At 35.8% G+C, this 144,179-nt stretch overlaps 1 long non-coding RNA gene across 1 annotated transcript; it reads right to left on the bottom strand.

Moving 5' to 3' along the window:
• Nucleotides 1–45,591: 45,591 nt before the first annotated feature.
• On the bottom strand, nt 45,592–110,449 carry LOC143686448 (uncharacterized). The gene is made up of 3 exons (XR_013177156.1): nt 109,819–110,449; nt 108,202–108,292; nt 45,592–46,294 (listed from the first exon to the last, which is right to left on the bottom strand). It is a non-coding gene; the product is annotated as an uncharacterized LOC143686448 (long non-coding RNA).
• Nucleotides 110,450–144,179: the final 33,730 nt, after the last annotated feature.

Raw genomic sequence — 144,179 nt, forward strand, 5'->3', positions numbered from 1 at the left:
GGAAATATTACTTTATTTTTCAGTAAAAAATTAAAGAATGAAAAGTATATATAAATTCTTTTCCTCAACTGAACTTTTCATAATGCAACTTGAATAACATCAGTTTAAGTATATTATAATTTATTAAGTGTATTTATATTTTCTATTGTGATCATATTTAATAGTTTTCCTATAGTCATGAAAGGATGTTGTATGAAGAACCTGAAATCTGAAGTTAAATAATTGCATTTCTGTATGCAAGCATTGATTTCTATTAATATAACTTACGTTAGATTTCATTTTTAAATATATCAATTTACCCCTGTGATCCTTAATAATTACATTTATGGAATAGTACTACCACAAATAGTCGAAATTTTGATTAAATATACTGTTGTAGGTATAGGGCTAAGAAATGTGCACCCATTAACACCATGAGCTAAATACTCTAATTATCTTCATTTATCATTTATTAAAATGAAGAAGTAGGCTTAGACCTGTTGATAATTTTCCTAAGGCCACAGAACTCATAGCAAGACACCTGGGCATAGAAATGCATGTGGACAGTCAAACTGCAGAGCTCACAATCTTAACATAGAAAATGCCTACTTGGTTAATTAATGGTCCTGAGGATTTGACTCCCTGTATTTACACACTTTGGCAGGTAGGGCATGTTCCCTTGAACCTCAACTGGCTATGTGATCTGCTTTGGCCAATAGTTGGGCATAGATTAGAAAGTTAACACAAGTGAAGTTTCGAAAATCAATTATATTTGGGGGCTGTGGTAGTTAGATTCAGTTGTCAACTTGGCCAGGTGAAGGCACCTAGTTCTGTTGTTGTGTAGATGAGCCAATGGTACGTGAACCTCATTTGTTGCTAATTACATCTGCAGTCAGTTAGGAGGCGTGCCTGCTGCAGTGAATGACATTTGACTTAGTTGGCTGGTGCTTAAATGAGAGAGTATAACGTAGCACAGCCTAAGCAGCTCAGCATTCCTCATCTCAGCACTTGCAGCTCAGCCCAGGCCTTTGGAGATGCAGAAAGGAAGCACCCCGGGGAAAGTTGTCAGAACCCAGAGGCCTGGAGAGAAGGCCAGCAGAGACCATCCCGTGCCTTCCCGCATAAGAAAGAACCTCAGTGGAAAGTTAACTGCCTTTCCTCTGAAGAACTAACGATTTGTCTGTGGTGTGTTGCATTCCAGCAACTAGCAAACTAGAACAGGGGCTTATGCTTTTACCATCCCCATGAGAAGGTTACACTCATCCTAACTGGCTGACCCCAGAAGGATGAGAGACAGTGGCACAAGGCCAAGTTGTCCTACTCATCTCAGACAAGGTTGGCCTAGGTGAGCTAAATCTCATGAAACTAGCTGAATTTTTACTCTGTGACATGAGCTATAATTATGCAATTTTGTTGTATTGTTCTCTTGAGTTTGTGAATAGTTTGTTAGGAATCAAAAGCTCAATGATATACTCCCTCTTGATATATATAATGAGGATGATGGTTGTCTCCACACTTCAGGATTATGGAAGGGCCTAGGTTTGAAAATATTTATATGTGGAGAAAGGTATTGATATATGGTGGTTTTAATATTTATTCTGGCCTTTATAATTTTCTAAAATAAGTTCTTACGGTGGTTTGAAAGGAGAAAACAGATTGTCATCTGGACCCATCTCTCCCATTTCATATAAGGATTGTTCATCAGGGATTATTTGTGGTATCTTTTAAAATCTAACAACTAGATATCTGACAATTAGTTTATAATCTTCCCACACAACAAAAATTTGATCAATCACGATCTTCTAATCATCTGCAATATATGTCTCTTCCTCGAACCTCCCATTCATATTGGCATTTTCAAACCTTTATCTTCTCTTATCGGGAGTGTTTTATCCATTTCTAACACCTTTATGCTGACCCCTCTCCTGTCCATCCTTTATACTCCCAACAGAGCAATCTTTGTGGCATACAGATAAGAATAGATGACGTATTTTCAGTAGCGATGTATTTTTTACATGACAAATTCCAAGCTCTTTTGCATTTCATAAAAATCAACAGATCTTTCTGTTTTGTCTCAGTTCCTAATAACTTTTCACATTACACAATGGCACCCTGCAAAATAATAATTTACAGATTCACATTACACAATGGCATCTCCCCAAAAAATAATTTACAGGGTCCTTGAACAACAGAATTTCTTAATTATTTATTATTCAGCAAATGCTACATCTTTACTGGCTAAGCATAAACCAGTGAATCTGCATGGAATTACTTTTTTCCCTTTCTTGGACTCCAAGAAACTCTGATCTCTGCTCAAGATTAATTCTCAATACATCTTCCCTCACTACCCTTCATTGTTCTCACTGCAGCTCCATTGAGCAAATATTCCTTTCTTATTACAATTGTTTTTTTCTTCTCAAAATTGTAAGTTTCATAAGATAGTGACCATATCTTTCTATCTTCTCATTCCTACTACTTGAATATAATTAAGGATCCAACTATATGTTAGCCACATTCATGGATTGATCATATAATTAAGAGATAATATATGCGTGATGTTTTTCTCAACTTTTTCCTTTCCCATTGCAATGGGTTCAGTTTGATAAATTGAAAATAATTTGAATAACGGTGACTATTTATTGAGTTGCATTTAAATATTGACCCAGTTTAACAGCTCTAAAATCTCAAAAAGCCGCAAAATCAGCTAAGAGAATACTAAAACTGATATTAACTGCTTTGGGAATGTAAAGAGAGGAAGTAAAAATTTTAAATGTACATTTTTTATTAATTTAATTTGTATATTTAGGATGCGCTTTTGAAATAGGGTGATTTTATCAATGCAAAATGATAAGCTTCACCTTAGTGTTTGTGGTGGTTTGAAGCTTTACTTACTCAGAAAAACATGTTCTTAAATTTAATCCATTTCTGTGAGTGTAAACCCATTATAAGTAAGACCTTTCGGTGAAACTTCTCCAGTTAAGGTGTGCCCTACCTCAGTCAGATGGATCATAATCCTCTTACTGGAATCCTTTATAAGAGAGTGAAATTCAGACAGACACAAAGAAAGCCAGAGAAGCAGCAGCCAGAAGCTGAAATCAATGGAACCTGGAAGAAAAGAGAGAGACCAGGAGATGCCAACACGTGCCTTGACTTGCAAGAAGCTAAGGACCAAGTGTTGCCAGCAGCCAATCCCGAGATACCACAGTCTTGGGAAGAAAGCATCACCTTGATGATGCCTTTGATTTGGACTTCCTCTTAGTCTCAAAACTGTAAGCAAGTAAATTCCCATTGTTTAAAGCCAACCCATTTCATGGTATCTGCTTTCAGCAGCCTAGGAGATTAAAACAGGGCTACTTTCAGAAGAAATGTTTTTCTTTCATGTGTGAGATTGCCTAACGCATTCCAGAAACATCTAAGTGGCAGGACTAACTTAAAATTTATGGAGTTATTCATCACCATCAGACTTCCTAATCTATGTTATAGTTTGACCTCACTAATATTTGAGCTTCCCTTAATATAATAAAATGTCAAAAGAAATTATTAATAAGTAATGATCAATTTACCCATTTAATGCTAAGTATATTTACATGTAGATTTTATTTTAATTTTGTACACTTATGGCCTTAGATACATTAATGAAATTAAGTCAAGGTAGTCATTATATTTATTAGGCTAATTTATTTATCTAATGGGTATTTACTGAACATCTCCATCTATATAAGAAAAGAGAAAGTAACAGATGAAGTAAAAGTAGCTTTACAATTGAAAAAAATGGTGAAAAAAGACATACATTCATATAAAACAAAGTAGTGAAGGGATGACAGAAAATCAGAATAGGGAAACCAGTTTAAAAACAAAATAACCTTTAATGGTTGACACAGAGAACCTCTTTTTTTCTTCAGTTTGGAAAATACTTGAAGACAGAAGGATAGAAGGCGAAGTGTGTCAACTGCCTTTCTTTATTCCTTTCTGAATAAAAAAGAACAGCGGAGGAGAGTAGAAAGGACTGGCACCTTTGCTCACCCCCTAATTATAGAACAAGGTGGAAATTTAGAAAGAGAAGCCTGAAATTTGAGTAATAACAAACATAACATTCTCAAAGTTTCCAATGAAATAAAGATTTTGTAGTACGTGTTCATTATTAAACCCCAATTCAAAATATCACAAGAGAATAGGCTGAATTGAATACTTATATTTATTTTCTACTCCATGAAAACAGGCAAAATAAGGACATACAGTTTAGGCTTGCTGATATAGAGAAACAATGAGGGCTTTTTTTAAATCTAAAAATCTACAGCATGGTTTGAATGGACATAAACTATATAACAATATTTTGTTAATTAAGATGAATATATGAGCACAGAACAGTGCTCACAAGTTGCTGTACTAATTTTTTGCTCAAATGGATATTCATTTAGATTTTCAAATTTAACATAATAATAACGTTAGTACAATGAATATAAATAACATAGTCATTATAACCAATTAAATTACTAACATAAATTAATTGATTTTTCAATACAAAACACACCTAGTAGCATGACAGAAACTATGTCGATAACTATTATTGAGTGGTTTTAGGTGAAATGTGATCATGTTCATACAACTCTCACAAAGATTCAATGAAGCAGATACAGTTTATCACTGCATTTTATATACTGGAAACCGCAGTTTAGAGAAGTTAAGAAATTGGCTCAAGGTAACACAATTAGCAATTTGCAGAGTCTGGATTAAATTGAACCATCATGGCACACATCATCATGTAATTAGAAAAAAAGCAATACATTTGAATATAATAATTTTAAACCAAAGCACAATTAAGTACAAAATTAAAATAAAATGCAAATAAAAACCAGAAATGTTCATAACATGCAATAAAATGTTCATTTTTTGAATATATAGGTAGACAATACTGATAAGAGGAAATGCCAACAAAAATAGACAAAATACATAAACAATTGACAGAATAGACATTAGGATATTAACTAACAAGTGTATAAAAAAATTCAAGCTCTTTGGTAGTCAAAGCCATATAAATTTAAAAATAATGAAATTCCACTTTAGAATGTATTAAATGGAATTGGGCACTAATTTAAGATAATAGAAAATATTCATTTCTGATTTGAGAGCTATGAGACTTTAAATATTTTACATTGTTGACATAAATAAATTAGTTCACTGTCTCTGGAAAATAATTTCACAAAATATCTAAGACTAAACATTTGCAATTAAATTTGAAAAGCAATTATCCTTCTAGGAATGGGTCTCAGGAAATAATCAGTTTTACAATTAACATTTTAACCACAAAGATTCGCATCACATTATTTACATAGTAGGAAAAATTGAAGGAAAGAATGACAATTATAGGATAATTGATAAATTATAGTATGTTCACAGATGACTATTTAAAAATCAACAGAAGCATGGTCTGGTTTCCTCTTACCTAAAATGACAATTAAGCTAGTCTTCTGTACCCTCTACAAGCTTGGTTACCAAACCAATAATATTATCTAGTAGTGCACTACTCCACCCACTACAAGATTTAGAGACAAGTAATCATATTCACAACTTACATGCAAATCATAATTAAAATATGTTGTAGTGGAGCCATGTACTTTATCCATGACGGGGTTTAAAGGCAGGCAAAAGAAACACAAGGAAGCCTTCTGAAACGAATCTACACAGTGGGTTTAGCAGAGTCAAAGGACGGGAAAAATTGGAGTCCGGAGTATCATTGGACGATTAAAGATACTATGTTTGAACCTGCCTTATTTTTAAATTTCCAGTTGTGTTAGAAAATAAATAAATAAATTCAAGTTTGAGATTGGATATTATGTTTCATAGACTCAGTGAACATATTAATCGAATAGCCAAATATCACTAAACCAACCCAGTGAGAATATTGTAGGCAAAATCAAACAAAGCAGAATTGATCAATTGCACAGTCAATCAGACAGTTAAAGAAGCCATCTCTATAACCAGAATGCTGAGGAAGTTTGTTAAGAAATGGTAGAGATGAGAACAATGTGGGGAAGCACCAAAGAAGACCACTGATTGCAGAAAAAAAGACTGCTTAAGGGAATAAAGACCCTCACAATGCACGTTAATAGACTCTCCCTTGATTCAAAATTGTCACTGAAAGAGAACTGCAGGAAAGGCCCAAAGAAGAGGGATTAAACTACATGCCCAATAGAGTTTCCATGGTGGGTGCTATTATTGGTGTGAAGTCAATTCCTATGGCAACACTCAGTTTATAGAGAAACTTTGTTGAATTCATGAGCTCAAATTTGTTGAAATTCTAATTGTAAAGACACTTTGATGCCTTTGTTGTGTGTACTTTTCTTCCAAGAAATTGTACAAGACATTTGGCATCTGTTTATATTAATGTGAATGTATTGTACCTGTTTTGACCATGAAATTGTGTAAATTCAGGTGTACAACCAGAGGATACTAAATAGCAGCTTCAAATTCTCAGCAAAGCCTATGTTATGCAAGTTTTACAATCCAGTTCATATTTCTTTGAGCACTTCTTTGAGCATTTATGCTTTATTTTGTCCACATGTATGCTGACATATTTTTTATACACTTCACCCTCCATGAGGCTGAGTTCTCACCTGCTAATTGCTGTATTACACTCTTCATCAAGCCATCTTTGAAAATCAAAACAATTAATCTGCTTGGATTGGAAATGATTGGGCAGCTGCTTTTGGATACCTTATGTTTTTCCTGACATTAAAAGATGTACCTCACTTTCTTTGGAGTTCATCATTTCACTTAAAAAATACCTTTTGAATATTTACTTAGCATTTTGGTTTTTCTATTAATGTTATATTAAGGACAGGAGTATTTCAGGGTGTCTGGATGACTATATTTCCAGGGGGGAAAATCTCTGCAAGAATTGCCCTGAAATAATTATTTTAAAATATTACCAGAAAGCAGTACATGTGGTACACATATGTGTGTGTGTATGTATACAACATTCATCGTAGAAAAATTATATCTGTATGAGGATGTATAATGCCAGTTTTATAACACACAAAACTGGCATTATATATTACCTCTGTGTGTATGTCAGTGTATATGTATATTTTTATATATATATAGTATACATATATGTATATTTTCAATCTATAAATCCTGCTTTCCATTGTTTTAAGATTGTGAGTGGCTTTTATATTTTTATTTATTCTGTTCAACATTTTGAAAATTTATAAATTTACTGTTCATTAAATTTCTACTCAGAAAAACCCTAGATTATCTAGAAACAAGAAATATTGATCTCTTAAGAGTCACTCCAATTAGAATTTTCTCTTTTGTCTTACAAACTCTTATGATACTTTAAACTTCTTGTGTATGTCTTTATCCTACTCTTGAAGTTAAGTTAAACTATTACATGACATAATTCATGCTTAATACCTCTGTCTACAGTTTACAGGAGATAACTAAAAGGTGGGTCTTTATTACATTTAGACGAAGGAAAGAGTTAAGACAGAAACCCAAAAATACTTTCCAATAGTTCTGACTCTATATAGATACCAACTTAAGTAACTCACATAAGAAAATTTGAGAAGCTTTGGGTAATCATGTTAAAAGTAGCTCCATATTAATATAAAATTTTAGAATTTATTGTTTTTCAATACTGAAACTTCTTTGGAGTTATTGTGCTTCTCCTTTAAATCTATGAGAATTGAAACAAATTACCCGTGATTCAAGAATAGGACCTCTAGATAACTGCTAAAAATAGTACATCACCTGATTTTTGAAATGCACACCACTCACCTATTAGTTCTTAAAAGCAGTGATATGGATGAGAAATGCTCTGAGCCTTTGGTGTTAGGTGGCTTTTCTAATGTTTAATATCAGCTGGTCCACAAATTACAGTCCTGAGAACCTTAGCTCTATCTAATTATATCTCAAGTACAAATGGATACTATATAATTCTCTAAGTTAAAAACGATTCTATGAAGTTTCTAACTTGTAAATTAACTATTAACAGGCAATACGAAAAAGGAAAAATTTAAAACAAAAGAACACCAGTGAAGAAATAGTGAAATATTTCATTCCTGCTCCTTGATTTGTGTGCCAACTGTTGTTTATCTCAAATCTATTAAGTATAAATTTTAAAGCTGCACTAAATATGACATCTATGAATTCCCTTGATTTACTCATGATTGACTTTTTCCAAATGGTTTCTCACTGAGTCATTTATTATGATTATTACATTTAAAATACCATTGATAGCAAGTCCAGTTGAGTACTTATTATATATCTTGCTTTCCCTTAATCCTAAACAAGAGGTATTATTATTATTGTTCAACAGCATTGATGTATTGTCTGAGATCTTATATGACAGAACTAAAAATCAATCTCATCTATCCCTATACCTTGTCCAATTTGCATCAGATAAGACTAATTTACCAGCAATTCTCTTTGAAAATGCATTATTCTACTCTATATCTGTGATAACTTAACCTCTTCTAAATAGAACAGCTTTTTTTTTTTGGCCCCCATCTTATATGTCCAAGTGATCCCTGGTCTTACATTTTGAGTCGCAATTGCTGTCACTTCTTTTACACAGCTACTTGTCTGAGTCAAATAAAAAGCATGTGAAGATTTTAAATGAGGTTAGAATTCTGTACAGGGAAAATAAAAATTGGTCTTGTGGGAAAACTAATTAAGAAACATTAAATACTATTACATACTCTTATGAAATCTGCTTGTTTTACCTATGAGTAGAACTTCTTCAATCTGTCTAATGTCTCAGAAAAAGAAAATTTTAGAATATATGTAGGTTAACAAAACAGATTATTGCAAGCCTGAAGGCAAGTGAGGAAAACCATTAACAAGACAAATTTAAGCAGATGAATTTGATGAAATTCTGATAGGATAAAAATTAATGGAAGGAAAGGAAGTCCATGGAAGTCATATTAATATGAAATATAAGATTGGCATGGCTGTAACTTTATGAGTTTATGCAAATGCAATCCCTGAAGTGACAAGCATGCCAATCATTTAGAAATGCTTCTGGATTGTTTCTCTTATTTTAACTGATGTGACGTTTTATTTTTGTGGTCAATTTAAAATGGACAAAAAATTCCCATGAATACACTTTATATTTTAATCACCTAAAACCATTCCGAAGATTTATCACATCTTTTAATTGCAAAATACGTGAGGTTTAACTTGTGAAAATCTTGTGAATTGGTAGAAATGAATTACTAACAGATTTTCAAAATGGAAATAAAAGTAACCATTATTATTATAAATATTGAAATAAATTCAAGATGTATCGTTTTAAAAGGTAAGGGTAAAACAAACAAACAAACAAATAAAAAACAGGCAAGGGCAGGCCATGGCGACTTAGCAGGCAGAGTTCTCACCTGCCGTGCTGGAGACCCGAGTTCTATTCCTGGTGCCTGTCTATGCAAAAAAAATAAAAAAAATTAAAAAAAAGGTAAGGGTGAATTATATCTCTTATGGTCATCTATATCTATTGATATAATCTATTTATATCTATCTCTTCCCATCATCTATTCCTCCATTCATTCATCATCCATGCATTCATCTACTTCTGTATGTTTATCTACAAACATACAAAAATACATATAATAAAAACCCATTTTTATCCTTTTTTAAAGCTCAGACAACATGGAAATTACTTAAAAAGGAAACTAATTTACCACATAAATGTCATGAGCACTATTAATAATTTAATATATTTTCTTCCAATTTCTATCAGTTATGTTTCAGCACCATATGCATGTGTGTATATTATTGAAAACATATTGCATATGTTGAAGTATATATTTTTTAATTTAAGAGAATATCAAATATTTCTCATATAATTATTATTTTTCAAATTAGTAGGCAAAATTCTATCTTGTAACTATAACATAATAATTCAAAGATTCTGCTGGTTTGGGGCATTTATATATGATTTCAGTTTTTCTTAATTATAAATTTTTCTATAGTGGATATTGTATCATTACCTTTATGCTTTTTAGGTCTCTGAACTTTTCACTTTTGAGTAGATTTTTAAAAAGAAACTAATCAATATCGTTTTCATTTTTAAAATGAAACTAATCAACCTTACTCAATAAGGTTACTTTCCTCATGTGCACCAGTTTTCATTTCAAAAAACAGTAGATGAGAGTCAGCACTATGACCAGACAACATTGCATATTCAAATTTAAAATTGTATTTTCTTATAATTAAACAGGCTCAAAATCATAAATGTTTTTAATTTGCATTTTCTTGAGTACAAAGAAGCTTAACTTGAATTATTATTGTCATTCTTAAATCTATTGCCTATGTTTAGTTCCTCTTTTTGAAATTATTTTTTCATGGCCACTTCTTACTGTTTTTCCTAGGTACTTTTTTATCCTTCTTACTAACTCATTTGTGTCATATCATATAAGAACGTACATATTTAAGAATATATAGCGAACAATTTAACATAGAATAGGGAGTAGGACTAACGAGGAAAGCCTATGTTTAGTTCCTCTTTTTGAAATTATTTTTTCATGGCCACTTCTTACTGTTTTTCCTAGGTACTTTTTTATCCTTCTTACTAACTCATTTGTGTCATATCATATAAGAACGTACATATTTAAGAATATATAGCAAACAATTTAACATAGAGTAGGGAGTAGGGAGTAGGACTAACGAGGAAAGCAATTAGATTAAATAAATAAAATCTATACAAGATAAATAAAATGAGAAGGGTTCTTAAAAAATTCAGATTAAAATGTGCATGAACTGAGTTGTATTATGAACTATTGTATTGATTCTTCTTACTCATAATTATTTTGCATAGTTATGCCTTAAAACATAATCTAAGCCAACTATTTCCAAGGCATTTACTATGAATTATGTATTAATTGACCAGGTGTTTTTATTCCTCTTTCGCCATATCTTAGGCAGCTATAACTTTTTCTCCTTTGAAATTTTTATTAAATTTACTCCAAAGTTTCTGTGTCTTCTGAAATTTGTACCTTGAACTAAGAATTACTCTTTTATGCATCATCGATTTGTATTATATGGCCATGTAAGATAAGGCTATATAAAAACTTTCCTATATCTTATGATTTTGTAGTTGTTCTTTTTAGATTTCTGACTTTTATCCACTGCTCAATTTCTACATCTTTCTTTTTATTGTACTTCACAATTATTATCATTGTTATCATCATTCATACTATGATATTGTTTCTTTTCAGTGAGACATACTTCTACCCTCGATATTTTATCACAGGCTGGTAAAAATGAAAATTGTTTGCTATCTACACTTTTGCCATACAGTATTTTATAATTTTTTCTTGTTTTAGCAACTAATTAGTATGATCTGAAGAAAAATGATAGGGTCAGTCTCAATAAGCCTATCTATAGTAAAACTACTTTCACCTTGTATGTATTTGAAGTATCTTACATTAACAAATCAGGTTAAATACTTGTTATTGTTTTCCTTGGTAGGACTGGTTCAACTAGTGATCTGACTGGCTGTTCAGGCAGGAGTCCTTGAATTTTTTACAATGATGTACATTCTACCTAAAGCTGGGGACCTGATACAAGAGAATTTTTAAAGATTCTAAGTGAGTGCATTACTCTTACGATGTTTCCAAGTATATGGGCCTATATTTTGAATAATTTATGAAACAACAGCAGCTCTGCTATTCAACCATCTTCCATGAAAGGACTGCTGCAATGTATTTCACTATTAATATTTCATTTTATTTGTTTGTAAACCACCTTAAAATTGTGATGATAAATGTAGTGTTCCCAGTGATATGGTAGTCTATGCAAGAAGTGCACTTAAAGACTGGTGCCTTACCAGTTCTTCCTGTCTGACTTTTATATGTGCATGCTTACAAATACATATATTTTGATGTGTAATTTATAGAATCTAGACAAAAGGAATGCACAAATTAATTAGAGAAATGTATGCATAAAAGATAGAAAAGCTGATAGTATAATAAATTTTTTACATGTAAGAATATAATTATCCATATACAGAAGCCTGACTTCTGAGACTTATATTCATTGAACTGTACAACAATTGTGTAACACATTGTGTCAAATTACTTTCTGATTGATTCTGACTTTAACTGAATAATTTAACCAATATATTGATTTTTAATGACTTAGCTTTGGTTGTGGATAGTGGAAACAAACTATATTTGGTGAAAATCAAAATTGCAATGTTCCAACTGATTGCTCCATTTTCTAGTACTGGTATGACTAATTTAATTTAACTTACACATATAAGTTTTGCATAGTTATGCCTTAAAACATAATCTAAGGCAACTATTTCCAAGGCATTTTCTATGCATTACATATTCATCGACCAGGTGTTTTTATGCCTCTTTCACCATATCTCAGGCAGCAACAAACTTTTCCTTCTTTGAAATTTTTATTAAATTTACCCAAAAGTTTGTGTGTCTTCTGAATTTTTTACCTTGAATTAAGAAGTACTCTTTTATGCATCATCAATTTGTATTACATGGCCATGTAAGATATGGTTATATAAACACTTTCCTATGTCTTATGATTTTGCTTATATAGCTAGAGAATTCACTAGAACATTTAGCTAGAGAATAAACTCATGAACAAAGAAGACAGGAAAGACCAATTTTCTTTGATAGGTTGAAGATATGGGAAATAAAAATGAAAGAGGTGATTTTTTTTTTCTTTTTAATCCATGGAGAAAACTGAAAAAATTGAAATAAAAATTCAACCCTGGAATTGGATTTTAGTAAACCCAGCCTTATTCTCTACCAAATATCTCCATTTTATCAATTCATAATTTTTATACACAGATAAAATTATCCAAAAAGGATGATTATATTCTCATACCAACATTTTGGAAATATTGCCTGTGCCAGACTGAAAGTATTTTGTACCCCTGAAAGGCCATGTTTTAATCCTGATTCAATTTTGGGGAGGCAGCTGTTTCTTTTAACCCTAATTCAGTATTGTAGGGCAGAAACTTTTCATTACATTATCTCCAATGAGATGCAGCTCCATCCATTCCAAGTGGGTCTTAATTCTTGGAATCCTCTAAAAGAAGAAACATTTTGTAGAGAGTCAGAAATGACAAAGCCAACAGAAACTTCAGAGCAGAGCTGACAAAGATGCCGACATGTGGAGAACAGAGACACAATGTTTGGAGATGCTTAGAGCCCAGCAGACTTCACTATGATCTGTTAAGCAAGCCAGGACCTGAAGAGAGCCAAGGGAAGCCAAGTGACAAAAGCCAGTCCCAGAGAAACAAAGTAAGGTACCCCCACAGGGACAGAGGTTGAAAGCAACTGAGCCCAGGAGCAAGGGGCCAGCAGATGCCAGCCACATGCTACCCAGATGACAGAGGTGTTCCTGACCTATTGATCTTCCTTTAATTGAGGTATATTCCCTGAATGCCTTAGTTTGGATATTTTCATAGTCTTAGAACTAAAAACTTGTAACTTATTAAATCCCCCTTTTAGAAGCTGTTCCAGTTCTGGTATATCACATTACAGCAGCTTACAAACCAATATATTGCCCATATTTGGAAAATAATCTCAAAGACTAATTCAATCTCTTTTAGTTTCCTGGAAATGGTCATGATTCTGGGCTTTGATTAAACAACTTACTAGAAATCAAAAATGTTCCCTGCTTTTACACTTCCTTCCTCATCCTCAATGTTATTTTTATTCCCTTGCATGCTTATTCTTAAACATTTAACTACATACTGTTATTTGGATGAGCATGATATAGTGTAAAGCACACTGGATGAAACATTTACAAACCTACTGTGAGTTTTAGGTTTGTCACTGTCACCAACATCAGCAAATTTATAAAATTCTATGTACTGTGGTTCCTAGTTTATATAAATAGGATGTTATTCTATCTGCTTACCTCAGAGCTGCTGTGAGGGTTAAAGAGATAATACAAGTACAATTGTATTGTGAGATGTAAGATGATAAACAAATTTTTGATTTTGTTACTTGGGGAAATGAGGCATTCTTTAGTTTTTTAAAAGTTATTAATGAAAATACATAAACATTTCAGATGACAGACTATTCTTCCTACACAGCTACATCGACTGAGCTTAGTAACTTTATGCCTGCTGATCAATTACCCTATTAGGAAATTCCTTCCCAAAACCACTTAATTTGAGTCCACAAGGTATCCTTATGCATTATCAATCTTTGTGAACAATTAAAATAACTTTATAGTTGAACTTTTATATTAAAAAAGAAACCTGATAATAATATTGCTATGATAAATTTTCTGTAATTTAGAGAGTAAATTACGATCTGTTGAAAAAAATAGTGTCGTTCAGCTCACTTAAAGCAAAAACAGCTGTTTAAATCCCGTAGGAAGGCATCAAGTTAGAAATCCAAATATTATCTCTGTATCAGTCTAAAATAGCCACTTTTCCTTCATCGAGATAATGGATCAATATTTCTTTGCAATAGCACACAATAGTGTAGGTGACTATTAGCATTAGGGCTATGTTATGTGAAAAAATAAACACCATAACTTAAATACTAGCATCACATATAGGTGGAGAGAAGATGACAAAATAGAAGTCCTTGCTGCCACTGTATAAGTGCATTTCTCTGAAAGAGTGAGCTTACTCTCCTTTGGCCTTTCCATTTTGTATTTTAGCCATAGGATAAACTTCTAATCCACATTGAATCTTTTGGCAGAAGAAGATTTATATAATAAGAAAGGCAAATGCTTGTGAATTACCTAAAAATTGTGGCAATACGAATGTTTCAACACTGCCAAAAGAAAAATTTTGAAAATAAAAGCCTGTCATTTCTATTGCATTTTTGTATAAGGTGCACATAACATTTTGGAAAATTTATTACCACTACTGTGATCACCATCCAATGCTCATTTCTTATTTAATATCTATTTAATATGTATAGATATTTAATATCTATAATCACATTATTTTTGCTGCTTTCTGTCTTTAGAAGATGCACTTTTGATTCCTATGTTCAAAGGGAGAGGATTACATAAAGGCATGAAAAGTAGGAGACATGATCCTTTGAAGCCATTTCAGAAGCTGCTTCAACAAGCATTATATTCACTTTATGAAACTTTACTTTTAAAACACTGGATATGGTATAGGTCCAGAAAATGAACAGAAGTTATAAGCTCACAGAGGCACACAGCACTCCTTTTGTAAAAAAATTTCTTCCAAAAGGAAAAATTACGTATGCAATATTGGATTTTCATTTTCATTCCGACTACATCATCTAAGATATACTTAAGAACTTTGATTTTAGATGCATAATGAGGAGGGCGAATTTATTTCTGTTGTTTCTGAGATATAGATCAAAATACTAGCCATGAATATAAAATGGATTTGAAGTGTCATATTTTATTTTAACATGAATGAAATTACCTTAAATGATATATCTGGATTTTTAATATTAAAATAATTTATTTCCCAAGCTTTCATTAAAGTTGATGGTCCTAGAAAAAGCTGGGTACTCATGTAGTCTAAGGACATATATTCCCAATATATATAATCCAGAGGATCACATATTAAATTTTGAGAAGTCTAGACTTTGCAAGATCCATAGAGGAGAAAATATGGAAAAATATGGAAAGTTTATGATAGAACAACTTTCAAAAATGTACTTTTTGTAATATTTTAAAGTGGGTTAAGATAGAAAAAGGAATAACAAGAGTATTATTTTTTAGAAAGTTATATATTTTAAGACTGCATGGCATACTTGCTGCAATAAAATGATGTGATTGAAATTATTTTATTCATGAAAAGAGTGAAGGAGTGGTGGAGCGTAGAAACCCAGTAAAGAGTAACTATTAGGAATTAGCTATGTTTCTATTATTGTTGCAAATTTAAAGTAAACCTTCTGAGATTGTGAAAATTCTGGAGTGAGGGAGAGACTTTATTTTTCTGCAAGGTTTTTGGAATCATGTATGGGGAAAAAAGCATGAAAAAATTATTTTATCTGAATTGTTACATTTAGCTAGAAATGAATGGTGGTTGAGGAATGAAATGCAACATTAATAAAAGTTAATTACAGCTAAACCAAAAAGACAGGGGATATGAAAATGATATCTTAACTGTAAAAGAAACATAGAGCAGGAGTTTTTAGTTTTGGGTAAGAGGTTGTTCTAGATTCCTAGCCTGCTGAAAGCAAAACTATGAAATGGTTTGACTTTAAATAATGGAAATTTATTAGCTCACAGTTTGAAGCCATGAGAATATCCAAATCAAAGCATCATGAAGGTGATACTTTCTTTCCAAAGATTGGCTGTCAGCTACCCTTGATTGCTCTGCCACAAGGTCTCCCCCTTCTCTTCTGGGTTTCGTTGCTTTCAGCTTCTTGCTTCCATGGGTATCTCTCTCTCTCTCTCTCTCTCTCTCTCTCTCTCTCTCTCTCTCTCTCTCTCCATTTCGTTGCTTTCAGCTTCTTGCTTCCATGGGTATCTCTCTCTCTCTCTCTCTCTCTCCATTTCATTATAAAGGACTCCAGTAAAAGGATTATGTCCCATTCTGAGTGAGATGGGTCATACCTTAATTTAAATAACCTTATCAAAAGATCCTACTTACAATGGGTTCCCACCCACAGGAATGGATTAGCTTTAAGAACATGATTTTCTGGGATATATAGTTCCAAACCACTACAGAGGTGTGATAACTTGGCCTTTATTTTAGTAGGGATGTTATATTTTGATTCAAACCATTGAACTCTTTAAGTTTTCACAAATAGGGAAGACCCTTGAATCTTGGCAGAGTTTATCACCTACTTGTAAGTGTAAGTCTAAGTTGGACATCCATGTCACTTGTGGTTAACCCATTCTGATTAGTATGTTATCATCCATATAGTAGACCTATGTGATGCTGTGTAGAGTATCAACATAATAAAGGTAACTACGGAATTTTAAATGTGACAGAGTTGTAACGTTAGCATAGCCCCTGGGCAAGGGGGCAAGAGAGTAATTGTGTGCTGCTATACTGCTTTTTTTTTAATATATGTGATATCTTAAAGTAAAATTTCTTAACATAAAAATGGTATCTGCCAAACTGTTTGTTATAATGTCTGCAACTTTTCATATTATCATCAGCAATACAAGAGAATGTAAGTTTCTCAACATCTTCCCCAATATTTGATTTTCTCAGTATTTTTAATTTTCAGCCATTTTAGTGTGCATGTGTAGGTAATATCTGATTGTAGTTTTCATTTGCATTTTCCTAACAACTAATGATAATGAGCATATTTTTATGCCCTGTATTATATCCTTACATTTTCCTTTGAGAAATGTTGCTCAAATCTTTTACCCATTTAAAAATTTTTGTTTGTTTTTTTGTGTTATTATTGAGTTGTAAGAGCTGTTTGCATATTTTGGAAACATATTCTTTAGTATATGTATGTTTTGCAAATATTTTCTACCAATTTTGACTTATTTTTACATTTTCTTAATGGTGTATTTTGAAGAGCAAAATATATTATCTTTCATCAAGCCCAATTTAACTTTTTTTTTCTTTTATAGAGAGTGTTTTTGGTGACATATTTAGGAAATTTTGCTCAACTCAAGATCACAAAGATTTTCTCCCAATATTTTTCTAGAAATTTTATAGTTTAGAATTTCACATTTAGATTCATTGCCAAATTGAAATTTTTGTTTGTTTATTTTTTGTTTTAAATCTGTTGTAAGATGAGCTTCTGGATTCATTTTTAAAAATTGAATATCAATTTTTCCAGTACCATTTGCTTAAAAGTTCAACCTTTCCTCGTTGTATTAGTTTGGCATCTTTGGCACTATACCTTGTACATACAGAATAAATATTTGATAAAGGAACAGATAAATTGATGTAAACATGCAGCGGTAAGTTAGAAATGAATGTGTAAATTGAGACTAGTCATTGCTTTAGCAATTATGAATTTAAGATGTATGGCAATATTATAATCACATTTGGTGTTATAAGTATTTCTTAATTCTCTGGAAATGCTGATTTTATAGCTCTTATGTTTTTCTCCTAAAATTTCATACTGTAGTATATGATAAATTTACTCACATTAAAATCATATTTATTAATATCCATAACCTGATGAAGGTAGGAAGTGGCAGAGAGCATTAGACTATACTAGGGGAATGTGGATCGAGGCCCAATGTGCTGTGCTGTCAAGAGCTTGACACTCCAAGATCCAAGCCCTAGGTGGGGAAGGGTCTAGTCAGATGCAAAGACAGAGAAGACAGGAAAGCCATGAGAGACCAGATGGCGGAGGATTGCAGGTGGAGCTATGGTGGGTTGGGGGTGCCATAGTGGTACCCTACTTCCCTGTTGGGATGGAGGCAGGCCTATGGTGCGAGTTCCAGATTCCCACTAGCAACATCCTGCCCCCAGCTCTGAGAGGGTGAATGGCTGTGGAACGCCCTTCGGCTACAGAGTCATTCCGAGTAATTTGAAGCAAGGGTTCCCTGTGGTGCCTGTAGTGCCTTAAGCCCAGGCTAGCTTTAGTGAATAGATTAACATCTCCTTCCAGCCACTGGCTGCCATCATCTCATTGAAGTGGACCATGAACGCAAACTGCATGCTATTTACGTGAAGCAAATGGCCACAGAAGTTGCTGCTGATGCTCTGGGTGGAGAGTGGAAGGGTCATGTTGTCCGAATCAGTGGTAGAAACGACAAACTTGGCTTCCCCATGAAGCAGGGTGTCCTGACCCAGGACCGTGTCCACGCCTTTTCCTGAGAAAGGGACATTCCTATTATAGACCGAGGGGAACTAGAGGAAGAAAGCACAACTCCGTTTGGGGTTGCACTGTGGATGCCAATCTGAGTGTTCTCAACCTGGTTAGTGTAAGAAAAAGAGAGAAGGAAATTTGTGGATCGACTGATGCTACTGTGTCTTGTCGCCTGGAGCCCCTCAAAGCCAGCAGAATCCGCAAACTTTTCAGTCTCTCTAAAGAAGATGGTGTCTGCCACCAAGTGTTGTGAGAAAGCCCCTGAACAAAGAGAGCGAGAAACCCAGGACCAAAGCACTTGAGATTCAGCATCTTCTTTTTTTTTTTTTTTTTTTTTTTTAAGGAAGGAAAGACAGAGAAGGAAGGAAGGATGGAAGGAAGGAAGGGAGGAAGAAAGGGAAACATTTTTAAACATTTTCTTGTTTTATTATATTTTGTTTGTTTGTTTGTTTTTTACATGGGCTGGGGCCGGGAATCGAACCGGGGTCCTCCGGCACAGCAGGCAAGCACTCTTGCCCGCTGAGCCACCGCGGCCCGCCCTCAGCATCTTCTTAACTCCACATGTCCTGCAACATAAATGTCAGTGGCCTATTGCCCTGAAGAAACAGTGAACTAAGAAAAATAGGAAGAGGCTACAGAACATGCTAAACTTTTGACCAAGAGAAGAATGAAGGAGGGTGAGGGAAAACACTGGGAACAGATTGCCAAGAGATGGAGGCTGTTCTCCCTGAGAGCTTCTACCTTGAAGTCTGAATCCATTCTAGGAGTTACAAATAAATAAGAACAGACATTAAAAACTATATAAATCCATATCTTACTATTAATACGAATATGGGGAAACTTATTTAGATATTATGTAAAATGTGAAAGTTTCATGAAATATATATTTGTATATTTATTGTCTAAAAATGACATACCTTAAAGATCAAATTTTTAACACCCGTATTTGTAAACATGATGGTATCATCAACCACACTGACACTCAGATTTTTTTGTGTGTTTTATTAGAAAGATTAATAGTGTACTTACTATAGGCATAAACTTATGAAGCCATTGAGCATAGAAGAGCGCCAGAGAAATAAATGTTTCTGTTACGTGGAGGGCAAAAAATGTAATAGTCATATTTTTTAAGGTAATAATGTGTGTGAGATATGATTAATAAAAAGAGAGGGCAGTAGAGAGTTTTGGTGGAAGGGATGGAGACAAAATGGTTATCTTAGGGAAGTTGAAATTAATTTGCCTGTTATAAATTGATATTCATTTTGAAATGACAATTATGCATTGAAATATTTTCATTTCATCTCAGTGGACTTTCTATTTTGGGTTTTTCTCGATAGAGAAAAAGCTTTAAATATTCACTCTGACTGGCACAGTAGTGTGATCATTATTTTCTAGTGCCCAGATTCATTTAACATTTCCCTTTAGAAGTAATCATTATTTAAAACTGCAAAACCAATATAGGGGCAGAAATAATTAATGTCAATATGTTTAGAAAGTACAAAATATAATATGACAAGAAAGAGAATCTAAATGTGATGACCTTTCTAGATACTAAATTCTTGAAAAATTAAGAATATATATCTGAAATAATTTTATACAGTATTCTTTAAAGCAGTTCTTGAGTCTCACGAAGATATAATCAAATTTATAATATAAATGTGTGTGTATGCTTTGTTGGACATTGAATCATGTGTCCCACTAAAGGCATGTTCAAGTCCAAACCCCTGGTCCTATAGGTGTGAACCAATTTGTAAATAGGTTCTTTGAAGATGTTATTAGCTAAGGTGAACCCAAACTGAATGAGGGTGAGTCTTAATCCAATATAGCTGAAGTCCTTATAGGCAAAGGAAACTGGGCCCTGAAAGATAAGCCACAGGAGAAGCAAGAAGCTGGAAGTTAAGAGAACCTGGAACAGCAAAGAAAAGACGTTGCCATGTGCTTTGACGTGTGACAGAAAACCAAGGAAGCCCAAAGATTGCCAGACAGCCAGAAAATCACTGATTTAGGAGGAAGCAAGCATTCTAGCCTCTAAAACAATGAGTCAATAAATTCCCATTGTTAAATTAACCCATTTTGTAGTATTTGTTTTGGTAGCTAGGAAACTAAGACATGGTTCCACAATGATTTCAAGTTTGAAGCACTATAATGCCATTTTACGTGTGTGTTAGTTAGATTCAGTTGTCAACTTGGCCAGGTGAGCCTACCTAGTTTTGTTGCTGCAGACATAAGCCAATGGTATGTGAACCTCATTTGTTGCTAATTACATCTGCAGTCAGCTAGGAGGCGTGTCTGCTGCAATGAGTGACGTTTGACTTAATTGGCTGGTGCTTAAATGAGAGAGCACAACGTAGTACAGCCTAAGCAGCTCGGCATTCCTCATCACAGCCCTCACAGCTCATACCAGGCCTTTGAAGATGCAGAAAGAAGTCACCCTGGGGAAAGTTGTTGGAACTCGGGGGCCTAGAATGAAGTCCAGCAGAGACCATCCTGTGCCTTCCAGGTAAGAAAGAACCTCAGTGGAAATTTAGCTGCCTTTCCTCTGAGGAACTAACAAAATAAATCCCCTTTTATTAAAAGCCAATCCATCTCTGGTGTGTTGCATTCTGGCAGCTGGCAAACCAGAGCAACATGTTTTCGTGATCTGCCTACATAAGGAAATTTTGGTAATACACTTAATTAATTCATAATTTAAGCAATGTTACCGTTTCTAGAAGAGATACAAGTGCCATAAAAGCTCCAGCATTCTGCTTTGCAGAGATGTAAGGGAGGTTAGGATTCACTGGTTTTCTTTCTCAGAGAGCAGCAGAGTTAAATATTTCTTTATTATTCAATTGTGGCTAATTTTCGGTATTTTCATATTGCTGGAATTGCAGTGAATATAAGGCTTTCTCTCCTATGTACATAATTTATATAAGCTGTGACAAGGGATCTAAGAATGGGCTATATGACAACATTTATAAACCTTCAGTTTTAAAATGGGCTCAATTTCTCCCTTTCAGCTAATGATTTTTCTTCCTTATCAGTCTGGAATTTCAAAGAGTAGCTTAAATGGACTATTTCCACTTTCTCGCAGTCACTTCTCCCCATTCTCTCCTTAGCTCATCAATTCAAAATGCAAAATGCCACATAAAACAATAGTTTTCCATTATTATATTCTTCATCTCTGCAGCATTTAAGATAGTTCTCATTCTTTCTATCCTAATCATCTGTCTCTCTGTGGTTCTTATACTAAACTTTCTAGCCCTCTGCCCACTCCTTTTTACATACTGTTTGCATAAATTACTCTACTCTCCAGGGAGTATGTTTCCTCTTTAAATGCCGATCCATGACTCCCTACTTTTATTTTACATCATTCTAGAAAATTTGGCCTCTATCTATGGATTCAGTATTAGGCAAGGAAAACTCAAAAAATCATCTCCAGCAACATTACCAAATGTTACCATAACCTTTCACAGTCAATTTGCCACAATTCAAGAATCTTCACATGCACAGATACTCAAAGCCTGTTTACATGCTATCCAGTGGTATCATGTTCTAAAATATACCATGTCAGAAAAGTGAGGGGTGTGTTTATTTTTAACACACTTGATCCTCGCTTCTCATAGAAAAACAATCTGCAAATTAACTTTATTCCCAATGAAATTATGGAGTAATCCCTTCTCTGTAATGACAGATCCACTGATTCAGGCCAGCTAGTCTTTCAGTTATATTATCTAAATTATCAGATGGGTTTTCTAACTCTTTTCTTCCATTTCTGTCTGATGCTAGCATATCTTGCCTGACTTGATACAAGACATATGGGCATGCAGTGCGCCTATGTAAAATCTGTATAATAATGCTTCATTTATAGGATTGTTTTAATTAATTAATGATAATATTACTGTATAGGTTAGAGTAATACAAGGCACATAGTAAACACTCCAAAATAGTTTTTAAAAATTAAGTGTTACTAATATTACTATCAGAATTATATTTCCAAATGGTAATTTTGTCATTTTGGTAATTTAGGTGGAGCCTTTCACTCACCACCATTTGTCCTCCACTAGAGTGAATTTGGAGAATCCTGGGAGTTTCTAGGGATGTAAAAGACACTATTTTGGTCAATACATAGAGATTAGCAGGTCTTGCTATTGATACCCCGCAGCTAATCCTGGCAAAACAATGTAGCACATAATTAATTCTAATGGTAGGTTTATGTTAAAATTTTATAATTTTGAATGTTTTTAGATGTACAGAAAAATTGCAGTGAAAACAACAGAGTTCCCATATACTCCACACACAGTTTCCCTTATTCATAATATCTTATGCTGTCATAGTACATTTGTCACAATTGAACAAATGTTGATACAGTATTGTTTACTAAAGTCCATATTTTATGAGATTCCTTAGTTTTTATCTTATGTCCTTTCTCTGCTCCAGGATTCCACACAGAATACTGCATTATATGTACTTGTCATGTCTCTAAGATACTCTTGGCTATGGTGGTTTTTTAAATTTTCCTAGTTTTTGAAAACCTTGAAAGTTTTGAGAAACACTAGTAATGTATTTTGAAGACTGTCCTGCAACTGGTATTTCATTGCATGTTTTTCTCATGATGAGAATGGATTTATTGGGTGTTAAAAGGAAGAGGTAAAGTTCCAGCTTCATCACATCATTCTAGCAATATGACAACTATTAATGCTAAACTTGATCGCCTGCTGAGGTACTGTTTGTCAGGTTTCTCCAGTGTGGAGTTACTTTTCCCCCCACTTCCCATACCATATTCTTTGGAAGGGAATTTCTATGTACACTCTTAAGAGGTGGAAAGTTATGTTCCAACTCCTTGATGATGGAATATTATTTACATAAATCATTTAGAATTTTTCTGCTGGAAAATTTATCAATTCTCTCAATTTAGCTATTTATTAAAGGATTTATCTATATGCATATGGATGCAGGGATATTTATTTTATGCTTTGGTAATAATCTGATACAAACTTATTTAGTTTCTTGTTCAGTTTGCTCCAGTTTTGGCCTATGGAAACTCTTTTATTCGCTCTTTTATTTCTTTGACATATCCCTGTCATTGTATTTTTGTTTGAGCATTGACTTGCTTTCTGGTGCTTTAAGTTATTCCAGGTATAGCTTCCATATTTTCTACCAGACCTACAATCAGCTATTTCTGTAAGCATCACTGGTTCCTTTTAGGAGTGAAGATTATTAGAAATCAAGACCTAAAAACTAGTGGTGCCCATGGTTCCTGGAATGTCATTGTTTTAGACCCTTTCCACAGACAAAGCAAGTAAATATGTTTGTGCAAATATATATTTACACATATCTGTAAATATTTCAATATGAAATGATCTATATTTATATTAAATTGAACCTAAGTTCATACTGATATCTCCAGTTATAATTAATTACCTTCTGCCACCCATTTACTTAACTATTTGCCTACACCATACATATATAGAATTTTCAGAATTGTTAACCTGTACCTCCATGGGAAAAGGATCTATCAACTAAATTAAAATGTATATGCATAGCTTCTTTAGCCTTAATCTTACAGACTAAAGTAAATCCACTTAAGTAAGCATCACATTCCCCTACCCGCTTCAGTGAAGCCATTTTATATATTTGTAACACATTTAGATTATTTTTTGGCATTCTGCATTCCATTCTTGGACTCCCCATCCACCTAAGTGATTTTTCTTTTGATTTGCATATATTCAGTTCACTATCTCTTCTATATTTTTTATGGATTTTTGACAAATGCATCATGTCATTAGCCACCATTACAGTATCATACAGAATAGTTTCATCACCATAAAAATTAATCTGTGCTTTGTCTATTTAACATCCCAATACAAAACCTCTGGCAACCACTAATCATTTATCTTCCCTATAATCTTGCCTTTTCCAGAATAACTTATAGTTGGATTTATATAGTAAGTAGTCCTTACATACTAGATTCTTTTACTTAGTAATATCCACTTAAGCTTATCCGTATCTTAGCATGGCTTGGTAGCTCATTGTTTTTTTTCTTTTTTTTTTTTTGAATGGGCAGGCACCAGGAACTGAACCCAGGTCTCTGGCACGGTAGGCAAGAACTCTGCCTGCTGAGCCACTGTGGCTCCATAATCTTCACCAAATGTTAGTCAGAGTTGAGCCACACATCCTAAGGTGGCATCTTTGCTGGAGCATATTGACATTTATAGTCATTGATCTAGAAGATGTATTCTTAATCCCTATTGGTAAAGACAATGAAAAAACATTGTTTGCATACCAAAAGGATGAATTCACTGTTTTTTCCAGAGTTGTATTAATTATCCCGATCTCCTTCAATATATGGTCCACAGGGAGCACGATCATCTTGATGCTCTGGAGAGCATCATTCTGATCCACTGTTTTTTGACATGAAGCTAAGCGAACTTAGTGATCAGAAAGTGGCAATTTCATTGGATGCTTGACTAAGATCCATGTATGCTGGATTTTGAAAAATAAAGCCCTGCTCTTGAGGTTTTATGGGCCCAATGAACTAGTATGTTTGAACACTTTCTCTATAGTAAAGGATACATTGTTGCATTTCTCCTAACTACTAACAAATAAACATGGTGTTTGATAGGCATAATTGGATATTGTTAACAGCATATTAAACCCTTAAAAGTGTTGCTCTGTCCCTTTAATAAATATGCTAATTTTGAGTGGAGTCCAGATAAATGGAAGGCTCTCCAGAAGTTTAAATCTGTTAAGGTTCAGGAAGCCCTACACTTCCTGAACTTCCTGATTGACCCATCAGATACAAAAATGTTTTGAGTATCTCAGTTTATAAGGATAATTTATGAAATCTCTGGAAATCTCTGCAAAAAGAGATTTGTAGATACTGAGTATATGTCTACCTTTCATTATAAAAAATAATTCTTTGTGAAATACCCCCATCCCCAACTTGCTACTGGGACCTAGTAGGTACCCTTGATCATATGTTTGGAGTTATTGATCAGGCTTTGGGTATTAGAGCACTTGTTCATAAGATCAGGAAGGTTTAGCAGCAATATCTTATTTAATGGTGAAGGTACATCTGACATTGGGCCTGATAATGTCAGAGGTCGCAAGTAAGTTTCCATAATACGTACACCAGTGTGATATTTTAAAGCTGTATATACCCCAGGAAAGCCTGTTCTTAAAACTAGTCCACTCTTGTAGGTGTGGACTCATTGTAAGTAGGAACTTTTGGTGAGAAGAATCTTAAGTTCTACCTCATTCACAGTGGGTCTCACTGGAGTCCTTTATAAGAGGATAAAAGACAAAGAGAAGATGCAGATGAGAAGCCTCAGAGAACCTAAGAGAGACAGAAACTAAAAGAAAGGATACACAGAAAACAGCCACTGGAGTCAAAAGCTGAAAGCAACTAAACCTGGAAGAGAAGAAAAAGACCAGCAGACATTGCCATGTGCCTGACCATGTGAGGATCACCAGAAGCCGGTCTTTGGGGAAGAGGTATCGTTCTGTGGAAGGCTTGATTTGGACATTTTTACAGCCTTTGAACTGTAAACCTGCAAACTAGTATAATCCCATTGTTTAAAAGTCCATTTTTTCCCCAAACCATGAATCTAAAAAAAAAAAAGGCTATTTCTGATATATTGCATTTCAGCAGCTTTAGTAAACTAAAACAACCAGGTTCCCAGTCACCTACCTCTGTTGCGCTATCACTTATTTACCAGCTAACATCTATAGAGTTATAAAAGTTCGGTATAAGGGAGGAAGTGTATCTTGGGTGTAGTTCTCAAAAAATTTGTTTGATATATTTCCGTGCTACAGAAAGACCACCTCTGCACAGCAACCACATTCAAGTGAATCTGAAGGAAAATCTCCCAAAGATCTGCAAATAGTGTACTTAGTTGTTTACTTTGTACTTATAGATAATTTGCCCGAAGTGTAGAGATAGATAGATCTGTGGGCAGGGGCAAATGCCTTGGCTGGTTTGTTGGAAACTGCAAGGTTGAAGATAGGATGAAAAGAGACAAAGGATATTTGGAAAAGCGGTATGTAGAGGGAGTTATTAAATTTGCACATCTCTCTTTGATGTTGCTGCAGAATAACTAATAGAGAGGAAGCACACAACAACAACAACAACAAAAACAAAACTTAGGTATTAAAACTCATTCTGTGGATTTCAGCCAACTGCTGTTATTGGCTATTCCAATAGTTGCATAATTATATCATAAACAAAGTGGTCACAGTTGTAGAGAAAAAATCTATGCATAGAATTCACTGTTTATTGTCCACGCTAATGCTGACCTTGTTGATGCACTGTTGAATGTCTATCCTGCCAGCACTAAACAGTCAATATTATGCCATCATGCGAGACACCAGCCATACTCAGTGGCAGATTGATTGGGGCATAACTGTCCTAGAAGGGTCTCTGAGAACTGACCTCTTTCAGAAATTATTTTGCCTTATCTGTCCAAAGTACCACTGCCATCAACATTATGGCAATCTTAGAGAACGTCTGACTTACTGATGTCAGATTTCACATAATATCCTCTAAGACCTAAGGATTTGATTCATGCAAACGGGCTACAATGAACAAACCAGCAGCACATGCACTGGTCCTTTTTACACATCATCCAGAAATTTTCAGTCTGATAATATGTTAGGAAGGCCATTTAAAGTCTCAAGTATGGTGTCATCTTAAAGATACTAATCTGGGTTAAATTGCCATTTTCAATGTTATGCTCTATGCTGTTATTTGCAGCTTGGAAACCAAAATCCCATGTATGTGAATACCATGGATCCAGGAACCAAATGCTGGAAGTAGGATTGGCTCTTTTAGCATTTGTCAATTGAGTGTTTCACCTTTTTGGGTTGAAGTTTTTGAGATTCCAATCAAGGAAGAGACATATTAACTTAAATACTAATAAAGGTTGTGTTGAAATGACTGCAAAGATCAACTATTAAATTCTTTAATATATTTTGTTTAGTTTGGTTAGTTCTTTTTATAGTTTCTAGTTTTCTGATAAATTCTGTTTTGTCTGTTGGAACATATTAATCATAGTTATATTAATATTACTTTTTTTCTTTCTTTAATTATGAGATGCCTCTATGATAATATTTAAATTCTTACCTGTTCCTTTTGTTTTCTCATATCTTCCAAGGCCCAGATATTTTAGATTTGGGCTAGATATTATGTGGGGAAAAATACAGAAATGATTTCAGGCCTTGGTAAATGTTTCATTCAAAGAGAATTTACGTTTTCAAAACGCAGGAGCCTATGGGCAGGAGCAATCCAGATCACCTTAATCTATTGTGGTGATTCAGATATTTTAAGTTTAGTTTTATTTCCTTCAGACCTAAACAATCTCTACTTCAGCTCATGGATGTCACTATTCAGGGTCGCATCCAGGGGAGAAGGAGCTAGATGTACAATAGTTGGTGGGCTCTGAGCTCTAATTTTAACTCCCTGATTTCCAAAGGGATTTGTAAGATCCGTCAAGTTTCTCAGCCAGCATTTTTACAAGGGGCAGATTTCTCTAGGAGAAGTATTTCTCCAAATAATGGTCTCATTTCATTTCAGATAAATTATTTATTTTGCTCCTGTATTTGTCCTTGTTGTTCCTGAATGCCTTAGTAGCTGAAGAATGCCTACAAACCATTTTTTAAAAATTTAGTCAAAAGTCCCCTTTGTTGTCTGTCTGTTGGTTAGTTTTAGTGAACTCAACTTTCTTTCTTGGAAATAATCAAATATTTTCATAAATTTAAACTTGAAAAATCTTCAAGTAAGATCTATTTATGTTGGAAACAGATAAGACTTAAAGAAATAAAAAGGATTATAAGCACAGTGATGGGATCCTAAATAAGATGAGAAGCAGTTCAGAGACTTCCTGTTAGTGTATAACTTCTGTTCCTAGTTTATTTATGCTATGTTGTTTCATTAAAAACAGAGCAAAACACTTTGTATTTTTAAAACATGAAAACATATCAATGGATAAGTGAATTAATTCATATCAGATACCCCATGTATACTGTCATTCATGTAATGTATATACATAGAGATATTGACACCATAAAAAATTCAAGATTCAAGAAATAAAAGAAGAAATATTTCCTTCTGATGATTTTGTTGACCTTTTCTCTTTTCCTTTTTTTTTTGACTTACATTTATGCCCCAGCTAATTATTAATTACTGAGTCCCTTCATTCATTAGCCTTTACTTTTTAAAAATGTCCATTCTTTTACTAAAGCTATCCTTTCTGCTTTACATGGTGTGCCAGTTTGAATCTGTGGTGTACCCCACATATCCTTTAATCTTCATTCATTATTTCTGGGTGGAAGCTTGATTAGATTATCTCCACGGAAATGTGAATCACCTAATTGTAGTTATTAACATTTGAATAGATGGAGTTATGACTCCACCCAACCCAGGTGAGTCTTGTTTAGTTTGCTGAAATCCTTTGAAAGAAGAAGCATTTTGAAGAGAGACAAGAGTCCATCAGCCAGCCATCTTTGGAGATAAAGAAGGCTAATACTCCCGGATAGCTTCATGAAACAAAAAGCCTGGAGAGAAAGCTAGGAAATGTTGCCATGTGTGCTGGTTTGAAATAATGTATGTACCCTAGAAAAACCACGTTTTAATTCTAATCCCATTTTGTAAAGGCAGCTATTTCTTCTAATCCCTATTCAGTATTGTATGTTTGAAACTGTGATTAGATCATCTCCCTGGATGATGTGATTTAGTCAAGAGTGGTTGTTAAACTGGACTAGGTAGAGGCATGTCTCCAACTATTTGGGTAGGTCTTGATTAATTTCTGGAGTCCCATAAAAGAGGAAACATTTTGGAGAAAGAAAGAGATTCAGAGAGAGCAGAGTAGAATGACATAGCCATGAGAAGCAGAATCTACTAGCCAGTGAACTTTGGAGATGAAGAAAGAACATGCCTCCTGCGGAGCTTCATGAAACAGGAAGTCAGGAGAAGAAGCTAGCAGATGATGCTGTGCTTGCCATGTGCCCTTCCAGATGAGAGAGGTACTCTGATTGTGTTCGCCATGTGCCCTTCCACTTGAAAAAGAAACCCTGAACGTCATCGGCCAGCTTGAACCAAGGTATATTTCCCTGTATGCCTTAGATTGGACATTTCTGTAGACTTGTTTTAATTGGGACATTTTCTCAGCCTTAGAACTGTAAACTTTTGTAACTTATTAAATTCCCCTTTTTAAAAGCCATTCCATTTCTAGTATATTGCATTCTGCCAGCTAGCAAACTAGAATGCCATGTTTGCTATGTGCCTTTCCATTAAAAAAAGAAACCCTGAACATCATCAGCCTTTTTGAACCAAGCTATCTTTCCCTGGATGCCTTAGATTAGACATTTCTATATCCTTGCTTTAATTGGGATATTTTTCACAGCCTTAGAACTGTAAACTTGCAACTTAATAAATTCCCCTTTTTAAAGCTGTTCCATTTCTGGTATATCACATTCTGGTAGCTAGAAAACTAGAACACATGGTTTTTTCCTCTACTTACAGTTCATCTGGCTAATGACTATTCATTTTTAATGTATAACTTGTGTATTACTTTCTTTAGGAAAACTTTACTTAGGCCCAAATATTACTACCAGCAACCGTGCTAAGTATCTGTCTCACTACCATATTAGTGTTGTGTACTTATCTCTAACTTGGAAGTAAGTATGTGAAGTTATGATAATCTATTTAGATCATGCCATTCTGCTTGAGAGAAGTAACTGTGTTTTATTCCTAGAAATAATCTATTATCGAATGAATAATAGATAAGTTAATAAACAAATCAACAATACTTTCATAAAAAGAAGGTGTCTCAGGAAAGAATAGTGTTAAAGTTTCCTAAGGAATTTGTGCAGTTGATAAATCAGCTGCCATTTGGAATTGTGGAGATCAATGACATGTCAGAGTAACACTGATTGCCTTGCTGGAGGAATAAATGCAGAGTGAGTAATTGAGGTGGCACAGATAGAATACCCTTTCGAGAAGTCTGGTTATGAACATAACTCAGGGTTTATTTTCTTTCTACCCAGCCATGATGGAGGCACTAAGATTAGTTCATGTTTAAGATTCTTCATCAAGAGAAAACAGGAGAATATGGGTAGATAAGGATATTGAGGTAAATTTTGTTCACTTTACCGCAATGTCTAGAGATGACACAAATGAAAGAAACATAGCTCATTTTAACAACAGTCTTTATTGATCAAAGTTATGATTATGGCCATTTAGGTCCACTCTATAGAGGAAACAAAGTCTACATAGAAAAATTGTGGGAAAAAAAACAGCTAGAGAAAACAGATCAATAAACAGAATCCCACACAATGAAAGCAGAGATGACATGAGGAAAAAAAAACTACTCCCAAGAATCTATGAGTTGATTGTGGATTTTATATGAGTGACTATCTATTAATTAGACAAAAACCTGTCTTCTCTATTTATTTCTATAGATAATTATGATTGGTCTTGAAAATTTCACCTTACAAAAATAAAATACAATAGTTAAAAAGTGGTTGTTTTGTACAGATATATTCAATTCTCTTTTGTAGTTTTTCTTCTTCCAACTTGGCTTGATTTTCACTGTCTATTGCTTTAATATTGCATTTTAGAGCTACACACTTTAGAGCCAAAAATAATATGCTGCTATCTTTCAAAAATTTCCTAGGCAGTGGTAATGAAGAGTAATAAGAATTTGTGCTTGAAAAGCACTTGAAAAGAAAAAAGAATGTTCATTCAGTCTATTTTGTTTTAACTCTTTTGTAAGAAAGTTGGGCATTATATAGGCAGTGACTAGGGTAATTTGATTAAAGTAAATACTTTTCTATTGGCTGTACTTTTGTTGTTTACAATATGAATTTCTCTTTTGGATTATTTTGGCTGTATTTATATAAGAATGATACATGTTTTTCCCTGTGTACAAGGGGCACATTTTTCTCTTACTAAGAACTGATTTCAATTCCCTGTGCATAACATTCAATTGCTTAAATGTCTTATTCACCTTTGTGAGCCTTTAAGTAATTAGCTGAGTCTTGAGCATAGTTGGAAATTAAAACTGTTTATGTAAATGAAGGAAAGTCTAAAGAAGAGTGAAAACCCTTTCAATTATAGTCATTGTCAACATAAAATAGAATAATTATTACATATTTAAAAATTTTCTTCATAGGAAATAGACATTTTAATATGTGCTTTTATTGTTGAATTAAATATTTACTATATATGAAAGAATATTTATGAAACTATGTACATTTTAGAGAGTAATAATACAAGAATGTCTGTTTAAGAAAAAGAACATTATTGTTACTTTTGGAATCCTCTTTTTACACTTTCCTCATTCTATCTGCTTTGCTTCCCCTTAGAAGTTACCAATATTCTGCATTTCTGAATTCCATTGATTCTCTTTATAAATCTGAGCTGTACATAAGGGACCCATTAGCCACATACGCCTATTTCAACATAAATTTAAATAAAATTAAATTAAAGATTCAGTTCCCAGTCACACTAGCCACATTGAAAGTGCTCAGTAGCCATATGAGGCTAGTAACTATAATATGGGGCAGCATAGCTATAGAATAGTTCTATCATTGCAGAAAGTTCTATTGGACAGCACTGCTCCAACCAATACATTATTTGGTTTTGTGTGTTTTGAACTTTATATAAATTGAATCATATAACGTATTTTCTTTTTGCAGCTAGCTTTTTTGTTCACTCAGTATTAGCTTTTTGGTATTATCCATGTGGTTGTATATAACTCTAGTTCATTTATTTTACCGTGTGTATGGTGTAGCAATGCCACAATTTATTTATCAGATCTATTATTGATAGACATTTAGGTTTTTTCCAGTTTAGGGACTTCACAACAAATGCCCTTATGCCAATAACTATGAGCATCTTTATATTACATATCAGGGGTTTGATTGCTGAGTCACAGGGAAGATATACTATCACCTTCTCTAAATAATGCTAAACTGTTTTCCAGAAAGTTGTACTGATAAACTTTCCAACTAACAGTATATATATTATCACATTGCTTCTATCCTCACCAGTGATTTTTAATTTTTGCAAGTCTTGTATATTTTTATTGAGATATCTTCATACACTATTGTGGCGTATTTCTCAGGGACTGGAGCCTAGCCAAACTTAAAATTTTCTAATCCTTCTCTCCCTCTCTACATTCACTCTCTGCCCTCCGTACCTGTAACCCCCCTCTCTGTTCCCCCCTTCCCCCTCTTGTCATAGACCGCCCACTTCCGTAGCTCGCCACAAACCCACAGCCTTTCCTGTTTTTCTCTATACTTCCCTATCCCTGAAACATACCCTTCTGCCTAGCAACTGCCGCTAAGCTTGTGTGAGTGGCTGTCTCCCCCTGACGTGTGCGCCCAAGACTCCACCCCTCCCCGAGAGTACTTAAGCCCCACGCTTACCCCGCTCTGGGTCGCTCTGGGTCGTCCGAGCCCCGGGGTCTTCGGACCCCAGACGTCTCACTCCTCGGGTTCCCGGGTGGCCCATCCCGGTGTGTATCAATAAAGCTTTAACCCGTATCTGGCCTCAGTGAAGACTTTTCTCGCGACCACAGGCTGGGGAAATCGCCGGCTCCAGCTTACCCAGGTTAATTCCCTGCGAGCTCGCCCCCAAAACCACCCAGTGTACCAGTCCGCCGCCCGGCTGAGTTAATCCCCGGCAAGTGGCGCCCGAACAGGGACCCTCTACACTTCCGTCGCTGACTGGACGCTGGAGATCCTAGGACCTCTCTTCTGAACCAAGGTAAGCCTACTAGACTCTCCTGCTAAATAAACGCAGTCCTAGGTTCTACAAGCAGTGAGTAGTCCCCTCTAAATTCTGTTATGGGTCACTCTCTCTAAAAGCCAGGTCCCCCAGGAGCGCGCGCCCTAGCCGCACTCTTGGATACCCACAAATGTAAAGTTGCTGCCCGGCAGCTTCAAGTTTTTTGGGACCTTCTGCTGCCTTTTAACCCCTGGTTGCTGACGAGTCCCTTGTGGACTCCAGTCACTTATGACCAGCTTATTGCCAGGGTTACAGACAAAATGGAGCATGAGGGCAAGCGTTTCCCTCCGGGGCTTCTCCCCACGCTCATCCCCATACGGTCATGCCTTCAGGGCTCACTGCCACCCATGGACGGACGGCCTAAACCGGTAACTGCTGCCGCCGCAGAAGCTTCCGCATCGGGCTCCGAGTCTGTCTCAGATGCGGAGTCCTTTCTCGAGCAGCTTGAAGAGCGGCTCGAGAGGCACCCGCCCCTACAGGACTATGGCGGAGAGCCTCAGGGCGGAAAAACTAACTCCACCCTTCCGCCTTCTTCCCCATCATCCAGACCGGAAAAGGGCCGCAGCCTTTACCCCACCCTCCCTGAGGACACGGAGGCGGGACGTCCTGCCCCCCCCTCCCTACCCTCTGCCCCTCCCCCGGCTGCCTGTCCTCCTCCCTTTAACAGCACCAACCCCTTCTTCCCGGAAGCGCAGTCGCCATCTTATGTTCCCCCGCCGCCATCTTACGCAGGGCCGTGCACAGAGCTATCGCCATCGCGTTCACCCCGGCTGCCCTGTTGCAATCCCACAGGCGGCAACCCCCCCTCGGGTCCAGGGCAGCTCTGGCCCCCGGTCCAGTCGCTGCCGCTGACACAGGCAGCGCTCTTCCCCATTAATCTCACCCCATCCCTGCAGCGCCCATTCCCGTGGGTTCCCCACAGTGAGGAAGATATAAAGCGGCTACACAAAGCAGTCAAAGAGGACAGGCTTACCGGTCCCTACGCTACCCAGCAACAGTTGCTCCAAAGGATTGGAGCCTCTTTGAAAGAATCCTACTTGCCATAATTTTCCTGTGCATCATCGCGTGTTTTAACCTGCTCATTTTCTTCCTCTAGGTGCTAACCTGCTTATTATTTTCAGTAAAAATGTTCTCCCTAGCACGCCCCTCCGGAATTCCCACCTGGCGACTCCTCCCTGTAACACTTCTAATTTTCTCCACAGCCACTTCTGCAAAACCTCCTGAAAGCAAAGTGTGGGCCGCAGTCCAATATCCCCCAGGATTACTGTTCCTCACCCCCGATTCCCCCACATTCCTACAACCTTTTGTTAATAATTGCTTACTAGATCTCCCGTGTGATCCCAATGTCCTCCCCGCTAGTGCGCCTCTCAACCTATCATCATTCCCTAATTTCTCCCCCCCTCCCGAAGCCCTAGCGATTAACCTTCCCTTCTTGCAGAATCAGTCAATGCAAGCCATCCCCCAAATCCCCTCGTCGAACAGTAAACTACTAAACCTCACATTCGCTAATCTTTCAGGACTGGCAGAAAATGGACTCCCGTGCTCTCCTCGATGGCCTAATTGTATCCACCTAATCTATTCCCGAACCTCAAGTGCTGGACTATCCACCATCAACACACAAGCCCTCCTTTTCACAGGACCTTGGCCAGCTAGAGGAACTGCACCCGGGTATAACCAAACCCGCCCACATCCTCCAGTGCAGCCCCCAGTCCCCCTTTACTTACCTAGTAACTTTGCAAACCCACCAAAGTCTTTCCGAGAAATCCCGTGGCTCCCATGCCATGCCCCCCCCTCGGTCCTACAATTCCTCCAAGTATAACTTCTTTGTCCCCTTCAATCCCCCCTTCCTGTTGGGGACCAGTAACTTAATCCATCTCTCTCTCTGTGGGAACCTCAGCTGCCTGGACCTGCGTCCCTTTCTTGGAGTGACCGGATCTCAGTGGCAGGTAGTCTCCTTCAACAGTACAATACAACCTGCTACGTCTGGCAACCGGGTTATTGGTTCGGGCTACTATGCGTTCAATGTTCTTGGCAGCGAAAACCTCACCTCCACAGTCTTCTTAAGTCCCCCGTTCTACTTCCTTACCTGCTCGAACTATAGTCACCCTAACACCTGTCACCTGTTTAACTACCTTAATACCTCTTTCTCAGTAGTCTTCATAGTACTTCAACCTAGACTCCTTTGGATCCCAATCAACGCAACCAGGTGGGTCGCTCCCGGCCTGCCCCTGGACAGCTCTGCCACTCAGCTCAGCCAACATGCAAAACGAGACTTCGGCATCACCGCCGGCATCACCGCCGCCATCTCGGCGGCCATCATCGCCTCCGTTGCAGCTTCGGTTACGGCAGCCGTCGCGCTCACCCAAACCTCCACCTCCGCTGCAGTCATCAACAACCTCACCAGCTCCACCTCCTTGGCCCTGTCCTTACAGGCAGAACTCAATTCCCTAACCCACCAAGCCCTGTTTAATCTACAACAGCAAATTGACTTGTTGGCCTTAAACGTTGAAGCGTTGTATGAGGTAACCACCACCATTTGTGATGGGCGTTGCCCCTTCTCTCGTTTATGTATCACCCCTGTGCTGGTTAACACCTCTCGCCCTCGCTTCACCCTGCGCGATTGGATGTTTACTGCTTATAATGACTCGTTCTGGAACGATACCCATAACCTCCAAACTCAAATCCTAACTATACAAAATCTATCGGTAACTAAACTCTCCACCTCTATCCTAACAGACCTTCTGAACAAATTCTCGTCCTTCTTCCAACCTTATCTTCTATGGTGTCCTCCTACTAATTTTGATTTTTATTCTTTTCACGCTCAAGTGTCTCTGTTCAAAAATCTCTCGTCACAGGCGAGATACAAAACTTTTAGCCCTTGCTGCTCTAGACCTCCAGAACCCCTTCTCAGACGCCGAAAATCGTCGCCAGGCTCAGGTATGGCTCGCTAGTGTTGCTCACCCCCAGGACTGATCACCCTGAGGTACTGGTGTCGCTCTCAAGACTGGCCATCTTGTGCAGTCGGCACTGCGCTGCTGCGGCTCTAACCTTGCCTGCCTATGCCTGAGCCACTCCCTGCCTCTCTCCATTCCCCTACGGGGGCTGCACGTCACCAGAGAGCGTGCATCTGGGGCCGCCGAAAGGCTACCAGATGGGTACCGCTGGGTGCGGCACAAAGTAGCCACAGAAGAGGGCCACTCTAACAGGCCTCCTCTGGCTCTTCTGGGGCACATGAGATTTGCATAAGGGTCGGCTCAGCACACACCCTTCCCCTGAAATTCTGAGCCTCAAGTGCAAGGGGAATCTCATCCCTACCCCTCCCAGCAAAGGTTCATGCCCACCACTTGTCACACAAGTGTGCTCTTTTAAAAGAAAAAGGAGAGGAATTGTGGCGTATTTCTCAGGGACTGGAGCCTAGCCAAACTTAAAATTTTCTAATCCTTCTCTCCCTCTCTACATTCACTCTCTGCCCTCCGTACCTGTAACCCCCCTCTCTGTTCCCCCCTTCCCCCTCTTGTCGTAGACCGCCCACTTCCGTAGCTCGCCACAAACCCACAGCCTTTCCTGTTTTTCTCCTCGCTTCTCTATTCCTAATTCTAGCTCCACACCTGCCTAAAGCTTAGCAACTGCCGCCTGGCTTGTGTGAGTGGCTGTCTCCCCCTGACGTGTGCGCCCAAGACTCCACCCCTCCCCGAGAGTACTTAAGCCCCACGCTTACCCCGCTCTGGGTCGTCCGAGCCCCGGGGTCTTCGGACCCCAGACGTCTCACTCCTCGGGTTCCCGGGTGGCCCATCCCGGTGTGTATCAATAAAGCTTTAACCTGCATCTGGCCTCAGTGAAGACTTTTCTCGCGACCGCCGGCTGGGGAAAGCGCCGGCTCCAGCTTACCCAGGTTAATTCCCTGCGAGCTCGCCCCCAAAACCACCCAGTGTACCAGTCCACCGCCCGGCTGAGTTAATCCCCGGCACACTATACAATCCATCCAAAGTGTACCATCAGTGGCTCACAATATTGTCATATAATTGTGTATTCACTACTATGATAATTTTAGAACATTTGCATGACTCCAGAAAAACAAATTTAAAAAACCAAAACCCCATAGATCCCATATCCTTTACCCCTCTGTCTTATTGACCGCTGTTATTGCAGTTACACAATTTTAAGACTTAGAATAGAGGTAGTATTGTGAGATAGTGTAGTATTGTGAGATTATAAATGCTGATATATATAATATATACACATCAGTGTAACAAACAGAACATCCAGAAGTAGATCATATAAACATGGGCAACTGATTTTGTTTTTGTTTTTCACTATAGTCATGCATTCAGTAACAAAGACCAGGGCTAGTGGATTATAGTTCAACAACTTCAGGTATTTTTTTCTGGCTATTCTAAAACATTGAACTCTAAAAAGAAATAACTATATAATGGGTCAGTAGTCACAGTCATTTGTTAAATCTAAATTTCTCAGTTACACCTCCTTCCTCTCATTTGATCTTTCTCTCAAACTTCAGAGATATCTGGGCAATGATCATTTTAAGTTCTTCATACTAGAAAGGGGTATTAGCCTCCTGGCAAAGAGGAATGAAACTGGTTGCTCTTGGAAAGACTGGTGCCTCTGGGTTTCAGAACTTATCTGGCCTAGGATCAATTTGGAGGCCTTAAGTTTCTGAGAAAATAAACTTCTAAGAAAAACTTTTATAGAGAAATAGAGCCCAGGGCCCTCCCTGTGGCCCTCAGGATTGCTGTGGTTGGGAATGGCATACTATGGTAGACTGACATATCTGTCTAATTCTTGCATAAGAGTAACCTCCAGAATGACCTGTTGACTCTATCTGAAATCTCTCGCCCACTGAAACATTACTTTGTTCCATTTCTTTTCTCCCTTTTGGTCATTTTTAATACTGTGATGCCAGGGCCAGGCTAATTCCTGGTAGTCATGTCCTACATTGCCAGGAAGACTAGTAACCCTGGGAGTCATGTCCTACTTAGGCAGTAGGAAATTGAGTTTATTTGTGGAGATGGCTTAAAGTAAAAGGCCACATCTAAGCAGTGAAAGTGACTCTCTGGGGGTGACATTTAGGCATAATTACATGCAGGCCTAGTTTTTGAAGTGTCATAATGACAAGCCTCAAGATTGAGGGCTTGGCTTAAGTTGGAAGTCCCTAATGACTGAGAGACAATCAGGACTGGATTTTTTCTTGATTTCCTCCTCAGATTGTACATTACTGGTGCATAGAAACACCTGATTTTTGTATTCGATCTTGTATACTGCCACTTTGCTGTACTTGTTTGTTAGCTCTAGTAGCTTTACTGTAGCTTTTTCAGGATTTTCTACCTGTAGCATCATGTCATCTGCAAACAGTGAAAGTTTTGCTTCTTCCCTTCCAATTTGGATTACTTTTATTTATTTTGCTTGCCTAGTTAGAACCTCCAGCACAATGTTAAAACAGTAATGGTGACAATGGGCAACCTTGTCTTGTTCCATGAACTTAGAGAGAAAGCTTTCAGTCTTTCCCCATTGTGTATGATATTAGCTGTGGGTTTACCATATATTCCCTTTATCATGTTGAGGAATTTTCCTTCAATTCCTATCGTTTGAAGAATTTTCATTAGGAAAGGATGTGAATTTTGTAAAATACCTTTTTCTGCATCAATTGAGATGATCCTGTGATTTTGCCAATTTAACACATTAATTGATTTTATTGCATTGAACTACCCTTGCACACCTGGGATAAAATTCACTTGGTCATGGTGTAAATTTATTTTAATGTGCTTCTGGACTCAATTTGCAAGTATTTTGTTGAGGATTTTTGCATCTATATTCATTAAATAGGTAGATCTGTAATTTTCTTTTCTTACAGTAATTTGCCTGGCTATAGCATTATGGTGATGCTGGCTTTATAGAATGAGTTGGGTAGCTCTCCCTCCTCTTCAAATTTGAAGGGTTTGAGCATAATTGATACTAATTCTTTTTAAAATATTTGGTACAATTCACATGTGAAGCCATCTGGTCATGGACTTTACTTTTTGGGGAGGTTTTTTGATGACTGTATCTCTTTACATGTGACTGGTTTGTGGAGGTCTTTTATTTCTTCTCGAGCCAATGTTAGTTGTTCGTGCTTTCCTAGGAAGTTGTCCATTTTGTCTAGGTTGTCTAGTATGTTAGCATATAGTTGTTCATCTTCTCAATATCTCCTTTATTTCTGCAGGGTCAATAGCTATTTTCACCCTACCACTTCTGATTTTATTTTATTTGTACCCTCTCTTTTTTTTCCTTGTCAGCCTAGCTAAGGGTCCATCATTTTTACTGATATTCTCAAAGTACTAACTTCTGGTTTATTTATTCTCTCTATTGTTCTCATATTCTCAATTTCATTTATTTTTGTTCTAATCTTTGTTATTTCTTTCCTTCTTTTTGCTTTGGTGTTAGTTTGCTGTTCTTTCTCTAGTTCCTCCAGGTGAGCACTTAATTCCTCAGTTTTTGCTCTTTCTTCTTATTTAATATAGATATTTAGGGCAATAAATTTCCCCATCAGCACTGCCTTTATTGCATCCCAAACATTTTAGTATGCTGTGTTCTCATTTGCATTTGCCTTGAGATATTTACTTATTTCTCTTGCAATTTCTTCCTTGGCCCATTGTTTAAGAATGTGTTGTTCAGCCTCCATATATTTGTGAATTTTCCAGGCTTCTGTCTGCTATTGATTTCCCGTTTCATTCCTTTGTGATCCTAGAAAGTGTTGTCTATAATTTCAATCCTTTAACATTTGTTTGACACCTGTTTTGTGCTTCAACATATGGTTGAAAATATTCTGGAGAGTGAAATATAAGTTCTTGTGAGAAATGAGTATCCCATTGTTAGGTACAATGTTCTTTAAAATGTCTCCCAAATCTCGTTCATTTACTGTAGTATTCAAGATCTCTCTTTCCTTATTGATCCTCTTTGTCTATCCATTGATGCCAGTGGTGTATTGAAATCTCCAACTGTTATTGAAGAAGTGTCTACTTCTCCTGTCAGTGTGGTCAGTGTTTGCCTCATGTATTTTGGGCACTCTGACTTGATACCTAGATATTTATGATTATTTTGTCTCCTTACTGAATTGTCCCTTTTATTAATACATAGTGTTCTTTGTCTCTCTTAATTACTTTAAATTTTAAGTCTAATTTGTCTGCTGTTAGTATAGCTATCCTTGTTCTTCTCTCATTCTGGTTTGTGTGAAATACCTTTTTCCAGCATTTCGCTTTCAACATGTTGCTGTCCTGGACCTTAGTGAGTATTTTGTAGACTGCATATAGATGGATCCTGTTGTGTCATTTTATTCATTCTGCCAATATATATCTTTTAATAGGGGAGTTTAATCCATTAACATTTAATATTATTACTATAAAGGTAGTACTTTCTTCAACCATTTTGTCTTTTGCATTCCATCTGTGTGTATTTTATTTATATTTTATATCTCTCTTTTTACCTTATTAATTACCCTTACTGCTAATCTTTATTTCTATACTCTTCCTTTTCTCCTGTCTTTTCCTGCCTCCTTGTAGCACTCCGATTAGTATTTGTTGTAGAGCAGATTTCATGTTCATGGACTCTCTGTGTCTATCTGTAAATATTGTATACTCTCTTCAGTTTTGAAGGACAGTTTTGCCAGAATTAGAATTCTTGGTTGGCAATTTTTCTCTTTCAGTACCTTAAATATGCTTTACCACTGCCTTCTCACCTTTAGGGTTTCCACTGAGAAATCCACATTTAGTCTTATCAAGTTTCACATTTATGTGATGGATCTCTTTTCTCTTACTGCTTTCAGAATTCTCTCTTTGGCTTTGACATTTGACAGTCTGATTAGTAAGTGTCACAAAGAAGGTCTATTTGGATCTATTTGGATTTTGAGGTACACTGTACTTTTTGGATATGTAATTTCATGTCTTTCATAAGAGTTGGGAATTTTTTTTCTTCACCTTTTGGAACATCCATAACATGTATATTTATGTACTTCATGGTCTCATTCAGTTCCCTGAGACCCTGCTAAAATTTTTCCATTCTTTTCCTTATCTGTTCTTTTTGCCTGTAGGATTTCAGAGGTTCTGTCTTCTAGTTCACAAGTTCTTTCTTCTGCCTCTTCAAACTTGCTGTTGTATGTCTCCCTTGTGTTGTTCATATCTTCTATTGTGACTTTCATTCCCATAAGTTCTGCCATTTGTTTTATTCAAGGTTTTGAGTTCTTCTGTATGGACATCATGTGTTTTCTTTATGTTCTTCATCTCTTTTGCCACATTTTCCTTCAACTCATTTCTTTGATTTAGAAACTTTATTTTAACATCTTTAATCAGTTGTTTTAGCCCAATATCTTAGCTGATATATTAGTTTATTCCTTTAGTTGGGTCATAGCTTCATGCATCATGGTATGGATCATTATTTTCTACTAGTGTCTAAGCATCTGATTTGCTTGCTTACTTTATTCTGGAGGTCATGTCTCTCTGTTGCCTAGGTTTTTCTTGTTGGTTGGCTTTGTTCTCCATCTGTTCATGTCTCCCACCAGCCATTGTCAAATTGGCTCCATCCCATCCTCTCCCAAAACAAGATGCCCAAAGCAGCCTGCCTCAGGAAACTGGGGTAGGCACTGGGCACCACAGCAAGTCTCTATTTGTAAGTAAAACAACTCTGCTGGATCCCAGTGGCACTCAGTTTTTGCATCCCACAAGACCTGGATTTGTTTTAGGGCACTGCTTAAACAGTTGGGTTATCCATATTTCTCAGTCAAAAGCAGGTCGTGAACCCATGCCAGGTGCTAGATCAGCTTCAATGGATCTGAGGTATTTTTCTGAAGATGTTCTGAAAGAGCCCTTCAATTCCCTCACACTTTCCAGTCCTCCAAGCAGATGGCACTGTTCGGTAACTTAATTGTCCTTAGAGGCTGCCTCATAGACAAGGCTGTGTCTGGCTGGCTGGGGCTGGGACTGTGAGCATCTTGTGCTCTCTTTGCTGGCCAAAACTTGGCTCAATGTGGGTCTGTGTCCCCGGCTTTATTTGTGACAGAGGATTCCCCTCAGCTGCTCCAGTCTTCAACCAGCCCCCTCCCACCTGCTGCTGTTTTCCTCAGGAAGGCCTTTCAGACCTAGGGCTTGAAAGGGCTTGAAAAACAGACTCTGTCTCTGTTTTCTCAGGCTCTTTATCCCTCACTGCCCTGGGCCTTGAAATGCCCTCCTCTCTCTCTCCTGGGTCTCCAAACAATGGGAGTCTGTCTCACTGCTGTGAGAGAATTTATATTCCATGTGTCTTACCTAAGGTATCCCTGCTACTGTCTCTGTGCCCTTTCCATACTGTGTGAGGGACCAAATGAGGGGGAGAGGAAAATACTGGTCACTCTGATACAGAAGTTTCCTCGCTTATATTATTCTCTTTCTTCAATTAAGAATTTGTAGAGTCTTTCTTCTCCAGAATCTTTTTTCTTCATTGACTCTCTGGAGAGAGATTTCCAGTAGTTATTTAAGTCACCATGTTGATGACATCATACTTAGGATTTGTCTTTAAGTGCATTTAAATATTTTCTCCGAAAAATATTTTGTCTGTGCCCTAAACTTGCAGACTGATTTGTAGTATGCTTATTTTGCATCTGATTCTCCAAGAAAAATCCAAGAACAGTCAATTATTAAATGCTCCCTCCAGCACACACACATACACATTTTTTTTGAAATGCAGCCATCTGTAGAATCAAGAGAATGTCCTATTTCTGCCTTAGTATTTCACACCTAATGCTGCCCTACTTACTGAGTTGCTGATCTAGTAGGTTTAGTTCTCCACTCTAAACATACTAATCATGCTTGAATTTAACTATTAATTTTAATTATGTTTTTGAACAGAGAATACATTGTTAAAACATATGTATGTGATATATAGTTATAGTCAAATGCATATTTAATTAGAAAGACTTTTTTCACTCAACTTTACTAATTATAAGTATTATGTTTAGTGCTATTTTAGTTAAGCTTATCAATTACATGATTAGTTATAATTAGTTTGATAGTCAAATTAAACATATTTGTATTTTTATTTCATCAATTTTCCTAGAGATGAAAAATATGAAGAAAAGTCATTTTCTTAAAATAGCTCAAATATAGGAAACCCAACTTCAACATCTACCTTCTTTTATTTTGAATTCAACTGTATTTTTTAATATTAATTGAATTCCTTGATTCAATATACAGCTACTACTATACCTGCTTTTTTATAGCATGAAAGTTGATTAGTAAATACTTTTAAATCAGAATAATCAATACAAATATTAATATAAACTAACAAATTACTAATTAATATAAATTATGCTTTACATTCTGAGACATAGGTCATTTCAAGATTAAATTTCAGGTATATGAGTAATGCTATTCACAAACTATTCAGATTTCTGAAAAATGATAGACTATAAAACGTTGTGTAATAACCACTAAGCAGAACAAAACCTTGCTCTACAATCTATTTTCAAAAGCAAAGTAATATATTACTTTAATTGAGCCCTTTTAATTTTATTAAAAATAATACTGCTTGTCATAAGTGATTATTGATTATCTCTTTCCAAATATGTTCTATTTTATGTATTGAAATATGCAGAAGGTCTTTATTTATTCATGGCCACAAAATCCCTCAATATAGCAGATTGTCAATATTCTTTAATAGTATTTGCATGGGAAAATTCTAGTTCAGAAAATTTAATGTTCACTTTTTTTCAATAGTATTTCATTTTGAAAACATGACTTGTTGAATACAGTAAATTGTATAACAAATTTCAAGTGCAGTCTTTTCTAACTTATTGCCAGTTCTTCTATGCTTTAATTTCTTGAATATCTTCTATCCCCATCCCTTTTTAGCTACTCCTTTTAAGCAACTTTATTTAGTGACTCTAAACCTTGCATTGAAAGGAGGGCTGATTCAAGATGTTGAGAGGAAATTCTCAATAATTTCTTCTGTTCTCTCAGTGCTTCAGCTTTCCAACTGAATAGTAAAAATGCCTTGAAAGCTAGAGACAGATTATTTGAGGGGAGAGATTTGGAGATATTCCTGAAATCTTAATATAAATCCTTCTGCTTCTCCTCCTCAGACACATTTGCTTACATTCTAGGGCCATTACTCAAGAGATATCTTCCACTACTCTCCTAGAAAATATTTGCTTACATTCAAAGATAATAAGTGATCTCTTTCTGAAGGGCAAACCAAAGAAAGGTTTCAGCAGCCCCATAAAATTTCATATTCTCTTGTCTTGCTTTACAACCCATTAAACGTGCAGGTAAGCATGTGCATTCTTTATGACGACCTGGGTACTAGGGCATGTGGGACCAACACAAGCTAGTAATCTGGTTGGGTCTTCCATTGTTTCAATAGTATATGTACATAGAACTGTGGAAGTTAATTTTTTGCTTTCAAGTAAGATGGGTTTGCAGGTGTTTCACTTTCTGACTATATGGACATTGCATAAAACTTTCCAAATAATAAGACATATATCTCTTTAATGAGTGAGATTAATAACAAAAATGAAGGTTAAATGTAAAAATCATGCTTAAAGATACACAATCTATAAAGACATTCATTATACCTTCTTGGTTTGATTCCAAGACTTCCACGAGTTAGCCATAATGTAAATTTTCCAGCCTTATTTTTTACTTGTATTCAACATAAGCCATTTGTTATGATGAGGATAAGCTACTCATTTTCTCTTAAACAAGCCATGAAAATGTTATATTGCTTGGTCTTAATTCAGTCTGTCTTCTCGGAATTCTGAATTTCCTTACTCTCTCATAATTTAAATAACACATATCATTAAGCTCAGTTTAAGAATGGGTAATCTGTCATATACCATCCTGACAGAAATGTTTATTGGTAAAGAGTATCCACCTTCCCTGTAAAAGAAACCCAGCTACAGATGTAGACGCATCAAGCTATCCCATCCTGCAGTCCTTCCACATGCAGATCATTTACCTTCAGAGACCACCTCGCTTTGTTACAAAATTAGATTTGATATTCCATAGGCAGCTTCTGAGTTCAGGTGGAAGGTTGTCAAGGCAGTTTAGTGCAGAGTCCAGAAAAGGCTCTAATCCTGCTTTAAAAAAAAGTGTTGTCCTTTATATCAAAGCCTACTAACATCAAATTCTGCTTCCTCCACTTTCTAACCATACAGTTCACAGTTTATTCATCCCTGAAAATGATGATAGTAATAGCCTCTATCTCAGTTTCTTTTTAAGGAAATGAAATGAGGTAATGCATCCCAACTGCTTAGCATAGTCCTTTGCTGACAGTAATAATCATAGAGCTAACCTATTCAAAGTGCTGAGTGTGTATTAACTCATTTTTCAAAAAATGCCAACTTTTGAAAAAACAATCTCAGTTATATTTTCACAATTGGATATCAGATATCCTAGTTCCTTCAGTATTTCCACAGCATTAAATAAAGATGCACAAGTTAAGGGCTCTAAATTATCAATTTTATATTGCACTGAACTTCTTACATTGTGTTTTGTATAGTGGAGCTCGAATCATATTAGGACAATTTCTATATTAATTAGTTTTCCTAAAGCAAAGCATAATTCATGGCCTACAGCCTAATTAACTCATTACTAAGAGTGAAGTTTAGTTAGCCCACAGAGAATAGTTTAAGATGCGGGTGACAACTCTTCATTGATGCAGGTGTACATTAGCATTGGACATGAAAATCTTGATGCCTGTCGTACTTCCAGCCCCCATTGTAATCAGTCCCTGTCCTTTAGACAAGATATCTATGACTTCTCTTCCATGTCATCTTTAACTCCTTGTAGCCACCATTCTAGGAGAGCCAGCCTCTAACCTGGAAAATGGGATTTGAGATATTGCATCACAAAACAGTATTAGGCATCTTCTTTTTTATTAGTCAAATCTAAGCATTCATTAAATACGGTTCATTTTATCTTTCTGTGTATCTCAAACCCTATCTCTTTTCTTCTCTGCTTCAATCCAAATCTAGCCACTTTTATATTATTTCTTTAATTATTAAACAATCATTTATTGAGAACTCATTGTGTGCCAGATAGCATGAATAGACCAGATGAAGTCTCTGGCTGTAAACAGCAAACATTTCCATAGGAGAAGGAATATAATACAAAGTAAACAATTAAATCTGGTAGTCCTATGTGCTGGTTTGAAATGATGTATGTATCCTGGAAAAGCCATGTTTTAATCCTAATCCCATTTTGTAAAGGCAGCCATTTCTTCTAATCCCTATTTAATATTGTGTGCTTGAAACTGTAATTAGATCATCTCCCTGGATATGTGATTTAATCAAGAGTGGTTGTTAAACTGGATTAGGTAGAGGCATGTCTCCACCCATTTGGGTGTGTCTTGATTAGTTTCTAGAGTCCTATAAAAGAGGAAACATTTTGGAGACAGCTAGAGATTTAGAGCAGAGAGTGCTGCAGCCCCAGGAAGCAGAGTCCACGAGCCAGTGACCTTTGGAAATGAAGAAGGAAAATGCCTCCCGGGGAGCTTCATGAAACTGGAAACCAGGAGAGAAAGCTAGCAGGTAATGTTGTGCCCTTCCAGATGAGACAGCAACCCTGACTGTGTTTGCCATGTGCCTTCTCACTTGAGAAAGAAACCATGAACTTTATCGGCCTTCTTGAACCAAGATATCTTTCCCTGGATGCCTTTGATTGGGCATTTCTATAGATTTGTAGTAATTGAGACATTTTCTTGGCCTTAGAACTGTAAACTAGCAACTTATTAAATTCCCCTTTTTAAAAGCCATTCCATTTCTGGTATATTGCATTCTGGCAGCTAGCAAATGAGAATATCCGATAATATACAAAGTTCTCTATAGAAAATGAACAGAATGATACAATAGAGGCTGAAAGAGAAGAACCAGGGAAAATTAATTCATGGAAAGGTAAAAAATGACTGCAAAATGGGATTGGGGCTTGAAGATGTCAAGGAACAGAAAGTAATCAAGAGTAGATGAAGTAAAATAATGTTGAGAGAGAAATAGAATTAGAGAGCCCATGCCCTGCCCAATTTAGGCATTTAAATCCAATGGAAACTAAAATACTGAACTAACTGAAAGGGTCAACACCCCACAACCACAAAAGAAAGAAAAGAAGAAAGGGGGAAAGGGGGAAAGAAGGAAGGGAGGAAGAGAGGAAGGAAGAAGGAAAGAAAGAGAGAGCGAGAGGGAGGGTAGGGAGGGAGGGGGCGGGGTGGAGGGAAGAAGGAAGGAAGGAAGGAAATGAAACTAACAGTATCTTTATAAAAAATCATCCAAATTCTGTCCATGGAAGGCTAGATTTGCGATCCATAATGTAAACCCTGTTACTATTATATATGGATTGGATTTAGTCTAAATTCCATAGGTTTCTTTTCCTGGGAAGATTTGTGGGAGTGTTACATGCCCCAAAGCTCTCTTTAAATCATTCTTTACATTGATAAGAGAACTGACATTTTCTGACTTCTGCAAAAAAAAACTATAAATATCCTTCATGCCTGACTGCTAATTAGTGTTTCTACTGCTAAAACTTCTCATTAATTGTTTCCCTAGACACCTTACAGGTGTCCCCACATCCATTCTTGCTCTCCCTAAACCATTAATTCTCTATATTGCAGCCAGAAGTATCTCTATGTTATTGTCATTCATTTTTATTACCCGAGAATTCTTTATTACCTGTTTTCTTTTTCCTAAACTCTTTGGCACTGGATGCAGTGAATGAGATGGCAAAGATCCTTAACCCCAAGGAATTTGCAGTCCATAGAAGGTAACAAGCAATAGCTAAATGATTATATATGCATTATATATATATAGCCAATCATAATAAAGCTTGACGGTCTGATGTGTTACCAAAAAATGACAAATGAGCATTTCACTGCAATTACTTTCTCAGTGCTCTCAGATCACGTAGTCCTAAATACTAAGGATTTTACTTAGATCTGCACTATCTGTCCCTTTCTACTTTGCAGCCCTCCAATTTTACCAGTACCTCTCTTATTTTATATATTTTAACTAATAAACAATTTTGAGCAAGATGTGATTACATCCCTCTCTTCCCCACCCCCTGCCCTTTACAGACACACAAACACATAAACAACATACTCAGGCATTTAGGTTATTTTTAGTAGCTAAAATTTACTGATCATCAAGTCTCTTCTTAAATGTCATGTTCCTCTTGCAATCTTTTCTTAGCTCCCCAGAGGAGAATAAATCCTCCATTTTAAATGCACTTAGAACTTTGCATTTCTTCTTATAGCACTTACAGGGAGAGTTGTTTGAAACTACATTGCCCGCTTTGTGATTGAAATGACTGTAATTCCAGTGTCTATCCAGTTCCTTAGTATACGATATGAGTTTAAAATGAAAATATAATTATATTTAAATAAAATATAATTATTCTTTTAAAGACGGTTGCTAATAAATAGCTGTGTTCAACTAGATTTTGGTACCAGAAATTCACTCATGATAGATAGGGTCAGATAATACCAGGAATAGAGAGAAAAAGGGAATTTTTAATATAATCAGAGCCCATAAAGTATTAAGTACCAAAAGTGTCCAGGATCTTGGAAGGAAGGGGAGGGGTATGGGGGCAGAGAGTTTGAGTAAGCAGAAGTCCAAAATATATGCAGAGAAATCATCTGACTCTTGCTCTGGGTGCTAATTCCATAGTTGGTTGATTTTTTTTTTTCTATGTTTCTTACCGCTACATGCTTGTAAAATGGGAACTTCTCTATATACATACATTATATTTCAATAACACTCTCCAAGTGTGTGCACGTGTGTGTATATGTGACTGATAAATCAAAGCTGGTTTGCTTTGGTAGGATTGATAGAGACAGAGGCAGATTCAGAGATAGTCATCATATTATTAAAAAAAATAGGAACCAACAATTGATGATGTTTTAGTTTGTGAACTACCAGAATGTGTTATACCAGAAATGGAATGATTTTGATAAGGGAATTTAATAAGTGACAAGTTTACAGTTATAAGCCTATAAATATGTCCAAACTAAAGCATTAAAGGAAAGATACCTTAATTCAAGGAAGATCATTTGGTCAAAAGCACCTCTTTCAACAAGGTAGTCATGTGACTGTCATCTGCTGATTCCTTGCTCCTAGGCTCCATTGCTTTCAGCCTCTGTTCTTGTAGGGGTTCCTCACTTTGTTTCTCTGGGGCTGGCCCTCATCTCATGGCTTCCCTTGGCTCTCTCCAGGTTGTGGTTTGCTTAATATCTCATGACACTGTCTGCTGGGCTCCAAGCATCTCCAAACATCCATAACCCTGTTCTCCAAGTGTTCGTATCTGTATCAGCCCTGCACTCTCTAAAATGTTTCCTCTTTAAAAGGACTCCAGTACACTAATCAAGACCCACCTGGAATGGCTGGAGTCATATCTCCATTTAACCAAAAGTTCACGCCAACATTTGGGCATGCCACATCTCTGTGGATATAATCTAATAAAAAATTTCTACCTACAATGTTGGATCAGAATTAAAAGAAAGGCTTCCCCTACAAGATTAAATTAGGATTAAAACATGGCTTCTCTGGAATACATAATACTTTCAAACTGGCACATTCAACCCTCTGGACCCTTAGATGTTTTTTCCATATGCAAAATTCATTCCATCACTATATCACAAAAACCTTAAACCATTTCAGTAACAATACAAATATAATACAAATTTAACATAGTACAAAATCGCATTAAAGTCAGCTGCAGGTATGTTTTGTCCTAAGGCAAAAATTTGCCTTTGACTCTGGACCTGTAAAACTCAAAACAAGTTATCTGCTGCCTATATACAAAGGAGGGACAGTCACAAGATACATGTTTCCATTGCCATAGGGAGACATTGAAATGGTAAACAGGAGTCACTGGACCCAAAGATTTCTGAAAATCTACAGGACAAACTCCATTGGATTTCGAAGTCTGAGAATTATTTATCCTCAGAGTTTTGGAAAGTAGCAGTCCCACCCTTTCCAAAGGCCAATGCAGCAGCAGCCAGGGTCTTGCCAATGTAACCTTGGGTGACACTGGGGGGACTACCTTTTTATTGGCTCCACCCTCTCCATACATTGGGACAGCACCTGGGATCTTTACCATTTCCAGGGCACATGCTCAAACCCTCCAGAACAATGGGATAGCTGCCAGACTCTCCCCCCCACCACCACCAATTCAGAAGGAATATGTCCCATACTTCTGGAAACCTGTGGAACAACTCTTCCAGAACATAGAGATGGAAAGTTGACCCTCCACATTCGGGGCAAATTCACCTCTCCAAGTACTTGGGGGGGGGGGGTCTCCTCTGGCCTGAGGTTACTTGGCTTCAGATTTTACACTCCATGGTTCTGCCTCTGAAGAAATCCCTTTTAGCCCAGGCTGGGAGTGGTTCTGTTTATACAGATCCTACAAACTATTGTTGGTTTTCTATGCAGTATGCTGGGATCCTGCCCATCAAACAAAAAGACTTTCCACAAATTCTTTCTGGATAACTCCATCTCAATGCTTACTTGTCCTCTAGTGGCTGACTGGTACCGTGTTTGGTCAAATCCTCACATGGGTCACTATTCTCTGAGGTCACCCTTTCTGCAAGCCCAGAATTTTCCAGACTATCAATTTATGGTTTCTTTATATCCAAAAGTTCATTTCTTAGTGTATCTCTTCCCTGTCATATTTTACTATAAGCTGCAAGGAAAAGCCAGACTGCACTTTCCACATTTAATTTGGAATCGCTTATGATAAATTTCTAAGTTCATGACTTTTAAAATCTGCCTTCCATCCAAAATAAGTAGTCAATTTTTACAGGTTATCTGCCTTTTTTTTTTTTTTTTTGGTTTAACAACAGGAATTCATTATCTCTCATTTGGAGACTGGGAAGACTTGCTTCCTCCTGGGGTGGGTAGCGTTCTGGTGGTGGCAATCCTTGGGTTCCTTGGCTTTTGTGTCACACGTGATGTCCTCTCCTTTCTTTTCTGCTTCCATTGACTTCTGGCATCTGGCTCCTCTCTGTGGTTTTCTCTACTTCTGAATTTCATTCTGCCTTTAATGAACTACAATAATCTGGATTAAGGCCAACCTCATTCAGTTGGGCCACACCCTAAATAAAATAACATTTTCAAGAGATCCTATTTACAGTGGGTTCACGACCCACAGGAATGCAGATCATGCCCAAGAACATGTCTAAGTTGTGGTCCATAATTCAATGGACCAGATACAGATTAGAGTTCAATTAGCTCTGATGTGGGAAGAGGGTGGCATTGAGTGTGGGGGACGGAGAAGCTGCCTTCATTTTCTCCTCAGCTGTTTTACAATTTGGCTTCCATCTATCACTTAACTAAAATTGCTCTTATCCAGGCCAACAGCTACCTCTTTATTGCTAAATTCAATTTTTAAAATAAAGGTTGGGCAGGCAATGGTGCCTCAGTGCCAGAGTTCTTACCTGCCATGCCAGAGACCTGGGCTCGATTCCTGGAGCCCTGCCTATGCCAAAAAACAAACTATATACATATATATGTAGAAAGGTCATCTTCCTTCCAGTTTGCACTAACAATGAATCATTTCTGTATAAAACCCTGTCAGAAGTATCCTTAGAGTCCACATTTCTACCAACAGTCTCTCCTTACCCTTATCCTTTCAAATGCTGTTCCAACACAAACCACAGCAAGTTCCTACTTCCCTGGTATCAAAATTTGCTTTAGTTTGTAAGATGCTGGAATGTAACATACCAGAAACGGAATGGCTTTTAATAAGGAAATTTGATAAGTTACAAGTTTACAGTTCTAAACCAATAAAAATGTCCAAACTAAGACATCCAGTGAAAGATACCTTAATTCAAGGAAGGCCAATGGGTCAGAAGCACCTCTGTCAGCTGAATAAACATGTGGTTGCCATCTGCTGGTCCCTTGCCACTAGGTTCCATTGCTTTCAGCCTCTATTCCTATGAGTATTCCTCACCTTGTTTGTCTGGGGTTGGCCTTCATCTCATGACTTATCTTGGCTGTCTCCAGGTTCCAGCTGCTTAACGTCTCATAGTGACATCTTCTAGGCACCAAACTTCTCCAAACATCTGTGTCTCTGTTCTTCAAGTGTAGGCATGTGTGTCAGTTCTGCTGTCTCCAAAATGTTTCCTCTTTAAAAGGACTCCAGTAAATCCACCTGGAATGGCTGGAGTCACATCCCCATCTAATTAAAAGGTCAGATACACAATTGGGCTTGCCACAACTCTGTGGAGATAATCTAATAAAATTTTCCACCTACAATGTTGAATCAAGATTAAAAGAAATGGCTTCCCCCACAAGATTGAATGAGGATTAAAAATGTCTTTTCTAGAGTACATAATATTTTCAAACCAGCACAGTTGAGGAAAAAGAATGCCTTTTTCCTATTACTTCCTGGATTTAGAAACATCTTTTGGATCCTGATTTAAAACTTATTCTGGAATCTAGTGCTATTGTTCTCTCTGGGTTTCTTTGAGATTTATGTTTTAATTATGTTCATGTGTATATTATAATTTCTTTGTATACAGTAATTTGTTCTGGAATAAACACACATGGAAATAAATAATAACCTTATAATAAAATATCCTTTCCTTATAATTTGGGGATGCAAAAGTCTTCCTCATACAAACAAGTTTTTCTGTCAATACTTTACCACCAGTCACCATTTGTGGTGCTTAATTTATGGGTCAACTTGGTTAGATTATGGTGTTTGGATGTTTGATCAAACATTGAATTAGATGTTGCTGTGGAGACATTTGCATATATGATTAGTGCAACTATTTGATGTTAAGTAAAGAGCCCTCTCAATATTGTGGATGGGTCAATAAGTTGGAGACCTTAAATATAAAGAATTGAGAGGACAGGAAGTAGAAGAAAGTCTGTCTCAAAATCAAACCCTCCACTCCTTCATGAGTTTCCAGCCTTAGGAATTCAGACTCAAGACTTAAATAGGGAGGACTTCTGGGAAGAGGGCAGAATAGGTTAGGCTGAGATCCCCCCACCCCCACTCCAAGGAAGAGCCAAAGAAGTGACAGAAGAATGACCCAGACAGCAATTCCAGGGTGAAAGTGACCTGAGAGGGTCTTCTATACTACATACAGCGGTCCTAGAAGAAAAATCTGAGGAATTGAGATGTAGAGAACTGAAGACCAATCAGCTAGTGCAAAGAGCCTAATGCGCCCCTTTCCAAATGGAGGCTCAGAGCCCTCAGGAGTGCATGAAGGAGGAATTGCAGACAAGAAAGTAAGCCAAGACACGCTCCACAAAAATTCCACGCCCATGCACACCACCCTCCCCCAACACAACCCACGACCACCTCCACACCCCATGACACAGCCCCACTCCCTGCCCACCCTCTTGCCCCATGCAGCCAAGCCCTGCTCCCAGGAGCACCAAGCACCCCTGTCCTGACTCCTGGATACCTGTGTATCCTCACATCCCCAACCAGCACACATGCACACCTGTGTCCTGCCTTCCCCTGCACCCACACATCTGCACCCAATACCCTGGACCCCTGCACTCCAACCCCAGCCAAGTACACACACACACTGCTTCCTGCCCCCACACTCCCAAACTGACACATGCACACCTTACCCAGACCCCTACACCCACACACCAATAGCTTGCCACCTAGCCCAAACAGGAGCTCACATGTGCATCTGGGCCACAACAAACCCCTAACCAGTGCACGTGCACATCCCCACCCCAGCTCTGCCCACCATGCTCCATGTGCACATCTGTGACAAGTCCACACAACTGCTCTCACACATGCACACCACACCCTCCCACTCCCCATGACCCTCCCTCCCACACACCATCCCTCACGGCCTGTGTACCCACACAGCCCCATGGATTCAGCTCCTGCCATGCTCTGCCTCCAAGACCCCTTGCTGAACCCTGCATCTGTGCTTTGAGGACTGCCAAAGTACACCCCACCCGCACGACCCCCATACCACTTCCCCACAACCCCACGCACCACACTCCATGCCCTTGGGCACTGGCCTAGCACCACTGCCTCACACCTAGCCCTGTCCTGCACCCTGCCACTGTCCCACTGTACCCTGCTCCACACCCTACATCCTATCCACATCCATTCCACAAATACATCCATCCCACAAACCCTAGATGACAGAGGGAAATCAACATACAAAGTAACCCTATCAAGATAATTACCTGCCTCAAAGGCAACCGAAAATCACAAAGCATATGAAGATGCAGACAGATATAGTCTTGACTAATGATCAATTAAAAACATCAAAGGAGACACAGACTTTGAAACAACTAATCAAAGATGTTCATACATATCTACTAAATAAAATCAAAGGGTTGGCTAACAACATAAAGGAGACCAAGAAGACAGTAGAAAGGCATAAAGAAGAATTTGAAAGAATAAATAAAAAATAGCAGACATTGCAGAGATGAAAGATACTGTTAAACAAATAAAAAATATACTAGAGAAACACAGAAGATTTGAAGGGGCAGTAGAAAGAATAAGTGAACTAGAAGATGGAATAATTGACTTTGAATGTACAAAAGAACAAATGGCAAAAAGGATGGAAAATTTGAATTGGTTCTCAGGTAAATGATGGACAATATGAAGTGCACAAATATAAGGATCATTGTTGTCCTAGAAGGAAAGGAGAAGAGAAAAGAGCTAGAATGTTTAGTTGAGGAAATAATTGGGGAAAATTTCCCAATCCTTATAAAAAACATAAATAAACAAATTAAGAAGCCCAACAAACTTCAAATAGAATAAATCCAAATAGGCCTACTCCAAACACATATTAATCATTCTTTCAAATGTTGAAGAGAATCAGAACATCCTGAAAGTGAACAGAGAAAAGCAATCTACTACATATAAGGAAAACCATGTAAGACTGAATTTGGACTACTCAATAGGCACCATGTAGGGAAGAAGGCACTTATGACAAATTTTAACATCCTACAAGAGAAAGATTTCCAGCCAAGAACTCTCTACTCAGTGAAATAGTTCATAAAAAGTGAGGGAGAGATTAAGATTTTCACAGACAAACAAATGCTGAGAGAATTTTTCAAGAAGAGACCAGCCCTACAAGAAATACTAAAGGGAGATCTATCAACTGAAAAAATATAAAGACAGAAGAGGGAGGTCTGGAAGAGTGCACAGAATTGAAGAGTACCAGTAAGGGTAACTTAAAGGATAAAAAGAGAGTGAAAAGAATATATAGATCTGACAAATAAAAACCAAAAAGGATAAGATGGTAGATTTTTGAAATGCCATTACAGTAATGACTTTGAATGTCAATGGACTAAACTCACCAATTAAAAGAAACAGATTGGCAGAATGGATTAAGAAATATGATCCATCTATGTACTGCTTGCAAGAGACTCATCTTAGACCTAAGGATATAAATAAATTGAAAGTGAAATGATGGAAGAAAGACATTCCATGTAAGCTGTAACCAAAAAAAGTAGTAGTTATACTAATATCAGACAAAGTAGAGTTCAAATGTTAAGATCTCATAAGAGACAAAAAGAACAGTACATATTAAATAAAGGGACAATTCACCAAGTAGAAATAATGGTCATGAATGTTTATGCTTCCAATGAAGGAGCTTCACAGTACATGAGGCAAACATGGGAAAAACTGAAAGGAGTGATAGACATTTCAACAATAATATTGGGAAACTTCAATACCCCACCCTCTTCCATAGACAGAACAACCAGGCAGAGGATCAACAAGGAAATAGAGAACTGAAACAATTTGATAAGTGAATTAGACATATATAGATTGTTACGCCCCAAAACACCAGAATATGCATTCTTTTCTAGTGCTCATGGAATGTTCTTCAGGATAGATCAGATGCTGGGGCACAAAAGAGGTCTTTATAAATTTAAAAGGATTGAAATTATTCCAAGCACATTCTCTGATCACAATGGAATGATGCTGTAAATCAACAGCCTCCAAAGGAGCTGAACTTTCACAAATATATGGAGATTAAATAACACACAGCTGTACACAGAAAACTACATGATATTGGTAAAAGAAATAAAAATTTTCTAAATAGGTGAAAAGACATTCCTTGCTCATATGTAAGAAGTTTAAATGCCATTTATATGTCATTTGTACCCAAATTCATCTACAGATTCAATGCAGTACCAATAAAAATTCCAACAACCTACTTTGAAGACTTCAAAACACTAGTTATCAAATTCACTTGGTATAGAAAGAGAACTTGAATAGCTAAAAATATCCTTAAAAGGGGGAATAAAATGGGACGATTAATACTTCCTGATTTTAAAGCTTATTATAAAGTCACAGTGATCAAAACAGTATGGTACTGGCACAAGGATAGAAGTACTGACCAATGGAATAGAATTGAGAGTGTGGAAACAGAAAACCAAATCTATGGTCAACTGATCTTCAACAAGGCCTCCAAATCCATTTAACTGGGATGGAATAGTCTTCTTATTAATAAATGGGCATGTGAGAACTGGAAATCAATAGTCAAAAGAATGAGAAAGAGAACCCTTACCCTATATGAATATTAACTACAAATTGATCAAAGACCTAAATATAAAAACCAGTCCCATAGAACTCCTAGAAGAAAATATAGGGAAACATCTTCAATACTTAGTTATAAGAGGTAGATTCTGAAACTTTACACTCAAAGCACAAGCAACAAAAGAAAAAATAGATAAATGGGAACTCCTCAAAATCAAATGCTTTTCTTGAATGATGGGAGAAAAAATATGGAATTATTAAACTTTACCACTGGGGAAATCCCTGATACTGTGTAAAACATTAAGGACACCCAAATCAAAGGCCAAGCTCTTGATTTTGAGGCTTGGTCTTGTGACACTTATGTATGTAGCAGAGAAGCTTAGCTTACCTATAGGTATGCCTAAGAGCCACCTCTGGAGGTCCTCTTCTGTTGCTCAGATGTGGCTTTTCTCTGTAAAAATAAGCCCAAGTCTGCAAGTGAAACCATTGCTTTCCCCCCTACATTGGACATTGACATCCATGGGTGAAAGTCTTCCTGGTGGCATGGGAGATGACTCACAGGCATGACCCTGGCCCTTGAACCATGGGATCAACAATGCCATCCTTATCAAAAGTGGAGAAGTATAACAAATAAGGTATCAGTGGCTGAGAGAGTTCAAATAGGGTAGAGAGGCTACTCTGGAGGTCACTCTTATGCAAGCTTCAGTTAGACATTGCTACCTATTATAACTTGCCAAACCCCAACCAAAACCATTCCTGTCAATCTTAAAGAACATCTATGGAGTTATATGAGATTTTACAAAAGTTCCATGCACTAGGGTAACTTTCCAGAATCCTACAACTTCCAGATGGGTACCCAGATCAGCCAAATCCTGAAATGCAGAGGGGCCAGCCTCTCCAAAATGAGAACAAGTTCCATCCTCCTATCCCATATTATTGATAACTCCTCCCAGTAAAAAAGTTAAAATGGGCATAGCCCAAATACCCTAAAGAGTGTAAGAAAGATCAAAGGTAATGGAGGGAGTTATACAGAGAAGGTAGGGTTAACAAATGCATATGATTGCTGAATCATTATATTGATGTTTCTTTTAGTCTCCAGTATCTTAGAGCAGCTAGAATTAAAAACATAAAATTGAGGAACTGTAACCTATACCAAACTCTGAAATCCATTCTACAACTAATTGTTGTGATGTGCTTTGAAATTTATTGTTTTTTTGTATATGTGTTATTTTTCACAAAAAAATAAAGGAAAAGAAGTCTATTGTGATGAAAAATCCACCACTATATGATGATATTGTGACCATTGATTGTACACTTTGGATGATTACATGGTATGTGAATATACAATATATATCAATAAAAATAAATAATTAAAAATAAGATCAAAAGAGAATGTGGAGTTATAAAAGAAGGCAGAATTTAACGAGTATGACTAATAAATCATTATATAGATATTTCCTTTAGTCTCCAGTTTCTTGGAGCAGCCAGAAGGAAAAACCTAAAATTGTGGAACTGAAACTCATGCCAAACTCTGAAATTTGTTCTATCACTAGTTGTTGTGGTGTGCTTTGAACTTATTACTTTTTGTATATATGTTATTCTTCACAATAAAGGAATAAAAAATAAAATGATTTTGCAACTCAAAAGACTTGGTCAAAAAGCTGAAGAGATACCCTACTCAATGGGAGAAAATATTTGGAAATCATTTATTGGATAATGGTTTGATATCCTGTATATGTAAAGAATTCATACAACTCAACAACAAAAGAATAAATAACCTAATTATAAAATAGGCTAAAGATATGAATAGACAGTTTTCCAAAGAGCAAAATAGAAGTCTAAAAAGCACAGGAGGAGATGCTTATTTTCAGGGAGGTATACAAGGGAAAGATTACAATGAGGTACCACCTCATCCTATAAGAATGGCTGATATTAAAGAAACAGGAAACTATAAATGTTGGAGAGGATGTGGAGAAATCGGGACATATATGCACTGCTGGTGGGAATGTATAATGGTACAGCCACTATGGAATACAGATTAGCATTTCCATAGCAAATTAAATAACAAATTATCCTATGATCCGGAAATACCAGTACTCAGTATATACCCAGAAAAGCTGAAAACAGTGACACAAACAGACACTTGCACACCTATGTTCATAGCAGCATTATTCAGAATTGTCAAAAGACAGAAACAATCCAAGTGCCCATCAACAGACAAGTGAATAAACAAAATGTGTTATATACATACAGTGGAATATTATGCAGCAGTAAGATGAAATGATGTTCTGAAACACATGACAAGATGGATGAACCTTGAGGACATAATGCTGAGTGAAATAAACCAAATACAAAAGGACAGATAATTATGATTTCACTTTTATGACCTTGGTAAAGGTAAATTCAGAGGTTTACAATTCAGAATATAAGGGTCCTAGAAATACATGGAAGCTAGAGGTGGGATATGATTAGCTAATGAGGTTGAACTTGAATATAAGAGAATGGATAGAAGTGAAGGCAGTTTATTAGTGGGTCTATAATTAATATTGCCACATTGAAGGTGAGCATGATTGAAACAGATTTTATAGAGCCAAGTATCCCGCTGATAAACACTACAAAGATAGATAAGTTCTTGCATAACTACTTCAAAAGTATGAATCTTGTATAAAGAGGGTATAATATTGAGGTATAGGGGGAAAACTACTATTGCATGCTGTTTCAGTTTCTTAAAACTTTTGGAATGCAATATAAAAGAAATGGAATGGCTTTTCAAAGGAGAATTTATTAAGTTGCAAGTTTACATTTCTAAAGCTGTGAAAATTAAGGCACCAACAAGAGATTACCTTCACTAAAGAAAGGCTGATACCATCTGGAACACCTCTGTCAGCTGGTAAGGCATGTGGCTGGTGTCTTTTGGAGTCTCTGGCTTCTGGACATCTCTCTCAGCTGGGAAGGCACATAGTGTCATCTGCTAGCTTTCTCTTTATTTCATAAGGCTCCCCTAGATGTGTTGGTTTCTGCAACTCCAGAGATCTCTGGCTGTGTGGGCTCTGTCAGCAGTGAAACTTTTTCCAAAATGGTTCCCACTTACAGGGCTCCAATAAGCCACACCGCTTTGAATGACTGAAGATACATCTCTGTGAAAACCTAATCAAATGACCTAATCAAAAGGTACCATCCACAATTGGGTGGGTCACATCTGCTTGGAAATAATAAAAAGATCCCATCCAGCAATATTGAATGAGGATTAAAAAATATGGCTTTTCTGGGGTACCAACAGTTTCAAACCAGCACACATGCTATGGGCTATTTTAACAGGAAGACATCAACAGTACCACAGCAGTACCAGGGGTAAATAATGGGGGCAGGAGGATGGTGGGAAAGAAGAGTTAAGGGGATGTTTAGATTTTCTATTTGATGAGGGTGTGTTTTCAATTATTTTTTCTCTTGGGAACAGTAGAAATTGACTAAAATTGAGAATTTTGATGATTATACCACTAAGCGAGGATAAAGTTAGACATGGACTGACTGTTGACTTTGGACATTATACATGATGTCCAGTGATGGAGGTGGCTGAAGGATACACTGAGAAGTACAATGGCAAACTGTAGTGTGTGCTTATGATTAAATATTGTGCTGCTACAGAAAGGAACAAAGTCATGAGGCATGTAACAAGGTGAAGGAAACTGGGACACATGTGATGCAAAATTAACCAAAAACAAAGACATAAATATTGTATGGTCTTATTTAGAAAATACTTATATGAGAACTGGGGCCTAGATTGTAAGCTCTTACAGCAGTCACATTTAGTCCAGAGCTGTAATTGCTATTTCTAGATTTTGAGAAGCTCTGCTGTATATGTGTAACCTGGTATTTCCCTGGAACTTAAGGTACCTATGTGCCACCTAAGGCTCAAAGTAGGAATTCTGCAGTTCTGAAGGACACATTGCTACATAAAACAACTGTTAAAGAAATTGAAAAAGAGATCAGGCTTCAATTAGAGATAAGAACAAAAACAATTAGGTTGGGACTAAGTAAATCAGAATACAGGGTAAGAGGACATCGCCTGTATTTTAGAACTTCACCTATTCTATAAGATCAAAGAAAGAGAGGTTTGTTTTGTCTGAAACCTAAATATTCTGTAGCACATAACCAAACCAAGCAGTCTGGATAGATCATTTTAACAACCCAAACTCGGGGAGCCCAAATGGGAATAAGTGCTTGTAATTCTATTCATCTTAAGGTAATGCCCAGATGCATCCCAGAGTATGATGAGAAGATAATTGAAAAGTATTGACAAAGGCCTTTGAGGGATGAGAGAAAAAATATGGAACTATTAAACTTTACCAGTGGGAAACCCCTGATACTGTCTCAAATATAAGGACTCCCAAGTCAGTATGCCCTTAATCCTGAGGCTTGCTCTTGTGAAGCTTATTTATATAGCAGAGAAACTAAGCCCACTTCTATTTATGCCCAGGAGTTACTTCCAGAGGACCGCTTTTGTTGTTCAGATGTGGTCTCTGTCTCTCTAAGGCCAACTCCCCCCCATATGGGACATGACATCAGGGGTGACTGTCTCCCTGACAACGTGGGTTATAACTCCCATGGATGAGCTTGACCCTGCCACCATGGGATCAACAATGCCTTCCTGACCAAAAGGTAGAAAAGAATTATAACAAATAAGTTACCAGTGGCCGAAAGAGTTCAAAAAGGGTAGATAGGCTACTCTTACACAAGCTTCAACTAGATATTGTTATTTATCATGGTTTTCTATAACGTAATCAAAACCATTCTGCAAACCCTAAAGAAGACTTAGGGCTTTATCTGAGATTGTATAAAGTTTCCATGAACTATGATTACTTTCCAGAAATCTACACCCTCCAGCTGTGTTCCTAGGCCAGACAAGTCCTGAAACCCAGAGGGGTCAGCCTCTCTATAACTTCAGCTAGTTCCATCCTTCTATCCCATATTGCCAGCAGACCTTTCCAATATGAAAAAGTCAGAATGGGCATAGCCCAAATACCTCTCAAGATTAGGAGAAAAATCAAAGGAGAAGGGGTGGAGTTATAACAGAGAAGATAGGATTTAAGAAATGAGCTTGACTGCTGAATCATTATATTGATGCATCTTTCAGTCTCCAGTGTCTTCACATACCCAGAAGTAAAAATCTAAAATTGTGGGACTATAACCCATACCAAACTCTGAATTGTATTCTATAATAAATTGTACTGTACCTTGAAATGTATTGTTTTTGTATATATGTCACTTTTAACAATAAAAAAAATGAAAATAAAAACCTTACAGCCTCAAGCCTGCCCTAAGATATCCCTATTTAGCAGCTCTCACAATCAGATGAGCCAAATTCTTATATTAAATTACACACACATACACATATATATGTTTGTATATGTCTATGTTTATACACAAATATTATATATGCACCTATTTAAATATATTATATAATATGGTTGTTCTAGTTTGCTAGATGCCAGAATGCAATATACCCAAAATGGAATGGCTTTCAAAAGGGGGAATTTAATGAATTTCTAGTTTACAGTTCTAAGGCCGAGAAAATGTCCCAATTAAAACAAGTCTATAGAAATGTCCAATCTAAGGTGTCCATCCAGGGAAAGATACCTTGGTTCAAGAAGCCCAATGAAGTTCAGGGTTTCTCTCTCAAGTGAGAAGGCACATGGTGAACACAGTCAGGATTTCTCTCTTGGCTGGAAGGGCACATGGTGAACAAGGCATCATCTGCTAGCTTTCTCTACTGGTTTCCGGTTTCATGAAGCTCCTGGGGAGGCGTTTTCCTTCTTTATCTCCAAAGGTTGCTGGCTGGTGGACTCTCTGCTTCGTGGTGCCACAGCATTCTCTGCTCTCTCTGAATACTCCCATACTCCAAAATGTTTTTTCTTTTATAGGACTCCAGTAAACCAATCAAGACCCACTCAAATAGGTGGAGACATATCATCACCTAATCCAGTTTAACAACCACTCTTGACTAAATCACATCATCCAGGGAGATGATCTAATTACAGTTTCAAACCTACAGTATTGAATAGGAATTATTCTACCTTTATGAAATGGGATTTTGATTAAAACATGGCTTTTCTAGGGGGCATACATCCTTTCAAACCAGCACAATGGTATATATATATTTACATACACATAGAAACTGTTGGTTCTGTTTTTATGGAAAACTGTGCTGATACACTTCATTTTCCCTAATTATAAAGAATTCATGAATGACTCGTGGAAAACTGATGATATAAAATCTCTTCTTCCTAATCCAAAATATTATTTACAGAAAATTTATAATCACTTTGTTAAAAAAGGTTAGGATATTTGTTGCTAGAGAAGGGTTCAAGGTTCCATTTGGTGGATGCCTGTGACAATTTTATAACTGGAAGTCTCTTTTTTTTTGTATTTTAACAAGAAATTAATGGAACTAAATAGGAGAGTGAGTTGTGATTCTTAAGTGAGGTTAATTTTAGGTAATTGAAAGTGTCATATAATAGACTTAAATTAGTTTATTAAAATAATAGCAAATATGCTTAGAAACCAAAAATTCAACGAACCAAGCTGTTTTGCATTTTTTTCTGCACATAGAAGTCTTTGGATTTACTGATTTACCTTATGTATAATTATGATTTTATGGTTCATGTTTTATAATGTTTCAGGAATAGTAAATATCTGAACATAAAAAATATACAAATTCTTGTTGCTTTTGGCTTAATTTATTGATTTGAAAATACAAATTCTATAGGAATGATGAACCAAAGAGTAAAAAATTGGGACAGAATACTTTCTGTCTTGTTGTTCTACATCATTGAAATATCACAACTGGTATGCACAGGATTCTTAATATGCATTTCATGTTGCTTGTAAGCTGTTATTTGGAGGCTATTTTTTCATGTCACTTTCTGATGGGTTTGGAAAAATACAAAAGTTGATTTTCAATCATGTGGGGAGGTTATAGCTATAAATATTCAGATCAAATATTTCTCTTTTCTCATTAGCTTTTGAAAGTTACATTATATCTCATATGTGCTTGGTTTAATATCTATTGCTATAGATTTACTTGTCATAAATGTTCTAATGATTGATGATAGAACAAATATAAAAATTATTTAACTGTTCTCTTCTTGTTTTTCATTTGATTTTAACAATGTCTTTCAATGATAGAAAAAAGATATCTTAATAAAGTTATGGATGAAATAGAATCAAAGTCTTAAAGAATAAAGATAGAAGATCTGATTTTCTTTATAAAAATACATAAGCAAGGATTTAGTTCTTTGTGGGACTTGCATTAACATGTTCTATCCCCAGAGAAAATTATTTCCTCGGGAAAAAAAAATAGTAAGGTTAGACTACAGGATGTAAAGGGACTTTCCTAAAAATCACATCACTTTGAGAAAGCAGTTTATTAAATTGGAAATTTGCTAGTATAAGTAATGTTCTTTTCCCATTTTACAGTCCCCTCTTTGTCAAGTTACAGCAATCAAGAAGCAAAGAAGCCAAAGAAACTTTCTATTAAAACAGAAAATAAATATATATATATATTTAAAAAAAGCAATTAAAGTAATTAGCAATATCTAATCATTAGACAAAATTCTGGGCTTGCAAAGGCTTAAGAAAATGATTTCAAATCCTGCAGACCTTAGAGCAGGGCACAACCCATAATAGACTATTACCCTGGTTCTAGGCTTTAGTTATTAAATCTGATTTTGAGAGAGCAATAATTAATTACATCATTTGGTAATAAAATGTATATAACAAATTGATGGTATTGTAAACATGGTTTCAATTTCCAGACTGAAAATGACCCCAACTTTTCTCCCAAATTTTCAACTAATAATTATATAGCATATGTGGGTGGACATCAAGATGTGCTTCCCATAACCCTCTGCAAGGAAAGACTGATTCTCCAGCTGTGATGAGTGAGGTCACTTCCTTCCCTGGACTGTCCCAACTGTTGACTGATCATGAAGACCTGGCCATTTCAGTCTAACAAGGGAAGTACTTTGATGAGCTATACTCATTCTAGCACCTCCATGTATCAGCTAAAAGTTTTATGCATTTACTTCTGTTCCATTCATTTTGTGCCTGATGTTGCTTCCTTCCCCTTCTTTGCACAGGTGTTGATTTTAACAAACATCTTGCACACCAAAGCTTTCTCATGTCCAGAAAACTTAACTTCTGACAAACTGCCTAGACTATTGATCAAAAACAAACTCATATCCTCATGTTCACCAATGTCAAAATGGGGGATTGTCTTATAAACTATGGTGTATTCATAAATACTGAACCTCACTACAAAGCCAAAATATTAAAAACATGAGGAATGCTTCTATATGTTAGCCATGAAAAACCCAAAAATGAAAATTAAGAAAATGATTGCATATACAAAAGAATCAAAAAGGATGACATATTTTGCAATAACTTTAAGAGCAGAAGTACAAGGCTTGTACACTGAAAACTACACCACATGGATTTAAAAAAAAGTAAAAAGCACTAGATAAATTGAAAGACATTCCTTGTAAAGTTCAGGGCTCAATATTATTAAGGTGGAACTTTTTTCCATAAATTGATCTTTAGATTCAAGGCATCCTTATTGGAATACCAAGAAACTTTTTATGCAGAAATTGATAAGCTCTCCATAAAATTTATATGGGAATGTAAAGGATCCAGAAAAGTCAAACCACTTTTGTAAAACAAAAAATTTGGAAGACATGTAGTTCATAATTCAAAATTTACTAGAATTAAATCAAGTAAATTTAATTTACTTGATTAAATTAATCACAAAAGAGTGGTACTGATGTGAGAATAGAAATATAGACAGAATTGAGAATTGATAAATCCATACATCTATAGAAATGAATTTTTGACAAAGGTGCCATGGCAATTCAGTGGTGAAAGGACAGTCTTTACAAAAAGTTTGGAAAATTGGTTATCCACATACAAAGATGAGAATTTATCCCCATGAAAATTGTCTGGACATTTCCTGAATGACGATTTGACTTCTACTACTTCATTAACGAGATGACATTAAATGAGTCACTAAATACTGAAACTTGAACATAAACATTACAATACTCACAAAATATAAAAGGTCTTTCCTTAATCAAATAATTTTAGTCTGTTCATATTTATTCAAATTTGAATCAATATGGAGCTAGAGATATGGGAAGAAAATATCTTACCTTTTTAAAGATAATTTTTTTTTACTCTGAATTTGCACATATAGTTAATATTTTCTGACTACTAAATATCCTTTGATTTTTTTAGAATTAATTCAAAATACTTCGTTCTTATGTTTCCGCATTTCTCCCAGCTTTTGTGTATGTTATACTAGGTGAACACATTGACCTAATGAACAGGTACTTTATTTACCATACTTGCTCTATGGCAGTCACAGGCACTGCATTGCCTGTTTGCACATCTGTGTAAAAATGACCCAAGAGGTGGTTTTGAAACTCTATGCATGAAGTCAATATTTAAATTCTAACCAATATATTACAATTTCCTTATAAGTTGTTTATATAAATCAAAAGTGATTCTAAGGACAAAATTTCAATTAACCTAATCTATATATTTTAAATCTCAAGCACATATCCTGGCTTTTCCATACACTCTTTCAATGGATAGTTTTTCTGTAAATAAACTCTGCTGCCTAGTAGTCACGTTTTTAAATTCGTCAAACCCATTTCTTTCATAATAGACGCTGCTTAGATGGGGTAGGATAAGTGTGGATCATATTCAGCTGTGAATAAGACTGATGCCTTTATTTTATGGGTTGGTGTACAGTGAATCTTTATGCCAGGAAGTAAAGACTGGGGGATGAATAAAGCATTGCCCTCTCTACTTTAAATTCAGCAAGGGTGTTTTGTTTTATATTATAGAATGGACAACTAACAAAAAACTTAATAAATTTGACTCTAATCATTCTTCTTTCAAATAGCAAAAATTCCCTTTAGTTGTAAATATGTTGACAATTAGTTTCAGTTCTCAAATATATTCAAGTTTTATGATTACCCAGAATTCCTTACCATCTTCTTAGGTGTTTTCATGGAAAGTGCTAGAATTGAAAGAAAGAGCTCATTAAAAATTTTTATTGAGTTTGCCTAAGAAATCTGTCGGTATTTTTATTTCAGTAAATTGCATGCTTAAGTAAAATTTCCTGCTTGTTGTATATGCTACAATATATTAATGGGAAATAAAAAAAATCACTTATATCTGTCATCAAATTGCCTCCTTTTCTTAAATCCAGTATTTCAGTAGGAAATGATATTTGATTAGAAATCCCTGATTTTTTTTTAACTTCATCAATCTGTCCTTGGACAGCCAAGAAATACATGTTGAAGAAATGAACAATAAGTGAAGATAGCTTTGGTATTTAAACTACCCATGGATACCAGAGTAATCACAAAATCATATTTCAGGGATGCCAGGCTCTCTGGGATTATGACTGCAAGATTGCAATGATAGGAGTTTAAATCTCCATGCTACTATTAATTAATCTATTAAAGGAAATTCCCTTACTTCTAGTTATCTTATGTTTATTTATAATTTTACCAAGTTTAAGCTCCCATAAAAATTCAGCAGCAGCTTTATACATGATCTTGGGGAATTCTAATTGAACTCTGATTCTATATTTAAACTCTTTTTGAAACAACATGTCAATTATTTGGAGTACATATTTCTTTACTATATCATGAAGACAAAGATATTTGTCCTGGCTGCCCCACAAAATTAGTATTCAGTGAGCTCATAGTAAGCTGAATTTTATTATTTTGGAAATTTCTCTAAACACTATGACAAAAATGTAACATGTTTCTATAAATATATTTGTAAAATATATGAGTATTTAGAAGAAATTACTAGAATATAAAGTATGTATTTGTGCCATCTACTATTTCAAAATGCATGCACTCTTATTTCTATATTTTAAATCTTAATTAAATTATAAAATTACTTGAAATAATATATAAAAATACAAAAGCTGTGTATTTGTGAAAAAAACTAGAGTCCTGAATTGTAATGCAGAGGATTTCCTTTGACATATATTATAATATAATTATAATTAAATAACTATATTTAAATATAATATACATCATTGTCTCAAACACTTAAAATGAGTTTTAATTACTGAGGAAAAAGAAGATTCCAATAGAAACTCAGTTTTGGACATGTTAAGACTTAAAAGCCTAGTTGATATCCAAGTAATATTGAAACAGATTGTTGGATATACATATAGTCTAATAATCAAGGAAGGAAATTTGTATGTCAGCAGCATATATGAAGAAGTTATTTATAGCCATGAAAGAGGTTGAAATCACCAAGAGAGTATAATATATTAAAAGGTTACATAATGGAAAAAATTGTAGTTACTTGTGGAATAAAACTAGATGTAAATAAATAGCTGTTCATGAAAATGATGATAACCCAATAGCAAAAGATTGTTACCACTTTTTTTCCATTTCTATTGATAATTACATTGACTTTTCTTGGAAATCTTACTCAAAATTTTTTTTTTTTACTCATTTGATATGAGATGCCAACATTTCTTAAAATAGAATAATTAACAATAAATCTGGGGCAGTGTGATGGTGGCTCAGTGGCAGAATTCTTGCCTGCCATGCCGGAGACCCAGATTCAATTTCAATGCCAGCCCATGCAAAAAAAGGGAAAAGTCTGATACTCTGACTAAAAGCAACTGCTGCAGGTTGGAATTAATATTGACCTTCTCTTCATCAATTATAAATATGCTTTTACTACATGCACTCTTTGAGACATTAATAATAATTAATTTAATGAAAAAGCTAGAGCAGTGAATTGTAATGGAGATAATTTTCTTTGATAAATATATGAATAACATAATTTCCTCCATGACAATAACATTGACATCAATTCATTACTTTTTCTTTTTTTTTGTATGCTGTATGGTGGGGGTCACATTTTATATTTTTCCATGTGAGTATGCCATTATTGCAGCACCATTTGTTGAATTTTTATTTGTTTGTTTGCTTGTTTGTTTGTTTTGGGAAGTGTATGAGTCGGGAATCGAACTCGGTTCTCCCCCATGGCACGCGAGAATTCTACCACTGACCCACCCTCGCACACCCTTTTTGGGGTATGACCTTTTAACATCTTTATTTTACTATTTTACTAATGAATGCCTCAAGTTGAATACCTATTACAGTTTTGTTTTTATCCAGTACAATGGATAAGCTTTATTGTTTGACAAGATGTTATTCTTGAATGTTATAATTGAAATTGTGACCAAAAGAAGTAGATTATGTAAATTTAACTATACATTAAATTCATATTATTGGCATGTTTTCCTTTTGGGATTATATTTTCTTTCATATATTTGTATTGATTTAATTGTAAGATAAGAATTAATATCCAAATCCAATCATTACACATTAATAAGCATGTTAATACTTCTTACATTTAAGAAAACATTTGTGAACAGAGTGTTCTCCCTGTTGTACCCACTGATGGCCCCACCCAAAATGTGGCTCAGTAATTTAGAGTTATGACACCCCTTTCCCAGCACACACAGCCAGGAGAGTGGGAAAAGTTTTATTAGTCACATGGTGAGGCTTTCCAGGCAGAAAAGTGCAGCCTTCTGAAACTGGTCTGAAAAATGGCTAGAAAGAATAGGGAAAGGAGCCTGGCTTGTTTTATTTTGCTTCATTTGGTAGTTAAGGACAGGGCCAGGCTAACAGTTTCATGCAGTTAGAGGCTTCCGTAGTTTAAACTTCCGACCTGTGCCAAAGCAGGGAGCACTAAGGAGAGGGACAGAACAGGCAGGTGAAGGGGTGAGGCTTAAAGGCTGTCACCAAGCATTAAAAAAATAATGGAGTCCGTTTCTTTATGACACTCACTCCATATGGAAAATAAGAATACTAAAGTTGATTTTAGAATGAGAATGTTTTCAGTAATACCACACACAAAAAATAGAGGTCTAAAACCCAAACTGTGAACTAATCTTAACAATCTTTTTAGAAACAATTACTAAAGTGACATGGTTTCTTTCCTTTAATTATTCTAATAACTGATTTTTAAAAAGAAAGGAGTGGCATAAATTGCTAAAAAGATAAACACCATTTTATATCTACATCTATATTTATATCTGTAAATAAATGTATCTAGATCTAGACTGAGATCTGGAGCTAGATATAGACAATTCCCCTCTTTTGTGTATGAACCCCCTTATTTAACTTGTTAAAATTCTTATTTGTATTCCTATTCTTTTGTGCATTTTGCAGTTTTTCTAAACTGAATTTGGCATCACTTACTTCACACACATACAATATTCTTAATATTAATATAATTCAATGGTAGTTTACTTGAAAGTTTAAATATTACTACCCAGTGAGTTCTGGAAGTCTCAGGAACCTGTACCATAGTTTACATAACTAAAGTTAAAGGTACATGCAAGCTTATGATGGAAAATAATTTAGTTCCGGCTTTCATTTGGTAGAGACGCTTCTCATTTGTCTTCAAGTTTTATGGCATTGATTACAGAATTGGACCATGTACTTTATAACTATATTTGATAACTGTTTGGATTTCTGCATTGCACAGTGTTGCAGATATGAGTTAAGCCAAACTTAAGTGCTTTATGTTGCTCAGAAAATGGAAAGAGAGTACAGTAGATACTTATTTCTTTACAGTGATTCAAAGGATTCTGAAAGTTTCCGTTTATTGAAAACATCTTCCAACCAGAGGAGCACAGTTTTGAACACAAACTCCTCAGAGATTCAACAAATCTAAAGTTTAATTCATTATTATATGTTGCCATGTATACATGCATATGAGGGCTTACTAGTGAAATAGGTCATTAGGCCATATTATTAGGCTAATAGTTTGTTATGTCTTAAAATGTATTTTAAGCTAATAACTGTAAAATAAAGTCAGTCACTTCCATCACTGTTCTTTTCTCACAATATACAGTCATTCAGAAAGTCATGTTTTATGGTAATCTGTATTTTACATTTATCAAGTTGCTGCTTTATTTCTTTCTGAAACATCTACAACAATAATAAGATGCTTCATCATCTTTTTAGAATCCAACAATTTCCTGGAGTATCTCAAAATTATTTTGGAAATCAAACTATTTAACTATATCAAATATACATTGGCTAATACAGCCTCAGAATGAAAATAGTTGCAAATATGTATGCATACATGAAATAAATTCTATAAAATTATGAACAATTAAAGGTTCAGCAATACAAACAAGGAAGCAAAGTAATGCATAGATCTCTTTTTAAATAATGAAATATTTTGTTATTCAAATTCCAGTTCTGTTCTTGGGCAAATATCTAGATTTACTTTTAAAATTACCTTATATTGGTATAGGGCAATGAGTACAAGATAGGTAACATGTTTCCATTGTTGAGATGAGATAAGTGCAGGTCAAGAAATAGTTCTCATTCATTGGGATTGGCAGAAGCAGAATTGGTTTTTTTCTAATCCCCATGTGATTTCTGGTTAGAATGTTGTGAATTGAAGATCACAAGTGAGTTCCATGTGGCTAGAGGATAGAGTTTGAAGTTGCAGATGTAAATACTGGCAAGACCATGTAGTGCATTGTGTTAGTTAGATTCAGTTGTCAACTTGGCCAGGTGAGCATACCTAGTCTTGTTGCTGTGGACATAAACCAATGGTACATGAACCTCATCTGTTGCTAATTACATCTGCAGTCCGCTAGGAGGCGTGTCTGCTGCAATGAATGACGGTTGACTTAATTGGCTGGTGCTTAAATGAGAGAGCACAATGTAGCACTGCTAAGCAGCTCGGCATTCCTCATCTCAGCACTTGCAGCTCAGCCCAGGCCTTTGGAGATGCAGAAAGAAGTCACCCTGGGGAAAGTTGTTGGAACCCAGGGGCCTGGAGAGAAGACCAGCAGAGACCATCCTGTGCCTTCCACGTAAGAAAGAACCTCAGTGGAAAGTTAGCTGCCTTTCCTCTGAGGAACTAACAAAATAAATTCCCTTTTATTAAAAGCCAATCCATTTCTGGTGTGTTGCATTCCGGCAGCTAGAAAACTAGAACATTCATCAAAAATTTTGATTCACAACTCAGATAATGACTGCCGGGAATAACATGAATATATTGATTTCTTGTCCTAAGAAATAAATATAGCAACTACTTGCACTGGCGGAAGCAGAAGCCTAGTGAAGGTTTTAAAAGAGTATCAATATGATGTTATTTGCTATATAAGAAACTTGCTTTGGAAAATGAATGAGATGAGACTAAAGGTAGAAATTTGAGAGGATGTTACCCTCACATAAATGAGACTTGATAATGGCAATTTAGAAGTTAGAGGAAATGCCATCCTAGTGATACATTTTTATTTTTATGGCCTTACCTTATATTATATACCAATTTTCATCAGTATTTGCAATTCTCATGTCTTTCTTCTCTAATTTACTAAAGCTCAGTATCCTCCTGCTTTATTCATGTGCCCTGAGTAGGTAGTCAACCTCCCAACAGACCAACTGCAGTGGTGGGGAATATCAATTAGTTCTTCCAATTTTAATCTCTTCTTTCTAAGTTTTGCATGGGAATCGTGAAGGAGCTGTTCCAAAAGTAATTGTAAAGTGAATCTACTATATGCAGCAGGTAAACTGTGGAAGCCATATGTTATGGATTGAGTTGTCTCCTTCAAAAAAGACCTGTTAAAATCCTAATCCTTGGTTCTATGAATGTACAGATATGTTACTGAGTGAGTGAGCTCATTGTCCGATTTGCACAGAAGTCAATGCTGTGACATGATTTTCAGAGTCATTGTGAGATAATCAAGCAAGGTGACAGAAGATAGAACTCAAATTTGTCTCCTGGATTGAAAGAGGAGCAGGGTTTTTGTGAAGTGGGGTAAGGGTGGGCCTGGAAGGTGGTGTCTATGACATGGGATTTAGGGAAGGGTTAGGTGGAAAATTTACAGGGGAGGGTTATGCTTATTCATATATCGTGTGATCAGAAAATGGCAGATTTAGCATGATGGGAGTGGAGTTTTTAAGGGTTATGCTTTGCTAGGTTAGTTTAGGTTAAATTTTGCTGCTTTGCACATGTGCAGGCAGCAATAACTGGTACTTTCTAGTTTTGTTTGGCTTGAACCCTTGAGGAAGGGAGAAGTTAAAAACAGCAATTGGGCATAAGAAAGAGCTAGCAAGGTTGTTGGGGACAGTTTGAGGGTGTAACTGGGTAAAGTAAAGGGAAAGCTTATAAGACAAGAGATATGAGGCTGGAGGCAGTTTCACTTATTTATAAATGAGATCTTTGAAGATGTTATTAATAAAGATGAAGTGGAACCTGATTAGGTGGACCCTAATCCAATATGACTAGTGTTCTTATAAGGACAGAAAATCTGGACAGGCAAATAACTGATGCAGAGAGATGGCTGTGTGATGTGATGGAGGCAGAGACTGAATTATGAATTTCTAGCAAGCCACTCATCTCCAAAACCCTACAGACTTTGGAGGACTTTGATTTTGGACTTCCAGCCTCCAAAATTCCGAAGTAATAAAATGCTATGGTTTTAAGCCAGTCTGTGTTATATTGTTATAGCAGCCATAGCAAGCTAAGACAACTTGAATAAATGACCCTCAGATCTCCAATGCCTTCAGCTGCTGCACTTTGAAATCTGCCATAATATTCATTCCTAGGATACACTCTTTCCAAGATGTTCCAGTCAATGACAGAATTGGGATATGAAGGCTATTTCAACCCTGCACATAATGGATGAGTATTAGATTCACTCAAATGACACTTCTGCACCAATTGGTATGGCCATATGATTTTCCTTTTTTAGCCTGTCAACATGGATTCATTAATTTATTTTCGATTGCGGTGCCATCATGGTATACCAATACTAAACATCTAGTCACATGATAATAGCTTGTGCTTTATTTTTGGTACATTGTGGGATTCAGTTTGCAAACATCTCACTGAGGATTTTTGGGTTCACAAGAAATTTTTATTTGTAGTGTCCTTTTCTGAACTGTCTTTATATGTTTTTTTAGAGTAATAGAGTCTCATGAAATAAGCTTGGAAGTGTTCCCACTTAGAAATGTTCTCTATTTTTAAAAGAGATGGTGATAACTTGGTACCAATTCATTAAATGTTTGGAAGCATTCTTCAGTGAAATCATCTGGGCTTCAAGGTTATTTCTTTAATTTTTTCAGGGGAGATTTTAATTATAAATTCAATATTTCTGTTTGTTATAAGGATATTTATATTATCTCTTTAGCTTACATGAGTTTTAGTTGTTTGGTTTTTGCCCATATTTTCTAAGTTGTCAAATTTATCGGTGTAGAGTTGTTTATGGTATTCCTCTAGGAATCTGTAGTGATATCATCCCTGACATTGATGGTTTGCATCGTCTCTTAATTTTTGTCAGTTTTCTTGGAGATTTATCCATCTTGTTGATATTTTTGAAGAAACAGCTTTTTGTGTCATTGATTTTCTCTTATGTTTCACTTTAATTGAATCTGTTGATTTCTGCTATGATCTTTATACATTCTTTCTTCTGTTTGCTTTGAGTTTAGTTTGCTCTTCTTTTTCTAGTTTCTTGAGGTAGAAACAGATTATTGTATTACCTTTTTTTCTTCTCACATGTAAATATTTAATGTTATAAATTTCCCATCTAAAACTGTTTACATGATCCAACATTTTTGATATGTTCTATTTTCATTCACATATATACATGTTTAATACCTTTTGAGAATTTCTCTTTGACCCAAGGATTATTTAGAAGTGCGATATTTATGTCCACGTGTATAGCTTTTCCTTTCTGGTGTTAATTTATACTTGGTTCTTTTATGATCAGAGGGCAAACTCTTCAGGCTATGAATTCTTTAAGATTCGTTGAGTTATTTTATGGCCCAGGATATGGTCAATTTCAGAGACTGTTCCATGGTGTTTGAAAAGCAAAAAAGAGTATTCTATCTTTGTTGCATGAAGTGTTCCATATATGTTAATTAGAACCTGTTTATCGATTTTGTTATTTAAAGTCTCTACATCCTTGTTAACTTCTTGTCTATTTGTTTTCTCATTTGCTGACAAGAAACTGTTGAAATCTCAAACTAAAACTGTGTATTTGTGCAATTCTCCTGTCAAACTCATCAGATGTTTGTTACTGCATTTAAGTCTCTGTTGATTGGGGTTTACACATTTATGATCTGTATGTCTTCTCAACACATTGATCCTTTTATTATTATGCATTGTCCCACCTTGTGCCCAGGTCACTTTTCAAAAAGACTACTTTATTGGAAATTAATATAGTCACCCTTGTTTGTGTCTGATTATGTGTATGTGGTATATCTTTTTCAACCTTATTGCTTTCAATCTAACCGTGTTATTGAATTTGAAGTGAGTGTTTTGTCAACGGCATATTGTTAAAATAATTTTTTTTAATCTACTTTGCCAATGCCTCTCTTTTCATTGGGCACTTAGACCATTTATATTTAAGGAAATTTTTTGGTGTATGAGTTAAGTCTGCTATTTTATTACTTGTTTTCTGATTGTTTCCTCTTGTCTTTTCTCTCTGTTTTTCTTTTCTTGCCTCCTTATGGGTTGCTTGAACAGTTTTTAGGGATTCCACCTTGATTTACACTTAGTGTCTCTGAGTAGTTCTCTTTGTGTAGTTTTCTTCCCAGTTGCTCTAGGTATTTCAATATATGTAAGAGAGCATATGTGTCTATTTGTGAGAAAATTTTCAACTTTTTAAAGAATAGAAACTTCACTTCCATTTAAATCATTGTCCTCCCCCACTTTTTGGGGTGTGTGTGTGCATGGTCTGGGAATCGAACCTGGTTCCTGGTTCTCCCACATGGAAGGTGAGCATTCTACCCCTGAACTACCCATGCACCTTTCCCTCCACTTTTAAAATATTGTTGTCTTGATTGTCAGATTGTCTTATAATTTTCTTTCAATCCGCAAATATAATTTATAAAATCCATGAGGAATATAAAATTAAAATATATGTATACATGCTCTTTTTTTCCTTCCTGATGCACCACGTGTCATTTGACACTTTCTTCCTATATCACTCTCTTCCCATATTAAGAACTTCCTTTAGCCAGTGATTAAGGGTAGATCTTATAGTGACAAACCCATTTGGTTTTGCTTTTCCTTTGTCTGAAAATGTCTTTACTTCCCTTTTCTTCCTCAAGGATAGTTTTGAAAATTATAGAATTTTAGTTGACTGTTCTTTTCTTTTAGCACTTGAAAAATGCTGTACCACTTCTACTTTTTATGATTTCGGATGAGAAATCAGCTAACATTAGAATTGATGTTACCTTCAATACTCTGGCTGCATTTAAGTTTTATCTTTGTCCTTTGTTTTCAGAAGTATGATTAATATGTATCTTGTTTTCTTTGAGTTTTTATGACTGGGTTTTCATTTAACTTTTTGGTTTTGTAGGTTTACACATTTTACCAAATTTGTGAAGTTTTCAGCCATTATTTCTTTGAACACTCTTTCAGCCTCACTCTCTTCCTCCTATGCTTCTGAGTCTCCAATGATACAAATATTGGATCTTTTGCCTTTTTTCACACAGAACCCTGAGTCTCTATTCCCCCCACCACCAGTCTACTTTTCTTTGTTGTTCAGATTAGGTAATTCTATTGATATATCCTCAAATTCACTGATTCTTTCTTCTGTCATCTCTACTCCACATTTGAACCTATCTACCTGTTATATGTCATTGAATTTGTCAGTTCTCTAATTTTTGTTTAGTTCATTTTTAATAACTTCTTTTTATTTACTCAGATGTTCTGTTTTTATCTGTTTCAGGAAAAATTTGTGATTGATTGTTAGCATTGTTTTATGATGACTCCTTTAAAATCTATGTCAGATGAATCCAGTACCTAATTTATACCTGTGCTTATATCTGTTAATTTATTTTCTTGGTTCCTCTTATGATGAGAAAGTTTCCATTGTACCCCAGACATTTGCGTATTATGTTAAAAGACTCTGAACCTTTTTATGTATTTTATTATACTAAGCAGTCATCCTGTTAGATTTAACATAGATATTCTGACTTTGTGTGCTGTGTTTTCAATGGTAAATTAGCGTTCGGTGTTTTCAGTGTTGTTCAGTGCTACTGTGGTTTTCTTGCTTTATCTAGTACCACTGGGGCTCTCATTAGTCAGTCACTACTGACCGAGCCCAGTCCTTTAGAGTCTCTCAGTGAAGGAAGGGAGTCTTAGAGCCATAGGCATGAAGAGATTTCCAGGGCTGGGATTTTGTGCTGGCTGGATCTGCTCTGACTCTGCTAAACAAACACTGCTTCTTGGGTTGGCTGTGTTTTGCGGCACACACACACATTCACATCAGTGCCCCTCTAGAGTCTATCATTTCAACATTTTACGTAATTGGCTATAATTTCAGTTAATCATATAAAATAAATATTTTCATAACATATTAATGTAATTAACCATGGGCTCTTAACTTTTCTCTCTAGATCTCTAGTTAGTCTTTGATTTCACAAGTTCCTTCTCTGCAACCTCAATTAATTTGCTTTCAATTTTAAATATTTAACTTGTCTTTAATAAAAAAAAAAATTCAAATTTATTAAAATACCTAGAGTTTATGGGCAGCCCTCTGGTTACACAGTTTTGAAATATGCATCTCTCATTTTTTTCAACAACTTGTCATTAGGCAGTTTAACATCAGGAGCTTTATCTAGATAGACACAGCAAGGAAAATATTCTGAAAGTACCACACATTCATTCATTCTCCAAGCATGGTAGATAATGTGATCTGGAGCGGAAGAGCCCTTGGTTCTAGGGTTAAGAAGAACTGGGAGGCTTGGTTGAGCCATGCAGATATCTTCCTGAAACAATAAAAATTTTTCCTACCTGCTCATACTTGGTGAATCTAAGGGAATTACTAAGACTCCCTTCTTGTTCGTTTTTGGGTATTGCCTGCACTGTTCCTGACACTATGAATGCTATTTGGATGCCTCTTAAGTGGAGCCTCCATGTTGATGGCACCTGATTGATCAAGGCGGTGGTTGCTGAAAGTTGGGGCAGGTGTGGCAGTTTCTTAAAATAAGACAACAGTGAAGTATGCCACACTGATTGACTCTTCCTTTCACAAGAGATTTCTCTACAGTTTGTGATGCTGTTTGATAGCTTTTTACCCACAGCAGAACTATTTTCAAAACTGGACTCAGGACTTCCAGAGATGATGGCGGCTTAGTAAGACGCGCGGATCTTAGTTTCTCCTCCAGGACAGATACTAGGGGAGTAGAAACGATACAGAACAGCTCCCAAAGCCACAACAGAGATAAAAAAGACAGCGTACCCCATCCTGGAACGGCTGGCTGGCTGAGAGAACCCGCTCTGGTGAGATCGCCGAGGGGCGCGGGCTTCACCGGGTGGGGCGGCAAGCGGCCGGAGTCACTACCTTCCCCCTTCCCGGGCCGGCTGGGAGAATTGGACAGGCAGTCCCCTCAAACTGCGGCGGCTGGTGCCCACACCACGCGTGGCCCCCCGGACCAACTGAGAGAATTGGATCGGAAATCCCCAGGCCGTGGAGAACGGCGACGGTGGGGGGAGCCCCTTCTAAACCCGTGACTCCCCGGGAACGTGCACTCTCCTGGGCGGGATGCTGCGGCTGGCACCCTCCCACCAAGCTTGACACCCCGGGCCGACTAGGAAATTCGGACGGGCAATTTCCCGGGCTGCGGCAGCCAGCGACCCTCCCCGCGTTCGGACCCCGGGCCGGCTGGCACTCTTCCAAGCTGCTTCGGCTAGCGAACCTCCTGGACGGCGAGAGTTTTCCAAAGTTAAAGGACCCACAGCACCTTTTACTGGTGGGACCCGCAGACAAATGTGTGCCACGAGCGCCACCCACCTACTGGGCAGGATAAGAAAAACAGAACCCAGAGATTTCACAGAAAAATCTTCCAAACTTTTGGATCCAACACCCAGGGAAATCTGTCTAAATGCCCAGACACCAGCAGCAGAAGATAACTGTCCACACTCAGAAGACTGAGAATATGGCCCAGTCAAAGGAACAAACCAATAGTTCAAATGAGATATAAGAGCTGAGACAACTAATGCTGAATATACGAACAGAAATGGAAAACCTCTTCAAAAATGAAATCGATAAATTGAGGGAGGACATGAAGAGGACATGGGCTGAACATAAAGAAGAAATAGAAAAACTGAAAAAAACAAATCACAGAACTTATGGAAGTGAAGGATAAAGTAGAAAAGATGGAAAAAACAATGGATACCTACAATGATAGATTTAAAGAGACAGAAGATAGAATTAGTGATTTGGAGGATGGAACATCTGAATTCCAAAAACAAACAGAAACCATCAGGAAAAGAATGGAAAAATTTGAACAGGGTATCAGGGAACTCAAGGACAATATGAACTGCACAAATATACGTGTTGTGGGTGTCCCAGAAGGAGAAGAGAAGGGAAAAGGAGGAGAAAAACTAATGGAAGAAATTATCACTGAAAATTTCCCAACTCTTATGAAAGACCTAAAATCACAGATCCAAGAAGTGCAGCACACCCCAAAGAGATTAGACCCAAATAGGCATTCTCCAAGACACTTACTAGTTAGAATGTCAGAGGTCAAAGAGAAAGAGAGGATCTTGAAAGCAGCAAGAGAAAAACAATCCATCACATACAAGGGAAACCCAATAAGACTATGTGTAGATTTCTCAGCAGAAACCATGGAAGGTAGAAGACAGTGGGATGATATATTTAAATTACTAAAAGAGAAAAACTGCCAACCAAGACTCCTATATCCAGCAAAATTATCCTTCAAAAATGAGGGAGAAATTAAAACATTCTCAGACAAAAAGTCACTGAGAGAATTTGTGACCAAGAGACCAGCTCTGCAAGAAATACTAAAGGGAGCACTAGAGTCAGATACGAAAAGACAGAAGAGAGAGGTATGGAGAAGAGTGTAGAAAGAAGGAAAATCAGATATGATATATATAATACAAAAGGCAAAATGTTAGAGGAAAATATTACTCAAACAATAATAACACTAAATGTCAATGCACTGAATTCCCCAATCAAAAGACATAGATTGGCAGAATGGATTAAAAAACAGGATCCTTCTATATGCTGTCTACAGGAAACACATCTTAGACCCAAAGATAAACATAGCTTGAAAGTGAAAGGTTGGGAAAAGCTATTTCATGCAAATAACAACCAGAAAAGAGCAGGAGTGGCTACACTAATATCCAACAAATTAGACTTCAAATGTAAAGCAGTTAAAAGAGACAAAGAAGGACACTATATACTAATAAAAGGAACAATTAAACAAGAAGACATAACAATCATAAATATTTACGCACCGAACCAGAATGCCCCAAAATACGTGAGGAATACACTGCAAACACTGAAAAGGGAAATAGACTCATATACCATAATAGTTGGAGACTTCAACTCACCAATCTCATCAATGGACAGGACATCTAGACAGAGGATCAATAAAGAAATAGAGAATCTGAATATTACTATAAAGGAGCTAGACTTAACAGACATTTATAGGACATTATATCCCACAACAGCAGGATACACCTTTTTTTCAAGTGCTCATGGATCATTCTCAAAGATAGACCATATGCTGGGTCACAAAGCAAGTCTTAACAAATTTAAAAAGATTGAAATCATACACAACACTTTCTCGGATCATAAAGGAATGAAGTTGGAAATCAATAATAGGCGGAGTGCCAGAAAATTCACAAATACGTGGAGGCGAAACAACACACTCCTAAACAACGAGTGGGTCAAAGAAGAAATTGCTAGAGAAATTAGCAAATACCTCGAGGCGAATGAAAATGAAAACACAACATATCAAAACTTATGGGACGCAGCAAAGGCAGTGCTAAGAGGGAAATTTATTGCCCTAAATGCCTATATCAGAAAAGAAGAAAAGGCAAAAATTCAGGAATTAACTATACATTTGGAAGAACTGGAGAAAGAACAGCAAACTAATCCCAAAGCAAGCAAAAGGAAAGAAATAACAAAGATTAGAGCAGAAATAAATGAAATTGAAAACATGAAAACAATAGAGAAAATCAATAAGGCCAGAAGTTGGTTCTATGAGAAAATCAATAAGATTGATGGGCCCTTAGTAATATTGACAAAAAGAAGAAGAGAGAGGATGCAAATAAATAAGATTAGAAATGGAAGAGGAGACATAACTACTGACCTCACAGAAATAAAGGAGGTAATAACAGGATACTATGAACAACTTTACGCTAATAAATACAACAATTTAGAGGAAATGGACGGGTTCCTGGAAAGACATGAACAGCCAACTTTGACTCAAGAAGACATAGATGACCTCAACAAACCAATCACAAGTAAAGAAATTGAATTAGTCATTCAAAAGCTTCCTAAAAAGAAAAGTCCAGGACCAGACGGCTTCACATGTGAATTCTATCAAACATTCCAGAAAGAATTAGTACCAACTCTCCTCAAACTCTTCAAAAAAATCGAAGCGGAGGGAAATCTACCTAATTCATTCTATGAAGCCAACATCACCCTCATACCAAAACCAGGCAAAGATATCACAAAAAAAAGAAAACTACAGGCCAATCTCTCTAATGAATATAGATGCAAAAATCCTCAATAAAATTCTAGCAAATCGTATCCAACAACACATTAAAAGAATTATACATCATGACCAAGTAGGATTCATCCCAGGTATGCAAGGATGGTTCAACATAAGAAAATCAATTAATGTAATACACCATATCAACACATCAAAGCAGAAAAATCACATGATCATCTCAATTGATGCAGAGAAGGCATTTGACAAAATTCAACATCCTTTCCTGTTTAAAACACTTCAAAGGATAGGAATACAAGGGAACTTCCTTAAAATGATAGAGGGAATATATGAAAAACCCACAGCTAATATCATCCTCAATGGGGAAAAATTGAAAACTTTCCCCCTAAGATCAGGAACAAGACAAGGATGTCCACTATCACCACTATTATTCAACATTGTGTTGGAGGTTCTAGCCAGAGCAATTAGACAAGAAAAAGAAATACAAGGCATCAAAATTGGAAAGGAAGAAGTAAAACTATCACTGTTTGCAGACGATATGATACTATACGTCGAAAACCCGGAAAAATCCACAACAAAATTACTAGAGCTAATAAATGAGTACAGCAAAGTAGCAGGTTACAAGATCAACATTCAAAAATCTGTAGCATTTCTATACACTAGCAATGCACAAGCGGAGGGGGAAATCAAGAAACTAATCCCATTTACAGTTGCAACTAAAAGAATAAAATACCTAGGAATAAATTTAACTAAAGAGACAAAAAAACCTATATAAAGAAAACTACAAAAAACTGTTAAAACAAATCACAGAAGACCTAAATAGATGGAAGGGCATACCGTGTTCATGGATTGGAAGACTAAATATAGTTAAGATGTCAATCCTACCTAAATTGATTTACAGATTCAATGCAATACCAATCAAAATCCCAACAACTTATTTTTCAGAAATAGAAAAACCAATAAGCAAATTTATCTGGAAGGGCAGGGTGCCCCGAATTGCTAAAAACATCTTGAGGAAAAAAAACGAACCTGGAGGTCTCGCGCTGCCTGACTTTAAGGCATATTATGAAGCCACAGTAGTCAAAATAGCATGGTATTGGCATAAAGATAGATACATCAACCAATGGAATCGAATGGAGTGCTCAGATATAGACCCTCTCATCTATGGACATTTGATCTTTGATAAGGCAGTCAAGCCAACTCACCTGGGACAGAACAGTCTCTTCAATAAATGGTGCCTAGAGAACTGGATATTCATATGCAAAAGAATGAAAGAAGACCCGTATCTCACACCCTATACAAAAGTTAACTCAAAATGGATCAAAGATCTGAACATTAGGTCTAAGACCATAAAACAGTTAGAGGAAAATGTAGGGAGATATCTTATGAATCTTACAATTGGAGGTGGTTTTATGGACCTTAAACCTAAAGCAAGAGCACTGAAGAAGGAAATAAATAAACGGGAGCTCCTCAAAATTAAACACTTTTGTGCATCAAAGAACTTCATCAAGAAAGTAGAAAGACAGCCTACACAATGGGAGACAATATTTGGAAATGACATATCAGATAAAGGTCTAGTATCCAGAATTTTTAAAGAGATTGTTCAACTCAACAACAAAAAGACAGCCAACCCAATTACAAAATGGGAAAAAGATTTGAACAGACACCTCTCAGAAGAGGAAATACAAATGGCCAAAAGGCACATGAAGATATGCTCAATGTCCCTGGCCATTAGAGAAATGCAAATCAAAACCACAATGAGATATCATCTCACACCCACCAGAATGGCCATTATCAACAAAACAGAAAATGACAAGTGCTGGAGAGGATGCGTTGAAAGAGGCACACTTATCCACTGTTGGTGGGAATGTCAAAGGGTGCAACCACTGTGGAAGGCAGTTTGGCAGTTCCTCAAAAAGCTGAGTATAGAATTGCCATACGGCCCAGCAATACCATTGCTGGGAATCTACTCAAAGGACTTAAGGGCAAAGACACAAACGGACATTTGCACACCAATGTTTATAGCAGCGTTATTTACAATTGCAAAGAGATGGAAACAGCCAAAATGTCCATCAACAGACGAGTGGCTAAACAAACTGTGGTATATACATACGATGGAATATTATGCAGCTTTAAGGCAGGATAAACTTATGAAGCATGTAATAACATGGATGGACCTAGAGAACATTATGCTGAGTGAGTCTAGCCAAAAACTAAAAGACAAATACTGTATGGTCCCAATGATGTGAATCGACACTCGAGAATAAACTTGGAATATGTCATTGGTAACAGAGTTCAGCAGGAGCTAGAAACAGGGTAAGACAATGGGTAATTGGAGCTGATGGGATACAGACTGTGCAATAGGACTAGATACAAAAACTCAAAAATGGACAGCACAATAATACCTAATTGTAAAGTAATCATGTTAAAACACTGAATGAAGCTGCATCCGAGCTATAGTTTTTTGTTTTGTTTTGTTTTGTTTTGTTCTTACTATTATTACTTTTATTTTTTTTCTCTATATTAACATTCTATATCTTTTTCGGTTGTATTGCTAGTTCTTCTAAACCGATGCAAATGTACTAAGAAATGATGATCATGCATCTATGTGATGATGTTAAGAATTACTGATTGCATATGTAGAATGGTATGATTTCTAAAAAAAAAAAAAAAATGAATAGCACAATACTACCTAATTGTAATGTAATTATGTTAAAACACTGAATGAAGCTGCATCTGAGCTATAGTTGTTTTTTTTCTTATATATTTTTGTATTTTTTATTTTTATTTTTATTTTTTCCCTATATTATCATTTTATTTCTTTTTCTGTTATCTTGCTATTTCTTTTTCTAAATCGATGCATATGTACTAAGAAATGATGATCATACATCTATGTGATGATATTAAGAATTACTGATTGCATATGTAGAATGGAATGATTTCTAAATGTTGTGTTAGTTAATTTTTTTTAATTAATAAAAAAAAAAAAAGAAGAACTGGGCTCAAATATTGGCTCTCCCACTTACTAACTGTATAATCTTCACTAAATTACTTAGTCCCTGGACCTCCTTCTCATTGAAGTGTGAATAATAATATAGGTAAGTATAAGACTTAAATGACTGAATATAGGAAATTTTCCTCATCAGTTCTCACTTGATACTGTTTGGGGGAAAGTCTTAATTTTCTCTGCCCTATTTGTTTGGACTTTAATTTTCCCATGGTCAAATCAGATGTGACTACATTGCAGTTTGAGGAGAATAATGAACTGAGATGTTTGAAATTTCTTCCCTCCTAGGAATGCAAAGGTAAATAATTTCCCAGATTCCTTAACTATGTGTGACCTAAGAATTAGAGCAGAGAAGTAATTAAAATTGGAGAGACAGCAGTTGAAGAAATTTCTAACTCCTCTAAATAGCCTTTTTTGACAGTACCAGTTTTAGAGGGAACTGGAAGAAAGTAGGAATAGTATCGCAGCTGAATTGGGAATTGAAGCATTGAAGTAGTCTCATCAAATGTTAATTGCTCATTTTAATAACTCACATTGTAAAATTATATTCTTGTAAAAGATGATTTACAGCTTTACAAGCCTTCCTCTGCCTATAAATTGTTTTCTTGTAGGAAATTCATAGTTTTGGAATAATTATCCTCAAAATGACTCTTATTTTAAGCAACATATTTATATTTCATTGGGTGGAAAGAAATTAAATTGATGTCAGGGTAGTCAGTTTTTCTACTATAGTTTCATGTCTTTTGATAGGGTAGCAGGGTTTAGCCAAATTGTGTTTCAAGTCAGAACTCAGGTTTATCCATTCTCCTCTAAATTCTGCTATTCTCAGGTTAAGGCTTGTTTATAAGACTAATTATATGCAAATTTTAATTTCCAATCATGTTTCTTCAGAGCAAACTTTAATTCTCGGGGAAAAAAAATCATGCTACCACTTCAAATACATACTACAAAAATTCTACTTCCATAATTTTCTCTGATTCTTAGATGAAACCTTATTTTACAGACCATTGGGTAAATTATCAAATAGCCAGAAAGACACATGTCATTTCAAAGACATCTTTCATGCATGCATGTATTCATTTTTTCAGTAAAAGCTTAATGAGCAACTACTGTAAGCCAGAGGCACTTCTAGTATCTTGGCATCCACAAATGAGTAAAAAATCAAATGGATTTCTTTGCTTTTAGTATTTGCAAACTAGTGGAAGGGCTGACATTAAACAGCACACATACATGTAAAAAGAAGTTTTATTTTTTATAAATTAATTTGAATGTTAGAAGGTTCTTAAAGCTACAAAAAGCAAGAAAAGTTTTGGTGTCTTAGTCAGAAGTGATGTTAGATAAGTACCTGCAAGTGTTGGGCAAATACTTGAAAGAGCTGTAGTTGGTTTTAAGTTGAAATATCAGAAAAGAATATTCTGGGCAAGGAAAAAATGAGGGTTCGGTTTGGTGTTTTCAAAAAATTTCAGTGAGTCCAGAGTGGTTTAAACATGTCAGCAAAATGGTTTACTAAAGATGTCACAGGCAGATGAGTAAAAATATATAGATAGAAAATAAATAAATAACAGACAAGGGATAAAATAAATTGGGTAGATGGAATTACTAGTGGTCAATAGAGAGAAGAGTAAGGCATATAGTATGTATGCATTTTTTTATTTTTTCTATTTATTCTTTTTTCTGGAATGATGGATATTCTAAATAATGATCGTGTTGATGAATATACAACTGTGTGAAGAGATTGTCCGCCATTGATTGTACCTCATGTTTGGAATATACACGCATGATGATTTGTCAATATAAAGATTTAAAAAATAATGAAAGATGCCACAGGGTTAACATCTAGTCCCTAGAAGGGAACATATTAGTCCTGGATCTTGAAGATCACTTCTAGGGACATTTGGTTTGGCTCTGAGTGAAATGGAAAGATGCTGTGGGGTTTTAAGCAGAGGAATTACATGATACAACATCACTTTACAATTGTTCATCTTAGTTTTTGTTTTGAGAATAAACTGTAAAAGTAACAAGGAAAAAATTATGAAGCCCAGTTGGGAAATTATTGCAGTGATTCAAGAGAGAGATACTGGCTCCAGAAAGCAAGATGTTACAAGCAGAGAAGGTGAGACATGATATGCACTGGATGTATTTGGAAAGTAGAGCCATTAGCATTTTCAGATGAATAAGACATGAAGTATAAAAGAAAGAGAGGAGTCAAAATAATAGCAAGCTTCCTGGTTTGAGCAACTAGAAGGATAGAACTACCTTTACAGATGTGGAGAAGAAATATGGAGCTAAAAGATTAGAAACACAGAGATTTACCCAGGTATATGTAACTGCGCTCTTTCTTTATATGCACTGAATATGTACTCTTGCAGAGGAAAATCATTAACATCAAAAACATAACGCTTTTATATCACCATTTTAGGAATTTTATTTTCATATAAGAAAAGGGAAATTGATTTGCGTGAACTGCCTATATTTTCTGACTTGAGTAATGGAACACAGAAATTCAGATCAGTGCTTCCTCCTGTACTTGTCCTGACAGGTCATCTTGTAATTCCTACAATGTACTTGCTGTAAATAACCCCCTTATTATGGGGCCTACACTTTTCAAAACGGAAATATAAGCCAAAGAAAACACTCAGAAAATGCCATTTTCATGCAGGTGGCTGGAAGCAAGACTGGTAATCACTAGGTATTATATGAGATTACATTTACTTGGGTAGTGTTTTCTAAAATTCAGAACATTGCATCCATAGAAAGTGATGCTATGGATATTGCACAATGAAATAAATTGTACAGATTGCAGAGGTGATTATATGGAACTGGGTAAGTAAATCAACTAGATAAATGAAAAGTATTAGGATAGTTTTACAATGAAATTTATATTAATATCTGAGCAAAGCCTTTTTAATTTTATAAAAACATATGTGTTGCTCTTAATATAATTCTCTATCAGTTATGCTTGAATTGTAATCACAATTGCTTTTCTAGACTTGTCAGTGATCTTCTGAATACTTTGACAATCAACATTGAAGAATTTTGTTGTGTTTCCAAGTTGTATGATACAATTTATATTTAAAGACTTTAATAGTACTTCGCTTTCTTTCCTTGGGAATTTTAATGTTGATGTTTCTTATAATAATTTTAAGGACAATTATGAAATATCTGAAAACTAGTGAAACTCTAATTTGCAGAATACACATGCCTCGGTTAAAATTTCACCCCTGCAATTTGGTTGCTACTAAAAGTACATCAATTGCAAATGGAAAGAAACATCCTGCATATGTGAATGCAGAGTGTCTAAATTGTTGCCTGCAGATTTTTCTGCCAGACATATATAGTCTAGCCTTCCTGCTTCAAAATCCAACATCTTGGGTAACGTGCTATGTTTCTTAAGCACTTAGAATATTAACAGCTCCAACAGTGCAACAGGTCCCTTATCCACAATCAGCGGTGGCACGCTCTCCTGCTGGTTGCTAAAATAGATGTTCAAGTGGCTGCATTTAGCATTTCAAAGTAAAGTAGGGCTCATCAGATGTTGCCCATAACTCTTGCTGCCTGGGAGGATTGCAGGGTATGCTCTTAACTGTTTTTTTGTTCAGGCAACCTGCTAAGTTGCTGCACAAAAGGCTGTTTGAGACTGGATTCAAACCATCCAGGACTTCAATAACCCCAGGCTTTGCTCAGATGCTGCTAAGGGGGAAGAAAAGGAATCAAAATCTCATACCATATCTGTAAATGATTTGTTAATCAGCAGTGTGGTACAGCACAGAGGAAGATTTCAGTTAGGGATTAAAGGCTTGCATAGTTTTGAAATTATTCTCTCCCTCATTTTCTTATTATATAGGCAGCCTTAGGCTCCCAAAAAATCAAATATGTTAGGTTCCAATTAAGTCCTTTAATATGGACTATTACAAATACTGAAAGTTGCCTGGGAAACATACACACACACACACTACACATATACACACAACAGATTTTTAGTAAATGCATATTTATATTAACAATTTTTAAATGCAGTTAGGACAAAAGTGGCATAATATTTTTATCTATTATTATAATAATGAAGGACTTCTAAATGTGTAAAGTTTTGAAAAATTTTGATGCATGTAAGTACCTGTGAAATCAGTCAAAGTTAAATAAGATACATTTAAAAAAAATAAGATTCATTTTTTTAGAAACACAAAAACAATACTCTTGGCAAGGATGTGGAGCAACTGGAACTCTCATTCTCTGCTGGTAGGAATTTGAAATAACAGAATCACTTTTTAAGAAGAGTTTTGTAGTTCTAAAAACCTATAATTTAGCAATTCTACTCCATTTGCCTTGGAAAGCACATATCCATAAAAACCCTTATGTGCAATGCCCATAGTGATTTATTTATAATAACTCCAGATTAGAAACACACTAGATCTGAATCAGCAGGTGAATGGATAAAGTGTGGTACATTCATAAAATGGAAGACCACTCAGCATTAAAAAAGAATGAAGCATTGATATATGCTGTGTATAGTTTGCTCAAGTTGCTGGAATGCAATATACCACAAATGGAATGGCTTTTAAAAAGGGAATTTAATAGATTGCACGTTTACAGTTCTGAGATACTGCAAATATCCAAATTATGGTATCAGCAAGAGTTTTCCTTCACTCAAGAAAGACTGATGGCATCTGGAACACCTCTGAAGGTGGGAAGGCATGTGTCTGGCTTCTACTGGTCCCTTCCTCCTGGGCTCCATTGCTTTCAACCTCTCTTTCCTGTGGTTTCCTATTTAAGAGTCGGTGGGCTTTTACTTAGCTACTCTGGGACACAACTCTGGATTCTGGCTTGCTTAGTATCCCATGGGAAAGCACATGACGATGTCTGCTGGGTTCTGCTTATTTTTTGGCATCTACTCTTTCTGTCAACACTTCATGCATTGCCAAGCATCCATATCTCTGTCAGCTCTGAAGCAACTATTCTGCAGGTGTTAGCACCTGCATTTCCAAACATCCCTGTCTGTGTCTACATCTGGAGTTTCTCCAAAATATTTCCCCTTTTAAAGGACTCTAGTAAACTAATCAAGACCCATGTAGTTTGGGTGGAGTCATATCTCCATCTAATCAAAAGGCCACACCCACAGTTGGGTGTGTCACCTCTCTATGGTAGTAATCTAAGAAAAAGGTCATACCCACAACTGGGAGCCTTGCATCTCCATGGATATAATCTAATCAAAAGTGTTCCACCCTCCAATATTGAATCAGGATTACAGAACACGGCTTTTCGGGAGTACACAACACTTTCAAACTAGCACATGTTGCCATATGGATGTATCTCAAAATGATTATGCTGAAAGAAAGAAGCCCAAAAAAGTACACATTTCTTGATTACATTTATAAAAAATTATAGAAAATGCAATCTAATCCCTAGTGACAGAAATCAGAATAGTAGTTATTTGTGATAGGAGGGCCCTGAGGAAAGAAGGATGGAACTCAAATGAGATGCAGAAAATTTTGAGGTGAGTTTTGTACTTATGAACTCAATTGTGGCGATAGTCTTAGGGCTGTCAAAACTGATTAAATCATACACTTAAATATATTTTTTAAAATTTCAATATGCCTTAGTAAAAGCATAAAAATAGCTGGATCAGAAAAGCCAAAGGACGTAAGTGTTAACATGATCCCTCTGCCAATAACAGATATAAAAACCAGAGGAAAAAAGTTAAAAACATTGGAAAATATCTAAAAATGAACAAGCATCAGAGAATAGTTTAAATGTGAAAAAATGCGATTGTAAGCAGTAATAATGGAGAGTTTGTGGTTTATTGGCCTGAAGGCACCACTCAGTCCCCAATGCCAAGAAAATATTCATAGGAAAAGCCACAGCCTTACCTATTTATGGTATCAGAGATCAGAATTTAGGGCTTGGAGAGTTAATGGGGAAATATCTGGCTCAACAAAAGCCACCACAACTGTGAGAACCAAAGCAGAGCACATATGCCCATATTTGCAACAGAAAACTAATTTATACATGCAAAAGGAAAATCCCTGGATCCTTGGCAAAACAAACCAACCACAAATACAAAAACAATAACAAAAAACACAGAGACCGAGGAGAATTCTAATCTTGGTTGAAAGTTAGGTGTTCATGAGTTGGTGTGTAACTTTGATGCTCTTCTTAATTGAAAGCATCACAAAAGATTTACAGCTGAGGTTGCAGAAGTGTGATGCTGAATAACCCTGAGTGTCAAAGTAAAGATTCTGAAGGAAGTAAAGCAGCTGAAAATATGGGGCAATCTGTATAAGCAAGGAAACCATAGACCGGCAAGTCCCATCTATGCCCAGATCTTTGATCATTAAAGTTTTCAAGGACGAGGAGACATACAGGAACCAAGCTAAAAGGTGCAACAATAGGATGTCAGAACATCAGAACAGTTATCCATTGCAGTAACACAGGGGAGACACAGTCTGCAGTTTGAAGCTATAAACGTTATTAGCCTAGTAGGAAAAAAAAATACAATAATCCATGAAATAACTTGACAGAATGTAGAGTCACTACAACGTATTACCTACAATGTCCAGTTTCTAACCAAATATTAGGTAGACATGCAATGAGTCAAGAGAATGTGCCTCAAACTTAGGAAAAGAATTGTGAATTGCAATTGACTCACAATGAGCATGATGTTGAATTAACAAATATTGAATTAACAAATATTTATTTCAAAGCAACTAATATATGCAGTTGTGAAAGTAAGCATTACCCCATATACCACCTGTTAAAAAACACCAAAAAAAAAAAACAGTCAGAATTCAATTAGAGATATGAATGAAGCTGATCTGGGTTAGGACTAAGGTAAATCATACTAACGGGTAAAGGGTGGTATTAACTATATATTAAAAGTTCAATTTCTGTATGAGGCCAAAGGAAGAGATATTTATTTAGTGCAAAATGTGTATTTTTGATAGCACAATATCTAATTGAACTTGTATAGTAAACTTACTCAAATACCATAATCACATGAAACCTTGAATAGGGAGTGAGATCTTGTTATTAGTGTGATTCCCTGATACATTCCAAAGTAATTTTTTTTTCAATGGCCAGGCACCAGGAATCGAACCCGGGTCCTCTGGCCTGGCAGGCAAGCATTCTTGCCTGCTGAGCCACCGTGACCCGCCCTCCAGAGTAATTTTGACAGAAGATAAAACAGTATTTTCATAGTCCCCTTGAGGGACTAGTGGAAAATGTGGAAATATTAAACTTTTCCAGGGGAAGATGCACCAAGTTGATAGAAATATTAAACTTCCCCACCTGGGGAAGACCTGTCAAGTTAATGGGCTTGCTCTTATGAAACATATTTCTGCAAAGGAGAAGTTAACCTACTTATGATTATGCCTGAGTCACCTCCACAGAATCTCCTTTGTTGCTCAGATGTGGCCTCTCTCTTTAAGCTAACTCTGCAGGTGAACGCACTGCCCTACTCCTACATGGGACATGATGCCCATGAGTACACATCACCCTGGCACCTGGCAAGGTGGGGCAAGACTCCTAGGAATGAGTCTGGACCTGGCATTATGGGATTGAGAAAGACCTGTTGACCAAAATGGGGAAGAGAAATGAAACAAAATAAAGTTTCAGTGGCTGAGAGATTTCAATTAGAGTCAAGAGTTCACTCTGGAGGTTATTTGTATGCAGTATATAGACACCCCTTTTCAGTTTTTGTTGTATTGGAGTATCTAGAGGGAAATAACTGATATTGTTGAACTACAACCCAATAGCCTTGATTCTTGAAGATGAGTAGAACTGTATAGCATTTAAGGTGTGTCTATGTGATTGTGAGATCCTTGTGACTGATACTCCCTTTATCCAGTGTATGGACAGACGAGTAAGAAAATAAAGACAAAAATAAAGAAATAATAAGGGAAAATAAAGGGTATGGGATGTTTGGGGTGTGTGTTTTTACTTTTATTTTTATTCTTATTTTTATTTTTGGAGTAATGAAAATGTTCAAAAGTCAATTGTGATGAATGCACAGCCATATGATGATACTGTGAACCACTGATCGTATACTTTGGAATATTGTATGGTATATGAATATATAAAATATATCCAAAAATTCCATTTAAACATCTAATATGAACATGTTCAAAGTATTTAAAGAAAATAATTTCAAGGAATTGAAGGTGCTATATTATCAATGAAAAATACCTAGGGAATCTTAATAGAAAAGTCGACACTATTTTTTTTTAGGTGATTCAAATGTTGAAAAGTTTTAAAACTGAAATAAAAATTTGATAGAAGGATTCAGTAGCATATTGAAAACAACAAAAGAAGAATCTGTGAGCTTGAATATATGTTCATAGAAATTTTAAAAATTGAAGAATGAAAATGAAAAATATTGAAGGAAAATTAACTGAAGCTCATAAAGATCTGGGAAGCAATATGTAATATTTCAACAAAAGTATAACTGGAACTCAAAAAAGATTTAAAAAGAAAAATAAATGGGAACAAAAATATATAAATCTGCTGCAAAAGTTTATATAGTCTGTACACAAGCCCATTATTAAATGTATTTTGCAAATATTTTCTTCAAATTGATGTCTCGACTTTTGATTTCTTAATAGTGTCTTTCAACAGACATGTTTTAAATTTTAAGGAAGTACAAATTTTTCTGTTTCTCTTTTATGTTTAATGCTTTTGGTATGCTATCTAAGAAGCAAAGGTCACAAACATCGGCCTATGATTTCTTCTTTCAACATTAGAATTTATAATAATTTCTGTCATCTATTTTGAATTTATTTGGGTCAAGTTTCTTAATTTTTCTTTTTGCTGGTATTTAGCTGTGTTAATTTTTGGTTCCATTTCTTCAACAACTATCCTTTCTCCATTGAATGGCCTTGTCATCTTTGAAAAAATTAATTGAACATTTATCAGAAGGTTTATCAATTTTATTAATATTTAAATCTTTATTTGTATCAATATCATTCAATATTGGCTTTTGCAGTTTTATTTTATACCTTTGATACAATACCTTGAAATCATGACACATGATATCTTGAAATCATGATGTATATCCAATTTTACTCTCTTTTATCCATTCATTTATTTATTTTTACTATAATTTATATATTGCTTTGCCTTATGTATTTCATTGTCAGTGTCTCAGTTTTTATAATAAATGTTTGTTTGAATTTTGATTGAATTTACTTGGAACATGCCAATTTGGAAAGAATTAACATCTCAGAAATATTGATATTCAATTCTTGAACATTGTGTTTCAAATTATTTAGTATTTTTTACATTATTTCATTAATTTTTTAGAATGCAAACCTTGCAGATATTTTAGACTTATTGTTAGACTTATTCATGAACATTTCATCATTTTTAATGTTTTCGTAATTGGTATTTTTCCTAGCTTTAATTCCCAGTTTTGGTTGCTATTATACAGAAATACAATTAATTATTGTAACTTTACCTTGTGTTCTAAAAACCTGCTAAATTTACTTAGGAGTTCTATTATCTTTTGAAAAAAAAACTTTTTTGAAGGGGCTTCTTATGAACAATTATATAATCTGTGAGTAATGACATTTTTTGTCTATCCTTTCCATTTTTCATTTTTAATTGTCTTATTGTTATGGCTAAGATAACCAGCACAATTCTGAATAAAAGGGGTTAGTGAACGTATCTTTATCTAATTTTTGAGTAAGAGGGAAGCAGTCTGTGTTTCCTACTACTTATGCCACTAGCTGTTTGATTATTTTTAGTAATGCCATGCAGTGGTGTGCTGGCAAAGTTTTTACAAGCCTCTCTGAAGTGAAGGAATGAATATGTAAGCAAGTAAATTAATAAATGGTGATTAATCATAGCTTTCACCAGTTTCTGTGGTATGACTACCTCCACCATTGTGCATTTCAAGGGACCAACTGCGATGTCACTGAATACGATTTTGGGAAGAGATGCACACAATCTGCTCTTTCAATTTGACCTAAGTGGACCCTAGCTATCTCCAGCGTTTCTAGTTTCCACTTTTCTGTGAGATTTAACCTGAGTGAATGTTGAAATTTTTCAAATATTTTCCCTGCATCTTTTGAGAAGTCGTATGGGTTTTCTTTTTTTAATTCTCTTAATATGATAAATTACTTTGAAGAATATTGGTTGGTAATCTTGTCTTGTGATATATTTATCTGACTATTTCCTGAAGTAGTTTGCATAATATTGGTATTATTTATTTCTTAAATGTTTGTAAGATCTCATCAGTGAAGCCATGTAGGACTGAAGGTTTGGATGTATATATGTTTGGGGGTGCATGTGTGTGTATGTATGTGTTTATGTGAGGATTTCTTCAATTAAAATTCATTAATATATATGTATAAAGATATTCAGGCTACCTATGTTTTCATAAGTAAATTTTGGTAGTTTGTTATTTTCAAGAAATGTATTCATTTCTTTAATTTGCCAAGTTTATTGGCACAAAGTTGATCATAATGTACCATTATAACCCTTTTGACATCTATAGAGTAAATAATGATGTTCTCTCTTCCATTTTGTAACTCAAGTTCTGCCTCTCTTTCTCTCTCCACCCACATTCTCTTTCTGTGATCAATGTAGCTAAAGTTTTATCAATTTTATTCTTATGTTTGATACACCAACTTTTGGTTTAATTAATTTGTGTCTATTATTTCTGGATAAATTTCATTGGTTCATGCTCCTGTCTCTATTATTTTCATATTTCTGCTTTATTTGGGCTTAATTTAATGTTTAGTCTTGCATGAGAAACTTAAAATTTTGATTTGTGACCATTTTTCTGAGATTAACATTTAATTTAAGATTAGTATTTAATGCTATAAATATCCTGCAGTGTGCTGATTTAGCAAATCAATTGTGATATATTGTTTTATATTGATTCAATTAAATATTTAAATTCAATATCCAATGCATAACACATTGTAAAGGTGCAAAATGGTAACTTCCTGAAGTAAATAAAATAGTTTATATATTTACTAGGGTGATATTGTCAAAACTCATTGAACTATGTATTTTAGATAAGTATATTTTACTCTATGTAAAAGTTATATAGATTATTAAAACATGAAGACATGAAACAGGTAGGGAAGTCTCATGAGAATAGAAAAAGCTACTGGCAAGATAGAGAGGGAGGAGGAAAAGCAGTGCTTATTTTTAGAATCCTAGGAAACATTAACATTTAAGCGATGCGAAAAGCAACAAAAGCACAAGGGAGATACCATAAAATTATTGCTCAGGAAGATTTAAGTAGAATATGAATGACTGAACAATATTGAAATCTCATGTGGGGCTAAGAAAGATTGGGAGGGGTTGATTAAGAGTGATAAATGCTTAAATATGTCAGGAGTTAAGGGTACAAAGTGAAAGAGATAAACTATATACATGTGTATTAGGATTCTCTAGGGAACCTATGCGTGTGCTGGTATGTGTGTAAATATTGAAATTATCAGTTCTCTCTTTCAAACCTTCAGCTGACTGGGTACGACTTCTCTCATTGATGAAGGCAATCTCCTTTGTTGACTAGAGATGGTATTAGCCTTAGATGTAATCAATTGACTGATGATTTAAATCCATGAAATATCCTCAAAGGAACAATCGGGCAAGTGCTTCCTTGACCAAACTGAACACCATGATCTAGCTAAGTTGATATATGAACTTAACCATCAACTTAACAAGCATATAAAATAGAGAAGCAAATGACTAAGGCGTAAAGTCAAAGAAAGATAACAGAGAAATGTTATCCAGGGAATAGGTGAATGACTTTTCCTTCAAAAATAAGATATTCCATCTTCTGAAACTGAAATAAATTTGGTTAAAATGGTAAAATAACACTCAATACTCTCAATGAAGCAGGAAGCAGGATTTAGAAAAATGTTGATAGTTGGGGTAGGAATATAGAAGTAAATAATGTGATTGAGTGGCACTATGTGCCAGAAACTTAATGAAAAATTTCTTTCCAGTGAAAGCTAATTATATCAATAGCAATAATTTATAAACTGCCCAGTGTGTGCCATATGCTGTTGGAAGATCATTGTTTGTATTAGCTAACTGAATGCTGAAAAAAAATACCATGATGTAGGTGTATTACTATCCTAATTCTATAGATAAGATGCTAGAATTGTGGCACAAAAAGGCAAAGTAATTTGCCTTAGCTACCATTGCTGATAAATGACAGATTTTGGTTTTGAACTCAGGCAGACTATTTTTAGCTTCTGTGCACAGCTACTGAGTTAGATTGCAACTCTATGGACAAAAGTGTATTTATTTCTCTAAATGTTGCTGATTACCTAGAAATGCGGTATGTTTTAAAAGATATAAGATATCCAAGTTCATACAGCTTCTAATATATGATAATGATTTGGGGTGGGTATTTGATTTCCTCTCTGAGACATTTTTCTACTCATCCACAAAAGAATTGATGTATTGAATAATGGCTGTGAAGAAATTAAGAAGATTTAAAATTATTTAGAAATGTCACATCTAAATAGGAATGAGGTATAGGCATATGGACATGATATGTCATTTTCACTAAATAGGATTTTAAAAAGCTGCAAATCATTCTGGAGAAAAAAGTAAGCTTGTCATTAAACTGTTTAATGGAGAAATATTAGCTTATTATGCATCTTAAGTATTAATTTTGAACAACGTGTCAATTTTGGCAAAGCAAGAGATAGCTTTCTCTTGTGTTGATTTCCATGTTTCTAAATATATTAAATTAAGACATTTATTGATTTTACTTGTATATGTTTATATTCATTTTAAAATTTTTATTTAATATTAATCTCTGTTTTATTCCACCAAAAATAACAACCCTAGAGGGAAGAAATTGTGAAGCTCTGCAGGACCTGTTGAACAAATAAGTCTTATAATAGTTTGTTTCCCACAGAGAATAAACTTGAGAAAACACAGTGATAAAAAATGCATTTTATAGTTGTCACAAGAATGAACATTGAAGTAAGAAAGGCTCATCTCTATCAATCATGCCAATTTTCTTACAAAAAATGAAGTACTTTAACAAATGGCATGATAAATTGTCAAGAAACAACTTGCTATTTTATTTTAAAAAACAGTTATAGATCACTACAGTTAGCTTCCTGCTCTTAATAAGAGAAGTGCAGAGGATGTGTTGCTTATAACTATTTTTATTCTGTAGTTTATTTCTCCGTGTCCAAATATGCATCACTCACCATTGTACTGCAAAATATAATTATCAGCTCAATGAAATCAGCTACTCACTTCTTCACTTTACCCTTACCTTTTGTGTTTGAGTTCCATAAACGATCAAGCTAATCATGATGAACATTATTTTTTACTTTTCTCTCCCCAAATAGGGAGAGAGAAATTAATAAAAAAATGCATAGTCTGCAATAGCTATCTTCTACATATCTTGGAGTCTAGGAATTCCAGGTTAGCCAGGAGAAACAGGACTAAGAAACAGAACTAAGAATTTTTTGCCTAGAGTTAGAGACAAACCAATCCCACCAAGAGTTGAGTTTGTGATAAAGTCATGTTAATTCTTCTCTATTCCCTGCAAGCCCACTGTCTTTAAAAAAGCCCACCTGGAGAAGTACAGGAAAATGTTTTATCTGTAAAACTGTAAATGAGTGAAAATTCTCAAAATACCCATTAAAGTGCTTGTTCTGTCATAGGGACTGGGGAAAGATATTTTTGCCTACTCCCCCAAAAAAATCTAAAAATAGAGAGATGGCTGTAGCTAATAGAAAAAGAAGAGCTTCATTAGAGAACAGATGTACTCAAACCTATATTGTGATAGGAGTAAATGTTTCCCTAGAACTACATACAAGCTGTACTGAGTGAAGTCATACTGGATTTATGTAAGAGATTCTTTTCCAAAAAAATTCTGACTTGCTGATGGGTCCCCCATAGGCTCCTCCGGGATGAACCCCAGAGGCTAAATGGGAAGTCAAAACAATCAAGCTTGAGGATTCACCAGCTGTTATTAAGGAAGAACCAGGAATAGGAGTAAGACAGTAAAGTTTTAATCAACACACACAAACAAAAACACCCCTTAAGGGAAAGAACACATCTTCTACCTTTAGAGGTAATCAAAATGAGAGTATAATTATATTAAACTCAAATAAGATCCTTATTTCTTATCTCTCCCCTATTTTCCTTTGGTCTTGTACAGCTCAAAGCAGCAGATGGAGAAAAAAGTAAAGCATACAAAATAGAAAATAAGGCAGATAGGCTATGCACAATACCTCTGTCAACTGCAGATTTTTAAGCATGAAGTAGCCCTAAACTTTTAGAATGGAGAATCTTTAAATAGAAAACATTAGTTAACATTGGGGTTTTGATATATTTTATGTTCTAATGGATTACAATAATTGCATAATCTGAAATAATTAAAATAAAAGGAGAAGGGTGCCTCCTCAAAATTTCTGTCATAGTACAGGGAAGAACTCATTGACAATATCACACCAAAAGGAGGAATGAGGGATGAATGATGTTGTTTTTTCTGCTTATACCCATCAACATAACTTTTAAAATGAACTCATAAAAATTGCATTGATTAATGATCAGATTTAAATAATTTCACATGTCCAACCAGCAGGCAAAACCTCATTCTTGTTCCAATCTATGACATGGTCTTTTATTATGACATGAAATGGTCATATTCTACTCTTGTTTCCATGGGCTTTTCCTTCATTTTTCCCCAAAGTGGTGGACAGTAATTATTCCAATTATTTTATCTCCTGTATTTGGGGCTCTGGTTAGTGGGATTTTAGTAACCCATATTCAAATGTAAGCTTGCAAAATTGTCAGGCCATGAAGGATAATGTAAAAGTGAAGATATTCATTCATTTCAATCCCCCTTTTTTAAAATTTATATGTTATCTTTAAGGAATAAGCCAGCTTAAGTCTTAGCGTTTCCTACTCTCTTGTCCATTTCCAAGATGAATGTTTTATAATAGTATATAGGCATATGATGTTTAGATGAGAATTGAAAGAGATTATGTACATAAAAAGAATAGAATACTATTTGACACATAGTAACCTGTCAATTAATACTGAAATATTATGGTTATTATTATTATTATTATCACTATTGTTGCCAGATGGCAAGTCAGAAATACTCAAGGATTCCTAGTATTTTATCTGCACTCCATGAAATCATATTTCAAAAATTTCTTTAAAGTCAGCAAGTTTAGGATGTTAAATATACTTGGACTTCATATGGTTAATAGAAGTAAAGCTGAATTCAAAGTAACCCTTCATTTATATTTCCCTGGCTTTCTGAAGTGTATAATTCTGCTATCTTTTTTTGTAGCCACCATAGGGGATTCTTCTGATAATTAGGGATAATATGTGTTAAGTAAAATGCCTTGTGATGGATTTATACTGAAACCCCAATAAATGGTAATTTAAAAAATATTTACCATTGTTTTTAGTTATTCTGAATAGTACCAGCATTATATGTTCATTTCATAGACATGAATTTGGGTTTCAAATGTATAATACACATTCTTCTTTTAAAATGTAGCCATGACCTAATATTTGATTATGTAGATTTTTTTGTGATTTAATTATTATAGAATTATTACTAGAATTTCTTGCCCTGTAGCATCTGTTCTAATGCTTTTTGAGTTTTGTGTAGGTGGAATCATAGAACATGCATTCTCTTTGCTTCTTTAACTCAACAATATATTTTTGAGATTAATGTATTCTCATTGTTGTACAATACCCTATGGTTTGAACATACCATATTTTAAATATCCATTCTACTGTTTGGGGACATCTGCACAGAATTTTATGATAGTATAAAAGAGTAGTATGAGATACAGCATCTGGTGCTCATTAATTAGCTTCCTAAATTTATGACACCCGATAAAAGATTTATGAAATGTTGGTGATAAGTAGCTAAATATATGTGATATTTAGACAAACAAAATCAAAAGCATGATGTGTTAAAGTATTCTTAAAGTGTAAAATCATCATCAGGTAGAGGCTAAAAATGTGGCAAACTAGGCTGTGGCTAAATACTTGATGTCTTTGACTTTTGTGTTGTAAAGTTTAGATTTTTTTTTTCTTACAGACAACTGAGGATCATTTATGTGGGTCAAGTTAATTTGAAATAATATGCATCTTGAAAGTTAATTTTAATTTTTTGATGGGGGTAGTGGGTTAGGTGATAGGCCTCCAAATATATGCCCACATCCTAATCCCAGGAAATTGTGAACGTGACTTTGTTTGGAAAAGGAGTTGTTGTCAATAGTAACTAAGAATCTCAAGATGAAATCATCCAGGAATAGACAAGTGGGCCCTAAATCCAATGAAAATTATCCTTATAAGAGACACACAGAGGAGAGATATACTGGAAAATGGAATAGTCCATGCACAAATGGAGAGAGCGTGGTGTTACGAACCCACAAGCCAAGGAAAGCCTGGAGTCACCAGTAGCTGGAAGAGGCAAGGAAGGATTCTCCACGAGTGCCTTTGCAATGTGCACAGCCTTTCTGGCACTGTGATTTAGCGCTTATGGCCTCCAGACTGTGAGTGATTACATTTCTATCATTTGAAGCCACTGGGTTTGTGTTCATTTGCTATGGCAACCCTAGGAAACTAATACAAGGGGTTTGAGAAAGATAAGGCTAAATCACTTGAAAAGCTATTGCAATCATTAAGGAAAGAATTTTTAGAAATATGAATTGAGGAATTAGAAATAAATATGGGGAATAATGGATGGGTGTGAATCGCATATGGAAAATAAAATAATTGAAAACTGGTGGTTGATTTAATATGGGATGTGAAAGACAACAAAACAAAAGAGTAACACTTAGGTTTTGAGAATGGGCAACTGATTACCATTAAATGTCACAGAAGATAATAGAGAAGCAGAAAATACGATTAGTGCAGTTTTAGACCAGTGAGATTTTTATACTTATTTTAAATCAAGTTGGAGGCAGCACCACAGGAAACTAAAACTTAGGGAAGTTAACTGGTATATAAATATAGATTTTGGAGTCATTAACTGTCAATATAGCTGGTAGTCAAGACTAGGAAAATAAATAAGATGCCTAGGAAGAGTGTGCATATATTTTTTTTAATGTTGAAAGTATGGAACTCTGGTCACACACAGACTTGAAAGGGCAAGCAAAGGATGTCTGATAAAACAAATTTTAAAATATTGAAGGATTTATTATATCATGGACTAAAGAAATAAAGTGTAAAGTGTTTCAATCATACTGAGAAAACCCAACATGGTGAAATGAAGCAGTGAGGTAAAACTACAAGGCACTCTTTGGATTTAACAATTAGGCTATCCCTAAAAATGTTTTCAAGAATAACTTCAGGGGCGGGCCGCGGTGGCTCAGCGGGCAAAGTGCTTGCCTGCCATGCCGGAGGACCTCGGTTCGATTCCCGGCCCCAGCCCATGTAAAAAACAAACAAACAAACAAAATACAATAAAACAAGAAAATGTTTAAAGATGTTTCCCTTTCTTCCTCCCTTCCTTCCTTCCATCCTTCCTTCCTTCTCTCTCTGTCTTTCCTTCCCTTCCTCCCTCTTTCTAAAAAAAAAAAAAAAAAAGAATAACTTCAGCAGATCGTGGGAGTGGATATCAGATGCTATTTGTTTGAGGAATTAATAAAGAAGTACTGAAAACTAGTATATCTTACTATCAATATATACTGGCACTAATTTCTTCTTTTAAATAAACATTAAATCAATTTCTTCTTTTGAAATAAACATTAAATCCCCTAAAGGAAACAACTATGGCCCACATGTCCAAACTACTTTTGGACTTTAGTCACTGTGTCGTTCATTAAAATACATAGGTGTGTGTTAGTTTGCAAGCTGTCAGGATGCGATACACTAGAACTGGAATGACTTTTAAGAAAGAGAAATTTAATAAGTTACAAGTTTACAGTTCTAAGGCAATGAAAATGCCCACATTAAGGCACCAGCAAGAAGTCACCTTAATTCAAGTCATGTTTATGGGTTAGGAACACCTTTGTCTGCTGGATAGTCAGTCATGTGGCTGCATGTGACTCTCCAGGTTCTGGTTTGCTTAACATCTCATGGTGACATCTGCTGGGCTCCAAGCATGTCCAAACATCTGTGCCTCTGTTCTCCATGTGTCCACATCTGTGTCAGCCCTGCTGTGAATTTTCTTCCTGCTCTGAGGCTTCTGCTATTTCTCTAGACTCTGTCATTTCTCTCATTTCTCTTGTTTCTGTCATTTCTGATTCTCTGCAAAATGTTTCCTCTTTTAAAGGATTCCAATAAACCAGTTAAGACCCACCTGAAATGGGTGGCATCACATCTCCATCTAATCAAAGTTAATACCCACAACTGGGTGTGTCACATCTCCCTAAACAAAATCTAATTAAAAAATTCCAACCTACGTATTGAAACAGGGTTAAAAGAAAAGACTGCTCCCACAAGATTGAGTCAGGATTAAAACATAGTTTTCTGGGATATATAAGATTTTCAAACCAGCACAACATGAATATAATTTTCCAGCATCTGTGCTAGCTCTAGTAAATTAAGTCTTATGCAGCATTTAACTTATCTCATCACTCTCAGCTTCCTAATGGTAGATTCTCTACTTGGAATTCTAATCCACCCCCCCCCCCTTTTTCTCTCTCCATAACCCAGAAGCCAGCATGTGTGAAATATCAAAAAGAAAAATTCAGTGTCTATATATTCTCAGTTTTGTGACAATATTTGTCAATATTGAGGAGGGTTGAGGGGGATAAAGCAAAATAATGCAGACAAAAAACAAAACCCAGTTCTGACTATCTGGGCTGCCTGGCTTATGTGATTCTTTCAATAGTTAATGTGCAATATTTTCCTCTCACCATGGGCAAGGGCATTTTTCCTTTTTATATAAAGCCCTATGATAACTCTAAGTGGCACTCTCCATTGTAAGTTTCTGTTTTTAATCTCTCAGCTAGAAATCTTCCTTTCAATTCTTTTTGGTCAAGTTTCCTATGCCTGACTGACTCCGAAATCATGAAAGGTGCCCATCATTCCATTCTGATAGCTCATATGCTCTTGTCCATCTATGTATTTCATATTTTCATGTGGTTCGAATCTTCTCTGGGGTATTATGGCAGAACTTGACAATTTTCTATCATTTTTTCCCCCAACTTTACCATCTAGAACTTCTGTTTTGCTCCAGTTATATTTCTCATTTTCTCTGGCAGATCTTGTCTGTGGGATACTGGTCTGCTCCAGTGGTTTCCTTCAGTGGCTGCTATTCTATTCCAGTAACTTATCTTCTGGCCAACCATGCTGATTTGGTAGCTGACCTCATCTACTCTTGGCCTCCCTTCCTCTCACCTGCTCCACTCTACCTCACTTATTTCAACATTTTAAAAATGTTGATTAACACCTTGTATGCTGTAAATCCACTCAGCACTAGGCACATAACTCTGGAAAAATACAAACAGATAAATCCCTTCCCTCCAGTAAGCTTGCATTATAGTTTCAGAAGACAAACAATAAAGAGATAAATGTATGTCATGAGCTAGGTGATGTAGATACAAATGTATGTGTGTAAAGGAGATGGAAATGTAGTCTCACTTTAGATGGAGAGGGAAGACAACCATTCTTGATCCTAATGGTAGAATACAGATGTTTAGGTACTGAAACAGCAACATATATAGACATCTGAGGCATTCTAGGAAGAGCAAATAGTGACAGTAAGGGTAGATGAAGGGAGGGTTTTTGATATTTTCAAGAAAGAGTAAAGCATCCTGTGGATGGATGGATGGAGCCAAGTGAAATAGGGAGGGATAATTAGATTATTCACTCAGAAAATAAAGTGAGATCAGATAGCACCATGAAGAGTATAGAATTGACTCAGGAAGGCAGCATATGTAACACAATCTAACCCACATTTTCAAAGTTTCATTCTGCTGTGTGGAAAATGTACCTTAGGAGTAGCCATAATGGAAGCAGAAAGATTAATTATGAGGTGATGGGCAATAATTGAGAAAGTAGATGATAGTTAGATTCTAGGTATTTTTTGAAATTAGAGTTGACAGATTTTATGAAAAATTGACAAGGGTTATGATTGAAAAATGGGTTCAGTAAAGCCTTGAAGATTTTTTACCTGCACATCTAGATAAATGGAGGAAAGCTGGAGGGAGGCGGGGGATGGGTGTCAGCTTGGAGGGCTAGAAATGTTTGGTTTTTGAAAGGCTAAATTTGAGATATTTCCTAGACATTGCAGATGCCCTAGCCAAACCTTTCAGATCAGTGTCTTGGAGACTGAAACTACTGTGCATTCCAAAAATACTAGACTTTAGTATGTAGCACAAAGGTACCAAGTATTTGTCATCTACATCCTATGAGCAATCTGAAATAAGATGCCTCTGGTAACAGAGTAAAAATGTGTATTATGTACCTGAATATTAGTTCCCATCAATTTGCCAAGTTAGAGGTAGTTTTTGTAACTGGATAGTGTGATTTTCCTAGATCTGTGTTTAAGGTTGTATGAGGTTTGGTATACCCTCTACTCAGGGCTGTCCAAGTCCTGGAAAAACCTCATTCCAGAAAGAAGAAACACATTGCCACTCTATATATCTGGGTCCTTGGTTGAAATGGAACTCAAGCCAGATGTTTCAACTGAACAGATTTTAATGAAGGAGCTATTTAGAGATTAAACTCAAAGTTATAAGAACTAATAAGCTATTTTGAGATATTTAGAGATTAGTATATTCTAACCCTGAACCAATAAGAGGAGGAAATAGGGCATTTAGAGCTTTGAAAACAAAGAAGTTGCTTGGGACAAGCTCTTATCCAAGAAGCATATAGCCACTGTGCCGCGGTGATGTCGCAGGGGCTAAAGAGGGCGCTACGGCTCTTGGGCCTCCTGCCTCGCGGCGTCAGGGTGTTTGGACGTTTCACCGGGTGGGGGTGAGGGGGTTCCGGGCCCGGATAAGTGGACTAAGGTGAGCCGATGCTCGGCAGGGTTCCCCGCCGAGGGTCCTAAAAAGACTTGAGCCGGAGGCCAATTGTTGCACACTGCTACTTTATTGTTACATAGCAAAGACTCGTGTGCTCAGGGGCTCAAGGGCTAAAAAGGACCCCGACGCTTGGTGAGCTTGGGTTATATACAGTTTGGAGGAGGGGTGGAGTTGGGGCATGTACGTCAGGGGAGGGTAGCCAATCACACAAGCTAAAAAGCAGTTGCTAGGCTTAGGGCAGAAGTTAGGAATAGGGAAGTGTAGAACATAACAGGAAGGGTGTGGTTTTGTGGTGGGCTATGGAAATGGGTGGTCCACGACAGGAGAGGGGGAGGACAGTAAGTTAGATTGCAGGTATGGAGAGAATGTTAAGAAAAGTACTGTTTAAATTTTTAAAGACGGCTAGGCTCCAATTCCCATAAATATGCCACAATTCCTCTCCTTTTTCTTTTAAAGAACACACTTGTGTGACAAGTGGCGGGCATGAACCTTTGCTGGGAGGGGTAGGGATGAGATTCCCCTTGCACGTGAGGCTCAGAATTTCAGGGGAAGGGTATGTGCTGAGCCGACCCTTATGCAAATCTCATGTGCCCCAGAAGAGCCAGAGGAGGCCTGCTGGAGTGGCCCTCTCCTGCGACTACTTTGTGTCGCACCCAGCGGTACCCATCTGGTAGCCGTACAGCGGCTCCAGATGCACGTTCTCTGGTAACGTGCAGCCCCCGTAGGGGAATGGAGAGGACACAGAAGTGGCGGAGACACACGGTAAGCATGGCCAGAGTTACAACAGCATGATGCAGGCTCCACAAGAGGACCAGTCCCGGGAGCAGCACCAAGACCCCAGGGTGGTCAGTCCTGGGGGTGAGCCACACTGGCCAGCCAAACCTGCGCCTGCCGACGGTTGTCCGCGTCGGCGAAGGGGTTTTGGAGTTCAAGAGCTGCTAAGGCTAGGAGGTTAGTTTGTTGTTTATGCCTACGACAGCGAGGAGTAAAAGGCCGTAGAAGATGAGATTGGAGGGTTTGAAGAAGGAGGTAAATTTACTTAACAGGTCAGAAAAGAGGGAGGAGGTGATGGAAGGGACTATAGTTTGTTTAAGCTCTAAGATTTGAGTCTGAAGGGTGTGAGTATAGTTTCAGTAAGAATCGTTGAAAGAAGTAAAGATCCAGTCACGCAGGGAGAGGCGGGGGACAGAGTGGTTGACAGGCATAGGGGTAACACAGATTTTGGTGAAGGGGTAACGACTATCGCAAGTGGAAGAGGCTAATTCAAAAAGTGCTTTAACATCAAGCACAATTAAGTCTATTTGCTGCTGTAGATTGTAGATGGCAGTATGCATGAGGTGGTTGATGCTTTCCTGGGTGTGGGATATTTTAGCAGTTTGTTGGGTAACATTGAGAAGGACCTCTGCGGTGGTGGAAGTCTGGGTCAGGGTAATGGCTGCTACGGTGCTGGCGGCGACTGCTGCAATGATGGCGGCTGCTATGGCTGCGGAAATACCAAAGTCTCATCGCATTCGAGTGAGGGAGCGGGTACCTAGATGATATGGGGTGAGAGGGAGTTGAGGGGCCATCCAGGTGGTGGCATTAATGGGGATCCAAAGTAACCTAGGTTGAAGGACAATGAAAGTAAAGGGGAGATTAGGGTTCCAGTAGTTACTCAGCACGCAATTGCTGACGGGGTCAACTCGTGCACACTGTAAGAAGAAGAATGGGGGTTTGACGAAGATGTAGGTGGTTATATCTATGCAGGAAGAGGTTTTGGGTTCTGCCCTGCTTGACAGTGAGACATTACTTGTGCCGTTACAGAGGCTATAGCCCCCTAGGCAGAGGAGCGGGCGGAGATCGAGGCAGGCGTACTTGCCGCAGAGTTTGTGTAAGGAGAAAATGGGAGCACCAAAGAGGCGATCAGTGGAGACATCAAGAGTAGTCGTAACCTGAAGATGAGTTTCACGGTATTGGGGGGCGCTATCGTCGGAAGCGTTAGTTAAGGAGGGGGAGTAAAGGGCATAGTAGGAAGTGACCGCAAGGGGTTTAGGTCTCCTGCACTTGACCCAGTGGAGGCGCAGGGATATATTCTTAGGCCGCCGAGTTTTAGAAGGGTGGGGGGAGGAACAGCCAGACTGGGAGGGGGGATGATGATGGAAGTTTTCGAGGTTAGAGGTGGGTTTGGGGGGAATGGGCCACCATGCCCCGCGAAGAAAGAGGCTGGGGAGGTTCGTAGTCGCTGACGGGTAATTGGTACACAGGAGGGGGATACAGTTCGGGAATTTTGGGGGACAGACGGAGGCTGAGACGCACGGGAATTGATCCGGGTTAGAAGTAAGGTTGGCGACAAATAGTAAGGCTGAGAGAGGGGGCGTGAAAGAGACATTTAGAGGGCTAGTGGCGTTGAGGTGATGTGGGTCGCAGGGGAGATTAAGCGAACAGTTAGTATGGAAGAGCTGTGGGAAAAAAGGACTCTCCGGAGTGATGAAAAGGACCCCGGGGGGGGGCGGGGTTCTGCACCGCGGCCCACAGTTCAGTTGGCTGGGGGCCGGCCCCCGGTTCCGTTGAGAAAACTGTGGAAAAAAACTGCAAGTGAAAGGAGGGTTATAGGTAGGAGCCAAGGGGGAAGGCGAGGGGCAGAAGCGGCAAGGATGGCCTTCAGCATATTAAGAAAGGAAGATAAGTAAGTTGAAACACGCTACGATACACAGAAAGCAAAAAAATTTTTTAAAGAGTTAGTAAGGGTGCACAGACATTTGTTAACTCACTGCGACGGAGTTTTAGATTTTTCCTTTTCAGTGGAGGCTGTGGCAGGCCGGACACAACGGGAAGGGATCCACAGCGGCTGAGGTTTACTTTCTGGAAAGACACAAGTAAAACCGCGTCCCTGCGCTAGGAGCGGGGCTGTTGAGGATTAGGGGGTTGAGGTTCCGGTCGCTGGGCTGGTCGCTGGGGGCATTCCCGAGTAAAGGTCGCTGGGCTGGTCACTGGGGGCATTCCCGAGTAAAGTGTCCCGATACCCCGCAGCGAAAGCACTCTTGAGAGAAGCGGAGAACTGTTGTAAGGGACTTAGAAAGGGCGGATGATAAGGCAGTAGCCAAACTTTCAGTGGAGGGGTTGACGTTAGAACAAGCGAGTACCCAGTCAGAGATGGTTTTTTCTTTTATGCCCATTAATGCCTGTTTGAAAATGGGCCGGGCACCCTTAAAGATGAGGTCTTTGGCGAGAGAGTTTTGTCCCTGCTCATCGGCAATTCTTTTCTGGCAAGCCTCTTGCACCCTTGAGACAAAAGAGGCAGAGTCCTCGTCTGGCTTCTGATTTAGGGCGGAGAGCCGCTCAGGTTTGGCCGCAGAGCAACTGCGGAAAGCTTTTAAGCCTACGTCTCTCAGTTTGAGGAAAAAGGCGTATGGGGCTTGCAAATAGACAGATGGGCCAAAATAGGGCCCCGTTCCAAGAAAGCTTTCGAGAGGGAGGCCTAGTTCCGGAGGACCTTGTTGCATAGCCATCTCCCGTGCGGCTTTCTCTGCTTCTGAATTGAAATGAGCTTTCCAGTCTACAACCCGACCAGGGGTGAGAATAGCTCGGGCTGGTGAGGTCCAATCATGAGGGGTATTAAGTTCTTGAGCCAGCCCCTCAAGGAGATGAGTAGCATAGGGACCTGTAAGGCCATCCTCCTTCACTGCCTTACATAGCCGTTTTATGTCTTCCTCGCTGTGAGGAACCCAAGGGAACAGACGTTGCGACATAGGGGTGAGATTAATGGGGAAGAGTGTTGCCTGCGAGGGCGGTAGCGGCCGAGCCTGCGGCCACAGTGGACCCAAAGAGGGAGTGGGAGTGCCGTCCACGGGATTAGGACAGGACGGCCGGGACGTACAAAGTGGCGGCTGGGTTACACAAGATGGCGGCTGCCAAGGGCACGCCCCTGCATAAGATGGCGGCAGGGGTGCGTAAGATGGCGGTGGTGCTTCCAGCATCTCTGTCCCAGAGCACGAAAAGGGGTTGGTGTTGCTAAGGGGAGGAGGAAGAGTGGCAGGAGGAGGGGCGGAGGGAACGAGGGAGGGACTAGAAGTCTCGGCATCCGCTCTCTTAGGGAGGGCGGGGTATAGGTTGTTATCCCCTTCCGGCTTTGGGCCTGAAGAAGAAGGCGGAAGAGAACCATTCGCCCCTTCGTCATCAGGTATGCCGCCATGATGGCCGGAAGGCGGGTGTTTTTCGAGTTACACTTATGAGTGTCTAACAGGGCGGCTAGGGCACGCACCTGTGGAACTTGGGCCCTGGTGATGGAGGCACCCATAGTGAAGAATTTAGAGGGGACTAGTGGCCACCAAAGGCAAAACTAGGACGGGCGTTTATTTAGGCGGACACAGTCTGGAGGGGGGTCTTACCTTAGTCTAGGAGGTCCTAGTCTTCGGTGGAACGTCGTCGAGGTCCCTGTTCGGGCGCCAGTTGCCGCGGTGATGTCGCAGGGGCTAAAGAGGGCGCTACGGCTCTTGGGCCTCCTGCCTCGCGGCGTCAGGGTGTTTGGACGTTTCACCGGGTGGGGGTGAGGGGGCTCTGGGCCCGGATAAGTGGACTAAAGTGAGCCGATGCTCGGCAGGGTTCCCCGCCGAGGGTCCTAAAAAGACTTGAGCCGGAGGCCAATTGTTGCACACTGCTACTTTATTGTTACATAGCAAAGACTCGTGTGCTCAGGGGCTCAAGGGCTAAAAAGGACCCCGACGCTTGGTGAGCTCGGGTTATATACAGTTTGGAGGAGGGGTGGAGTCGGGGCATGTACGTCAGGGGAGGGTAGCCAATCACACAAGCTAAGAAGCAGTTGCTAGGCTTAGGGCAGAAGTTAGGAATAGGGAAGTGTAGAACATAACAGGAAGGGTGTGGTTTTGTGGTGGGCTATGGAAATGGGTGGTCCACGACAGGAGAGGGGGAGGACAGTAAGTTAGATTGCAGGTATGGAGAGAATGTTAAGAAAAGTACTGTTTAAATTTTTAAAGACGGCTAGGCTCCAATTCCCATAAATATGCCACACCACTGTAATAACTTCAGTGCTGAGTGTGGGAAGAGCAATGGAGAAATACCTGGACTTCTCCTTTGTCCTATATTCTGATCTCCTGTGAATGCCTTGACAGAACCTTGATTAAAATCAATCAGTAATAAAAACACATGAGATTCAATCCATGGTATAAGCTTCCTGGGCAACAGGGCAAGGCAGATAGGATGGAGAATGACTTGGGGTAAGGAGATAAATAGTCATAATCATCAACCTAAGCCCATTCTCTGTGAGATGCCTGGGATCCCAGAGAAGCTTGCTAATAGAATATTGTCCTGATTTATGTCCCATTAATAAACTGTCCCCTTACAGGTAATGACAAAGAGTGAAACATCAATGAGACATACATTTACCAACTCTCAATATCCTCTTCTGCAGCCTGCAAGAAGTGATGTGGGCATCTTGGTTTAAGTGGATCCAGGATAAAAATGGGGATAGCATTCCCTAAGTTTTATTGGCAGATAATCAATAGCCAATAGCATAAGGTGGCTCATGACTTAGGACTTGATTGGAATCATGCTACCAGTGAGATAGGAATCTTTGTAGGATGATCCAAAGATGCTGCACTTTAGGAGCAACAAGAAAATTGACTTACATTGGAAATATTGGCAACAGAGCTAAGGGAACAAGAACAGATCAAAAAGCTATGCCAGATGGGGAGAAAGGGGAAATATTCAACTTCCACATCTGCTGACATTCTCACAAGCAGTGGGGACAACCGAACCAAGGCTGAGCCCTAGACCTTGGAGTTTGCCCCTATGAAATTTATTCCTGCAAAGGATAGGCTAAGCCTACTTAAAATTAGGCCTAAGAGTTATCCCCAGAGAACTCTTTTGTTGCTCAGATGTGGCCTCCCTCTCTAAGCTGACATGGCAAGTGAACTCACTGCTTTCTCCTTCTACGTGGGACATGACTCCCAGGGGTGATAATCTCCCTGACAATGTGGAACAGAAATTCTGGGATAAGCAGGGACCCTGCATCAAAGGATTGAAATACTTTTTTGACCAAAAGGGGTAAGAGAGAAATGAGACAGAATAAGTCACAGCAGCTGAGAGATTTCAGAGTCAAGAGGTTATCCTGGAGGTTATTTTTACACATTATGTTGATCCCTCTTTTTAGTATATGGTGCATTAGAGTGGCTAGAGGGAAGTACATGAAACTGTAGAGCTGTGGTTCAGTTGGAAGATGATTGTATGATGATATAGCTTTTACAATATGACTCTGTGATTGTGAAAACCTTGTGTTTGATGCTCCTTTTATCTAGGGCATGGACTGATGAGTTAAAAAAAGGATAAAAAATAAAAATAGAGGGGACAATAGTTAAAATAAATTAGGTAGATGGAAATACTAATGGTCAATGAGAGGAAAGAGTAAGGGGTATGATATGTATGAGTTTTTTCTTTTTCCTTCCTTTTTCTGGAAGGATGTAATATTCAAAAAATGATTATGGTGATGAATACACAACTATGTATGTGATGATATTGTGAGCCATTAATTGTACACCATGTATGGAATGTTTGTATGTTAAGAATGTTTGTATATTTGTGTGTTGTTTTATTAATAAAAATATTTTTAGGGGAGCACAGGTGGTTCAGTGGTGCAATGCTCACTTTTCATGCGGGAGGCCCAGGTTCGATTCCCAGACCATGCACCAAAAGAAAAAGAAGAGAAAAATACATTTTTAAAAAAGCTGCCAGGAAAATATACATGCCCTAGAATAAACAAGAAATTTGGGATCCCCAGGTGAACTTACAACAAACACACTTCTCAGGTATTAAGGGGAAGAGCAAACACCATTTGTCAAATGAAATTCCAATTCCTGAGAAATGGAAACTTAAAATCTGGTTGTGAGAGAAATTTAACGATAGACAACTTCCTGCTTATATTTTTCCACCTGTGGTGACAGGTGCTGCTTCTTTCTGTCTTCTGTCTAGGGGTCCAGTGGCCTTTACCACTCTCCTTTCCCTCAGTTCATCTACTATCAGGGCAACATCTTCACTCCTAAGTGAACTAAGGAGTGATTTCTCTATCACACAAAGGAGATATCCCAAAGGTTTTCTCTCAGCCTTCAGACTGAATCAACTTTCTCACCTCCTGGAAGCAGTTCACACAGTTCCCATGCTCTCATTCCAATCTGCTAGTACCAGAGAATCTGAGAAATCAATTCTATCCAACGTCTTGGCCCTGGCTCAGCCTCTCCTGCTTATTGCTGACCTGGGAATGGGTAATATATGCTGTTTTGCTCAAGAGTTTTAAACTTCTTACGGTGACTATGTTTGCCAAGCAACACATTATCACAGGTTCAGGATAAAATGTCAGGGGGAAGAAAAAGTCAGAATAATGTAATGCTGTTCTGCAGCAAGACAACAACTAAATTCTTTCTGCTGACAATATCTTCATGAAGAAAGCTAGGGAGCAGCTGGGAACAGCCTTGCTTGGTTACTGAAGGATACATCAAGCTGGTTTGGGGAGACTTGAGAGGAGCTGCATTGCAGACAAAGGACATCATTATATCAAATACATCTTATTTGTGAGTCTCCTCAAGGAGTCCATCCTAATCCTTTTCTCTTTAAATTATGTGTAGGAAACTAAAAGCATTTCATACCAAACTTACATAATCATGGAAGAATTTAGAGTTCAAAAATCATATGATTTTCAAAAAATAACTGGCCTACAGTGGTCATCTCAAACCTAAATCTGACACCCTAGGAGCTCAGTTGATCAGTAATGTTACAAGGCTCTCTGCTAAAGGAAATGTGTTATTGGCTCTGGAAAGCTTAGTCCCATATCAGCCATCATAGCTAAAAAATAAACCTGAAGACATCTGGGATCCAGTCAAGAAATCTAGCATTCAGTCAAGAAAGCCAGTCATCCAGTCAACTGGGGAATGATAATTTCATTAAAGGTATGATTTTTCCAAAATATAGGACACATAAATATGTTAGTCTATTTAAGGTCCTTATATCCATGATACTCTCTTTATAAATGACCCACTAGATACACCATCAATAACCTGCCTTCATGAAAGTCCATATATCTAGGAATAAATACCCACCAATGAGGAGAGGTTTAAGTATCTACCCAATGGTTCATTCACAATTTTTCTTTTGTGGGAACAAAAGCTATGGAGAGGACCAGAACCAATCTCCCAGCATGTTAAATTAAAGTGATCCACTTGACTTTCTCACAGGACAATTTTTCATGCCCTCTGTGAAATGTACAGCAATATGTTGGCAAACAGCCAGTAAATAAAAATCCTGAACTGATAACCAACTTGGGATCTAGGTTAAATTTTTCCGTTTCTGTGGGCTGGAATACATATGATGCTGCGTGGTGCCAACATCTATGTATACCCGTAAGGCTGACAGCACCACATCCCCAAACAAAGTACATTTCTCTGGGACACATGAATGCCATAAAATTGTCAAGTAGTCTATATTGGACTTTCATCATGTTTTCCTTGTAGAATTTAGCTGTGTAGATGGAAAAGAAGCAGCCACTATTTTTCCCTAACATCACACTGTGCTCAAATATGAACATCTCAGAAACATCATCAGTGACTGTGGTAGTTAGATTAGTTGTCAACTTGGCCAGGTGAAGGCAACCTAGTTCTGTTGCTGTGTGGACATGAGCCAATGGTAGGTGAATCTCATCTGTTGCTAATTACATCTTCAGTCGGCTAGGAGGCGTGTCTGCTGCAATGAGTGATGTTTTGACTTAATTGGCTGGTGCTTAAATGAGAGAACACAATGTAGCACAGCCAAGCAGCTCGGCATTCCTCATCTCAGCACTAGCAGCTCAGCCCAGGCCTTTGGAGATGCAGAAAGAAGTCACCCCGGGGAAAGTTCTTGGAACCCAGGGGCCTGGAGAGAAGACCAGCAGAGACCATCTTGTGCCTTCCATGTGAGAAAGAACCTCAGTGGAAAGTTAGCTGCCTTTCCTCTGAAGAACCAACAAAATAAATCCCCTTTTATTAAAAGCCAATCCGTCTCTGGTGTGTTGCATTCCGGCAGCTAGCAAACCAAAACAGTGACCAACAGAGTCATTTAATAGTCAAAGGTACTGACAGTTGCCTAAAAAAAAAGAAAAAAGAGATTGTAATCATCTCAAATTTAATTTACTGCTCCATCACTAACCTCATCTCAGATATCTGGCATTAACCGAAGTTGAAAAGATTATTTAAAAATTCAAAGCCTATTTACCAGGCAATTAATTCAAGATGTAGAGTCCTAGAACACTGACAAAAAATGTCCATATCAGCAGCAACCAACATAAGGGCCACAGCATTTATGTAACCACTGTCTAGGCAGGTTTGGCCTATCCTAATTTCAAATAAAGATTAGCTTTAAAATGATTTTCTCCATGGACGATTTGGACAGCTCATGTCTCTTGCTGGATTGGCAATGGGAAGAGCTATAAACATATGTTTATATGTTTAGTTATTGTAAATATCAAATATAGGAAATTCAAATATATATATATATACACATTGAAAGAGATACATGATTTTTCAAAGGCTTTGCCATACCACAGACACAAATGAAGTCAAAATAGTAGTAATGACATGCAATTCAAGTTATTGAAATTGTTTCCATGTATGATTTCCAGATCCCCAAATTCCTTAATGTAGTCTAAAGTCTTGCCGTTCAAAGTATGGGCTGTAATCCACAGTAGCAAACACATTATTTGGGAGTATTTTAGAAATGCAAATCTTTAGGAGCCTGCTCGGGACTTAAAATTGAACCAACCTTTAGTTGATTTGTTTGTGATTAAGTATTACTAGCCTTGGTCCAATATGTTTCTAGATATGTTTAGATAATATCTCACATGAATAATCTGGTCTATGAGCATCATAGCTATTTGCTGACTGGTGGTATGACTTAGCATTACCACTGCCTGCTAAATAGATGTATGCTGAGTGAATGTGTAAACAACTGAATGAATGGGCTAGTTGGAAACTAACAGCAAAATAGTAGTACATCTGATCTCACTATCTCCAACCCCTAGGTTATTTTCAACAGAAACACATGAACCTTTTCACTATGATTCTGATAATGAAAACTTGCTTTTACTTTTCTTTACTTAAACATATCCAATATTAAGTTGAAAATGAGTAGAATATATGCTAAACTGTTTAAGAACTGTATGTATAAAAATATGTTTACAATTAAAGAAATGTCTGATTTTTCAGGCTTAAATAATAGAAAAATTTCAACACTCATTTTAGCAATTTATATGTTAATTAATTGTCGATGCTCCCTTCTAGTTTCAAAAGAGATCTGGGACAGCTGACAATAAAAACAAAAACCTTATACTAAGTACAAACAATTCTAATACATATATAAAGACCATACATGTTATTCTGGCTTCAGGATAGAGGTGTTTTATATGCTTTTGAAACAATATACATTAAAAACCCATAATGTAGAGACAATAAAAATATGATTTAATGATCACAGCTCATGTTTTTTTTATTCCTGTCATCCATATTATCAGTCAGCGTGCCTTGATTTTTTCCTAAGTGATGGAGATTCAGGAGAGAAAAATTAACATCTCTATAATCGAAGAACTCACTGCCTGGACTAAGTCAGATGAATAATCAGACTATTGAAATATTGATTTTAAAGTGTTTGTAATAAGTGTGAATGTGGCTATGGGAAAAAATAGGCATGGTCCCCAACCCAAAAGAGAAGGTAAAAAATATACTTTTACAAGATTTCATATTTATACTTAACAACATTTTAAAAGTAAATTTCTGTTATCTCTCCATTACTGAACATATAGAAACAACTTGTAGCTGACAGATAAAAAGACAAAATTATTTGAACTGAGGAAAACACATTCTCAATTTCATCCTCTCTGCCTTTTAGTGATGTTAAATTTAATAAATTATTTATACTCTTAGAGCATTAGTATGTTGTTCTAGAATGGGTAGTAATATTATCTTTCAAGAATGTTATAAATATCAAATAAGAAAGTAAATGTAAAGCATTTGTCAAAAATTCTCTTACCCAATTATTAAATAGTTTTTGGTTATTATAAATACTTTTATTTTAATTATTTCATGCAGTAGCATTAGAAGAAGAGAAAATGCACTACAGTAAATGTAAATTTGACTGTATTAAAATGTTTTGGGCGGGCCACAGTGGCTCAGCAGGCAAGAATGCTTGCCTGCCATGCCAGAGAACCCGGGTTCGATTCCCAGTGCCTGCCCATGTAAAAAAAAAAAAAAGATGTTTTAAGCATTGCATTTGCCTCAAAGTTGTATAGACAGAATTATATCAATAATAAACCTAATTATATAACCAAATTGTTATTATAATATCAGAATATGCAATCTTAGAGCACATAGTTGTGTACATCCCTAACTGAAAAGAAATAGTATTAATACTTTTTAAATATACTTCCATAGTTCTGATGAATTGTAAAACAGTGCATATTGTTTTAATGATTTACAGTGAGGTGTTGATATAAAATTAAAAAACAAATTTCATCAATATGAGTGAATTTATAAACAAAAGTTTTCTTTTTAAAAATTTTGATTACAAATTCTTAAGTTACATGCCTAAAAAGTATCAGAGAGTTGGAATTGTATGATTTTAATACCTTCATATAATTTTCAGGTTTAGTTTATTTTCTGAATATCTGCTCAAACCCAGGGTTTCTGTAAAATTATTAACATCTAAATCAAAATACATAGACAAAATTTTGAATACAAAAGGGAACTAAAAGTAAACAAGTTGCAAAACATGATTTGAGATATTATACAAAACTGTGAAATTATATTTATATTTAATTTTTTGTATATATTAAGTAAAATAATGAATAATTGTGAAAAATCATATTAATATTTTCCCTAAAAATTTAGACAATTGAGTAAGGGAAGAATATGGAGGAATACTTAATATTGCCTAATAGCTTCAGGGAACAAGAAAGGAAAATGGAGTCACAGAAAGTAGTAGAAGTGCTAGTTATCCTTATTCTGAAGTAAGATTCCTATGTCACAAAGGTCTTATTTATGATACTGACAGCTCACACATCCTAAACAGTATTGGCTAGCATTTTGCCTTAAAACATTGGGTAGTTTTTATATTCTTATTAATAAAAAGGGGCATGTTTTAAAAACAGGAAGCCACCTTCTCTGTCCATGCAACTTGAGATCAGAATTTGCGTGAAGGGTATTTAAAATGAGGAAGTTACATAGAGGGGAAATACAAGTCTCTGAGAGGTTCACTGCAGCCGAAATATAAAGTTGAACACATGTGGGAATTCAGTCAAAGCTGGAAGAGCTTGGAATGCAGGTCTATCTGGAATAGAAAGCCTACTGAAAACTTTGGTTATTTAATTGGGATGCAGATAAGTTTTAAGTAAAGAGAAAAGGCCATAACCCCAAAAGATTAAGGACAAAGCCAAAATGACGTGCACTAAGAAAGAATTACACTAAGCCTGACAGGATAAAATAGCTCCAGTAGTCATGTATTCACCTGCCAGAGCAAAATTCTTCTCCATTTAATGGAATAAAACATATCTTAACTCAAGAAAAAGCAGTCACAAAATCAGACCTCAAGATGGTTGAGATAAATGCAAAGTATACTGGTACACAAAAATAAACTTACACATACTCACAGTACATGCAAACACGTGTGTAGATTCCTAGAAGGAAAAGATATAGATAATAAAGGGGAAAAAAGGTAATTAAAAATATGGAATTGCAACATTTGTTTGAAAACACCAACCTACCAATCCCAAAAGACTCAATGATCTCTATACAAAGAAAATGAAAAATAATAAAAAAAAAAGATCACTACACCCAGGGTCAACATAGGTAACTACCAGTTAAATAAAGAATGATAAAATTCTACTGTGGGTTTCAAAGCTTATATAAAACTAAAATAATGGCAAACATAGCAAATAATGGGGACTATTTGGATTTGGAATGTTACATTATTCTTACATTTTGTGTGATGTGCTACAATATTAATTCTATGTAGACTGTTATTGGTTAAAAATGCATATACTAGCTCATAGTGTGCTCTTTAAAATTACTTTTTAAAGTGCAGCTAAAAAAGTTGATATAAGAAATAAAATGGAATTAAAGTGGTATTCAACTAACCTGAAAGAAAGCCAGAAGAGACAAAGAACATCTGTAATAAATAAAAAACAATCTTAAGATGGAAGAATGAACCCCCTAAATACCAATAGTTAAAATAATTATATTAATTTAAATGGATTAACACTTCAATTAATGGCAAAAATGTAAGATCAAATTAAACAAATCAAGAATCGACAATACTGTCTATAGCATATAAATGTAAAGATAGGTTGAATGTAAAATGATGAATAATATATATCATGCCAAGAGAAACCATAAGAAAATTGTGTAGCTGTATTAATACCAGTCAACTGAAATTTATCAGGCATTATTGGTATGAATATGACAGTGAAACTTCTGTGGAAAATAATTTGATAGCTTTTTTTATGACTTTAAACATACACACACTCTACCATCCGGCAATTCCATCCTTAAGTATTTATCCAAAAGAAATTAAAATCTATGTCCACACAAACATGTATATAGAAGGTCCAAAATACTTTATTATATAATAATTTAGCATAATAACTTAATAATTGAAAACAGTACAAATAATTACCAATGGGAGAATTGATAAATGAGTTGTAACACAGCCCTACAATGCAATACCACTCAGCAAAAAAAAAAAATTGGTGATCCATATAACATGGATGAATCTCAGTTATGATGGGGCACTTATTTGGCATTGGATACTTAATAGAATAACCACTTTTTGCAGATTAATTTATTTCATCTTTAAATCAATCCTAATATATCGCCAATGTTAAGATCCTCATTTTACATATGAAGAAACAAATGTTGCAAATTTTTCCTTATGTCAGAAATCCAGGGTGCATGGGTGGTTCAGTGGCAGAATGTTCACCTTCCATGTGGGAGACCGGGTTGAATTCGTGGACCATCACCCACCCCCCAAAAAAAAATCCAGCAAATTTTGCCCTAAAATTCGAACCTTGGATCTGAATTCAGAGACTACATATTTATAACATTGTGCAATGGAATAAGAATTAAATCCATAGTCTAGTAACATCCATCTGTACTTTTACAAACTTACATATTTGTTTGGCAAACAGAATTATAGCAGTAAGGTACCATTTGCTATTTCTTTTTCAAAATATGTTAACACCTTACTAATAGCAATTAAAAGTTTTGATAAAGTAGATGATAAAATTGATAAGAGTTTTGATAAAAGTAGATGATAAAGATTGATTGATTGGTATAACAAAGACTGCTTTTTCCTTGACTTATGCACTCCTCATAAAGGGACATTCTCAATATAATTCAGTTTTGAGGATAATTTCAGCTTATGTCCAAAAGCAGACTTTTGGCAGAATGTAAAATGTATCTTCCATACATTTAATGCAGCATGACTCCATGCAGTTTAAGAAACTCTGCTGAGCAATAGCATGAGCATTAAATGAAATCACCCAAGAGGTATCTGACTTCCCACCTGCCCTGGACCATAGTAGGCAAGCAAGTATGTTAGATTTCTTTCCTTGTTTATGTTTATAAGCCTTATGTAGAAAAAATTATATATGTATTACAATAACTTTGATACAAAGTAAAACAGTGATGTATGGCCAGAAAATATTTTTACATAGTTTAGCAGGAATTCAAATTGAGAGGAAGTATTTCCAAGTTAGAACACGTTGAAATACTTATGGAGAAGATAAATCAGATATTGTGGGTTAAATGTGGAAATCTTAAAAGTACAAAGATAAAACATGACTGGCTTTATATGTACATGATTTGATCTACATACAAGTAGCTAAGTATATAATGCATATGCAGTCATTAGAGTAATAGGCATTTCTAAGCAAAATATAAGATGCAGAAGTAAAAATAACATAAAATCTGCAAATAATAAAAATAGTATAAGCCATAGAAAAAATTGAATACAAACCAGAAAATATGTTTGCATGATCTACAGCAAAGGGCTTATTTCTATGCATTCATTTTGAAAGAATCAAATCCTCAAAAGAAAGTTGCTTAAAAGATTTGAAAATTATTTGTTAATGAGAATAGTAGAACAAAATAGATGACTAATAGCATGATGAAAATGTATCAAAGACCACAAAAGAAACAATAAAAGAAATAATAAAGTTTATATTTATGTTGACAAAGTTTTGCAAGTTTCATAATTTATAGCAGTGGTTATAGTATGGACAAATAGTTTTAAATGTCACAGTTTCAGAGCTTAATTTGACAATAATTATCAGAGCATGATGACAGTTAAATGAAATAATTATGTAAAAAAATGGAATTATTTGAAAAAAACATACAAGTATCTGTGTTATTTAAATAGCACATGATTGTTGGCCAAGAGAAATTGTGCTTTCAGAAATTGGTACCTCTTTTGTAATCACGAATTTGCACAAAATTATATGTTCAAAGGTATTCACTGTGACATTGTTACAATGGTATTTAAAGTAAACTAATTGTTCATCAAAGCATATTGTAAGCCATTATGATGCATCCATGTTATTTCCATTTAGTCGTTACAAAGAACACTGCAGCTCTTTGTGAACTGAAAAGGAAAAAGAACAAAGCTCTAGCACCTTAAAAAAAAAGACAGTTTTTTAGTATACACTTCTTAGTTTAAACAAATAACAACTAAAATCACTGAATTGAATATATATTTCTTTTGTACACACATATGTGCATATTTATTGAATTATCTATAACATATATAAAGTGTGTGTGAATGGGTGCATGCTTGCTCTGAAAGTCTACACATTTTAATTGCTTTCATATTCTTTCCAGAAATTAAGACAAAGAGTCTGAATATCTAGAGCGTATACTTTTCAGTGTTTATTTTAATACTATGGGTTTTTAAAATTCCTTCTTTTATTTATTATTAAAATGTTCAAACATATGCCAAAGTTTAAAAATATTTGCCAAGAACATACGTTTGCATATCCACCAATTTCTACCATTTACACTGTACTGAACTTCCTGTATCAATATGTATACAATATTGGTCAAGTCACCAGGAGGCTAATGGAAAGAGCATAGCATATTGCAGGGCCATTGTCCTGCAACCTCATGTTATCAATGTGTTCCAGGATATAAAATTGCATGTCATAGTTGTAAAAATTGCATGTATATTAAATTGAGGTTGAAATCTAAAAACTAAAAATCTTGTGTAATACATGTTTTACATTAGTACAAAAGACATCAAAAATATGAGGACAAAGAAGTATATTATCAAAAAAATGTTTCATTATCATATCAGTGCTCAATGAAAGTTGACATTGACCGACTTCCATTTGTCTGCTATGTATTCTGTATGTCTATTATAATATCATTCTATCTTTTTAACTAATTTCTAATTCATAGCAGTAATTAAATAAGGACCAAGGCATTCTTGGACAACTGATACTCAACATCGTAGTGAAGCTGCTAGCTATTGAACTAGGATGAAAAATAAAAAAGCATTTTAAATTGAAGAGGAAGAAGTAAAAATTGGTTATATCTTACAGATGAAATATTTTTTTATATGGAAATTCTCAAAGAATCTAAAAACAGCTATTAAAACTAATACATGAATTTAACAGGTTACAATGTTAAATTATAAAAATATATAATCACCAAACAGCTGGAAAATAAAAGTGAAAAGATAATTCCTTTTGCAGTGGTACAAAGTGTAAAATGCATAAGAATGAACTTAACAAAAGATGTAAATGACATTTACACTGAAGATGACAAAGCGTTGTTAAGAGAAATTATAGAAAACCCATATAAATGGAGCGTTATCCTATGTCTAAAGATTCAGAAGTGCAATATTATTAAAATATTAATTTATCCCAAACTGATAGATAAATTCAAATTGATCTCAAACTTTAAAAAAATAAATTTAAAAGTTGATTTCACAGTTTTTATGAAAATGTAAAGCACCTAGTGTACATAAACCAAACAGAAAAATTAAAACAGCAGGAAGACTAACTCAACTTGATTTTGATACTTACTGTAAAGGTACAGTAACCAAATCAGTGTGGCATTAGCATGACAATCAATAAGTAGATTAACAGAATGGCACAGAGATCACAGAAATAGACCCAAAATTATATGGTCACTAGATTTTCAATACTTACAAAAGCAATCCAATAAGGAAACAAATATGTTTTCATGAAATGTTGCTGGAAAAACTGGATGTCCATAAAGAAAAAAATATCAACGTTAACCTGGCAGCACAGCATAAACAAAAATGTATTTGGAAGGATACTGGACACACATATAGCAGTTAAAATTTAAAAAAAGTAAACTCTTAGAGCATATTATAAAAGGTATTTTCATTACTTGGGGTGTAGGCAAGTGTATTTTCGCTTGTTTACTTTTACATATAAACTTTATTTCTTCAAGTGGATTCAGGTTTACGTTAAAACTATGCAGAAAGTACAGCGAGTTCAATGACTTTTTTTCACATTGTGCTCCTGGCCTTCAGTTTTTCCCGTTAGTAACATCTTGCTTTAGTGTCGCATAAGTCTTGGTAAATAAGCTGTTATTACTAAAGTCCTTACTTTCCATTAGAGTTAACTCTTCATGTGGTGCAGTTTACTGGTTTTGACAAATAAACGATGTCACATACCAGTCATTAGAGTTTCAAATTTTTTAGGTCAGAATAATTTCTCTGCCCTAAAATATTCATGGAACCAAGTTAGATATATAAAGGACTGATGTTGTATATGAAACTTTTCTTAGTTGAAAGAACTTGACAATGTTTCTGTCTGTTTTGTTTTTATTTAATGTGTTTTCAGTCAGTATTCTAATATTTGAATAGACACCCTCTTTTACATCCTCTTCATTTCTTTTTTAGAAGTGGAAATTTAAATGTGCCGCTTCCTTTATCATTTCCACCAATATATCCTTCTATCTTTTCACAGCTAAGAGACCACATCCAGAACTAAGATAATTTTATAATCTAAACATTATAAAACTCCTAAATATAATATTTCCACCGACTGATTTTTCCAACACAAGACTCTCACCAATAACCATGGTGTCAGATAATATATATATAAATAGCAATTTCATAGTTTTCTTCATCCTCTCTATAACCAGAAAATTTGAAACAAAACAAAAGAAAATGAAACAGATATTGCAGTACTCAGTTCTTGTGCAAAAAACCTAGGACTGCCTAAACTCATACAGCAAAGGAGATTCTTAAATGCTTTAATATAAAGATGACTGAGCATTCTGTAAAGTAACTCATATGTATGAAATAAGGGATGAGGTGAGCTGATTCTTGATTTATTTCTATCTATTATTATATATTTCTATCTGTTATGGTTGTGCACTAATGCTCAGATCTACCACTTCAATTCTCATGAGATGTGCAACGCATTGGATGTGTGTGCATTTAGTCTAACTGGATCATGCTTTTACCAACCAATACTGCCTAAGGGCTTGTTTTTGGCCAAGTCTATCCAGAAGGCAGTGGGTATTGAATTTATTTTGTCATACTTTTGAACTGAAAATAAAATCATTTCTCAAGGCACACAGACACAAACACATTTCATTGACATAATTGGGATTTAATTATTTACTTTTGTATTTTATAATATTTTAGCTTGAAATAACCACTTCCCTCCAAGAAGACTAAAACACACGTACATCAGGTGGTGGAATGGTAGCTCAGTGGCAGAGTTCTTGCCTGCCATGCCAGATGACCTGGGTTTGGTTCCCGTGAGCCTGCCAATGTCAAAAAACAAAAAACAAAACAAAATAATATAGAGGCATCGTCTTCTATATACACAGAGAACAATACATTAAAAGGAATGTGAGAAGGGAGGAGGTGACAGGACCATCTGCTCAAGTTTTTTGTTCAGATAAAGATGGAGATCTCGATAATAAAAATGAGTAGTCATTGGGGTTCATAAGCGAGTATTTGTTCTCATAGATTTTGAGGTTAAAATTGAAATGAAAATCTATCTATTTGAGATTTTTAATTCCTCACTTGGATGTCACCCGAAACAAGATTGATAGCCAGAATTCAAGTCTTTCGGTCTTTGTTTTACACTAACATCAGGCCCTATATCTGTCGGAGGCACTCTTTTTAATCTAGAGTATGGGCTCCACTTAAAACATTTTTAGTTAGTATGACAGACATTTTCTCATTGTTCGTGCAAAAGCTCTGTCACCTATTAATGTGTAGCTCCTTTAGTTCATTCTATTCTTTTACTTAACACAATTAATGTATGTGAACAGATGCTATATATCTCATAGATTTTATATACATTTATATATACATATAGAGAAAAATGCATACATAAAACTTTGTTGGCCAATTTTAATACTAATATCCATAGTCATAATTAATGTTCCCACAGAACCTTTGAACAATAGCCCTTAAAGTAGAATAGGGAGAATGTCTATACGGTGGAAATAGAAATTGGTTAGATGTTCTGACTCCCAACAATCTTTTGAATGCTTTTGTAATTGTTAGAAAATCACCTGCCATATAAGCCCCATTCACCAAAAGGAGTCTGGAAAACACTCTTAAACGTAAGTCTAAGTACCAGTGGGTGTCATAAGTTTCACCAGTTTGATATATTTCTATGAGCTGTCAACTCAGAAAATGAGAGGAAACAATACAAACACTGGAAGCCTTTATGTCCCTGCTGTTCCACCAAGGGGTGTGCATCAAATCAAGAACCCTAAAGACAAAACTTCAGGCTTGAGGATTATCAGTGACCATAGTGCAATATATTGAGAGTTGTTAACTTTGGAGCTGTCATAACATAAATGAGAATTGGGCAGTGTGTACCAAGCATAAGGTGTTTATTATCGGATGGGCTGTATCCAAGCCTGCCAGAGATTCCTTTTCACTTTCCAATGTCTTATTTCATGGCATCAAATCTGGGTCCTATATCTCCACTACCATGTCTGTACTCCAAAAGGAAGTAAGAAGATAAAGGAGTTAGGCTATATCAAGAAAATCAAAATATTTTCTCCGAAAAATATATCCAGTCTCATCTCAGCCAGAATCTTGGTATTTAGCTCTCTCTTTCTAAAAGGTTGGAAGAGAGAAGAACTCAGAAACAGTGATTTGGATAACATCTGATACAACATCTTTGTATAAATCGTAACTTCTATAAATACATTACTCTCCAGTTGATAAAAAACAAAATATAGATGACTCACTCCTACACAGCATATAATTCTCCATTAGTCTCCTCTGCTTCTCTTTCATTAGCTACTTGGTTTTGTGGCATGTTAAATATTACAGCAGATTTTAATACTTCTTTTATGCTCCATGAGAATGTAATCTTCTACTATGTCAATTTAAAGTCTTAATTCATCCTGAAGTTTAACATTCAACCTGTTGATGACACAAAAATGTTATTTAATTGTTTTTATATTATTCCCTTATTTATACATTTCTGGCCTACATGTAAATTCAATGTGAATGATGTTAAACACAGAATAATTTTGATATGAAATATAAATGAATGTATATGAATACATGAAATGACTAAATGAAATATATGAAATGATTATAAATGAATATAAATAAAATATAAATACCATTTTTTCAATTATCTTACTATGTCATAAGTGTCTGTATTTAAATGAAGTACACTCTGCAGGATGACAGCAGGAAAATGCTATGCTGACCAAGGCTGCGCTTACATTTTGCCATTAAAAATGTGTTATTACACTGTATTGAAGTCCAATATTCTCCTTTTGTAATTCATTGTCAATAAGAAATGTCCAATAGACAGGGTGTGTGTTAATCTTCTCTTTTTTCCATTTCAAATTCTACTGGTTAACTTACTCATAACCCTGATGTCTCCCTCTTTCAAATATTTTACTTTTATTTTCTTTTTACTATAGCCAGTAAAATATTCTCTGAAAATAAATTGACTTTTCAGATTTAGAATTTGTTTCTAGTAACTAGTGGTTAAAAGAAAGCATCTGTCATATTATACCAACTTTTCCTCTCCAATTCCATTGGGGGATGTTCTGAAACATTATTTTATAATCAGTTTTTGTTTTTCATTGAGCATCAGCTATGTGACTGAATCAGAAAGAAATAGGATTTTGAACTTGATCTCCCCAAATAATAGATTTATGGAAATGAAGCTTAGCAGATTACATGACAGGCTAGTGGAAATAAATTTTACAAGGAAATTATCACTGGGAGATTTTCATAAATGTATTATATTTAGGCAATCAAGTGTTTTAATTATATATCATCAAAATCAAAATATTATTGATTAAGTAATTGCTATGTATCTATATTTCAATGAGTATAATATTTAAATTGCTTTTAAGTACTGATTCCTTTTATCATTTATTCATTCATTCATTTAATCACTCAATCAATTAATGAATTTGTCCCTTTAAGTAGATTTGTATGTGTGTGTTCGGTACCTATACTACATTTCTATGCATGAAATTGCTACATATGAAATCTAGACCAATACAAATTGCAGCATACAAATCAATTTGATACCATCTATTATTCAATGCCTAAGAGAATAGACTTTTATTTGGTTCTGTTAAAATAGAAACTAGTAAGTTTTCTGCTTTGAGAAGAGACATAAAGATATATTGGGAATGATACTTATGTCTAAATAATCAAAACATATTGAAAAGTATTTAGTTTTATGATACTTTTGAATTAAGCTACCAAATACATATTGATCTTGGGATGATTAATTTCATGGGTAAATAAAGCTTAGTAGATTACATGACAGGCTAGTGGAAATAAAGATTATAAGGGAAGGATCAGGATATTGTCATAAATTAATTATTTTAGGAAATTGTGAGAGTTTTTATTATATATCATCAAAATCAAAATATTACCTATTAAGTAATTGCTATATATTTATATCTCAATAAGCATATTTTCAATATTTATTGATCTTGGGATGGAATAATTTTATGGGCATATATGTTGGAAGAAAAATATTATGTGAATGTGAAATTACAAACATCTGCTTAAATTAAATAACTGACATTGTATTAAAAATACAGATATACATTTAGAAATCATTGATAGAAAGAAAAGAGGAAAAATTAGGGAAATTGATTTTCAGCTGAAGGCAGCAAGAAAAACAGTGACATAAACCTAAAAAGTTTCAGATAGAAAAAATAGAAATAGAAAGTTATGCATTAGAAAACAGCACACTTTTTCAGACATATTATTGTACATATTGACAAAAAAGATAAGGATCTAATGAATAAAAATTTAAAAAGCAAAACATAAACTATAAGTATTCTATTATGCAGTCTGTTAGAAATGATTTACCTTCTATAATCTGAAAAAAAAAAAAGATGGCATATTTGCTCAAATACATGATAACTAACTACCAAACTCAAACAACGCTCTTATTTTTCTCAAAAAATAAAATGGACAAAGCCAACTCAGTAGAGACACAAAACGAAAAGATCAGGACTCTTAGAAGAAATGAAAGATTTCTACCATAACCTACATTCTTATGGACTTTGGACCTTTTATATCTATTGCAAAATATTTCCGAAACATCATGCTTGCTTAGAAAATACAATTAAATATATGAGATCAGGGCTATGCTGCCTAATACAGTGGCACAATCACTAACATCCACCCCCTGCTACCTTCTCTAATTTTTAATAAAATAATGAGTAGGTAAGCAGCACACCAAAATTCCTAGTTAGTTCTTGTTTTTGTTTTTTTTTTAAATGATTCTTCTAGTTTCACCAATAAAATGTCATCTTATTTCTCTGATTATCTTAATTATACGTATTTTATTGTTTTATTATCCTATGTATTGAGGATTTTATTGCTGTTGATCTTGCTGCTTATTTGTTTTTTCTTCCATTGTCTTTTTTTTCATTGAAGTCTATTGATTTGCTTCATATTGACCTCTGATTATGTAACTTGTTTGTAGCTATCCTCTATTTTTGTTTCTATATAGTCCACTGCTGCAGTTTTCCTTCTTCAGTGCTTCTTGTGAGATTGTGAGGCATAAGAATATGCCTTTATGGCTGCACTTTTATGGCGCCTATGTTTTTGAGTTCAGGTACTCTCCATTCCTGCTGACTGTTATTGATCTTCTAGGGACAGTTATATGTCACTAACCTAGTATCCCACAGTAAGTGTGCTTTTCTGGGACAGTTATCCCTGCCTTGCTGTCTACCTCACTTATTGGTGTGTCATGGGCAGGGGTAGGTCCAGGCAGGTATCAAACAGCTGGAGCTACTGATGGTGTAACAGACCCTGACAAACCCTGACATTATCCTTAGTCCCACTTCTCAGATTGTATGACAGCTAGGAGTAGCAGCACACACTTACCGCTCCCACCAGCTACATCAGAAGTCTTTTTTATATGTTCTAAGATATAGTTTTCTTCTAAAATGAGTTATCACCTGCTTTTATATTTCAGCAATTCATCTCAGTTTCTGGGTTACTTAGAAAGAATATTTTTTATGACTACACATTCTTTTATTTGATATAAATTTTCTATCGTTTCCTGAGAAAAAAGCCTGCCAGAGCAGCCTCAAAGAGTATACAGAAACCATCATAAAATAAAGTTTCTCATATATTTCAACACAAAATATATTAAACAGAAGAATAATTATCTATATATATATAATTATATAACCCTGATTTTGAGAAGATATTTTTAATCAAGAGAAATGTTTGGATGTACAAAAGACTCCATAAATAAAGTCCAAGGATAATTAATAGAGATAAACAGATAATGTCTAAAATTAACTAAATAAAAGACATATTGGCATATTATCTAGAAATGTATATTAAATACCTTAATGATCAGCTATATAAGTTGAAAGAAACTACCTTGGAGATTTGGAGTTAAGATGTGGCAAGAGGTAGAATAGGGACATTTTCCTTACACTGTAAAAATTTGCAATAATTCTGAGTTCTAAAGTTAGCTGTCACACTTGAATTTGTACAAAATTAAAGAATTATTAAGCTAATTATTTAAACTTTAAAATTGTAAACTAAAATTTATAAATTTTGGTAAATATGATAATATAATATAGTAATTTATTTTAATATTAATTGGAAAATATAAAATATTGCATTTACAGTTGTGAAAAATACTGTAAAGAATAAAGACTGAGAAACGAGTGAATAAAACAGAAGTAACAACCACTTTTGTAAGATCAAACAAGTCTCATGCTGGGGGCTAAACTGTCAGCAGAAATTTTCCAGAAAAAGAGGAAAGACCAACTGCATTTCAGGTAGAAAAGACGATGTGAAAATGAGAAGGATGACTCTGATAAACTCAAAGAAGTATAATATAAATACAAGTACGATTTGGTGTGGATAAAGACTGAAAGCAATAAGATGAGTTGGAAGATTTTGCAGACGATAGATGAAAGGAAAAATAGTGGACAGCTAAAAGAACCAGTTTAAAATATATAAAACAGTAGATATTACCGTTTCTTCTATGTTTTGCATGAATTTAACTTAATGATTGATTTAAAGTAGTGGATAAAGAATGGAAAGTATCTCTTTCTCCCAGATTTTTGGCCAGAACAAATAACTGGTGAATTGTGGTGATATTTATTAAACTAAAGCTTAAAAAGATAAAATTGTTGGGGAGTCATTTTATGATTTTACTTCTAGTCACATAAATGTGTAGATGAGACACGTTGTCTGCCTGATATTTTGATCAAGTTTTCATTAAATGGAACAAACTGAATCAAAGAAGGACTATAGGGGGATACAAAATATAAATATTGAATAAAAATACTCTGCAGAAGCAATAAATGGAGATAGAATTCATAAATTGTTTGGCAAAGGTGAAGATAAGACAAAATTGTTCTCAAGGTTTAGAAAATGGATCTTCATTTCTCCTCAATGATACTCAGTGACTGGAAGTATGAATCCACTGAGAATGGCTACACTTGCTCACTTGCCACCAGAACCCTTGAGAAGGAAAAGCTCATGACCTATCCTCAAGCTGTTGCCAGATTGCAGAACCCCTATATTAAGTTAGAACACTGAAGGATTTGTAAAATTACCTTTACAGTATTTCCTCAACAAAAACATTTATAACCCGAAAAGAGATACGTCTGTACTTGGGGAAATTATGGTATAAAAATTATAGTGACAGGAGGCAGGGTTAGAAAAAGAAAGATAATTTGGCAGAAAAGTTAGTAGAAAGCTGAAATAGTTTGCAAGTATAGAAGGAAAGAGGAGATTTCAAAGTGGAGGAGGGAAGAATCAATAACTTCAAATGCTGTGTACATTGATGGTTGCAAATGACCATTTCCTTTGTCTTTAGAAATCATTGGTGTTCATATAAGCCATTTTTTTGTTTAGAGGAGGGTCAGAGACTCTGTCTGCAAAGAAGTTAGAGTAATTATAAAGAAGTAAGAATTTATGGTTTACATCTATATATAAAAATCTGGTGATGGAAGTAAAGAAACGCTTGATAATAACTTGATTGGGTGACAGAATTGTATATACATAAGCATTCCATACAGAAAAAAGACAGAGAGACTATCAAAATGTGGTCAAAGGGAAAAAAATGAAAGAGACAAATGTCTAAAATACATGAGTTAAAATAAAGAAAAGCTGGATTTTGAAATCTCAGGGAAGGCTTCAGGTAGACATTCCTCATGTGGGAAATGTATTATGTATTTATAATACATAAAATTAGCATATCACTTATCATCCATACCAGGAGACTTTTGAGGTGAAACTCTTATTTATCCCGGAGTTTGTCTGGCAGTAAGATGCTAGCTGATATACAAATATCATTGTTCCAGTTCTTCCTTGGAACTACTTTTCCAAGTATCCCTTCCAAGGCATCCATTGTTGCCTTGAGGTCTAGCAGTGACGGAATGTCAACAGAAATGATGACATTCATTTCCAGAATTTTCCCACAAAAATCTCTTGCATGCTTTCATCCATGTTCTTTCCCATTTGGTGGTTTGATGTATTTGAAAGCCTAATGTTAAGATATTATATCCAGTAGATTGGGTTTATATGGGTTCATGAATCACTGATGAGAGGAAACTGCCTTATTAGGGGCTCTAGGTTAATTAGAAATAGTCTTCTACCTGTATAGAGACAGTAATACATTTGGAAGTTTGTAAAGGTAGCTCTTAATACCCTAACAAATAGAGAGTTATTTTTAACCCAGCACCTCAGACAGTTCCTACCAAGAGGTTGAATTGAGCATAGGAGCAAAACTCTGTTAGCTATGTTGGTCATAATCGATGAGATGGAGAACACAGATTAGTCTTGAAAAAGGAAAATGGGCATCTTGTCTCTGACTTAGGAAGAGCAAAGATCAAAAGAATGTCAAGAAAAAATTAAGAGACTGTTCTAGTTTGCTAGCTGCTGGAATGCAACACACCAGGGATGGATTAACTTTTAATAAAAGGGGATTTATTTTGTTAGTTCTTCAGAGGAAAGGCAGCTAACTTTCATCTGAGGTTCTTTCTTATGTGGGAAGACACAGAATGGTCTCTGCTGGTCTTCTCTCCAGGCCTCTGGGTTCCAACAACTTTCCCCAGGGTGATTCCTTTCTGCATCTCCAAAGGCATGGGCTGAGATGAGGAATGCCGACCTGCTTGGGCTGTGCTATGTTCCACTCTCTCATTGAAGCACCAGCCAATTAAGTCAAAAGTTACTCATTGCAGCAGGCATGCCTCGTAGCTGGCTGCAGATGTAAATCAGCAACAGATGAGGTTCATGTACCATCGGCTCATGTCTACAGAAATAGAACTAGGTGCCTTCACCTGGCCAAGTTGACAACTGAATCTAACTATCACAGAGACCAAGTAGAAATACATTTTAGACTAGAAAATTTAATTTATCTTGCTGAAGTAGACTGACATTAGTCAAATCATATTATTCAAATCAGCACATTAATAATGACATGTTCTACAGGTGTAAATATGTTTTATTTGTTTATATCTTAATTATTGTTTAGAGTACTAACAGTTAAAACCTCTCTTTCTGCCCATAATATTTTTTGACAATATAGGCATAATTTGGCAGAAATTTTTAAGCCTAAACATTATGTCAATACTTTAGTAAGTTTTAGTAGTGAGTGCAATACAGAAATGAAAGCGTTGAAAGCTCATGGAAAAAAAAAAAAAGCCATGCATAAAACTACATTGGGTATATATTTATCAAATAAAGTATTATATTTCATCTTTAATATAAAAATGCATGAAAAATGAAAATGTGAATTGAATGTATTTCACAAAGTTGCTGCTCTGAGTAGAATTTTAAATGCTGTTCAAAATATTCAATAGTTTATAAAAACCAGTAGATGTCTCTCCTGCTCTATATATTTCTATATATTTTAAATAAAATAACCTCAAAAACTATTGGATGCATAAAGGAGAAACAGTATAATGGTCATAAAAGTAAAAACTAATGGCATATTTTTATTCAGAGCTTATTTTCTGATAAAAAGAAAGGGCATGTTCTTAATCATTTATGAATATGTTGTATAACAACCGATATATTTTATGTTCAATAAAGTATCAACCTAGACAGTCCTTGAATTGAGTAATGCATATGGAGATCTACAACTTTACATTTGTAACCATGCTACTTCCATTAAAATTAATGGATCTCCATATGAATTTGCAATAGCATTAGAAATCACTCGTAAAGACCAGTGATCTATGTATATGTTCTTTAAGATGCCTGTCACATTTAATCAAGGTCATCATATTTCACAGACCTATGATCTTATTAACTTCTTCTTTAATTCCTTTTATTCCTAACTGCCTAGGTTGAATAAATTACCTATCAAACTAAACAGAAACAATCATATCCATAAAATTGCAAACATTCATTAGACTATGAAAATGGATGTATTTTCAAGTGGAGGTATTTTGCTTAACCAACTGGCTCCTAAATGCATGGACTTGATTCCCTTAAATTTCATCGTTAAGCCTAATGACCACATGCATTTGAAAATGCAGAGCAAGAAAACAACAAGGTGTGTATCAAGTATTTGGCCAGAAAAGTAAAATTGAATTAACTGTGTTATAGATAAAGCAAATAGTGAAGAATGTGGATATGTAATTAGAAACAAAATCCTTGTTTCTTTATTCACCAGAGAAGAATTCTCCTTTTGAGTTTTGTTTGTGCTAGTAGTAAAGTTTAAATAAATATGATTATTTTTTATTGTGATAGTAGCTCAGTGGAGAAAAAGATCATGTTAAATCTTGGTTGTGAATATAAATTTTGAAGAATATCAGAAAACTTCTTGATTAATAGGAATTGGCCTTATTTCTCAGATTTAACTTTTATAACCATGCTTTATTAGGAATGAAGATAATTATAATTTGTGAGCTCAGTTCCAACAAGGGTCAATTAAATCTGTGTTTTGTTTTTGTGGCTAAAGTATTAGCCATTAACATTTGTCTTTAATCTTATAGTTTCATAAAGAAGAAGAAAAGCCATAGAGATGGATTTGTCCAACTCAACACCCTAAGAGATTCAGTGTAACACAGGAAGAAACAATGTATTTTCACTCAGTCTTGGACATTTCCTAGCTGTGTTGACACTTGTCATTCTGAAGTTCAGATTCCTCACTAGCAAAATGTAAGTAGCATTTAATTTTACATTACATAGATAATATAAAAGAGATAGTGAGCAATATAAGTGAGATAGTGAAGTAATTTGTCACAATGAATGATACACAGTATATACTGTTAAAGGTAAGTGAAATATCTCCAATATCATTATCATTTCCACAGTTATTGTCATTCATACTAGAAAAATATCAGGTGCATAGTACATTAATGACAATTGATGTCTTTATATACAAAGTTGAAAGTAAGATACTGCGATGATTTTAAGAGAATACTACCTATAATTTTTATAATATGTAAACATTTTATAGTTCAGATTTTCATGTTGTAATGCTGAGAACTTCAAATACTGCAAAGGAAAAAACAAAAAGTGAAATTTACCCACGAAGAAAGAATGATAGCTATTGATTGAAATCATTGAATTATGTCAAAAATAACATAGTCAAATTTAAAATGATTATGAAAAGATTAAAACTATAGTGTGCAATTTCCCTTAGATAAAACTGTTTAAATGATCTATTTGGAAATAAAATAATATAATACATTCAAGTTGGAACACTGAAATCTGTAAAGAATTAAAAAAGTTTGAAAAAAGAGAAGTTGGAAAGTATTTCTTCTCCTTTGTAAAGAGGAAAATAATATGTAGTTGGAATCTGTAAAGTAAAGGTAATAAATAACAATAATCCAAGTGAATTTTTCACAATTTAAAGTAGTATATATTTACATTATTTACATATTCTGCTCCTACTATATATATATATATAGTAAACCTGGGTCTTTGGCATGGCAGGCAAGAACTCTGCCTCTGAGCTACTGTGGCCTGACCTCCTACCATATTTTGTAATCCCAAAACCTTTAAATCTTGAAAGAAATTTTCAAAAGAACAACTTTTGCTATCAGACTAAGGAAATAAACACAGAGTTGGGCTATCGATTGTTTAATCTTGAATATTTAAAATTGAGACAATATTTGTCAAAAACCCTTTATAGAGAAACCTATTTCAGTCATTTTGAACAGCTAAGTTTCTAAAATAAATCCATTTTATTCTTGTATTTTCATGGGCACGGATATTATTTCAAAAAGAAAGGTACTTCAATGATATAATTTCTCAGAAACTCTTGAATAATAATGAAACATAGAAGAACATTTCACATTGTAAGACTGAAGAAATTACATTAAAATTATTAATATAATAACTCGACACTGGTAAAATCACTTCATCATTGCATAATTTGATACTCTTGTTGGGAATACTTGGTATAGGGAAATGGGAGAAAAATAACTGAAGTCTGATTATCCCAATCATATTAGAATTAAATAATGTGATGATACTATTAGAAGGAAAGATTCTATTCTAAGGTACATTCATGGAAAAATTGGAAGAAACTGATGATTCTATTTAACATGGTATGACTTGAAAGAACACAGTAAGAAACTAGCCATTTTGACTTTCCTACCCTCTTCCAGAAAGCTCTGCAGAGGTGTTTTCCCTAGTCTCTTGCTACATTTCAGATCCTCTATCTTTTTAGTAGCCTTCACAGATTAAATATCCTCAGTTTCAGATATTAAAATTGTAACCCAAACTAATATTACAACTCTAAGTTCCTAGTCAATGTAAAGCTTCTCCTCTAATCTTATCATTTTTCTTTGTTTATCCCTAATCATTGATGTGCCACTTGTGAAGCCACCAATAAACCACCTTCAGCTTCTAAATCCATTTTAGTGAAAGTGGAGAAGATAAAATATCCCAGAAGAGAGAAGGCACTCATTTACTTAGATGATGCTACTTACAGCTTTCCCTTGGCCCTTGAAAACTGTTTTATGAAATGGCATTCAAATGTCAGCTTCTGCATAGGAATACCTTAGTGGATTTTTCAGATCCCTCTCTCCTAAATTCTACATGGAAACTTCCACATCTCAGCAACTCCTGATATGGGAAGTATACACTCTATGTGACAACGTGTGACCACTTTTCGGTTCCTGACCCCAGTGTTACTCCTTTGGTGAGGGGTCCTTTGCCTAGAGTCCTATCAAGATGAGCTGAGCCTAACTTTACCAACATTCTTTTCTGTGTGCATCACTGTGTCCATTTTCCCAAAGTCACGGTGTATTATTTTAATATATAGATTCAACTTGTACTTTTTCACTTGAATAACAATTTAATCACATTTCTCCTTGTTCTTCATATATAGTTGTTATTATGTTGGGTCTCCTTTGCCAATATTTCTCTAAAATCTACTAATATTTTAATAGCATTATATGAACATATAACACTAAGCAATGACATGATTTCTTCTTCAAAGAGGGAGAAATAACCTTAAAAAATGGATAGCGTTTCAGGCAAAACAATTTTCCTGAAAGAAAAGAATGGATGGTAATTGCATTAATACTTCAAAAGGTAAAGTATTGTTTGATGTAACTCCAAATATTAAATGGATATATTGATATTTTCTGGATACTGAGAAAAATGTTTCTAAAATCCACTGATTTTAGAATAGAAGAATATGTCTTTAAAAACCGATGATAAAATAAACAAAAACTAGTTATATTTTATATTAAAAATAGCAAAGTTAAAATATATCATTTGGATTATTAATCAACATCTAGAATTTGCCTTTAAAGAGACAGCTGTAGTCTCAAACTATGACGGTTGGTCATAAAATAAAAAATGTAGTACAAAAAACCTAAGTATTATGTAAAGGAAGGGTTTGTGAAGAATTGTTTTTAATATCTTACTGGTTGCCTTTATTTTTTATTTTACTTTAAATAAAATTTCAGCTTTTTTCCAGCTTTTTTCCAAATTCACACTGATAGCACTGATAAGATATTTTTAATTATGCTAAAAACATAAATAGCTGTCTCTGACACACATCCTAGAATGTGAAATTTGACCAAACATTATTACCTCCAAATAAAAATTACAGCTGAACACTGTGTAGAAAGAAAAGACACATTAACACATTAAACATAAACTAGAGGTTTACTTGTAAGATTCAGTTTGGAGAATGACTCCAAGGAACAGATCAGACAATGAAACTGAGTTCCAAAGGTCTTTATCAATAATATTTCATTATATTAATTAATACCCTGAATATACTTTGATATAATATTATTTTCTCTTCATTGTTGGTTGATGCATGTAGGATGGTTATGTTATTATTATTTGCACATTATCTAAAATTTAATTTATTTTAAATTAGTCACAATTTTGGTAGGCTGAATAATGGCTCCCCCAAAGGTCCGTATCCTAATCCCCAGAACCAATGAATATGTTATCTTACATGGCAAAAGTAGCCCTGCAGATGGGTTTGGGTTAAGGATCTTGAGATGGGGAGAGTATGCTGGACCCAGTATAATTCAAAGATCCTTATAAAAGGGACACATGCAGGTCAGAATTAGAGAAGACAATGTGATGACAAATGCAGAAGGAGGGAAAGAGACGTCATAATGGAAGGAGAGGTCAGAGTGGCTCAGAGCCTGGAGCCAGTGAATGCAAGCAGCCTCTAGAAGCTGGAAAAAGCAAAAAAAAACAGATTGTATTCTCCAAAAGAGTCTCCAGAGGAATGCAGTCCTACCAACTTATTTTAGATCTTTGACTTCTAATGCTATGAGATAATTTGCCTTCCTTTAAGTCCACAATTTTGCCATAATTTTGCCATACAGAAGCAATACGTAACTAATAGACAAATATATAAATGTTTACATACAGTATAAATATAAACACACTGGAATTAAATAGTTGTGTGTGTATGCACTTGAGTGACAGATAGGCTGACTTCACTTGTGTTTGTGTTTGAGTGTATTTGTATGTGTGCATGTTTGCTTTATTATTAAGAAAATCAACCGAAACTTCAGGGTTTCTCTCAATTTGGCATTCTATCATCATATCTTCTAGCATTATGGTCCCTTCACATAGAAGAAGGAGAAGGTAAAGGAGAAGGAGGGGAAGGGAAAGGGTGAAGGGGATAAGAAAGTAAAATAAACTATTAAATAGTAATTTGCTGAATATTCATACAGTTGTTAAATGTGAAGATGTTTAAATAGCTGTGCAATAAACATAATGTAGAAATGACTGCCTACAGAATCTTATCCAATTGGATAGATCGGAAGTGTAAACTGTGGAAAACAGAGGACATTAGATTTGAAATTGGGGTTAGCAATCACATAATGGAAAAGGAAGAGGAAACTGTACATGGTCAAAGAACTGTAGACTTCATACATTTCCCTTGGGTTAGTCATGTTTACTTCAATTGGTCCACAACAAATAGATGCTTCTAATTAAAGTATTTTTTTCATGCAGCTGCAAAGCAGACATCTGCTTCATTAGTCATGAAGTTTTTTTTTTTTTAATTCTGCAGACTTACTTCGAGAAGGAAATTGCCTCCTGAGAATACACTAATTGAAGCATCACTACAAGTTCTTATTTAATACCTTTTTATGCCCCCAAATATTGTATATGTTGGTATATTTGGCAGTTATTCCATAAGTCCCTTTTAATGTTTAAGTAAAAGGAGAATGGTCATATAGTATCAAAAATGTTTGAGGAATTTCCATTTTTATTTTATTGTTTTCCCTTTATTTGTATATTTCTTTTTCATCACTTTTATCACTTGTTCTGATAGCCCATCAAAAGCAACTAGTTAGTTTCCTTGACAACTATTGAAACATTTCAAACAATACTAATGTTAAGCTTTTTAAATTAGAAAGTGAATGATCATAAAGGCTTTACTTTAGAATAAATCAAGGAAGCCCATTCAATATCTGTAGCAACAAAGGAAGTTTGGCTCATGGGATTTGGACAACTCACAAAGGAGGCTTGGATAAATTTATAGGAAAGATAGTTCTAAATTAAAGAATGTAGAAAATACCATATAAGGATAATTTGAAATCCTACTCATATTTACCATGCACAAGGGAAAATTCTGAAATGAGTCATATATTTGATGATTGCCACTTGGAAGGAGAAAATGACTCTATGGCTATATATAGTAGAAAATATAAATAACTTGACAATCAAGTTTTATAGAGTGAGAACTATTCAAAGAACATATATTTAAACACAGAGGGCATACATTATAAAGATTTGTAGTAATCTGAGGGTATAGTGGATCTTGCTTCCTAGAAATTTTATAGAAAAGACTGGATTAGTAAGTCCCAATGGCATTGTCCTAACTAGTAATCAAATGAGAAACTTCACTCTTACCTCTTTAATCTGTCTATCCCTTCACAGCTGAAAGTCAGCATATCAGAGCTTTGATTCTACAATAACTGGGAAGGATCAGGGAGAGAATATCATATTAATCAATTATCTAAAATATAGATGGTCTAATAACCAGCCCTGGTATAAATATTCAGAGCAGATGAATACGGTATTTAGCTCTAGTTCAGTGATAAATTCTTCTATAAGGGTTATAAATAGGAGGAGCTGACTCTAGGGTGCATAGAAGTAAGCACTACATATCAATAGGTGGACCTGCCTTACACTGTGTGCTCAAACAGCATTGAGTAAAGCTCAGTTACTGAGGCCTTGCAAACTGTTAGATTTCTACTTCACTATGTATGTATTTCCTTTTTCTGCAGGATACATTTCTCTTTTAATTAATTAGTTTAAAATGCTTTATGCCCATTTGAAGCACTATGGATTTCCCTCAGGCTCCTTTTGCCTTTATCATCCTGCTTATAGTTCACATTTGGAATTGACAAAACTGTCTTCATTTCCCTCTCTATTCTATAAACTGCTGTTCTGATACTAAACCAGATTGGTAAAGTTACCTCCATGCCCCACGAATTATGGATTTGTAATAAGTTATGAATACAGAGACAAAAATACTAAATAAAATATCTGTAAGTTTATTAGAAACAAGTAATCACCTTATATGACTTAATAGTTAATGGAAAAGTGATGCAATGTTAAGAAATATTCATATGAAATCATTTGTATTTACAGGTTAGATTATATTGACGGTTGCTAACCACAAATGTTTCATAATTGGGTTTTATTATTTTTACCTTTTTTATTTTGAAATAATTTCAACCTCAGAAGAAAATCTGTAAGAATAATACAAGGAACATGCAAATATATTCTGTACCCAGAGTCACCTAATGTTAGCATTTGCTTTATCATTCTCTCTCTTTCTCTCTGTAGATGATAGGTACATAGATAGATGGGTACATAGAAGAAGGGGAATGAGAGAGAGAGAGTGAGAGAATGTGCCTGTTTTTACCTGAAACAATAAGGTGAGTTGCAGTTATGCAGCCATGATGTTCTCTTACCCCTAAACATTTCAGTCAGTGAGCATTTCATATAAAGGCATACAAATCCTCCCATGGTGAGATGTATTTTCCAAAAATATCCTAAGTACATTTGCCATCCCATAAGCTTTTCTGCAATGCGATCTTGTCATCCTTCATTAAAAGGTGAAATAAAGTCACCTTATCTTGAATAAGTGTTGAGACTATTGATTCAACCAATAGAAAGGGGTAGAAGCAGCATTCTGGAACTTCAAAGGCTAAACCATAGATGCTTACTCTTGGGATCTTCTTCTAGGATCAATAAATGCCCCCAGCGGGTCATCGACCAACATCCCATACTAACTGCCACCCATATGAGCCATTTTGGACTCCAGCGCACTCTAGAACCAATAACTGCAGCTCCTGTTATATAAGCCAATCTCAGGAGTAACCCCCATCTGAGCACAGCAAATTCCAGAGCCATAAGAGATAATTTCAAATATTTCTGTTTTATTTTGTTTGTTTGGGTGCCAAAGTGGTAGGGTGGTTTATATTTTTGTTGTTTATTTTTATTTTTAAAGCCCAGATATGCATTTTTCCAAGCCAAAGATCTTGCCTCTTAATATTTTTGTTTATCCCAGAAAGCTTCACATAGTAGTTTGCTTGCTATAGACACTTAGCAGAGCACATAGCTGATGTATTGGCTTTGCTAGAGTGTCTTTCCTGAGGCAGAGGAGAGCAAGGCTCTAGTTCTACATCTAGTCTATTTTTGGCCTCACACTTGATGCTGAATCCCTCTACTAATAGTACAGAGATGTCAGTGAAAAGGGAAAGGTGGAGGTGGTAGCATTTAAAAATATGTAGCACTGTTCACCTGACTGTTATTTCTTCTCTCCTTAGTTTTCTCAGTGGGGGAGAAAAAAGGAAATACAACCACAGAAACCAGTGGTTAAATGCATCTTAATTTTTTCGAGTCCATTTGACCTTGGGAAAATGTAGCCACTTTAAATCTATACACTTATTTCTCATCTACAGATATATGCATAAGGAAGTTTTACTGGTCCATCCCAGATTTAAAATCCAGTGAGCCAGAAACTTTCCAAAATATTCTGTCATCTTGGGCTGGATGAGATATCAGCAATCACAAAGAACACAGATTCATCAGGGACTTCGAGATTTCAGAACAGGAAGTTGACATGTCAGACACAGGCACAGACAAATCAGTGACAGTATTTGAGGACTCAAGGACCGTATGCCATCTGTGAGGTTCATATAAAGCTGTCCAAGCTGAGACTTTAATAAAACCCTTTCTCAGGTTCTCACCAAATTTCTTGTTGGACGATTTTAGCAAATTTCTTATAATGCTATATGTAAGCAAATCACATCATATTAGTGGAAAGACTTGAAAATAATTTTTTTCTGTTGTTCATGTAAATAATTGATAAATGTCTAATTTTTTCAAATTTTATAATCTAACACAAAATCAACACAAAGCATAGTTTAGAGGAAATACCTCACCACAAAAAATTCCCAATCTGAATGACTGTGTGATTTAAATGTTCACACACTATAATTAGTATGAAATATGTATCATAATTTATTCCAATCTGGTCTCTCTTTCTTTGCTTTCAAAGCAACTGCCTTTTCTAATTCATCCAAATTTCTTTAACATAGCACTAGATACAGAGATTCATATTATATGCAAAATTTACTAGGAAAGCATATATTCCCCAATATTTCTTTTGTTTATAATTAGAGTGTGTTTAAAATGTTAGTGCAAATTTTACAATATAAAAATGTAGAAACATGAAAATGTAAAAACGTTATAGTTTGAATTATTATATTTTTTGTGTGCTGTATGGAGGGGTCACATTTCATTATTTTTCCATGTGATTATCCCATTATTACAGCACCAGTTGTTGAATTTTTGTTTGTCTGTTTCTTTGTTTATTTTGGGGGAAGTGCATGGACTGGGAATCAAACCCTGGTCTCTCACATGGCAGATGAGAATTCTGCCACTGAACAACACTTGCACCCCCTGTAGGTTGAATTATTTTTAAATTAGTGATTTATTATGGGCACTACCAGTATTTTCCTTTAAAAAATGCTGAAACGTTAAGGGATGAAGTGAAAATATTGCAGAATATTTCATATGGTCCTAGTAAGAAAGCATGTATTCGAAAAAATATTTCATTTCTTTTTGCGGTAAAGAATAAGAAGAGTTTATTCTGCTCTGTCACATACTCCTTGATTTCATTCCTAGAATATGCTCCCTGTTAGTGCTTTGATCTCTCATTTTATTCATTTGTGCAGAGTGGGATCCTACACCAATTCTCAATTTGGAGTTGACCATTAGCTTCCCAATAATTGTGAAGGAAAACTTCAATATGTTTTTCTCCATTAGCATTTGACAGTTTTGTGATACTAAATTGAGTGCTGCTCTTTGTATGTAAAATACTTCATTAAAAATTGCATTTTATTTTAAATATTCAGAATTCAGTAAATCTAATAAGCCAGTTAGTATGTTAATGATATTAGAAAAAGGGATCTGAATAAGCTTGGTGAACTAGAGCTGTGTACATTTGGGGCTTTAGTTGTTGACACATTTCTCTCCTTTTCACATCTAACTCTTTTTCTTTTTAACTTAGCTTTGTGACTGCAATTCAGAAACCAAGATTCGGAGAGCATTTTGGCAACATGTCCATAATATCACAGGCGATAAGAACTGGGATTTCAACCTTCATCTGACTTTCAAAAACCCTGTCTTTCACCAAATCGTGCAAAATTATAAATTGCCCCATATTTTCTTCATTTCCTTGTGCTGTCACAAAATTTATGTCTCCGATCTGTATTTGTCATTGACTGTTGCAGTTTACTGGAGGTGGTAGGTTGAATACTGGACACTCAAAGATATCAGGAATATCTTTCCCAATATCTGGAACCTATAAATGTTACCTTATTTAGATAAAGGATTTTTGCAGATGTGATTCAGGATCTTAAGACAAGGAAATTATCTTGGGTTATGGCTGGGGCCCTAGAGCCTCCTGAGGGAGCACATAGCCCTGCTGACACCTTGACTTCAAGTTCAGACCTCCAGCATCGACAGAATACCTTTCTTTTAAAAGATAACTCTCATTGTAAATTGATGCTATTCCTTCATAATTTTTTTGTCAAATTGCCCATAATGTGCTGCAATTTGTATGTAAATTCAGGTATATATTATGCATGCAACATGTGGATTTTAACAGTGATTTTTTTTATACTTTAAGAATTTGATATTAAAATCATATTTGTTATTAAAATTAATGTATTTTTCTAGATACACTTTTATCTACTTGTTAAAATATTTCACAGAGTATTTTTTGCTTTAACATAATTTTCTACCATTAGTGCTCTCATGTTTTGCCACCTGTGATAAAATAAAAAACAAAAAAATATTATCTCCATTATGTACTTTGTACCTAATAAAGATTCTTGGAAATGTTCTAGGCTATAGTGCTAAATATTCATAGCAGCCATGTATCTTACACTGGATGTGTTATTACCCATTATGCTTCTGCTACTTCAATCCCTCAAAATTATTGGCACTGTGGACCAAGGACAATGCTAATTTTAGTGTCATCAGTCTTTGGTTCAGTTTATAGAGTAACATTACTTTTGTTAAAAGGGGGAGAATATCATAATTTCTAAATGGAATAATGAAGCAATTATGTTTCAGAAGAAGGAATTCCCATTTTGTTTTTGAGCAAAGATTAACATTGCTGTGGAATTTGACAGCTGTACAGAAGGTTCATTTAAGTAGGATTACATATTTATTTTTAGGTATGGTATTTCTTTTAGGATGCTTTTTA

Source organism: Tamandua tetradactyla, chromosome 6 (genome assembly GCF_023851605.1).
Source record: "Tamandua tetradactyla isolate mTamTet1 chromosome 6, mTamTet1.pri, whole genome shotgun sequence".
NCBI lineage: Eukaryota > Metazoa > Chordata > Mammalia > Pilosa > Myrmecophagidae > Tamandua > Tamandua tetradactyla.